The 121,896-nt window shown below is 37.3% G+C and overlaps 2 protein-coding genes across 2 annotated transcripts; both read right to left on the bottom strand.

The window, feature by feature from the left end:
* Window positions 1-59,021: 59,021 nt before the first annotated feature.
* On the bottom strand, window positions 59,022-75,377 carry MS4A13 (membrane spanning 4-domains A13). Its single transcript, XM_064576606.1, has 6 exons — window positions 75,324-75,377; window positions 72,796-72,936; window positions 69,604-69,660; window positions 68,364-68,483; window positions 63,684-63,779; window positions 59,022-59,084 (listed from the first exon to the last, which is right to left on the bottom strand). The coding sequence occupies exons 1-6, from the start codon at window positions 75,375-75,377 to the stop codon at window positions 59,022-59,024; spliced, it is 531 nt and encodes a 176-aa protein (XP_064432676.1).
* An 11,097-nt stretch (window positions 75,378-86,474) lies between these two features.
* On the bottom strand, window positions 86,475-97,712 carry LOC123857952 (membrane-spanning 4-domains subfamily A member 12-like). Its single transcript, XM_045895238.1, has 6 exons — window positions 97,446-97,712; window positions 93,605-93,742; window positions 92,957-93,013; window positions 90,662-90,778; window positions 86,765-86,875; window positions 86,475-86,576 (listed from the first exon to the last, which is right to left on the bottom strand). Exons 1-6 carry the CDS (start codon window positions 97,710-97,712, stop codon window positions 86,475-86,477), a joined length of 792 nt encoding a protein of 263 aa, XP_045751194.1.
* Between the last annotated feature and the right edge of the window lie 24,184 nt (window positions 97,713-121,896).

A 121,896-nucleotide genomic window follows, 5' to 3' on the forward strand; every position in this document is an offset into this window, starting at 1 on the left:
GTTTGAAGAAAAATATTTATCCAAGAAGCACAACAAATTCCAAGTAGAGTAAACTCAAGGGGACACATCAAAGTCAAAATGTTGAAAGCCATCATAGAAAGAAAATCTTGAAAAGAGCAAGAAGAAAAGCACGTTATGTTCAAGAAATTCTCAGTAAGATTAACATCTGATTTATCATTAAAAAAACAAACAAAAACATCTGACTTATCATAAACCATGGAGGTCAGCAGACAATGGAATGGTATCTTCAAAGTCCTGAAAAAAAAGGAATATCAAAATGAATTCTATATCCAGCAAAAGTAAAAGTAACTTTTAAAAATTCCCAGGCATATAAAAACTAAAAGAATTCATTGCTACTAGACCTTCCCTACAAGAAACACTAAAGGAAGTCCTTCATGCTGAAAGAAAAAACATTAGACATTAAGTCAACTCTACATGAGGAAATAAAAAGCATTTATAAAGGTTACTAGATGAGTAAATATAAAAGTCAACGTAAATTTATTTTTGTTTGTAACTCATTCTCCTATTTTATTTAAAAGACAATTGTATAAAGCAATAATTAAGAGGAGGGATAATACCCCAACTCATTCTATAGAGCCAGTATTGTCCTGATACTAAAACCAGACAAAGACATCACAAAAAAAAAAGAAAACTAAAGACCAATAAGCCTCATTAATATATACACAAATCCTCAACAAAACAAATCCAGCAACATATAGAAAGGATTATATACTATGACCAAGCAGGTTTTATGCTAGGAATGCAAGGTTGGTTTTACATCTGAAAATCAATCAGTATACTACACCTGTTAATTGAAAAAAGCACAAAAAGCAAATGATCAACTTAACAGATAAAAAAAAGCATTTGAAACAAACAAACAAACAAACATTCTTTCATGATAAAAATACTAAACAAGATAGGAATAGAAGAAAAACTCCCTCAACCTGATGAAAAGCATCTATGAAAAATCCACAACTAACATCATACTTAATGGAGAAAGACTAAATTATTTCTCCTTAAGAGCTGGAACAAGACAAGGATGGTTATTCTCCCCTCTTCTATTCAATGTCATACTGAAGGTTCTAGCCAGGGAAATTAAGCAATAGAAAGAAATAAAAAGCATCAGATTAACCAAGAAAGAAGTAAAACTACCTTTGATCACAGACAGCATTATAATGTATATAGAAAATTCTGAAAAATCCACAAAAATGATTAAAACTAATAAGTTCAGCAAGTTGGCAGGAAACACAATCAATACATAAAATCAATTGCATTTCTATACATACATCATGGATCAGAATATTTAATATTAATGTAAGATAGTAATCCTCACATTGAGTATGTAAAGTCAACATAATCCTTATCAAAATCTCAACTGATTTTCTTACAGAAATTGACAAGCCAATCCTAAATTAGGGGAATACAAGGGACCCAGAATAGCTCCAATGATTTTGAAAAAAAAGAAAAACATTGGAAGATTCATAGTCTTCTTGATCTCAGTGCTTACTACAAAGCTACAGTAATCAAGACAGTGTGATACTGACAGAAAGACAGACATAAAAATCCATAGTAGCAGAACTGAGATTCCAGAAATAAACCCTTACATTTATGGCTGATCAATTTTTGACAATGGTATTCAGAAAATTCAATGGGAAAGTATAGGCTTTTCAACAAATGGTGCTGGGAAAACTGGATATCCACGTGTAAAAGAATGAAGTTTGATACCTATCTCACAACATATATAAAGTTAACTCAAAATTGATCAAGGACCTAAATGGAAGTGCTAAAACCTAAAATGCCTAGAATAAAGCATAGGTGAAATTATCCATGACCTTGAATTGGGTAACGGTTTCTTAGATATGACACTAAATGCACAAGTGATAAAAGAAAAAACAGAAAAATTTGACTTCGTCAAAATTAAGAACTTTTATGTAGCAAAAGATGCCAGCAAGAGAGTGAAAAGATAGCCCACCTAATGGAAGAAAATATTTGCAAATCATACATCAGATAAGGGACTTGTATTGAGAATACATAAAGAACTCTTACAACTGAATAATAAAAAAGAAAATCTACTTAAAAATTTGTCAAAGGTACATGAAAAGGTGCTCAACATCACTAATCTCCAAGGAAATGCCTATCGAAACCACAATGACATATTAGCTCATACCTGTTAGAATGACTGTTATTGAAAAGATAAGAAATAAGTTTTGAGGGTGTGGAGGAAAGGGAAGCCTTGCACACTGTTAGTGGGAGGGTAAGTGGGTATAACTACTTTGGAAAATAGTATGAATTCTCCTCAAAAAATAAAAAACAAACAAACAAATGAACAAATGAAGAAAAAAGAGACAAACTAAAAACCAGACTCTTAAATACAGAGGACAAACTGGAGGTTGCCAAAGGGGAGGTGGGTGGGGGGATGGGTGAAATAAAGGGAATTAAGAATACATTTGTCTTGATGAGCACTGAGAAATGTATGGAATTGCTGAATCATTACATTGTACACCTGAAATTAATATAACACTATATATATATAATTAATTATACTTGAATTTAAAAATTGAAAATAAAACTACCATGTGGTCCAGTAATTTCACTGCTGGGTATTTATCTGAAGGATATGAAATCACTATCTTGAAAAAATATCTGCACCCCATGTTCATTGCAGCTATATTTACAAGATATGGAAATGATCTAAGTGTCCACTGGTAGATGAAGGGATAACAAAAATGTCTCTCTCTCACACACACACACAGGAATATTATTCACCCACAATAAAGAAGGAAATCCTGACATTTGTAACAACATGATGGACCTTGAGGACATTATGCTAAGTGAAATAAGTCAGAAAGAGAAAAGCAAATACTGTATGATACCACTTATATGCAGAATTTAAAACAAACGAACAAAGAGAAAAAAAAAAACCCTCATAGATACAAAGAACAGAATGGTGCTTGCCAAAGGTAGGGGCTGGAGCTTGGGCAAAATGGGTGAAGGTGGCCAAAAGGTACAAACTTCCAGTTATAAGATAAGTAAGTCCTGGGGATGTAATGTATAACACAGTGACCACAGTTAAAAATACTGTATTATGTATTTGAAAATTCCTAACAGAGTAGATCTTAAAAGTCCTCAACACACACATACACATACACACACACACACAAATTTATAACTATGTATGGAGATGGATGTTAACTAAACTTATTGTGGCAATCGTTTTACCCATATATACATATATCAAAACATTATGTTGTTCACCTAAAACTAACACAGTGTTATATTTCAATTATATCTCAATCTAAAAAAAATGGCAAATGATTGGAATTGACAGTCTCCTGCAAAAGATACACAAATGGCCAGTAAGCATGTAAAAAGATGTTCAACCTCATTAATCATTAGGTAAATGCAAATTGAAACCACAATGAGATACCACTTCACACCCACTAGGATGGCTACAATGAAAAATCCAGGTAGTAAGTGTTGGTGAGGATGTGAAGAAATTGGAATCTACAAACATTGCTGATGGAAATCTAAGCTCCTTTGGAAAAGTTAAGCAGTTTTTTAAAATGTTAAACACAGAGTTTCCGTATGACCTAGAAATTCCACTCCTAGGTGTATACCCAAGAATTGAAAACACAAATCTACACAAAAATTGTACACAATGTTTATACCCAATGTGTATACCAATATTATCCAAAATAGCCAAAAAATGGAAACAACCCAAATGTCCATCAGCTGATGAATGAATAAATAGCGGGTAGTACATCCGTAAAATGAAGTATTTGGCAATGAAACACAACAAACTGCTGATTCATTCTATAACATGGACAAGCCTTGAAAACATTATACTAAGTGAAACAAGTCCGTCACGAAAGATGTTCAGATGAAATAGCCCAAACAGACAAACCCATAGAGACAGAAAGTAGATTAGCGTTATCCTGGGGCTCGGGTGAGTGGGTCAGGAATTGTTAAAATGGCTGCTAATATGTTTGGGGTTACTCTTTTAAGGATAAAAATGGTACAAAGTTAGGTAGTGGTGCTATTGGCACAACTTTGTGAATATACTAAAAACTACGGAACTATATACTTTAAATAAGTGAATTTTAGGGCGCCTGGGTGGCTCAGTTGGTTGAGCGACTGCCTTCAGCTCAGGTCATGATCCTGGAGTCCCTGGATCGAGTCCCGCATCGGGCTCTCTGCTCGGCGGGGAGTCTGCTTCTCCCTCTGACCCTCCCCCCTCTCATGTGCTCTCTCTCAAATAAATAAATAAATAAAATCTTTAAAAAAATAAAAATAAATAAATAAGTGAATTTTATGATATGTGAATTATACCTCAGTGAAATTTTTTTCTTTAAAGCAGGATGCATGCTTGATTTTAGCTCTTTAGTTATGAAGTTTGGGATGAGCACCCTCCAAAAATGACCAGTAATTTTCTTCTTCTTTTTTGGAGGCAGGGGAGGGGGGCAGGAGTGGGGGGCAGGAGTGGCTGCTTAAATTTTTATAGGTTTAATTTGCTGACCAGAGTGTGATCCAAGTAGTTCTGCTGTCTTCCTTTCCCTAGAATATAAGCTCCATGAGGACGGGGTCTTGATTCTTTTGTTTACATCTGTGTTTCCGGAAGCAAGAAGCATGTCTGGTGCATAATAGGTAGTCAATAAGCAGTTTTTGATAAATGAATGAGTGAGTGACCCTGTAGTTTCTGATCACTTGGAGCTAATTCTCTCCGGTTTCCTAATTCTAATATCTTGTTCTGTGATCACAAACAACCATTTTCTAGTTTTCATGTATTATGGCTCTGTCTAGAGCTACTCTTTGTGTTAATCTAGACCAGACTGTGCAGCCGGGGGCCTTGTGCTAGGGCGCATGTCAATGAGGGCAAAAATTGAGGCTGAAATCCCACCTGGGCTCCGCTTGCAGAGCTGAGTCCCCTGGTGCTGAAGTTGATCAGCCAGAGGAAAGGGGCCTCAATTCCTCATTTTACTGTGCAGAGGGGGACTTATCTTCTAATTCAACCCAGAGGGCTTGCCATTGAGCAATTTGACCTCTTTCTCGAAGGGGTGCTTTTTTAATTCCTACGAAGGCATCTTATGTGCTGGTAAGCCATGGTTGAAACTATTTGCCCCCGGAGCCCTACATTCTTCCAAAATTATTGGCTTTTCCCTGGCATCACATCCTTCCTCATTCAGGCAGGATCCCACAGATCCAACTAATTACCATCTTACTAGAACTAACAAATGCAAGTTTCCCACATTGTAATTCTACAGTCTTTGTGTGGAATATTGTAGGAAAACACTCACAATCACATGGTCAGGCAGCACAGCAAATATGTGGTCTCAAATCTCACTGGCTTCATCTTTGCTTTTCATCAGTTCTTTGACTATGATTTGCTCATTTATGTATCTGACTCTTATAACTCTTAATCCAGACAAGTACTTTACTAACTACCACCCTTCTCTTAGATGACTGCCTCACCACTTTTTTCGAAGGGAAAATAAAGTCTATCATTTTCTTCTCTTATCTCTCCCCAATATATGTATTTACATGACAATTATTCCCTGTTTACTTGCTGAGAATTAGGTGTCCTTCCTCTGTTCTAAAGTGTATATCTATATGTCCTTGTTGCTATTAACCTCACTTCCTTTCATGGGCTGATGATCCTTATTCCATCAATTTCCTCTTTCTTCCCAATATATCCAAACCTTACTCCCTATTTTACATTTCCTCTTAACCTATGCATATACTCAAGTCTCTCTTATAGTTGTAATTTCTAGTTCATGAGGGTTGACTGAACAGAGGCTACTTCTTCCTCATATCAACTCCAATAAAAAAAAATCCCTTGCTACATTGGAAATTAGGAAGTGACATTATTGTTGAACCAGAATATGTGAATCCCTAAGGAACAAAAAGTATACAGACTATACTGAAGAAAGAATGTGTAACCTAAAGAACCTGCAACAGAGGACTGTTCTAAATGGTGGAAATTCTTGCATTTCATGAGCAAATGACTTATACATATAGCACACAGATATTCCACTCCTGAATTTATTTCCCGAAGAAATTATTCAAGGGGCAAAAAATTGTAGGCAACCTAGATGTCTATTTCTGGGAGAGTGCATGTGTAAAATGTTCTGGATGCATGCCGTAGAGTATTGGCAGCATTTAAAATCAATTGATTGTTTGTACTGGTAGCAACGTGGATGGATCTTAAAAACATACTGTTGAGAGAAAAAAAGTATGCATGTATGTGTGTGCATAATCTATATGAATTACAAATACATGCCTACAGAACAATGCCATGCACGGTCTGGAAATACTTAAAAATATGCATATTATATACAATGGAACAGTTGCTCATGGAGGGAGGGAAGTGGGAGTGGGGTATGGGATATGGGGTATGGTATTTTTAAAAAACAGAGGATTCCTTAGAGACATAAGAATTTCTAACAAGATAATGTACCTAAAATGTTTATAAAATTCAAAATGTGAGCAAACATAAAGTAAACTTGTGGACAAAAAGATGTAACATTTTGGGAATTGGACTTCTTAGAAAAACTAAAATCCAGGAGACATTCACTTGTGTAGTTTCAATAATATAAGGAGATTTTAAATTATAATATACTTTACTCTAGGTAGGCTATGCAAATTTTAGCAACATCTGGTAAGAAAGAATTAGAATTTGTGTTTCAAGCTAATCTGTTGAGAGACCTTCATAGGCAATGGGACAACTTTTTATAATTTAAGCTAATTTCCTTTTCACAATGAAATGATTTCCTTGAGTCAGCATTTAACATATCATCCTATAATATTAGATCTAAATCCCACTCCAGAAACATGTACCCATTTTTAGAATTTCTCTTGTATGGGACAATCTCTGACCAGATTCAACTTGAGATAAATTTATGCTCACCGCCCCACACAGAAGAAAAACCATACTTATCAATTTAAATTTTTATTAATGAAATGGAGGAAAGGAAATACTAAGGTGGACTTAATTAAAATGCATTTTCCAAGAAGCCTCTTGAACAAAATGAAGTTCTTCATTCATCACTAAACTTTTCTCCTTGACTGTGGTCATAATGGTTCTTTAATATGTAGGAAAAGGATCCCCTTCTGCCATATACCTGAGGTAAGTTGGATGTTAGTAAATTGAATCATTAATACACTCCAAAATAAAGAACTTCAGGACTTTGAGTAGAATTTGGAAAGAATGCTCATTGGAAAGTTCTTATCCTTGAGTTTTAAAAATTAAACCATGTGCTTTTGCTACTTTAAAAAAATTTCCTTCCTCCTTTCTTCCTCCCTCCTCTTTCCCTTTCTCCTTCTCTTCTTTTTCTTTCTCCCTTCCTTCCTTTCTGTTTTTTTAGGTTGATAGCCAAAAACAATGCTATATGGATAGACAGATCCTTAAATACAGATTGATCATGTAAGAACACATAGCTTTCTACTCAAACGAAATTGCATTATTTAGTGTACTGGTGAATGCCTATCAGTATAAATTCTATCTGAGGAGAAAATTATACATTGTTAAGTGTTCAATTTATACTTTTTCTCTTTCAATTTGTTCATAGGAGAATTATGAATTTGATGCGTGTGTGCCGGCAGGTGCATCTGTTTACCTTCCTTTTGGCTAGAACCATCATTTCTTTGTAAATCTACAAACTAATTCTTAGTTTGAATGGTTTTAGATAGAACTAAAGGCATTTCCATCTTACTTCTCCCCATTTTACAGCTCCCCATTTTACTACTTGGCCATCATTTTCTAGTCCCACAAATTTGACTTTTAACTTGGCTTTTTACCTGGGCCTTAATCTCCTTAGGCTCCCATCCTGTCCCTTAGCTCTTCCAGCTCTAGCTCTACAATTTCTCCATGGGCAACACCATTCATACCAATAGCTTGGTGACCCACCTGTAAATTTATAGCAATCCTAATGCTGAATCTTCATCCTAGACCACTCAAGTTCTAGGCTTATATTTCCAGCTTCTTACTAGAGGTTTCAACCTAGATGATCCCAAAGCACTTCAAATAAATATATTTCAAACTGAACTTATCATCTCACCCACAAAATCATTTCCTTGTTTTTTTCCATTTAAGAGAACAACCATCACCCAATTGCCTTGGCCAGGTTGCTGAGAAGCTCTCTCAAATGGAAAAAAAAATCTGACAATCCTTTTGATATGAGATATATATATATATATATCTTCCTTTTCTCCATCTCCCAAAATTAAAATTTAGGCAGGCAACACTTACAGCACAAGAGTTTGATATTATAGCACAACATTCATTTCTGTAATACTTTAGACTCAATCTACTTTCTTGACTGCCATTTCCCACCGACCCCCACAAAGACTGTGCTCCATACTCATTAATTTACTTACCATTCCATAAAATGCCTTGTTTAGTTTACCATCGTAATCTGCAGATTGCTTTGCTTAAATAATTTCTATTTTGAATTAATCTGATAAAACTATTAGGCATAGAGATGGGATTATCAGCAAAAATTTTTCCCTTTGGATTTTCCACTCTCTTGATACTCAGAGGTTACATCTCCATTTGTGCTGCAAAAGGCAATTCCTTTTGAGAATATCTAAGATGTCATTCCGTAGAAATTAGGGTATTGAAAGCCTGATATCTGGGTCACTGATCGTCTTTCAATAAATTTTCTGTAAAGTTTCCCTCCCCATTGCTAGTTTTTGGTATCTTAAGAAACACTTTGCTTGAGAAAGTTTTCCCATACTCTGGTGTTTTATAATTTCCATCCTCATATATTCCACATATGACACTTTCACTAGGAATAAAGCCTAATAGTCTTGGGTATAGCTTTCAAAGCTGGGATCTACCCATATCATTCTTCCTCACCTCATAGCTTAGATCAAAGATTTCCTTGAGCTTCTTCCATTTTTTTCACATTATTCAGGTCATTTGTATTTCCATATTCCTATCAGAGCAATGGTTGACTTGACCTCAGTCATTTGTACTTTAGTATGATTGTTTCAATGCCTATCCTTAGCAGATGCTTGTAGTGGAGGGTAATATTATCTGGGTATCAATGGCTTCATCCAAGTACATATGAAGTCTTAGAACCAGGTATATTTGAAACGGGATCTGTAAGGATCTCCTTCCCTCTTTTCTCGCGAATATTTTTTTCCCTACATCTGTTCCAAGACCCCCAGGTCCTAGGTATTCTGATTCTTACTTGTCATTTCCTAAATCTCCCTATGTATCTGGTCTAGAATTTGGACAAACCACTCTCTCCTCCACATTAACTTTGTGCTCCTTCTGAGTTGTTCTTATAATTGCACTGATCCTTATGCCTGGGCCTGGGCACTGGGGAGGAAAGCGCAGATGTATCTTTTACTAAAGTTCTCAGATTCAGGGATGTTGAGGACAGTTGGAGATAAAGTTTTTCTTTAGACCTGAAGTAGCTGATGTGGAGGAAGTAAGAGAATGGCTTTTACTAAAAATGGCGTTTTTACCAAAGTTTGCAACTTCTCAGTTACTTCAAAATCATGGTTTCTGAAAACACCAAAGGCTCTGCACTTTGCTACCCAACATGTTCTCTCAAACTTTGAAAATTGTGAGACTTTAGCATCCCAAATCCCTGCACCTGGTCACAACCTCCACAAAGTTTTTTTTGTTTGTTTGTTTCCAGTGGAAATATCTGTTAGACTAAACAGACTTGAGCCAGCAAATCACATACCTTCTATCCTGTTCTCTCATAAGGTGTGAACATAAAAATATTATGTAATACGACATACCCTTGTCTAGGGCGAATTATTTACCCTCAATTGTAGAGAAACCCATGTAGTACACAGAAGTGCAGAGTGTTTTCAGCAATCTATAACACAGCTTAGAGAGGACACTAACTTCTTATCAAAACCTTAGTTCAGTTCTTCAAACAGGGTTAATAACAGAAGCCAATATCTTCTATTTCACTGAGGGAGAAATGAGATACTCACCATGTCTTTATTATCTGTGATATTTTGCTTTGTATCCCCAATGGACCACTGTACACGTCAAAAACAACTCGAAGAAGGTGAATAGGAACAGATATTCTGAAAGAATTTTACCACTTCTCTGTTTCCAAAAATAAAATATACATTCCTTACAGATCTCTATATGTTAACACGTTAGAAATAATAAAGGAATTGTACAATTGCAGGAAGATGGAAAAATAAAAGAGAAAAACTACTCAAAATATCCCCATCCCCTAAAGCTATGGGTATTTATATATACTTTTCTTGATCATAATGATAACCGATAATTATTAAGGATGAGTATAAGCTGACAAATTTCTGCCAAATGGCTAATGAGAATCATCGATTGTGTTTTCCTGTGTGTTGTTGTGGATAAAGTCAGCGAATTTTCACTGAGGCCAATGAGCCTCTGGAGAAGATGGAACTGAGATACTTTTGAGGTCGAGTGCTACAGAACTTATTTAACAGAGAGATGTTCAGAATTAGGCCTCTTTTGGGAAAGGGCCCTATAGAGGAACTTACAGTGAAGGAAAAAAAGGTTTGGGTTTGTGATCCAGGCTCAATAGAAGAACTTATGCATCCTGTGAGGAGGTGGTTTCCTCCTGGAATTGTGCCTCTGACTATAAGCCCCAGTAGACCTATAGCCTTGTAGGATCATTGGATATTTGAAGGATAGAATACTGGAAGCCTGAAGCACCCAAAGCACTTTTGTGACAAGGCCACCATGGGCTACTGGGTCCAGTTTTCAATCCTGACACCATTTAATAGTAACTGAAGCCATGGCAGTGAAATTATGGGTATGCTAGTAGAGATGCTCTAGGATTCTAACAGCTAGAGGTCTGGAGTCCATATGGAATCTTTGATTCTCAGTATTCTTGAATAACTTGAGAGGGTCAACAGGAAAGGGACCTCGGGAGGAAGGTCTTGGATTTCTTGCTAGTATGAACATCGGTGGTTCAAGAGATGAATTGGAAAAATGAAAGAATCAAAATTATAATTGCACTCCAACACAGTAAAATGAGACATTTCTGTTATGCAAATGTAATCTTAAGCAATATCTGGAGGTTTATATTTATTTAAGATTTCACTTTAAGGTATCCTTCAGGGTATGTGTCCTAAAATATTAGCATTCCCTGCAGCAGTAAGATGGCTCTTTGATGTGTCATTTAACTGATTGCTGTTAGAGCTCAATTTTTTGTAGTGAAATAACTTGAAATTTAGACCATTTTTTATTAGAATGAATGTTCTGCATGTAAATAGCTCTGACCCTGAGCAAGGAGCTTAACATTTCTTAGCTTATTTCTTTAATTGAGTCAGAGACATAAATCATTCCTTGAGGAAGTTTACAATCCTACTTGCCATAAAATCACTTTCAAATCTATGTAGAAATAAGAAAAAATCAGCAAAATTCAAACCAACATATGCTTTAGAACAAGCTAATTAACCAAGAGTTTGGGATGTTGAAATAAGGAGAGTTTGCTGTATTAGGCTAAGAATTTAAAAACAGGCAACATCTAATGGGCTCAAGAAAGAAAAGTTGGTTTCTAGGTCTTGGTCAAAGGCCCAGATCTTTTGACCTCTGTCAAGCTCTGGGTAGATATGATAGAAGAGAAAGACAGGAATCCACAGAAAAGGCTTTAGAATTTATGGTTTTAATTTCTACCCAACTTGCTTAGCACTGATTCTCATCTCCTTGACCTCCTAGCTTCTTCTCTCCACATGAACAAATCTATATAGTTAAGTGCATAGATATCTACAGTTCCACATGGACAGAAACACAGAAATATATACAGATAATGAAACACAAACACGGACACACTTAAACAGACTCACGTAGACCTGCTAACAGGCAGACTGACAGACACAAAGCAAGCAGTTCAAAAATGTCCTATAGTCATGTGCATACAGAACTGAATATACATACATTCCAAATTACATACATCTATAGAGTCCAGATTTATTCGCTCTGAAGATTACATCTCTGATGAACATAAATTCCTGGGCATCACAAGTACATAAGGATATTATTTCCTTCTTTGAAAATCAAATCTTGCTATAATAAACTTGATCACCTAGGAAAACTGGCCTCAGAGATGCAGGTACCTAGAAAGAACTAAGCACCTATTATAAAAATATTTTGGATACCAGGTGGGACCAGAATTGAATATAATGCTAAATCACTCAAAATATATCTATTAATATTTATAATATATTCCGTTTGCTTACTTGAGGATTTGGGTGATTCTAGGTTTAGAAATGTAACCTGTAGTTTGAATCACATTTGTAGTACGTACATACACCAGAGTAAACTAATGATAAAGGTCACTGTCCTATCTTGCATAATACTTAAATACTTTGATCACTCACCAAAGAATTTAAATGTAATTCTAAATTTGTGATGAGATTTTCATAGAAACCTGGTACTTACCTCTGGCCAAATAGGAGCATGTGTACTCAGACTATATATCATAAACTCAAATGATAGTAAAAGCAGACCAATCACTGAAATGCAGGTACTTAGAATGTTCACTATTATGGTATAGGATAGCTAGAATAGATAAAAAGAGTCACCTGGTCATTGGAAGTTATCCATATACATCACTGTCAAGTATATTCAAGTAGAAGATTTATATAAATTCTGATCTTTTCTGAATAGTAAGGTCATTAAAAGGACTGTCAGAACTGCAGATTTGTCAGGATCCCAATAGAACTGAACAATTTTGGAAAAAATAAAACTTTTGATGTAGCATGCATATATTTATTCCTTCACTGACAATTATGGAATGTTAGTTCTGTACCATGCAAACTATCGTCTGTCTTATTAGATCAAGAGGGAGAAAAGAAGTGGTCTCTGCAGTCAAGGAAGACTACTGGGGGAGACAAGCAAGTGCATATTAAATGTGAATAGAATGTAAAAAAATGCTAACAACAACAAAACGTACAAACAAACCAACATGCTAACAATATAGGCAAATTCATAGTGCCAAACAGGGTCAGATTACCAGAGACCTAATATTCCAGGAGTTTGCCATGGTTCATTTAACAGTGCAAGAAGGGGAGTCATAGGGAATTTTGTTGGAGAGACAGGTGCTATCTAGATAGATAGTTAGGATTTTATCTTGAAGATAGGGGGAAATTACATTGCTGGAGGTGCCTGCTCTGTTTTTAGGCCACACCCCGTCAGGCTATGTACTCGGGACAGTACATATGTATAATGTTGCTGCATAATTATTCTTTGTCCATGTATGACGTCAGAGAGGTGATAAGCCCTATGATACTGCTTTCGGAGACATCCTTATACTTATTTCCTTGTTCTCATTTGCACCGGTAGAATTCTTTCTACCTTATATGAAGTAGATAATAAATAAGAAAACCTAAACTGGATTCTGAAACCTATTTCACTGGATAAATCATATGTTTGTCTATATGCTATTCATTATTGTAGAGCGATCTTAATTTATTCTTTTGGAATAAATCTCCCTTACAGAGAGAGAATCACATTAAAATAAAATGTTCATTAGCTCATTTTTACAACCTAAACACCCAACATTATTGGTTAGTAAATTGTAGTATATAAATGTAATTTCATCTTTAAAATGAAATATCTCATGAGTTTTTAATTATATGAACAAATGGTTATGACACATTAATCTTATATAGAAAAGGAGCCACCCTTGTTGAGGAAATGCATAGATGAGGCCACGTGGAGCAGGTGTTCTGTGCAGCATGGAGTTTTACTGGCAAAAATTGAAGAATTAAAAGGAGAAATAGAAAAATCCACAATCACAATAGATTTTGACATGTCTGTCTACGTAGTAAGACAAGTGGACAAAAACCGAGAGTAGAAAATGGAAACATTTGACCTCGTTGACCTTCGTATATGTATGTACATGTATATGTGTATGCATATATTTATATCCCAGTGTACAAGCTGGACATAAATACACACGTACACACACACACATGTGTGCAGTAATATTGTCTTGATTGTGGTAGCTATATAGTATTAGTTTTATACTTTCTTCCCTTTTTGGCTATTTCCATATAGATTTTGCAATCAACTTAATCAATACTGAGGAAAAATCCTTTTAAAGTTTTGATTGGGATTATATTGAGTCTATAAAATGATTTGAGGAAAAACTGACATCTTAAAAATGTTTGTCTTCCCATCCATGAACATACCCATTTATTTAGATACTGTTCAGTTTCTCTCTGCAATGTTTTGCAGCTCTCTATGTAGAGGTCTTAGAAATATTTCACTGATGCTTAGGGAAAATAATTTCTACGTGTTTTATTTTTGAGTGTGATTGTAAAGGTGTTTTTACAGATTTCATCTCCAATACATAGAAATACAATGGATTTTTTATATGAATTTGTATTCCTCAATGTTGATAAATTCTTAGTTGAATCTTTTTTTGTAGACTTCTTAGGATGTATAAGGGTGTCTATGATTAAAGCAGGTATTACTGTTAACTTTTTAAACCTTATGCCTTTTATTTCTTCTTGACTTATTGCACTGGACAAGAACGCCTGCACAAGAGCTCTCTCTCTCTCTGACAAATAAATAAATAAATAAAATCTTAAAAAAAAAAACCCTCCCTCACAATATTAAACAAATTTGGTGAAATGGTAATTTCTTGCAACACTTATGATCCAAAGGGAAACCATTTAGTCTTTCACCATTAAGTATAATATTAGCTATAGTTTTTTTTGTAGGTGCCCTTTAGCAGGTTGAGGATGTTCCCTTCTATTAATAGTTCAATAAGAGCTTTTCAAAAAGACATTTTTTTTAAAGATTTATTTATTTATTTGAGAAAGAGAGAGGGAGAGAGAGAGTGGGGGGAGGAGGGGCAGAGGAAGAGGGAGAGAGAATCCCAAGGAGGTTCCATGCCCAGCTTGGAGTCCAATGCGGGGCTCGATCCCACGACCCCAAGATCACCCTGTGAGCCAAAACCAAGAGTCAGATGCTTAACCTACTGTGTCACCCAGGTGCCCCTAGAAAAAAAAAACCCAAACATTTCAAATGATTTTCCTTCATCTCTTTAATTACCCTAATATGTTGAATCACATGTGTTGTTTTCTGAATGTTGAACTAAGCTTGCATTCCTGGAATAAATTCCACTCCATTATGCTTTTAAAAATATATCACTGAACATGATTTATGATATTTTAAGCATTTTGACACCAGCATTCATTATGGATAGTGATCTCCCATTTTTCTTTTCTTGCAAGTAAGGTTCTTGTAAATTTTTGGTGTCAGGATTATGTTGGACTCCAAAAAATCAGTTGGGAAATGGTCCTTCTTTGTTTTCTGAAATATTTTGTGTACCATGCGATATCATTTATTTATTAAATCCTTGATAAATGTATTACTTAACATGTGTGTCCAGAATTTTCTTCATGGAAAGATTTTTAATGACTAATAGAATTCCTTTAACAAATGCAGAGATAATTATGTTTTCTATTTCTTCTACTTTCTGTTTTGGTAAGTTGCATTTTTCACAATTTCTTAGTATAGAGTCATGTGTACCATTTCCTTGGTATTTCTTATTGTATCTAGTATCTGTAGTGATATTTCACCTTTCATTCCTGATACAGCAATTCGTGTTTTATTGTTTTCTTGATCAGTCTTATCAGAGGTTTATCAATTTTATTAGTATTTTCAAAAAATAAATTTTCAGCTTTGCTAGTTTCTTTATTGTTTATCTATTTTCTATTTTATTGACATCTCTTTATTCTTACTCTCTATTTACTTTGTATTAAATATGCACTTTCTTTCCTAGCTTTTTAAGTTGGAAATTTAGATAATTCGATTTTAAGCCCTCCATCTTTTCTAATATATACTTTTATTTATTTTTTTAAAGATTTGTCCGTTTATTTTAGAGAGAGAGAGAGGGGAGAGCGTGCGTGCACGTGCATGAGGGGGCGGGGGAGGGGCAAAGGGCGAGGGAGAAAGTCCTAAGCAGACTCTGCCCTGAGCGCAGAGCCCAACCTGGGGCTCAATCTCACTACCATGAGATCATGACCTGAGCCGAAGCCAAGAATTGGACGCTCAACCGGCAGTGCCACCTAGGTGCCCCTCTAGTATACAATTTTAATGCTGTAAATTTCCTTATAAATAAAACACTGCTTTATTTATCTCAAAAATATTGATATGTAGTGTTTCCATCATTCAGTTCAAAATATTTTCTAACTTCTGTGATTTCTTTTTATCCATGGGTTATTTATTTAATGTGTTGTGTAATTTCCAATTATTTGGATTATTTCTTGGACATATAATAATTGATTTTTAATTTAATTCTGTTTTCTCTTAAGTTATTTCTATTTCCATGCAGTTGGTTGCCTATAGTAAGAATAGTAAACCTAGTCTATAATATATCATTCAATCTTGTGAAATTTGTTGTTACTTTTTTTCTGGTTCAGTGTATGCTGTATCTTGTTGAATACTCTATGTACAGTTTATTTATTTTATTTTATTTTTTTAAAGATTTTATTTATTCACTTGAGACACAGAGATACAGAGAGAGAGAGAGCATGAGCAGTGGGAGAGGCAGAGGGAGAGGGAGAAGCAGACTCCCTGCTGAGCCAGGAGCCCGATGTGGGACTCGATCCCAGGACCCTGGGATCATGACCTGAGCTGAAGGCAGACGCTTAACCATCTGAGCCACCCAGGCGCCCCTCTATGTACAGTTTAAAAGAGCATGTATTCTACAGTCTTTTTGTGTAGTGTTTTACAAAGGTCAACGAGGTCAAATGTTTCCATTTTCTACTCCTCGTTTTTGCCCACTTGTTTTATCAATTACTTAGAGAGACATGTCAAAATCTATTATGACTGTGGATTTTCTATTTCTTCTTTTATTTCCTCAGTTTTTGCATCATTTATCTCAAACTTCTAATATTAGATACATATACATTTGTGGCAGTTATGTATTCCTGACGAATTAACACTTTATTACACTGAAATGACTCTATTTCTAGTCACATGTTCTGTCTTGACATTTATTGGTCTTTAAGTATTATAACCACATAAGCTTCCTTATGCTTATGCATGTGCATTCTTTCATGTATATATTTTTTCCTATTATTACTTGCAATCTTTATTTGTCTTTATATTAAAAACAAGCTTCTTAAAGACAGTGCATGCTTGGCATTATTTTTTATTCAGTCTGAGAATACTGGACTTTTAACTGGAGTGTTTGTCTATTTACATGTGATATGATTATTGTCCTAATTTTTTCTTCTTCCTTTTCTGCCTTCATTTAGGTTAAAATAGTTTTCAAACTTTTATTTCCTCTATGGGCTTTTTAACTGCATTTTTTGTATTATTGAATAGTCTAGGTTCTACGGCATGTATCCTTAATTTTTCACATTCTACTCAATATTGTCCTACTTCATATAGAATGTAACAAATTTATGGTACTTTAATTCTATTTGCCTTTGTGTTATTTTGTAAATATTTTACTCATACATGTTATAAAATTGAAAATATGTTAATTTTTAAATTGAGGTATATAATTAACATACACCATTATATTGCTTTCAGGTGTACAATATAATGACTCAATATTTGTATATATTACAAAATGATCACCATGATTAGTATAGTTAACATCCATCATCATACATAGTTACAAAAGTTTTTATTCTAGTGATGAGAACTTTTTCCTTTTTTAAAGATTTTTATTTATTTATTTATTTATTTATTTATTTATTTATTTATTTGAGAGCGACAGAGAGCACGAGCAGGGAGGAGAGGGAGAGGCAGGCTCCCTGCTGAGCAGGGAGCCCACTGTGGGGTTTGATCCCAGGACCTTGGGATCATGACCTGAGCTGAAGGCAGACACTTAACTGACTGAGCCACCCAGACACCCCATCTAGTGATGAGAACTTTTGAGATTTACTCTCTTAGCAACTTTCAAATATGCAATGCAGTATTATTAACAATATAACTGCCCTATTGTGCGTTACATCTCTATGACTCTTTTATAATTGGATGTATGCACCTTTTGAACTCTCTTTACTCATTTTGCCCACCCCCACCCTCCACTTCTGGCAACCAATCTGTTTCCTGGGTGTATAATATTTGTGTGTGTGTGTGTGTGTGTGTGTGTTTGGATTTTAGATTTTTAGAAATCTTGGATTTTTTATAGGTTTTATGTGTGTGTGTGAATATATTATATATATATATATATTTTTTCATTCCTTTTCATGCCATTATGTAAAAAATGCCACATCTTATCCATTCATCAGTCTATGGACACTTGGGCTGTTTTTATAATTTTGCTATTGTTGATAATGCTGCTATAAACATCAGGGTACATGGAATCATGGAACAGTACATCAAAAACTAACGATGTAATGTATGGTGATTAACATTAAAAAAAAACGGAGTAAATACCCAGTAATGCAATTGCTGGATCATAGGGTAGTTCCATTTTTAACTTTTTGAGGAAACTCCATACTGTTTTCCAGCGTGGTTGCACCAGTTTACATTCCCACCAAGAGTGCAAGGGGGTTCTCCTTTCTCTACACCCTCACCAGCATCTGTTGTTTTCAAAGGAAACATACAGAAGGCCAACAGGTACATGAAGAGAGGCTCAACTTCTCTAAACACCAGTATCTATCAAAACTATAATGAGCTATCACCTCACACCTATTAGAATGGTTAAAATCAAAATAGCAAGAAATAACATGTTGGTGAGAAAGTGGAGAAAAGGAAGCCCTCATATACTGTTTGTAGGAAGGAATTGGTAAAGTCACTTTGGAAAACAATATGAAGGATTTTCAAAAAATTAAAATGGAACTACCATGTGATCCAGCAATTCCATTTCCAGGTATTTATCTGAAGAAAACAAAAATACTAACTTGAAAAGATATATGCATCTCTATGTTCATTGCAGCATTATTTACAATAGCCAAGATATGAAAATAACCTACATGTCTATTGGCAGATGAATGGATAAACAAAATGTGATATATATATATATATATATATATATGTACACATATATATGTATATATATCACATATATATACTCAATAGAATATGATTCACTCATTAAAAAGTATGAATTTTTGCCATTTGCAACAACATGGGTGGAGCTAGAGAGTATTATGCTAGGTGAAATAAGTCCATCAGAGAAAGACAAATACCATATGATTTCGCTCATATGTGGAATTTAAGAAACAAATGAACAAAGGGGGGTAAAAAAAAAGAGAGGGAGGCAAACCAAAAAACAGACTCTCAACTATAGAGAACTGATGGTTACCAGAGGGGAGGTGGGTGAGAGATGGGTTAAACAGGTGATAGGAATTAAGGAGGGCACTCGTGCTGAGCACCTCGTGTTGTATGGAAGTGTTGAATCACTATATTGTACACTTGAAACTAATATTATACTGTATGTTAATTAACTGGGATTTAAAAAAAACTTAAAGAAAAGTCTATTTCAATCCTCTGCCCATTTTTAAACTGGTTTTTTTTTTTTTTTGCTACTGAGTTGTATTTGATCTTTATATATTTTGGATATTAACCCATTATCTGATATATGATTCGTAACTATTTTCTCCCATTCTGCAGGTTGGCTTTTCACTTTGTTGATGGTTTTCTTTGCTGTGCAGAAGCTTCTTAATTTGGTGTTGTCCCCTTTCTTTATTTTCACTTTTGCTGCCTTTGCCTTTGGTGTCAAATCCAAAAAAACTCACCGTCAAGACCAACATCAAGGAGCTTATGGCCTATGTTTTCTTCTAGAAATTTTATGTTTTCAGGTCTTACATTCAAGCCTTTAATCCATTTGAGTTAATTTTTTATATGGTGTAAGATAGTAATGTAGTTTCATGCCTTTGCATATGGCTGTCCATTTATTAAAGAGTCTGTCTTTTTCCCATTTTATATTCTTGGCTCCTTTGTCATAAAATTTTTTTATTATGTTATGTTAATCACCATACATTACATCATTAGTTTTTGATGTAGTGTTCCATGATTCATTGTTTGCGTATAACACCCAGTGCTCCATGCAGTATGTGCCCTCTTTAATACCCATCACCAGGCTAACCCATTCCCCACCCCCCTCCCCAAACTGAGAACCCTCAGTTTGTTTCTCAGAGTCCATCGTCTCTCATGGTTCGTCTCCCCCTCCGATTTCCCCCCCTTCATCTTTGTCATAAATTAGATGATGATATATGCATGGGTTTATTTCTGGGCAGTCTATTCTGTTCCATTGATTAATGTGTCTATTTTTTAATGCCATTATCATACTATTTTGATTACTATAGCTTTGTAACATAGTTTGAAACTAGAGACCATGATGCCTCCAGCTTTGTTCTTCTTTCTCAAGATTGCTTTTGGCTATTCAGCAGTAAAATTTCTGCTTTGGTAGTCAGTAAAGATATTAAGAAATAAAAAAACACAATATTTTATCTTTACTCATACGTGGTAGGCTAAATAATGGTTCCATCATAGATATCCTAATCCCCAGATACTGTGACTATGTAACTATGTGGCAAAAGGGAATCTGCAGATGTGATTAAGTTAAAGATCTTTGAGATGGGGAGATTATTCTGAAATATCTGGTTTGGCCTAATGTAATCACAAGGGTCCTTGTAAGAGGGAGGAGAGAGGATAATAAAGAAAAGACAATGTGTTCATGGAAGCAGAGGAGAAGAGATTAGAATGGTATGGCTCCAGACAAGGAATGCAGCAGCCTCTAGAAGCTAAAAAAGGCAAATACCCAGTATGACCACAATAGCCGAACTATGGAAAGAGCCAAGATGTCCATCAACAGATGAATGGATAAAGAAGATGTGGTATATATATACAATGGAATATTATGCAGCCATCAAAAAAACCTGAAATCTTGCCATTTGCAATGACGTGGATGAAACTAGAGCGTATTATGCTGAGTGAAATAAGTCAATCAGAGAAAGACATGTATCATATGATCTCACTGATATGAGGAATTATTAATCTCAGGAAACAAACTGAGGGTTGCTGGAGTGGTGGGGGGTGGGAGGGATGGGGTGACTGGGTGATGGACACTGGGGAGGGTATATGCTATGGTGAGCGCTGTGAATTGTGTAAGACTGATGAATCACAGACTGTACCTCTGAAACGAATAATACATTATATGTTAAAAAAAAAAAAGAAGATAGTAGGAAGGGAAAAATGAAGGGGGGGAATCGGAGGGGGAGACAAACCATGAGAGACTATGGACTCTGAAAAAAATTGAGGGTTCTAGAGGGGAGGGGCAGTGGGGGGATGGGTTAGCCCAGTGATGGGTATTAAGGAGGGTACGTATTGCATGGAACACTAGGTGTTATATGCAAACAATGAATCATGGAACACTACATCAAAAACTAATGATGTAATGTATGGTGATTAATATAACATAATAAAATTAAATTTTAAAAAAAAGAAGCATTAAAAAGAAAGAAGCTAAAAAAGGCAAGGAACAAAAAATCTTTTCAATAGATTCCAGAAGGAAAGTAGTTCTGCCAACATCTTGATTTTGAGAATTTTGATCTCCAAAACTGTAAGATAATACACTTATATTGTTTTAAGCCCATAAGCTTGTGATAATTTATAACAACAGCAACAGTGGACTAACAGACCACATATTTACCATTTCTGGTGTTCTTTTTTTGTCTTGTATGTCCAAGTGTCCAAATATGTTATCACTTTCCCTTCACCCTGAAGAACCTTAGCTTTCTTTGATAGTGTAGATCTGATAATAGAATTTTTTCTCAGCTTTTGTTTCTATGAAAAGGAATTTATTCCACCATTGATGCTGAAGGGTATTTTTAGTGGATATGGAATTCTAGTTGACAGTTTTTCCCAGGGCTTTGAAGATGCCATTATATTGTTTTCTTGTGTCTTTTTCAGAGAAGTCTTGTATATATTTTGGTATACTTGTTTCTAGGAGTCTTAACAATTTTAATATTAATGTAAATGGTATTTTAACATCAGTTTATCCATTGGCTTCTGCTAGCATATAGAAAGATAACTGATTTGGATTTTGTATATTGACGACACTGTAAAATTCCTATTTCTTAAATTTTATCATCTAAAAGTATTTTTTCTTCTTTCCAATCTTTAATATACTTCCTTTTTCTTTGACTTATAGCAATGGATAGAACACCTTAAATAAAATACTGAAGAAACATGATGATAGCTTATATGCTTCTCTTGCTAAAAGGTAACAAAATGTTAGAGGAAGTGTTAAAATTTTCACCATTAAGCATGATGTTATTTCTCCCTCTCTCTTTTGATAGATATCTTTTATTGATTTTATCATTTTTTTTGCATTCATTGAGTTGATCATTTAGTTTTTATGTTTTTAATGTGGTGGATCACATTGGTCTTCCGTCCTTCCTTCCTTCCTTCCCTCTTACCTTCCTCCCTTCCTTCCTTCCTTCTTTCCTTCCTCCCTTCTTTCCTCCCTCCCTCCCTTCCTTCCTTCTTTTGAGAAGGAGAGGGGGGAGAGAGGCAGAGGGAGAGAGAGAATCTTAAGCAGTCTCCACACCTAGCACAGAGCCCAACACAGGGCTCAATCTCACATGACGGGAGCCAAAACCAAGAGTTGGATGCTTAACTGAATGAGTCACCCAGGTGCCCCCACATTGATTTATTTTCAAATGTTAATCTAACTTTGCATTTCTGGAATTAGTCATGAGGTATCATTCTTTCTATTTGTTTTTCTCACAGTATTCTATATTTTATTTGCTAATATGTATATTGGGATTTTTACATCTATGGTCATGAGAGATTTTGGTCTGTAATCCTCTTTTCTTGTAAGATCCTGGTAGAGTTTTAGGATCAATGATATACTATCCTCACAATGGGTTGGGAGGTATTACCTTCTTTTTCTATTCTCTGGTAGAAATTTGCATAACATCTCCAAATATGATTGTAGATTTCTTTTTCTTTTTAATTTTGGCAATTTTTATTGTCTTATTTTGAAGTCACAGTAATAGGTGAATAGATATTTAGGATTATTATACATTATGTTGAACTAAACCTTTTATTGTTATGCAGTGTCTCTTTCTAATAAAAATCTCTGATAATTTTTGCTTTAAAGACTACTCTGTATAATAATTAATATAGCCTTCTTTTTGGTTGGTGTTCACAAGAAATATCTTTTTTTCCAACTTCTTCTTAGACCTGTCTTTAAAGTATGTTTTTAAAATAAATAACAGTGGTGGAAGATGGGGATCCAATTTTATTGTTCTGCATGTTGTGTATCTAGTTTTCCCAGCACCATTTGTTGGAAAGACTATCCTTTCCCAACTGGGTATTCTTGACTCCCTTGTCGAATATTGGCTGATCATAAATGCAGTGATTTAATTCCAGACTCTCAATTCTGTTCCATGGGTTTGTATGCCAGTACCATACAGTTTTGATTACTATAGTTTTGCAGTATAGTTTGATATCAGGAGATGTGATGCGTCCAGCTTTGTTATTTCTCAAGTGACTTAGAGACAATGCTACCTCCTTACTGACCCTCCTTCTTTTGGCAAATAAAACCGTTATCTCTAGAGTTGCTACAAACATCTGACTTACCAAGAACGTTGAACGCCTCTTCTCTACTATTACTGCAAGGACTCCTGAGAAGATAAACTGGAAACAAAAATCATGTTTATTAATACTCAGTCATTATGTTTATATAAAAAGAGTAAGAGAATTCTGGAATGCTTTAACATGAAGAATACCATCTTAATTCTTTAGTGGGACCATTGAGAAAATCATTCAGAAAATAAATCAAAGGTTCCATAGTACAGAGGTGGGGAAGTCATGAAGTCTCTGTTCAGTAATGTAACACATGCATTGGAAATGGAAGTAGGGGCACCTCAAGTTGACTTCATAGGGCAAAAGGAGTGTCAAATTTTATTTAGATTTTTGTCAGTAATAATTTATTGATCCCATAAGGTGAATTACAAGAAAATATATCCAGTTAATGAATTTACTAATAGACAATGTCCTATCTTGGTGATTTCACATTCAAGTACTTTTAATATAATGTTTAAAATATTTTAGTAATGGAAAATATAATTCAGAAAATATTTAAGTTTCGTTTTACATATTTAAACATAAGGTCACATAATGTCTTCCATGAGTAGATTGTTCTGAAGCCTTCCATCATTTCCTAAAACTTGTTAGAAACATGACAAGGTGTATCAGAAATTTATTTTTTTCATTGGTGCAACTTTATGCATGCATGGAAACTTCCTACAATTAAAAAAAAAAAAACTATTGAGTTAGTAGTAAAGGGAAGGAATGTTCTTTCCAGAGAAATGGGGCCATTAACATGTCAATACTAAGTAGCCTTTTGGGGTCTGGAGGATCCAAATTTGAATTCTTTGCACTTTACTTTCTATGTGACTTAGGAGGAATTACCTACCCTATCATTAGTTTTGCTTTTTTCATTGGTAAAATGGGGATTTGTATTTTCTACCTTTCTGTGTTACTGTGTTGTTGTAATAATTACATATAGAGGAATTCACCGAATGATTTATAGCTAGCTTTGTCCTACTAGCTTGCACCTAAGGCTCAGAACTATATTTTCCAGAATTCGTGGTCCCTGAAAGTATTGTAATACTCCAAACTGGAAGCATCCTAAATGTCCATCCATTAGATTACTTAAACATAGTAGATTAATATAATGGAATGTTAATCAGCAATAATAATGAATGAATGATTGCTGTATCAATAACAAGGTTGGGGCTCACAATCCTAAATTGAGCAAAGAAGCCAGATACAAAATAAAAATACTATATTATTCTACTTATATAAAGTTTAAAAACACTTAAGAGTAATATATCTGAAGTCAGGTTAATGGTTAGGGTAGGAGGGAGAAAGAAGGGACATGAGAGGGACTTCTGAGATGCTAGAATTTTGCTAATTTTTTTTGACCTGGGTGTTGATACACTGATTTATTAATTTGGGGATAATTGAGATGTACAATTATAATTTTAGATTTTTGTGTATGTATGTTTTATTTATATGTTAAAAAATTTAAAAACAGGATAACAAACAATAGCACCTAACTCACAAAATTCTCTCCAACAGCCTTAGATAATTCAGAAAATTAATATAGATGCTAATGTACTAAATCTAATTCACTGTCAGCAACTTTCTTTTGGAATATCTTACATTCAGTGGCAAAACTTAGAATTTTTTCTCTCATTAAAATTTTGATTCAATGTTTTAATAACTCCAGGCATGTATTGGTGATCTAATGTCTTTGTGATTGTAATGTTATTTAAGATATTAATACAATTGACTCATCTGTTCTTCACTTAGAACCTACATATTTGGTACTTTTAAAATTGAATTAAGGCCCTCATTTTTGTTATCTGAATTATGGTGGCCTCCTAGGTTTCTCAAATCTAATCTCTTACTACTCACAGAATGATGACTAAAACAATCTAACCATGGCACTATCTTCAGTCATAATACTACTGTTCAGGGCTGTCCAATAGAAATATGATGCAAGGAATATACATAATTTTAAGTTTTCCAATACACACTAAGAAAAGTAAAAAAGAAATAAACAAGTGTTGGCAAGGATGTGGAGAAAAGGGAACCTTTGTGCATTGTCAGTATGAATGTAAATTGGTACAGCCTCTGTGGAAAATAGTATGGAGGTTTCTAAAAAAATAAAAAATGGAAATACCATAGAATGCAGTAATTCCACTACTTGGTATTTACACATAGAAAACAAAAACACCAATTTGAAAAGATATATGCACCTTTATTTTTACTGCAGCATTATTTACAATAGCCAAGATATGAAAGCAACCCAAGTATTCACTGATACATGAATAAAGAAGATGTGCATGCACACACACACACACACACAAATGGAATATTACTCCGCCATAAAAAAGAATGAAATTTTGCCATTTGTGACAACATGGATGGATATAGAGGGTATTATGCTAAGTGAAATAAGTCATACTGAGAAAGACACATAGATATGATTATACTTATATGTGGAATCTAAAAAACAAAGGGAACAAACAAAAAACCAAACAGACTCTTAATACAGAGAACAAACTGGTGGTTGCCAGAGGGGAGTTGGGTGGGGGATGGGCAAAATAGATGAAGGAGATTAAAAGGCACAAACTTCCAGTTATAAAATAAATAAGCCACAAAGATGAAAAGTGCAGCATAGGGAATATAGCCAATAATACTGTAATGATGTTGCATGGTGACAGATGGTGACTACACTTATGGTGAGCACTAAGTAATGTATAGAACAAATCAATATGTTGTACACATGAAACTAATATAACATTTTATGTCAATTATACTTCACTAATAAAAAATGAAGAGAATTACAAAAGTGTAAAAAAATTGCAATAAAACGATTATGTTCCAAAGATTTAATTTTACACAAATATAACAAGAAATAAAAGTAAAATTACAAAAGTAAATATAAACATGTGAAATTTATTTTAATAATTTGTTTTATATAACCCTATAGATCCAAAATATTGTCATTTCAACATAGAATCAGTTCAAAATTATGCTATATTTTACATTCTTTTTATGCATATTAAGTTTTTGAATTCTGGTGTATATTTTACATTACAGCCCTTCTTAGGGTGGTTTAGCCCCATTTTGAATGCTCAGTAGCTACCTGTGACCAGTGTCTGCTATAGTTGACAGTGCAGCTCTAGTCCTGGGTCATCTTCTCTATTTCCACCCACTTCCTTGGTGATTTCAACCAGTTTTACAGGTTTCAAACATCTCCTTGCCAGGGACTCCCAAGCTCCTATCTGAAGCCTAACTCTTTCTTCTGAACTCTAGATTCCATATCTAACAAGCTACTCAAGATCTCCAGTTGAATATTAAATAGATTTCTCAAACTCAACAGGTTCAAAACAAACTCATTATCTTCCCTGAAAACCAGGTCTACCCACAGTCTTCCCTGTATCAGTTGATGACAGTTCATTCTTTCTATTAGCTTAAACCCAAACTTGAGCATTCCCCTTAACTTCTTTCTCTTATATTCCACACCAATCCATCAAGATATTCAATTAACTCTTAAAATTATGTTATTTTTAACCACCCTCACTACTACCAACCCTGTTTGAGTCTCATCTGGATTTCTTCAGGAGCTTTCTAAAATGTCTCCTTGGCCCTCTTCATTATCTTTTCAACATAGCAGCCAAAGGGATCCTTTTAAAACTTAAACCAGCTTATTTAACTCTGTTCATCAAACACTACAGTAAGTCCAATTTCACATACACTAAAAAGCCAAATCCTTACAGTGGCTCTTGGAGTCTATGTTATTTGGCCCCATTATTTTTCTGACCTCTTTTTTGCTACTCTTGTTCTTTCTCACTCGGCTTCGGCAATCCTGGCCATACTTTTTTAAGGAGCATTGCAGGCACATCAGTCATTGAAGACTTTGTTCTGGCTGTTTCCTGTCCTAGAATGTTCTCCACATTTGGCAAAACCTCACTTTTTCGAACATTTGCTCAAATATCACTGTGGTATTTTGAATTATTGGCCACAATTCTTTACTTCCAGGCAGTAACATATTTCCATAATCTTGCCATGGTCTCATGGTGGTTGGACTGTATTTCTCTGTCCCTCAACTTACAACTTGGCCATTTTATTTTCTTTGGCTAAGATGTTAGCAGATGTGAGCCAAGCCAGCTTGAAATGTTCTTGTGTGATTAGGCTTGTCCTCTTGTGTTCCTGCCTTTTACTGTGAGAATATGCCTTCAGGAGTCAGTAGTCTAAAGAGGATGAGTTACATATGGAATAGATCTGTATCTGACCTGTAGCTTGAGCCAAGCCTGATTGGTACCAGCCTAGATAACCTGAATTTCTGCCAGCTTACAGATGCATGATTAAGAAATAAATACACTTGGGGTGCCTGGGTGGCTCAGTCAGTTAAGCATCTAACTCTTGATTTCAGCTCAAGTCATGATCTCAGGGTCCTGAGACTGAGCCCCGTGTTGGGCTCCATGTTCAGTGTGGAGTCTGCTTCAGATTCTCCCACTCCCTCTCCCTCTGCCTCTCCCCCTTCTGTGCTCTCTCTCTGTCTAAAATAAATAAATAAATAAATAAATAAATAAATAAATAAATAAATAAATCTTTAAAAAAAAAACTTAAAAAGAAAGAAAAAATAGAGTTGACCCTTGAACAAGTTGGGTTTGAACTGTGCAGGTCCATTACACATGGATTTTTTTTGATAAGTATAGTACAGTACTGTAAATATATTTTCTCTTCCTTATTATTTTCTTTTCTCTAGCTTACTTTCTTGAAAGGATACAGTATATGATACATATACAAAGTACATGTTAATTGACTATATTACTGTTAAGCTATTAGTTAAGTTTTGGGGGAGTCAAAAGTTATACGAAAAAAGAAAAAGATTTTCTTTTTTTTTCCCCTGAGTATAGTTGACACACAATGTTACATTAGTTGCAGGTGTACAACATAATTTGTTGTGTACACAAAGGTGTACAACTTTATACAATATGCTATGTTTACAAGTCATAGCTACCATCTGTCACCATACATCTCTACTACAATAATACTGACTATATTCCTCATGCTGTGCCTTTTATTTCCATGGTTTATTCATTCCATAACTGGAAGCTTGTATCTCCCACTCTCCTTCACCCATCTTTCCCTCCCCCCAACCCTCTCTCCTCTGGCAACTATCAGTTTGTTCTCTGTATTTATAGGTCTGAGCCTGTTTTTTGTTTATTCATTTTTTTTTTTTTTAGATTCCACTTATGAATGAAATCATATGGTATTTGTCTTTCTTTGTCTGACTTATTTCACTTAGCATTATACCCTCCAGGTCCATCCATGCTGTTTTATATGGCATGATCTCATTCCTTTTTATGGTTGCATAATATTTGTGTGTGTGTGTGTGTGTATGTATGTGTGTGTACCACATCTTCCTTATCCATTCATTTATTCATGGACATTTATTGATGGTTGCTTCCATATCTTGGCTATTATAAATAATGCTTCAGTAAATATAGGGGTGATTATATCTTTTTGGATCAGTGTATTTGTTTTCTTTGGGTAAATATCCAATAGTGGAATTATTGGATCATATGGTATTTCTATTTTTAAATTTTTGAGGGACCTCCATGCTATTTTTCACAGTGGCTGTACCAATTTACATTCCCACCAACAATGCTCAAGGGTCCCTTTTTATCCACATCCTCGTTAACACTTGTTATTTCCTATCTTTTTTATTTTAGCCATTTTAACACCTGTAAGGTGATACCTCATTGTGGTTTTGATTTGTATTTCCCTGATGATTAGTGATGTTGAGCATCTTTTCATGTGTCTGTTGGCCATGTGTATGGCTTCTTTGGGCAAATGTTGTAATCAAATTGCTTATTTTTTTGGTGTTGAGTTGTGTAAGTTCTTTATATATTTTGGATATTAACCCCTATCAGATATATCATTTGCAAATATCTTCTCCCATTCAGTAGGTTGTCTTTTAGTTTTGTTGATGGTTTCCTTTGCTGTGAAAAACTTCTTATTTTGATATAGTCTGAATAATTTATTTTTGTTTTTGTTTCCCTTGCCTTGGGAAACATATCTAGAAAAATGTTGCTAGAGCTAATGTCAGAGAAATAACTGCCTATGCTCTCTTCTAGGATTTTTATGGTTTCAGGTTTCACATTTAGTTTTTTAATCCATTTTGAGTTTATTTTTAAAAAGTGGTATAGTTTCATTCTTCTACATGTAGCTGTCCAGTTTTTCCAGCATCATTTATTAAAGATACTGTCTTTTCCTCATTGTATATTTTACCTCCTTTGCCACAGATTAATTGGCCATATAATCATGGGTCTATTTCTGGGCTCTCTATTCTGTTCCATTGATCTATGTGTCTATTTTTGTCCTGGTATCATACTGTTTTGATTACTACAGCTTTGTGGTTTATTTTGAAATCTGGAACTGTGATACCTCCAGCTTTGTTTTTCTTTCTCAGGATTGCTTTGGCTATTCAGGGTCTTTTGTGGTTTCATACAAATGTTAGTATTACTTATTTCTAGTTTTGTAAAAACTGCTGTTGGTATTTTGGTAGGGATGGAATTGAATCTCTAGACTACACTGAATCTATAGACATTTTAACAATATTAATTCTTCCAGTCCATGAGCACAGTATATCTTTCCATTTGTTTGTGTTGTTTTCAATTTCTTTCATCAATGCTTTATAGTTTTCAGAGTACAGGTCTTTCACCGCTTTGGTTGAGTTTATTCCTAGGTTTTTGTTTTTGTTTTTTGGTGCAATAATAAATGGTGTTGTTTTCTTAATTTCTCTTTCTGCTACTTTGTTATTAGTATATAGAAATGCTACTGATTTCTGGGTATTAACTTTGTATCCTGTAAGTGTACTGAATTCATTTATTACTTCTAGTAGTTTTTGGTGGAGTCTTTAAAAATTTTCTACGTATAGGATCATGTCATCTGCAAATAGTGACAGTTTAACTTCTTATTTACCAATTTGGATGCTTTTTATTTCTTTTTCTTGTCTGATTGCTGTGGCTAGGATTTTCAGTACTATGTTGAATAATATATACAGATTTTCAATGCACAGGGGGTCAGTGTCCCTAACCTCCACATTATTCAAGGGTCAACTGTACTTTTGGTTGTATGCCACTAGGTTTTGCATGGTTTTTATATAACAATAGATTACTAATAGTAATTTTTTCAATGAGGACTACCTCTACCATCCAATTTAAAACAATAACCTATATCCTTTTGCTACTTTCTCAGAACCTTCATTCCCCCTTACTCTACTTTTTCTTTTTTACCTCTATAGCCTTATCATCTTCTAACACACTAGCCCTGCTAGAATAAAGGTCTCTAAAGTCTGGGATCTGTTTTGTTTGTTGATATATTTCAGGCACCAAGAACAGGACTTGACACATAGTGGGTACACAGTAAGTACTGGTTGACTGACCAACTTTCAAGTGTATTATTATTATTATTAAGATTTTCTTTTTTTTTATTATGTTATGTTAATCACCATACATCATTATATTTGATGTAGTGTTCCATGATTCATTGTTTGCGTATAACACCCAGTGCTCCATGCAGAACGTGCTCTCTTTAATACCCATCACCGGGCTCACCCATCCTCCCACCCCCCTCCCCTCTAGAACCCTCAGTTTGTTTCTCAGAATCCATAGTCTCTCATGGTTCGTCTCCCCCTCCGATTTCCCCCCCTTCATTCTTCCCCTCCTGCTATCTTCTTCTTCTTCTTTCTTTTTAATATATAATGTATTATTTGTTTCAGAGGTACAGGTCTGTGATTCAACAGTCTTACACAATTCACAGCGCTCACCATAGCACATACCCTCCCCAGTGTCTATCACCCAGCCACCCCATCCTTCCCACCCCACCCCCCACTCCAGCAACCCTCAGTTTGTTTCCTGAGATTAAGAATTTCTCATATCAGTGAGGTCATATGATACGTATTGACTTATTTCACTCAGCATAATACCCTCCAGTTCCAACCACGTCATTGCAAATGGAAAGATTTCATTCCTTTTGATGGCTTCATAATATTCCATTGTATATATATACCACTTCTTTATTCATTCATCTGTTGATGGACATCTTGGTTCTTTCCACAGTTTGGCTATCGTGGACATTGCTACTATAAACATTGGGGTGCACGTACCCCTTCGGATCACTACATTTGTATCTTTGGGGTAAATACCCAGTAGTGCAATCGCTGGATTGTATGGTAGCTCTATTTTCAACTTTTTGAGGAACCTCCATACTGTTTTCCAGAGTGGCTGCACCAGCTTGCATTCCCACCAACAGTGTAGGAGGGTTCCCCTTTCTCTGCATCCCTGCCAACATCTGTCATTTCCTGACTTGTTAATTTAACCATTCTGACTGGTGTGAAGTGATATCTCATCGAGGTTTTGATTTGGATTTCCCTGATGCCGAGCAATGTTGAGCACTTTTTCATGTGTCTGTTGGCCATCTGGATGACTTCTTTGGGAAAATGTCTGTTCATGTCTTCTGCCCATTTCTTGATTGGATCATTTGTTCCTTGGGTGTTGAGTTTAAGAAGTTCTTTATAGATTTTGGATACTAGCCCTTTATCTGATATGTCATTTGCAAATATCTTCTCCCATTCTGTTAGTTGTCTTTTGGTTTTGTTGACTGTTTCTTTTGCTGTGCAAAAGCTTTTTCTCTTGATGAAGTCCCAATAGTTCATTTTTGCCCTTGTTTCCCTTGCCTTTGGCAATGTTTCTAGGAAGAAGTTGCTGCGGCTGAGGTCGAAGAGGTTCCTGCCTGTGTTCTCCTTTAGGATTTTGATGGACTCCTGTCTCACATTTAGGTCTTTCAACCATTTGGAGTCTATTTTTGTGTGTGGTGTAAGGAAATGGTCATTTCATTTTTCTGCAGGTGGCTGTCCAATTTTCCCAACACCATTTGTTGAAAGAGACTGTCTTTTTTCCATTGGACATTCTTTCCTGCTTTGTCAAATATTAGTTGACCATAGAGTTGAGGGTCCATTTCTGGGCTCTTTATTCTGTTCCACTGATCTATGAATCATCAAGACAGTATGGTACTGGCATTATTAAGATTTTCACTCAGGATTTTGTGGGGGAAAAGTTGCATCATCCACCATACTCTCAGACACAATACAATTTTCTTTAGAGATTTCTTTTCAATTCCACCAAATTCTTCTTGGACCAACAGAACAAAAAGATTTCATTTTTCTTTCTCTACATAAATTCTATATGTCCCACATTTCCTTAGCAATTATGCTCTCTCATCTTACTTGCCCCATTGGCAAAATAAATGACCCATGGGTAGTGAAACAGTCATCAGCCATTTTCTATTTTCCCCAAATTCCCCTTGTGCATCTTACTATTGTTCCCCTTATCCAAGGAGCATGTAAAAAGTGTCCCTTTAACAAAGACATACTTTTATTATGAAAAAATATCACTGGTATGAATCTAGGTTTTTTTCTTTTTTTTTTTTTAAAGATTTTATTTATTTATTTGAGAGAGAGAGAATGAGAGACAGAGAACATGAGAGGGAGGAGGGTCAGAGGGAGAAGCAGACTCCCTGCCGACCAGGGAGCCCGATGCGGGACCTGATCCCGGGACTCCAGGATCATGACCTGAGCCGAAGGCAGTCACTTAACCAACTGAGCCACCCAGGCGCCCAAATCTAGGTTTTTTTCATACTGATATATTTCTTTTCAACTAGATATAAGAATTCATTCATTGAGAATAGGGATTGCAAATTTTTTGTGTTCTATCTCTGACACACTGCTTGGTTCAGAAACAGTTATTAAATATGATGAATAAATTAATGAATAACAACGAGGGAGTAGATTATTCACTTACACATGCAGATGACCAATATGGGTATCCTGTTATTGTTGAGAGAGGAAGATATGATTTTCCAAATGCAGAAGTTTGTGAGAGAAACAAGTATGTCCAGAGGAGTCCCACGCCGTGAATATTCAGACCAGTCATTATTTGTATGGCCTGGGAGAAAAGAATGCAACTAATTACTTACTACTATTCTGGTCCAACCTTTGAAAGAAACAAACATCATGAAAAAGTAAAGATGGAGAAGGAAGGTGACAGCCTAACATGATTTTAAGATTCTCAACATTTAATTCAAATGAGGAGGTGTTGTTATCATTTCAGTGCAGTTTTCAGATACAGTGACTATTTCCTTGCCTCATAAAACTTTACTAGGAGCTTGTTTATCTACTTGGTTCAAGAGGTCATATGGCATGAGCCCTGGATCCCTGGAAGAATTGATCTCCCTCAATATTCATCAGTCGCTATGTGGCCAGTAATCCATATCTGCAGATATAACTCTTATGTTCTATAGGTTACCAGGCTTGGTATTTCTGACCTTACCTGCCCTTCTCTCATCCTCCCAAAATTGGGATTTGGACTTTGATTCCTTTTGTTCTACCCACCTTCAAGTCATCTGTAACTATGGTTTATAGCTGGGTCCTCAGTCCTTTATAAACAAGAGTCACAGAAAGATAGTGAACCCTTGGGATTCCTGGTTTTTTATAACTCTTCCTAGAACCACTGCCAGGTGTGGAGTTTGAGGAAGATCTCTGCCCAACTGAAGCCGACCAGCTGTAATAGTTTCTGAGTCAAAGGAGGAGGAGAATTTGAAGCTTGTGACATGGAGCCACAGCTCACTGTAGGGATTTCAGTTGGTTTTCAGATACATGTTTCTCAGGCATGCTTCCTTCTGGCACGGCTGAGTAAACCACCCCTCCCTACATCCCTACCACCCAAACACAGGAGTCAAGCCTGACAAAAAACTGAAGGAGTTATACTGGAGTTCAGAAACTGTCATATCTTGCCTTGTTCATATTTCTATGATGCCTGGGGACACTGACATCTTTCTTCCTCACAGATTCTCTGAAACAGGATAACTTTAACTTGAAGTTTGTGATAAACTTCTGTTCTGGTATGTGATTATAAGGCGACCCAAGAAGTGGCTAGTTGGTAGGGATATTTCTCTCATTTAGAGAGTACTCTGCTTTCCAGGCAACACACAACTATGCATTTAATGGCACTTCTTACAGGTTGTGGCAGGGGGAAGGAAGCAAGGGGACATTGGGGTAGATAGGTGGTGTAGAGTTTCATAGAATACAGTGAATTTGTCTGAAGTCTGAGTTTGGTGAAGGATATAGGATCTTTAAAAACTTTTATTTTTAAATAATTATAAATTCACAGGAATTTGCAAAAATAGTACAGAGAGGTCCTGTGCACCCTGAACCTGGATTCTCCCAATGGTTACATGTTATGTAACTTATAGTACAATTATCAGAATGAGGAACTAGACCTTGGTATAATGCCTGCCTCAGGTAGAAACATGTTTCCTATCCCCCAAAATCACTATCAATAGGCTGGGATGACACGTCAAACTTTTAGTAGAAAATATAGAGGAGACAAGCTTCATGACATTGGATTTGGCAATGATTTTTGGAAAAAATGGATGAATTGAAGTACATCAAAATATAAAACTTCTGTGCATCAAAGAACACAATCAGCAGAGTAAAAAAGCAACCCACAAGATGGTAGAAAATTTGTGAAACATATTATCTGATAAGGAGTAAATATCCAGAAAATATAAAGAACTCCTCATGCAACAACAACAACAAAAACATACAATCCAATTAAGAAATGGGCAAAGGACTTGACATTTCTCTAAAGAAGATACACAAATGGCCAATAAGGACATGAAAATATGCTCAACCTCCTAACTAATCGTTAGGGAAATGTACAGTAAGGTACCAGTTTATACCCATTAGGATGGCTATCATCAAAAAAGAATACAAGCATTGAAGAGGATGTGAAGAAATTGGACCCTTTGCACACTGTTGGTGGGGATGTAAAATGCTACTAATGCTATGGAAAGTTTCTCAAAGGTTAAACATAGAACTATATGACCCAGCATTTCCATTCCTAGGGGGGTGTGTGTGTGTGTGTGTGTGTGTATACTAAAAGCAGGAACTCAAATAGATATTTGACACCTATTTTCATAGCAGCATTATTCACAATAGCCAAGTGTCTACTGATGGATAAATGGATAAACAAAGTGTAGTTATACATACAATGGAGTATAATTCAGCCTTGAAAAGGAAGGAAATTCTAACATAAACTACATCATGGATAAACCTGGGAGACATTATACTAAGTGAAATAAGCTAATCACAAAAGAACAAGTGCTACAAGATTCCACATATCTGAAGTACTAGAGCAGTCAAATTCATAGAGACGGAAAGTAGACTTGTTACTGCTAGGGGCTACAGAGAGGGAGAGGGAATGGGGGAGTTATTATTTAGCAGGTACAGAGTTTTAGTTTTGCATGATGAGAAGAGTTCTGTGGAGGGACAGTGATGATGGTTGCCCAACAGAGTGGATGTATTTAATGCCCCTAAACTATACACTTAAAAATGGGTTTGATGGCAAATGTTATGTGTATGTATTTTAGTAGAGTTTGAAAAACATATCATTTAAATCTTTTGCTTCAGCAAATCTTCTCTTGTACTGTGTTGGCAGGGACATGGGGGCATGGCTTTGTTACTGCTAGGTGGGAGTTTGATACCCTATTCAGCCTCCATTGACACTGTGGGAGCTCCTTAGGGCTTCCCACTAAGCCTCTGCTGATATCACCATGGCTTGTTGAGGAAGGGTCACCACATTATTGCTTCCCCATGTGGCCTCTACTGACACTGGGGAGGCTGGGATAGGGGGCTCATTCCTGCTGAGAGATGATGAAGGTCTTAGCCTCCTACTCAGTTGCCTCCTGACACCACCCTGAGGAAGGGGAGGGGCCTTGTTATAGCCAGGTGATGGGGTGATGGTGAAAATCTAGGTTCCTGCATGGCCTTTGTTTATGGAGGTAAGAGTGGGGCTATAGTTTTTCCTATGGTGTGTTTGGCTAGAGTAGGGCAGTTATTGTCTAAAAGTTTTCTGCTTTTCTAGGCTGTCCCTTTCTTGGATCGATGATAAGCTTTTTTTTCTTTTTTTTTTTTTTTTTGCCTGTGCTTATTAATGTTTCTGGTTATAGGCTTCGTGAGCACTCAGTTTTGGATAAAGCAAAAAAGCAAAAACCAAAAACCAACCAAACAAAAAAAATCACGAAAGACCCAGGAAACTCACCACCATATCATTCCTTGGATTCCAAGGTCCCTAGATTTTCTGCCTCCTCTGTACCTTTCAGAGTCGTCTTATATTTGTCCAAAGTTTTAACTGTAATTAGTGATAGAAATAGGGAGAAGTGCATCTACTTCATCTTGTCCAGAACTGGAAGTTGGAGTTTTATTGAATGAAATGAGACTCGAACACTTGGGTATTGGTAGATCTCATTAGAAGGGCAGTAATGTGGCCAGTAACAGACCTATTTATTCTCAGACACACTTTAACTATTTCTTCTCAATACCCAGACCAGATAAGTGGGAAAGGGGGTTAGGAATAAAAATCTTTAATATCGTAATATTGGGAATGAAGAGAGGAAATTTGGGGTTCATTGCTTTCTTATGTAAAGTTTTAGTTCAATTCTAGCAGAGGATTGGGTAGATCTTACGTAAGTGAAGGCAATAATAGACTTGAGATGTTGGGAATATCCTTGGACCAAGGTTTAATCCTGTTGGTTTGATTCCTAACCTGGCTCTATCACCCAGCAATATGGGTAGATAATGCAAAAGGATATAACCTGCTAACATTTGATGGGAGCTGCTTGGGAAAACAGTGGCATGTCTGGGGGATGATGTCAAGAACATAGTGCCGTTATGATCACTGTCCACAAAGCTTTATGTCTGCACCTTCTGAATATAGTTTCCACAATCTGACCATCTCATCTGGGACCATGTTATCATTAGCTGAGCGTGAAATAATTTATAGATGCCCAAAAGGGATTTTCTACCCATTTCCAGACTCAGAGTATATTTTCTGGGAGTATGATGAGGTTGTGATGGTTTGGGGTTATTTAAACATAGTTGATAGATTAATAATCTCTGCTTTATTTAACTTTAGCCTGACATACAGTTTATCTGATCAGGCTGCATGTGGAAAATGCAGGTATTACATAACTCTTAACTCTCCTCCATTTGGAAAGGTCATAATAGAGGTGGTTAAAGTCTTCTCATTAGTCTATAGTAATTTACTTGCTCAAGTAGCATTTAGTTCTTACCCCCAACAATCTTGTTTCCTCTCTTATCCACAGACGACGTCTTGGCATTTTTCACTAAAGATACAGAAGAGAAATGAAAGATAAATGTGTTTCTCTTCGTAGGAAAATATGAGGACAAATTAATATTAATTATTTTCTTGGGTATGACACTTAAAATCAAGAGGAAAATCTACTTCTAGAGCTGCTGATTTTTCAGTTTTGTAGTTCCCTGAGAGATGTTTTTCATCAAACCATCAAGATGGCTATCTTGAAAAAAAATCCAACAATTATTTCTCAAATAGTTTTATTCATTTGTCATCCTTAACTTGGACTGTAGCAAACTGTATGGGGTGGCTGCTCGGATCCATCAATCCCTCTAGAAATTACCCATATCACCGCATTCATGGGGTCTGGGAAATTGGACTTCTGTTTGCTGTGCTTTATTCTCTTACTCCATGCTATTTCTTTCCAAATTAAAATCTGGTGGGGGGGCACCTGACTGACAGAATCCATTCACATGCCTTTATCGGCTGCAAGGAAAGCTGAGAAATAAAGTGTCATATATTCTATTTTGGAAAGGTGGCTTCACAAGGTAGGGACCTACAAAAATATAGGAGAGATGTTCAATAGATAAGCCAATTAAAACTCATAGATATCTATCATTAAAATTGTGGATAACCTTTGAGATTTCTGTAGAGCTCCTATCAGTCTTCCCTAGAATGCATATTTAATATGCATGAGAATATTAGAGAATTTTTCCTGATTGGGCCAAAGGTGAACATCTAACTCAAATTGGGTCCATAATATACTCTTTCCCGGGTTGTTTGAGCTGGTCTCCTAATGAGATCTAAAACCTTGGGAGCTATGGTTTGTCATGCTCCACCGTAATGGACAAAATGGTAGAGAAGGTGAGTTTTGAGTGTGAGATGAACAGAAAGGACACTCAAAGACATGAAGACAGGGAGAAGGAGCAGAACTTCCTGAATTTCTGATGGCTTTCAATTTTCTCCTTCCAGTTTCTTTTGGAAATCTGACTGACTTCTTGCCCTTATACTGTGTAAACATATCTGTTCATATATTACAATAGTTATATCTTCATTTTGCTAAAACTAGTAAGAGATAGTTTCCGATTCTTGCAATGCAAGTCTTCTTCTTCTTCTTCTTCTTCTTCCTCTTCCTCTTCCTCTCTCCCTTCGCCTTCCCCTTCCTCCTCCTCCTCTTCCTCCTCTTCCCCTCCTCCTCTTCTTCTTCTTCTTCTTCTTCTTCTTCTTCTTCTTCTTCTTCTTCTTCTTCTTCTTTTCTTTCTTTCTTCTTCTTCTTCTTCATTTAATGGCCTTGTCTTTAAACTTTCCTCACATGGCTTTGAGAATCTGCTCTCCAGAATCTCCAATGTCTGACGGCTCTTCCTTTTTTTCTTCAACCTCTTATCTATAACCATACCTTAAGTCCAAGACCTGTCTTCAAATTTCTCACTTACAAACTTTTCCTTCCATTTACATAAACCGACAAATCTTACAGTTTGAGTTGCGCCCCCCCCCCCCCCCCCGCCCCAGATGGACTATTGATGCTTGAAAATCAGAAAATGTAGAATGGTATAGTGGAAAGAATCAAGCTGAAGTTCAAATTTTGTCCTTCACCAGTTACTACGTGGCCTTGCCCATATCATTCATTCTTTCAAAGGTTGTTTTCTCAGCAGCAAAAACAAAACAAAACAAAACCAAAACCCCCAAACCAAAACAAAACAAAAAGATCCCAAGCCAAAAAACCCTGTAGGCTTGCGTTGGGGAGCAAATAAGAGAAACTGGCACAACACTGAAACTCAAACAAGAACTATCACTGGGAACGCCTGCTTTCAGGGTGGTCCGCACCAACCACCACGGATCTCTGCGGTCACTTGATCACAGGGCCAGGGGCCGAGATTGCGCAGGTGGCGCCCTTATGCCCTACCTTTCCGCTCCTCCCGGAGTCCCGGCCGCAGCGCTTGCCCAGCGGGCGCCCCTTCCTCAGCGGCGCCCCTCATTCCCCCTCGCGCGGTTCCAACGCCGCGGTTGTGGTCAAGAGCGCGGCGCGGCGGCGCAGTGCGAGGAGCCCCGAGCCGCCACCCGCGAGGTGGGGGCCGCCAAGTTCTGCTGAGTGCGGGCTCCTAGAACACCGGCTGGGCATGAGATGGGGAGCGGAGAGGGCACAGACTAAGCCTTTCCCGCCGGTGTTAGCATGGCACCCTGACGACAGATCTGGGCTGCTCCTGATTTCCCTGGCGGCCTGGGCAGAGACATCTCCGTCAAATATCCTCCTCTCCACTTTTCTGCTAGGTTAGCGTCAGCAAAAGTCCTTTCTACCTTTAATTTCCGCACAGCGTAGAGGAAAGAGTACTGGTCAGCAAACCTGGGTTTTGGTCCTTAAGTCTCCTTTTTATTGGATACATGAATGCCTGGGCAAAATATTTCTCTTCCCTGTTCTTTAGATTGTTTCTCTGCACAATGAGATAATCTGTGTTCTGTGTACCTCCCACATTCACACTAATTTACTCTGAAAACCGAAATCCGGTTATACAAGCTTAAAATTTGCCATAATCAGTTCCTGAACTGATGTTAGAATGGTTGTTAGAATGTTAGATGTTAGATGTTAGATGTTAGATGTTAGAATCCTAACTTGAGTGCTATCTCCATGAGGCAGGTACCATGTAGAACCTTTTTCCTTTTTAAAGATTTTATTTATTTGACAGAGAGAGCAGAAAAGCACAAGCAAGGGGAACAGCAGAGGGAGAGGGAGAAGCAGACTCCCCACTGAGCAGAGAGCCTGATGTGGGACTCGATCCCAGGACCCTGGGATCATGACCTGAGCTGAAGGCGGACCCCTAACCTTCTGAGCCACCCCGGTACCCTAGAACATTTTTTCTTAAACAAACAAATCACTGAACACTCAGTGTTAAGGGCACTGTGTCTGACACATAGTAGAAATGAATAAATGAATCAAAGGTCATCCACTCAAATTCCCTTGGTTTATACTGAGTCCCAGCTTACGAGAATAAATGCTTTGCTCTGATGGCTAACTAAAGGGAACCTTAAGACAGGGAGTGGAATGAACATTTTTTGAGGCTTTAGGTATCAGATGTTTTACACATTGTATATTTTTTTGAGCAAATTATTTGTTAAGCATCACTGTGTGTCAGGTACTATTCCACATACTGGGGCTAAAGCAGTGAAGAGAATACATGTATGTCCCTGAACCTCACGGGGCTTACCTTGGAGGTGGGTATTGATGGAGGAGCAAATACCAGTGTTAAGAAGTCAGGGAAATGAATATGACTCAGCGTAGGAGACGAAAAGCATGGCCACCAAAGGACCTGAAGCGCTCTGGAATCTGAAGAAGAAAATGCAAAATTATGGTAAAAGCCTCCCGGATGGTCAGTTAAGATGAGCACTGAGCATTGGTCATTAGATTTTGCAGTATGAAGATCCCTGTTATCATTGGCAAGAGTAGTTTTAGGGGAAAGTGGAGGCCAAACTAACTGGAATGGATTCAAGAGAGAATAATAGGAGATAATTGGGGAATAGTCAATACAGACAGTTCTGAGTTTTGTTTTTAAGGGAAGGAAAGAATGGAGTTAGAGTAGAGGCAGAGAGGATCAGGAGATTTTTGTTTTGTTTTGTTTTACGTAGGAGAAAGAATTACACATTTATATGTTGGTAGGGGTAATTCAGAAGAGAGGGAAAAACTGAAGTCATCAGCTGAGCTGAGGGCACAGTGGGGTCTTTTGACTGTGTCCCCCGGAATCTGCCCTCTAGTGTGCACAGACCCCTGTACGTTCTCCACCACTTTCTGTACCTTCTTGGCCTGAAACCTAGTTTTCCTTTGAGGATAATACAATTTTTTAAACATTTGCTCACTCTCTAGAACCATGGATCCTTGGGTAGGGAGAATGAGGAATGCGTTTTCTATGAATTCTGCTGAAACTTTGAGACCCACACTGTTCAGAGCAAAAACCACTAGTCACATGCAGCAATTAGACATTTCAAATGGAGTCTGAGTTGACATGTGTTTTAAGTGTAAAACGCACACCAAATTTTGAAGACTTGATACGCTAAAAAGAATGTCAAAAGGATAAATATTTTTGACATACTGGGCTAATGAAATTTATTATTAAAATTAATCTCATTCGTTTCTGTTTATTTTCTTAGTGTGGCTACTAGAAAATTTGAAATTGCACATGTGGCTCATATTATAGTTCTACTGGACAGTGCTGTTCTAGACCTTTTTACTGTCTTATAAACCTCTTCCCTTTCAGCTCTTCTCATCTTCTTAATGTCTTTTCTTTACATTAACATAAAATCCTAACAACTTAACAAGGCCAAAGAAGTACTACGTGAGCTGGCTCTGTCTATCCTTCCAACTCCACCCTTAATCACCTTCTTTTTTGATTAATGAGTTCTAACCACACCATCCTCTCAAATCAGCCAATCCTTTCCCCTTCTCAGACTTCCTTCTATCTCCTCTGCTTGGAGCATTAGTCTTCTGACTTTAAAAATGGTTGGCTCAACTTTTTCCTGCTGGTTTCAACCGAAAAGTCACATTCTTAGAAAAGCATTTATTTCTTATCTAAAATAGTGCCCACTATACACCCCACCTCTCTTCCCATCATCCTGCTGATTTCTTAAAAAGCACTTCCTAAAATTCTTTCTCTTTTTTAAAACTTATGTATCATTTACCTTCTTTATTTTTCTTATTTTCTTTTTTTTTCTTCAGATTTTATTTATTTATTTGTCAGAGAGAGAGAGAGAGAGCATAAGCAGGGGGAGTGGCAGGCAGGGGGAGAAGCAGCTCTCCGCTGAGCAGGGAGCCCGATGTGGGGCTTGATCCCAGGACCCTGGGATCATGACCTGAGCCGAAGGCAGATACTTAACCAACTGAGCCACCCAGGCATCCCTCATTTATCTTCTTTAGTTCCATTAGAGTAGGGGTCTTGTTTGTCTTGTTTACACCCAGTGTCTAAAACAAGGGCAGACGCCTAAATCTATGCTAAGTGAACATAAGCAATAAAAATGGGTTATATGTATGATAACATAGGAATATTTAATTTTTTAGTCAAAATAGTACAAATGTGGCTTGGCAGTATTAGAAACTATGTTTAAGTGTTAATTGTAGGGATTAGAAATAAGTGATTAAGTTATCTTAATTTAATTAAGAGTTTTTATGGTTAAAACAACTGTGGGGTTTTTTGTTTGTTTGTTTACCACTGTCTGTCTCTTCTTTAGTTTCCAACGCTTGGTTCACTCCTAGTTCTCTTTGGACTCTTGTGGACTCCTTTCCCTGGCCTTGTATTTTGGTCTTAAATGATATTCTTCCCTAGGGTCCCTTCTATTTTCATTTTCTTCAGAAATCACAATTAGAAAGATATAGAGCTGAACTTAACAATTTAGTTTACAAACTTTAACGGGTTTTATTTATTTGACTAATTCTGTGATTTGGTTTTTTAACTCTGAGGGCCTTTTTGAGGACCTTTACAGGAATCTTGGAATCTCTAAGATATCATTTGGCCACTACTTTGTAAAGTTTTATGCCTGGTTTCTTGTGGACATTTAGATTGCTGGACCTGCGCTTCTCCATGGGACATGTCATTTGCACATACAGAGTGTACCACAACCATATATAAACAACTTCCAAAGCTGAACTTCCACCTTAGAATTCTCCACTGAGTTCCTAGCCTCATATTCCCAACTTCCTACAAAATATTTCTACATATATTCAAAGCAACTAGGATCTGATTTAAATTCATCATGTGCCTATAAAGATTTTCTTTTTCCTCTATGTCAATTAATAGCATCGCTATCCAGCTAAGTGTCCAAACCTGAGCACTGGAGTCACTTGCGAATCGAAATAATCTCCAAATTCTTTTGATTTTATCTTTCACATACAGTTTAAATTTTTCCTCCCTGTCTTTGTCTCCCACCATTCGAGGGGAAGTATGCATCATTCCTCCCCTGGAAAATTGTAGTAAACTTCTAACCTAGGTAACCCACTTTTAGTAAAACAGCTGCTTCAGGCCCATCCTCCACATTCCAGCTACAAGGAACTAACCAAAAGTCTAATCATGATTTTATTTATTATGTTTCCACAGTACTCCGTCACTTACAGACTAAAATGCCAATGCCTTAGTGTGTCATCCAAGTGATGTTATCTGTTCCCTGTCTACCTTCTGCCTTCATTTACCACCTTCTCTCCACAGGCACTGTGGTTCACCTTCATCAAGTTACCTGCCGTTCTGCAAATATGCCATGATTTTTCCCCTTGGTCAGAGCAGGTCAAGTTGCCTTTGCAATATTAAGTCATTCTGATTAAACCTATATTTCTGAATGAATGTGACAAAGTTGGGTAAGTAAAGAGATACCATTATCATTAGGCGTTAGAACATTTTTTGTGTGGGTAGAATTAATCTGTTTTACTTTTTTCCCATTCAATCTCAGAGTCTGGATCTTAATTTTTAATGGCTGAAAACATTTTTTTTCTTAAAATTTTGTGGGTTTAATGTCAGTCCAACAGTTTGAGTTCTTAAAAATTTGGTTAATTAATAACACTGAGGCATTATTGTCAAATTATCTCTTTATTGTTTCTTTCCCCTTACTGTTTTTTTACCATCGAATTGTCCCTTTGGGAAGCTTTTTCATATTTCAGTTACTATAATCTATATTGTTGAGTATTCCCTATTATCTGACATTTGTTATGAGTAAAACCCAAAAGTCTTAGGCCTAAATTTGAGAGATGAGTGTGTTTATTGATTTCCTATTCTGCCAGCCTAAAATCTGTACTGAAAAGTCCCTTATAATTCTATTTCTTCACATTATTTGAACTCTTTGTTTTTATTCCCTCTTCTATCAATTATTTGTACTTTAATATGAGTGAATTTTAAAGTTGAAATTGCTGTTAGTCTATTCCCATGAGAACCTGGATTAGAACAAAAGAATGATCTTGGTATCTCTGATTTTACACGGACATATATGCAGTATCTGAAGACAGGCTCTGTTACCATCTGGTTCTTAATACCCTCCTGCCTCCCAAAGTCCCAACCCTCAACACTTCCCCTACCTCAAATCTTATCCACTTCCAATACTCCCAGGTGCCAGAATCTGTTCCCATAAATTCCTGACTCTCCATACTCTTTTGGAGCAAGTATATAGACAAGAGTCCCCACTATTGGAACCTAATATTGCCTTTGAATTGTCCCTTAAGTCTGGGCCTGTGATGTGAGTTTTAAAAATAGTTGACATCCAGCAGACACATGAAAAAGTGCTCAACATCAGTCAGGCATCAGGGAAATCCAAATCAAAACCTCAATGAGATACCACCTCACATCAGTCAGAATGGCTAAAATTAACAAGTCAGGAAACAACAGATGTTGGCAAGGATGCGGAGAAAGGGGAACCCTCCTACAATGTTGGTGGGAATGCAAGCTGGGGCAGCCACTCTGGAAAATAGTATGGAGGTTCTTCAAAAAGCTGAAAATAGAGCTACCCTATGTCCCAGCAATTGCACTACTGGGTATTTACCCCAAAGATACAAATGTAGGGATCCAAAGGGGCATCTGCACCCCAATGTTTATAGCAGCAATGTCCACAATAGCTAAACTGTGGAACGAGCCTAGATGTCCATCAACAGATGAATGGATAAAGAAGCTGTGGTATATATATACAATGGAATATTATGCAGCCATCAGAAAAATGAAATCTTGCCATTTGCAATGATATGGATGGAACTAGAGGGTATTTTGCTAAGTGAAATAAGTCAATCAGAGAAAGACAATTGTCATATGATTTCACTGATACAGGGAATTTAAGAAACAAGACAGAGGATCATAGGGGAAGGGAGGGAAAAATGAAACAAGATGAAACCAGAGAGGGAGACAAAAAATAAGAGACTCTTAATCTTAGGAAACAAACTGAGGGTTGCTGGAGTGGAGGGGGTTGGGAGGGATGGGTGTCTGGGTGATGGACATTGGGGAGGGTATGTGCTATGGTGAGTGCTGTGAATTGTGTAATACTGATGAATCACAGACCTGTACCCCTGAAATAAATAATACATTATATGTTATTAAAAAAAATAGTTGACATCGAAGTGAAAGAGGTAGATGTGCCTTGGACAAGAGTTTTCTGAATGAGTGATAAATGAAACAAGTTGAAGATAAATTTTGTCTTCCAGATTTGGAGTGGTAAATGTGGAGAGAGTAGAACTATATATAGTTTTACTAAATAGCTTCTGCACCAACTTTTCTTGGGATAATATCTGATGTTCCAACTCTCTAGCTCTAAAACATCTGATTTTTGAAGACATTAGAATATCTTGAATTTTTATATAGGCAAATTATAAAATATAGGGACCACAGATTTCTTTCTAAAAAAATATTTATTTATTTGAGGGAGAGAGAGCAAGTGAGCAGGGGGAGGGGCAGAGGGAGAGGGAGAGAGAGAGAATCTTAAGCAGACTCCATGCTGAGCATGGAGCCTGATGTGGGGCTTGATCCCACAACCCTGAGAACATGACCTGAGCTGAAATCAAGAGTCAGACACTTAACAGATTGAGCCACCCAGGTGCCCAGGACCATAGATTTCAGCGTGCCTTTAATCCTGTGCCTGGTGATGGCATGCAATTGTCCTTGGTCCCAGGGGAATATATATCAAATAAAGCAGATCTGAGACAGATAATCATACCTACCTACCTCTACTGTTTCAGGAGAGGGAAGATAATAGAAAACAAACTTCTAATTTATTCAGTTTTGTATAGGGGGGTGGTTTTTTGTTTTTTTTTTTTACATTCAATTATAAGCCAAACAAGCAAACAAATAAAACAAAAAGTACTCATTTACCTCAGGATTTTTCAACTTTCTAGAAAACTCTGTAGAGTGAACATTTTCAGTTTTCCAATTATATCAATATATTAGCCCTTCATAGTGGGTTTATGTCCTGATTTACCAGAGAGAAATGAAATCCTGACTCTAGCAGTCATAGATGATTAAAACACTGCTTTTTATGTCCAGTAAAACTTTGTGCTCACTCCAAGATGTTGAATAGGAATAAAATACTCTTCCATAGCTTGAAAAGAAAAATGTATTATGTATATAAATCTGTAAAAATACTGGGGCGTCTGGATGGCTCAGTTGGTTAAGCATCTGACTCTTGATTTTGGCTCAGACCTCATGGGTCTTGAGATTGAGCCTCAAGTAAGGCTCCATGCTCAGCAGGGAGTCTGCTTGGAGATTCCCTCCCTCTGCTCCTTCCCCCACGTGCTCTCTGTCTCTCAATTAAATAAATAAATCTTTAAAAAATATATATATAAATACTTATTTTAAAGTATATAATAATGTAAAATTATAGAAAGTTTATAAAAGAGGAAAAACACCCATAATAGCATGATGATTTTATGAATTATTCATATCAGTATCTTTAGTCAGTTAAAATTTATTATTTTTCTTTTTTTAAGATTTTATTTATTTTAGAGATAGAGATAAAGATAGAGCGAGAGTGCAAGTAGGGGAAGAGCAGAGGGAAGAGGACAAGCAGACTGCCTGAGCACAGATCCTGACTCGGGGCTTGATCCCACAACCCTGAGATCATGACCCGAGCCGAAATCAGGAGTCGGATGATTAACCAACTGAGCCACTCAGGTGCCCCAGTTAAAATTTATTATTAATAGGTATATATTATGTGAGATTTAAACTTAAAAATATGCCACAGGGTGTTTGGTGTATCAGATCTGAAAATAATAATTTTCAGAAGAGTGAGCTGTTAATCATTTCTCTGTGTAAGTGGATACAAAGCATTATTTTGGAGTTTTAATCTTTTTGGATTCTTCTCTGACCCCATATGTGGTTCTACAGATTTCAGGAAATTGGCATCCAATATACATAACATAACAGAACGTCTTTGAGGGGGGCATGGAGAGGACTTGACAAAAGATGCCTTTCCTAGTATACTGGAATGTAGAGGTGGCTGTTGGGCAGATAAGGTGAGAGAATTTGCATAGAGGGCAAAGGGTATCTGAGGAGAAAGGAACTAAGATGGTAACACATTTCCTTCGAACCACAGTTATTAGAACCTCCCTGGTGGACTGACATAGTCCCAAATTAGGCGTGCTCTCAGGAAAGGGCATGACAGGGGAACTCACCAGGAAGGAAGGTATCTGGATGGTGCCTTTGGGCTTAACGGAAAGGTACAAGAGTTCTTGGAGGCCTCCCTGTACTATGTGGGACTAGTTTTTCAGATTCACCAATTGACTCCATGGGTTGACATTTGCCGTCTTCCATCAGAGGGACTGAAATTAAAAAAAATTAACATTAAAATATATTAAAAATTCATGAAGCTAAATGTGAAATAAATTTAAATAACTAATAAAATGATTTGTTAAGTTTGCACTTCTGAAGTTATCTAAGCTTAAAGCTACCTTTTAGGACACTATAAATTGAAATACCTTCTCCTAGTCTGTGGCTTGCCTTTCCATTTTTTAAATAGTGTATTTTGTTGAACAGATGTTCCTAATTTTAATATATACCATTTTATCAATTTTATCAATATTTTTCCCATGGTCAGTGCTTTCTGTGTCTATTTAAGAAATCTCTACTTGCCTCAAGATCATGAGGATATTCACCTATATTAAAATCTAAAAGTTTATTGTATTATCTTTTTAAAAAATTGTGGTAAAATATATATAATATGAAATTCATCAGTTAAACCCTTTGTAAGGGTACAATTCAGTGGTATTAAGTACATCCACAATGCTATATACACATCACCACTATCTATAAGCCTAAACTTTTTCATCATAAACTCTGTATCCATTAAAATATAACTTCCCCTCTTCTCTCCTTCTAGTACCTGGTAAGTTCTCTTCAGCTTTCTGCCTTTATGATTTTGACTATGCTAGGTACCTCATGTAATTGGAATCATACATTACTTATCCTTCTATGTCTGATTTATTAACTGTGTATAATGTTCTCAAGGTTCATTCATGATGTAGCATGGATCAGAATTTCATTCCTTTGTAAAACTAAATGCTATTTCATTGACTGTACAGATCACATGTTGTTTAACCATTCATCTGTTGATGAAGATTTACATTGTTCCCACGTTTCGCCTATTGTGAATAATGTTGCTGTGGACGTTGGTTTACAAGTATCTGTTCGAGCCCCTGTATTCAATGCCTTGGAATATACATCTAGAAGTGGAATTGCTGGAATGTATGGCAATGCTATGTTTAAGTCTTTGTTTAATTCCACTGCTTTCCAGAGACTACAACATTTTGTATTGCTACTGGCAAAGCACAAGAGTTCCAACTTTCTACATACTCATCAACATTTGTATTTTATTTATTTATTTTAAATAATAGGCATCCTAGGGTGTGTGAAGTGACATCTCATTGTGGTTTGGCTTTGCATTTTCCTAATGATTAATGATGTTAAGCATAGTTGCATGTGCTTATTGGCCATTTGTACCTCTTTGGAGAAATGTTTATTCAGGTCCTTTGCCCATTTTTGGATGTTTTGTTGTTGAGTTGGAGTTTTTATATGTTCTGGATATTAATCCCTTGTCCTATATATGACTAGCAAATATTTTCTCCCATTTGGTAGGTTGTTTTTTCACCTTTTTGATTGTGTCTTTTGATGCACAAAAGCTTTTAATTTTGATGAAGTTCAATTTATCTACTTTTTCTTTTGTTGCTCATGCTTTTGGTGTCATACCCATGAAATTGTTGAAAAATCCAATGTCATGAAAATTTTCCCGATGTTTTTTCCTAAGAATTTTATAGTTTTAGCTCTTAAGCTTAGGTCTTTGGTCTATCTTGAGTTAATTTTTGTGTATGTATATAAGGCAAGGGTCCAATTTCATTCTTTTGCATATGAATATCCAGCTTTCCCAGCACCATTTGTTGAAAAAAACTGTCCTGTCCCCACTGGATGGTCTTGGCACCTCTGTCAAAAATCAGGTGGCCAAATATGTGATGATTTATTTCTGGTCATCCTATTCTATTCCATCAATCAATGTCTATCTTTGTGCAAGTACCACACTGTTTTAATTCCTAAGCTGAAATGGCACAAAGCAAAGAAGTAATTACCATTCACTTACGTGGAACAAATTTTGAAAGTTCCCAGACCCCCAAAATAACCTCATAGGCTTTTCTGATACCTTAGGATACATCTTGCTAATGGATGCACAAGAGAAATTGAGATAAAGCACAGATGCTCAGAGACACAATTCAAAGTTATGGCAGCTTGATGCTGAGATGCTGAGTATAGCTCTCTAGGGAAGGAGCTTGGCAGAGCTATGTTTGCAGCTTAGGATGCACAATGCCTCTATAATGGCTCACTGCAAAACAAATGCTAAACATTATTTTCACTTTTTGTCCTTTTTTGTTAAAGCAAAAATCTTCTTTGGATTTCTTTCAGTTAGTGAAAACAGGCATTAATGCAAGTCTTTTTTCTTCTTTCTTTTTGTAGGTCTTTTGTAAAAGTGAAGTGACACAACACAGACTTTTGAAAAGCGTGGGGGGGATACATGTATAATTTTGTAATATAATTTAAAATCAGGAAGTGTGATGCTTCCACTTTGTTATTTTTTTCTCAAGATTGCTTTGGCTATTTGTGGTCTTTTGTGGTTCCATCCAAATTTTAGGATATTTTTTTCTATTTCTTAGAAAAAGAAATACCATTGGAATTTTGATGGCTTGCAATGAATCTGTAGATCCCTTTAGGTAGTATGGATATTTAAACACTGTTAATTCTTCCTTCCAGGAACATGGGGTATCTTTTCATTTATTTGCACCTTCTTCAATTTATTTCATCAATGTGCTAAAGTATTCAGTGTACAAATCTTTCACCACCTTGGTTAAATTTCTTCCTAAGTATTTTATTATTTTTGATGCTATTGTAAATGAGATTCTTTTATTTCTCTTTCAGTTAGCTTATTGTTAATGTGTAAAAATGCAATATTATGTTGATTTTGTATCCTTCAACTTTACTGAATTCATTTATTAGTTCTAAGTGATTTTGTGGAAACTTTAGGGTTTTCTACTTATAATACCATGTCATATGCAAACAGATGATTTTACTTCTTTTCTGATTTGGATGTCTTTTATTTCTTTTTCTTGCCTAATTGCTTAGGCTAGGACTTGCAGTACAATGTTGAATGGAAATGGCCAGAATGAGCACCCTTATATTGTTTTTGATCTAGAGGAAAAATTTCAGCTTTTCAACATTGAGTATGATGTTGACTGTGGGTTTGTCATATATAATCTTTATTATGTTGGGGCACATTCTTTCTATTCCTAATTTTTGAGAGGTTTTTTTTTTTTTATTCATGAGAGACAGAGAGAGAGAGAGAGAGGCAGAGGGAGAAGCAGGCTCCCAAGGAGCAGGGAGCCCGATGTGGGACTCGATCCCAGGACCCTGAGATCATGACCTGAGCTGAAGGCAGACGCTTAACCATCTGAGCCACCCAGATGCCCAAGAGTTTATTTTTTTATCATGAAGGATATTAAATTTGGTCAAATGTTTTTACCTCAACTATTGAAGTGATTATATATTTTTTATCCTTCATTATGTTAATGTGTTATATCACATTTATTTATTTGGTTATGTTGAACCATACTTGCATCCCAGGGATAATCCCACTTGATCATGATTTATGATCCTTTTAATGTACTGCTAAACTCAGTTTACTAATATTTTGTTGAGGATTTTTGCATTTATGTTCAATAAGCATATTGGCCTGTAATTCCTTTTTTTGAAATGCACGTGTCTGGCTTTGGTATCAGGGTAATGCCGGCCTTGTAAAATAAATTTGAAAGTGTTCCTTCCTCTTCAATTTTTTTTGAAGAGTTTGAGAAAAATTGGTATTAATTATTTAAATGTTTGGTAGAATTCAGGGAAGCCACCTGGTCCTGGGCTTTTGTTTTTTGGGAGTTTACTAATTCAATATTCTTGCTTGTTATTGGTCTGTTCAAATTTTCTATTACTTAGAAAATGCAGTCTTAGTAAGTTGTAGTTTCTAGGAATTTCTCCATTTCTTCTAAGTTATCTAATTTGTTAGTATATGATTGTTCATAGTAGTCTCTTATGATATTTGCTTGGTATCAGTTGTAATGTCTACTCTTTCTTTTGTGGTGTTATTAACTTTTTTCCTTAGTCTAGCTAAGGGTTTGTCAATTTTATCTTTTCAAAAATCCAACTCTTGTTCTATTGATCTTCTCTATTGTCTTTCTAGTCTCTATTTCATTTATTTCCTTATTATATCTTTCCTTCTACTAATTTTGGGCTTAGTTTCTTCTTCCTTTCCTAGTTCTTGAAGTATAAAGTTAGGTTGTTTATTTGAGATTGTTCTTGTTTTTTAATGTAGGCATTTATTGCTATAACTGTCCCTTTTAGAACTGCATTTACTGCATCAAATAAGTTTTGATATGTTGTGTTTCCATTTCTGTTGTCTCAAGATAGTTTTAATTTTTTAAAAATTAAATATTTTTTTGATTTATTATTTGACCCATTGGTTGTTCAGAAGTGTGTTATATAATATTCATATTTTTATGAATTTTTCAGCTTTTCTCATGTTGTTGATTTGTAGTTTCATATCACTGTCACTGGAAAAGATGGGAAAGACTTGATATAGTTTGACTCTTGTTAAATTTGTGAAGACTTGTTTTGTGACCTAATATATGGTCTATTTTGGAAAATGTTCCCTGTGCCCTAGAGAAGAATATGTATTCTGCTGCTGTTGAATGGAATGTTCCATATATGTCTGTTAGACCCATTTGTTCCAAAGTACAGTTCAAGTCAATTATTTCCTTACTGACTTTCTGTCTGGATGATCTGTTATCACTATTAATATTATTGCATTGCTGTCTATTCTTGCCTTCAGATCTGTTAATAATTGTTTAATATATTTAGGAGCTTCAAAGTCACATTTCAAAGGAGCGCACATATGGGGATATGAAGAATTTGTGACCATTTATACAATCTACCAGTTATCAATTCTCTGTACCCTCTCATTTCTCTTCGCCTATATGCTGGCTCAACTTTCTCCTAACCTTCTCGAGAGTATCAATAGTATAAATTAATTTATACTCTTGTCTCTACTTTTTCATATACTGTTACATCCTTTTTACCTCCTGAAATTTAGCCCAAGATATAAATACCAACAATTTCTTATTTGTCATTTCCATTATTTATTTGACACACTAGAATCCCTACCTTGGAACTCACCTCTCCTTTGGCTTTCGTGATACCATAATTCTCTAATTTTCTGTATTTTCTATGACCACTGCCTAGACTTTGTTGTATCTTCTTTCTTGTCATGAATCTTAAAATTAGGTTTCTCCATGGTTCTTCCCTCAGTACTCTACTATTCACTCAGTACTTTCATTCTGGCTGGTTTCATTCATTCTCATATTTTAAAAAAATAATGGGGTTGAATTAAATATACAAAAAGCTGTATATATCAAGTATACAGGTAGATGAATTATCCAAAGTGAAAATCCATGTAACCCACCCCATTTAAGTAAATATTACCATCTCTTGAGAAGCTCCCCTTCAGCCCTGTGATATCAAAACCCCTTTTTTTGTTTTTAACTTTTTATTTTGTAGTAAGTATAGATTCACAAAACTTCACAAAATTATAGATTCACAAATATGGTACAGAGAGGTCCCATGTAGCTTTCACTCAGTATCCCCAGTGGCTTTGTCTTACGTAGTTATAGTGCAATATCCAAACTGAAAATGTGATATTGGTATTATGTGTGTATAGAATTCTATGTCATTTTATTATATATGTAATTCATGTAATCTCCACCACAATCATGATACAGACCTATTCCATTACCACAAAGATCTCCCTGATGCTACCCTTTATAGTCACAACCATCCCCCATCTCCTTACCATCTTTAACCCCTGGCAGTCATTCACCTGTTTTCCATCTTTGTCATTTAAGAATGTTTATATAAATAGAATTCTACAGTATGTGACCTTTTTGAAATTGACTTTTTTTCCCCTCACTTAGAATAATGCTCTTGAGATCCATTCAAGCTGTTATATTTTTTAACACTTTATTAAGAGTTTTTGCATTTGTATTCAAGGGGGATATGATCTGTAGTTTTTTTCTTTTTTCCTTTTTTTTTTTTTTGTACTGCCTTTGTAATGTTTAGCCATCAGAGTGATACCAGCTTCCTAGAATGAGAGGTAAAGTCTCTTCCTCCACTTCTATTTTCGGGAAGAGATTATGTAGAATTGGTGTTAATTTTTCTTAAAATATTTGGTAAACTTCTTCAGTGAAACAATGTAGGCTTGGAAATTTCTTTTGTGGCTAGTTTTAAATTATCAATTCAATTTTTAAAGTAGTTGCAAGGCTAGTCAAATGGTCTATTTCATATTAGTGAGTGGTGATAACTTGTACTCTTCAAGGAATTGGTCCATTTCATGTAAGTTGTTGATTTTATGCAAGTTGTTGATTTTATGCATATAGCCTTGTTTGTAGGATTCCTTTATTGTCCTTTTGATGTCTGCAGGATCGATAGTGAAATCTTGTTTCATATATTGTTAATAATGTGTTTCCTCTCTTTGTCAGTCTTGCTAAAGTTTTGTCAATTTTGTCAATCTTTTCAACAATCAGGATTTTGTTTCATTTAATCTATTTTTCTGTTTTCAGTTTGATTTCTTATTTTTTGCTTCTTTCTGCTTGCTTTGGGTACATTTGCTCTTTTCAAGTTTCCTAAGGTTAGGACTTAACATTAATTTGAGGCTGTTTCTTTTACTAATGTAAACATTAAATGCTATAAATTTCACTGTTATAGCTGCATCACACAAAATTTGATCTGTGGCATTTTCATTATCATGTAGCTCAATACATTTTTTAAAAAAATTCCCTTAGAGACTTCTTGTTTGACCTATGGATTATTTAGAAGTGTGTTAATAACCATTCTTTCTTCTGAAAAGTTACCACTATATTGACTTCCAAAAGGTCTTTTACTTGCTTTGATCTTTAAGCAAATCGAATCCTGAACTATGTAATACTTTGTGTTTGATATTTTTGTTCAACATTAATCCATTCTATTATTGATGAGCATTTGGATTTGGAATTTTAGATTTTTTCAGTTGGGGTTTGGAATACTGATTCTATGGATATCTTGTTTTATGTTAAACATATGTACTAATTTTCAGGCTACAAACCTAGGAATGGAGTTTCTAGTGTTGGCTATTCTTAAACTGTTATCCCAAGTGGCTTTAGCAATTTATATATTTTATATGCTGGGCATGTAAGTTACAGGTTCTCTACATGATCCAAAAGAGTTGATATTATCATTCTTTTAATTTTTTTTTTTTTTTGCCATTCAGTAGGGTGGGTAGTGTTATGTTTTATTCAACCTATACTCTGATATTTTTGTCTGCTTTTTCCATCAGTTATTAAGAAAAGTTGCTAAAATTTTCCCAGTATAATGGATGGTCTGTCTATTCATCATTTTAGTGCTTTCCACCTTTTCTTTATGTATTTTAATGATATGTCATTATTTACTTACAAATCTAGAATTATATCTTCCTGGTGGATTGACGATGTTGATGAAATTTCCTCTTCATCTCAAGAATTTTTCTTGCTTTAATATTTACCCTAATACTAGTTTGTCTACCTCTGTTCTATTTCTTTTCTTTCCTTTCTTGCTTTCTTTTGGACTTCTCATATTATGTAAGTTATAAACTATTAGGCTGTTATACAGTCTTTAATTATTCTTTTAGTGATTACCTTAGAGATAACAGCATGCACCCTCCTTCTACTTATTAAGCGCTGTTATAAATCAGTTCTTTAAGGCAAGGATCCTAGAACACTTTAACTCCATTTATCACCTGTCTTGTGCTATTTCAGTCCCCTTTTAAATGTTTTAATATGCCTAGAAGTTATTGTTTACATGGGCACATTCATTTATCTTTACTCAGATATTTATCCTGTTTCATTTTTTTCCTTCTTCAAGTTTCTGTGTGGGATTCTTTTCCTTTTGTCTTCAGAACACTTACTGAACTTTTTAATTCAATACTAATGAATTTTGGCATTTACTGTTTTTGTTAACAAATCAGCTGCCATTCTTTTATCACTGTTGCTTGAAGGTAAAATGTCTTTTCTCCTTATCTACTTTTAAGACTGTTCTCTCTCTGGCTGGTTTTATGCAGTTTTACTATGATGTGTCCTTAGATGTATTTGCTTAGTTTAGGATTATAACCCTTCTTGAATCTATGATTTGTCATTTTTTAATCAACTTGGGAAAATTCCCAGGATATAATCTCTTTGAATATCATTTATTTGTTTTTATCTCTACTCTCCTGAAATCTCAAATATGGGGTGTTAGAACTTTTCATCAAAGCCATATGTATCTTATTCTTTTCACCTCCCACATTGCATTTTCTATCATTTTTCTCAATGCTTGAGTATGATTTTCCTTCTACTTTTTCTTTAAGCTCACTGATTTCCTCATCAGTTATGTCTCATAGCTAGCTGTTACATTCATATATTTAGCTCTTAATTTGTTATGTGATTTCTCATTTCCATTTGATTCATCTTTATAATTTTCATTTCTCTTCTAAAATCTTGTCATTTAAGATTTTATAATTCTGTTCTTTGGATCTACTGTGGGCCTGTGGCTTCTCTTGGATTCCAGTTAATTTTTTTTCCCTTTAAACTCTTGTTTTGATTAAATCCCAGACATTGTGTATGAAAAACTGTAGCGATAACTCGATGCCCAGGATAATGCTATCGTTCTCTTGAAATTTTTACTTTGGTAGAATATCAGATTTGGAGAAGCTCACTTTAGTACAATCTGTAACCAAGCTGATTCAGGCCCAAGCATCAGCCTATGAGAGGGAAGGCCCATTTTTGCTCACCTTTACCGTTAGGATGTAGCCCTTGTAGAGAACAAAACAGAAAATTCTGGGTGTTTATGAGTTTCTCACACTTCAGTGAGCCTGAGCTCCAATTAATTGTCTTTACAACCCAAAAGAATACTGGACGCTCTTCTCAGCTTCTTAATCTCTCATCTGCTGTTTGTGATTCAGAAAATGCATCTGGGAGAAAAGCTATGTCAAAAGCCTGGAATTATCTTGTCTTCAACCCTGGAATCTTGGCTCCTTAAATCTTAGCTTCCTTAAATCCTAGATCTCAGATACCCTCCAACAGATGGTGTTTTAAAATTTTGGCTTGCTTTTGTTGTGTTCTTTCTAAGAACCTAGTCCTTAATTGTTGAAAATGGAAACTTATTTCCATATTTTTAACCACCACCAAAATCAATCAATATATAGCTAACTTGTATTCAACCCCCAGGTAAGTATTTTCAACTGCCTAATAGATATCTCTACTTCAATGTCTCATAATTATCTCAAATTCAATTTATCCAAAACAGAACTTATCATTCAATCCTGCTGTGTCTTCTACATTTTGTATCACTGTAGGTATCACTCAATCCAGGAACTGGGGATTCTTTTTTTTCCTTTATAACTTATGTCTAATCAGTCATCATAGCTAAAATTTACCCTCTTTTTCATTGCTTGTCTGACTCATTGCAATAGTTATCCATTACTCTCTTACACTCCAGCTGTTCTTATCAAATTTATCCTTTCTAATGCATTCCCACCTAATTAATATTTTTTCCTCAAAATAAATCCAAGTCTGTCATTCCCTACTTAAAAACTTAAGGGCTTCCCACTATCTGCAAGATATGGTTCAGTACAATACAGTCATCAGTCCATCAATCTTTGATGATTTGAATTAGCACCTGGCTTCTTACCTCTCCAATTTTCACTTGACCTATTCCTTCCTGTCATTGTGTTTTAATGATATATATTTATTTTAGCTACTGAAATATACTATGATCTTTTTCACATTTTGATTTTTGCATGAGCTAATTTCATTTGAAATGTCTTCCCACCTTCCAGTCTGCTTTGTAAACTAGGATTAATCCCCTGGCTGAGAGGCTGTATCCATCATAAAGCTTTATTCCCTCTCCCTCTTATTTTCCAACAAAAGGATTGTTATCTCCTCTGTGCTACTTCAATTTTTTTCATACTTCTGTTAATATATGTATCACACTGTATCACACAACTGATGAAACCTCTTGAAATTTAAATTATATTGTAATATATAATAATTTTAAAAATTAGTTTATAATTTAAATTTTAAATGTGCTGCTGTTTGTTTATTTCCTACCTTGTCTTTCAAGAGGTTTCATCAGTTGTTACCTAATATTATAAAAAGATTTCATGGGTCTAAGAATTTCAGTGCTTAGCTTATGTCTATCAGTTCAACACATACTGAGTCTTCTGTGTGCCAATGACTATATTAAACTCAGGAGTATCAAAGATTAAGGGACCTCATCACAAAGAGTTTTTGTTTTAGGGAAAGAAACAAAGAGGTAACAAATCAAGACTAGGCAGTGTGATACATATATTAACAGAAGTATGAAAAAAACTAATGATGTATGGTGATTAATATAACATAATAAAATAAAATAAAGGGCAATGAGGACTTTCACATTGGCAGGATATGTATCTCATTTTATAATATAGGAAATAGTTAAAAATAAAAGCCTTTTGAGTCAGCCTAAAAAAAAATAAATAAAAAATAAAATAAAAGAGAGCTACATGAACTCAGTGGCATGATTAATACTGCTGAGCAAGGCTCTCTGAAGTTCTGTTCCCTATTAGAAGAGAGGGGGAATCTGAATTCAGAACAGATTTTTGGGAACTTCTCCTTACTACGGAAAAGCAGCTTGAACAGATGATCCAAGCAATGATAAGAAATAAGAAGCCAGGGAAATGAAAGGGAAGAAAGACAGTAGAGACTTTCAGGGCAGAAAGGAACTTTAATGAGGACAGGAGCAGTCAAAGAAAAACAATGAAGGGATTATGAGTTGGATGCAGGTAGAAGCTAGTTCAGGTAGAAGAACTCATACTGAAATGTACTCTTGTAGGGGCATAAATTATTTAAAGTTTTCCTGAGAATTACATAGTATCGTGCTCCAAGTCTTTATTGCCTGTACTCTAGAGACAATCACAAATCTTTCTTTATGGTCTCTTACAAAAGCTCTATTAGGGAGAGTTGACAGCTTCAGAGTTAGACAGAGTTGACAGGTTCAGAGTACCTAGAAAATAAATTTTTCCTGTAATAATATATTTAAATAGGGGAAAGCTTTCTACTTGGAGCCTACAAAAATATGTGCAGAGAAATTTTTGAATTCCAAGAAGAAAAATCCAACTTGTTTGTATTTTCTTTTGCACAAAATCTGTGGGCTTTGTAGCAGCCTTGTTATACAGATATCATGCCCACATCAGGTATGAGCACCAGGAAAAATCTCACATTTCTAAGGTTTTTAAAAAGTGCTCTCAGCTTCCTCTGTAACAGCTGTGAGAGTATCTTCATTATGATGATGACTCTGAAAAAAAAAATTAACCTCTTATAAGTCATATCATGCTTCCTAAGATCATACATGTAACAAATACTTAGTTTTAAAAAAAATAAAAAGTGCTGATGTTTATAGAATAAAATTTTAAAGTACCATGTGTCCTCTTGGTGTCCCAACTATACTTCAATCCACTTTCTTAATTCCTACTAGACATTCGTAACTTTTTTTTTTTTTAAAGTAGGCTCCACATCCAGTGTGGCACCCAACATGGGGCTTGAACTCACAACCCTGAGATCAAGACCCAACCCCAAATCAACAGTTGGATGTTTAACCAACCGAGCCACCCAGGTGCCCCAGACACTTGTGACTTTTTGGCATACTTCCAAACTTTAACAACAAAAAATTCTTCTTGACTATGAACAGATGCCAGCACCCCAAAGGTTACCTTGTCATGATATTTCCCATTACCCATTTCTTCCTTCCAAAAGTAACTTGTGATTTTGACCTTTAGGTAATTAATCTTTTCTTTTCTTTCCAGTTTTACTAGCTTGCATCTCTCTGTAAACATTATAATTCAGCTTTAGTTTTGCCTGGTTTCAAACTTCATCTGAATGGAATCATAAAGTAGGCATTCTTTGGGTCTGACTTTCTATATTTAACATTATATATGGGAGAGTCATCCATGTTGTTAAGTATAGGTACAGTTCATTTTAATTACTATGTAGAATTTTATTAGAGTAATATACTCAATATATTCACCCATTTGCAGTGTTTCCACTTTGGGACTATTATGAATATATTGGTATTTTCATGGAAGTGTATCTTAGTACATATGTACACATATTTCTGTTGGGTATATACTAAAAACTAAAATTACTGGGACGCCTTGGTGGCTCAGTTGGTTAAGCGTCTGCCTTCAGCTCGGGTCATGATCCCACGGTCCTGGGATCGAGTTCCGCATCAGGCTCCTTGCTCAGCAGGGAGCCTGCTTCTCCCTCTGCCTGCCACTCCTTCTGCTTGTACTTTCTCTCTAGCAAATATATAAAATCTTTAAAAAAATAAAAAATAAATAAAATTACTGATAGGGTATGTGCAACTTTCCATAATGATGCCCCAAAAGTTTTCAAAGCTGTAATAATTTATATTCCAAGTAGGAGGGAGAGGTTTCTTTTATCCATCGGCATTATCATCACTTAGAATTGTACTTTGAAACTTAATCATTCTGTTAGGAAATGAATATCTCAGTGTAGTTTTATTTTAATGTTATTATTGAAATGGTTGGATTTATGCCGAATACCTTGCTATTAGTTTCCTATAGGTCTTGTGTTTTTTTATGTTCCTCCTTTGCCTATTAATACTTTCTGTATATTATCTTAATTTCTTTGTTATCTTACTATATTTTTTGAGTGTTCTTAGTGTCATTAGTCTAGGAATTAGAATGTGCATCTTAATTTATCACAAACTGCTTCAGGTGCGTGCTACTTTAATTCCAGTAAAATATAGAAACTTCGTTCTCATGTAGCTCTATTACTTCCACCTTCCTTTATGCTATTATTGTCATATATATTACACCTACATGTTATATACTCAACAATACAGTGTTTTTAATTTTATAATCTTATCTCTTAAAATTTCAGAGGAAAAAGGAGACAATATATATCTATAGAACAGGGGCTGGCAAACTCTGGAATATGGACCCAATCCGTTTCACTACCTGTTTTGGAAAGTTTAACTGGAACAAAATCATATCCGTTCATTTATATATTGTCTATGGCTGCTTTCATGCTATAAGGTAAAGCTGAGTAGTTGTGACAGATGGAATTAAGGTTGATAATAACATGACTTTAAAATAAAATTATTTTGGACTATCTGGGTGGGCCCAGTGCAATTTATGCAACTGTCTTTTCAATCAGTTAAGAGAAGCACAAAAGGTATATTTATATTGTTTTTTTATAGTCATCTCCAATAATTACCTTTACTGATGGCTCTGTATTTCTTCATGTGTTTTTGAGTTCCATCTGATATCACCTCTTTTTAAAGAACTTCCTTTAGTGTTTCTTGTAAGGCAGTTCTCCCAGCCATGCATTCTCTGTCTGCTCACCTGTGTGTGTCTTTATTTGCCTTCTGTGTTTGAATGTTAGTTAAAGGATACAGAATTCATGCTTGACTGTTTTCCTCCAACACTCTGATGTGCCATCTCATTGCCTTCAGGCCTCTATTGTTTCTGATGAGAAGTCAGCTGTTAATCTCACTGTGGTTCTATTGTACAGGAAATCATTTTTCTCTTGCTGCTTTTAAGATTTTCTCTCTCTTTTTTAGTTCAGTTTGGTTCTCAGGTGTCTAGGAGTGAATCTCTTTGTGATTATTCTAATTGGAGATTATTGAGCTTCTTACATATGCAGAATAATATTTTTCATAAAATTTGGGAAAATTTTGGCCACTATTTCTTCAAGCATTTTTCCTGTTCCCTCATTTTCTGGGATTCTTATACATACGTTGGTGTACTGGATGGTGTCCCAAAGATCTCTGAGGCACTATTAATTTTTCTTCAGTTTCCTGTTGTTCTTCAGATCGGATGATCTATATCATTCTATCATGTTTGCTAATTTTGTCTTCTGTCAGCACAAATCTGCTATTCAGACCCTCTGGTGAGTTTTTCATTTTGGCAACTGTATTTCTACTAGAGAATTTCCATTTAGTTCTTTTTAATAATTAGCATCTCTTTTATTTATATTATTATTTATAAAAAAATTAATAGCTTTATTGAGGTATAACTGATATCCAAAGAACTGTACATATTTAATGGGTGCAATTAGACAAATTTAAATATATGTAAATACCATGATACCATCACCACAATCAAGGTAATAGACATTCATACTCTTATTTGATGAATCATTATCATCATTTTTAATGTTAATGTTAATTAACATGTTCATTTTTTAACATTTTTTCTTTAGTTCTTTAAAGTCTCTGTTTGTGAAGCCCAACATTTGTCATTCTCTTCCTCCAAAAAACTGTAGCTACTGACTGCTTTTTTTCAGGTGTATATGTCACCATTTCCTATTCTTTGCATGTCATATTTTTGTTGTTGTTGAAAAATGGGTATTTTAGACAATATAGTGTAGTGACTCTGGATTCTGATTCCCTTATCTTCCCCCCAGAATGGTTGTTATTACTGCCTTTTGTGACTTGCCTGTACTAATTTTGTGGAGTCTGTGTCCCTTGCAGTGTGTGGCCTTTGATATATCTACTTATGTTTTTCATTTTTTTAAATTCATGTTTTTATTTTTAAGACTGGTTTAATGGGGCTCTCCCCTGGTCAGCATAAGTAGTCAGCCAATGACTGGTCAGAGGCTTTGCTTAAACACCATGTTAAGGGCCACACTGTGTCCCCTTAAAGTTCATATGTTAAAGTCCTAACTCCCAGTGCCTCAGAATGTGACTGTATTTGGAGATAGAGTCCTTAAAACAGTAATGAAGTAATAATAACTCATTAGGGTGGGCTTTAACCCAATCCAAATACTTACTAGTTTTACATGTAAAGATCATTGTTTATAATTTATACATACCTAAATATATATCTATATTTACATAGATATAGATATATATTTATTTGTTAATTGTCTTTCTTCTCCACTGAAGAGGAAACTTCCTGATGTTAGGGATGTTGTCTTGTTAATCATTGCATCCTTAGTGCCTATTATAATGCCTAGTAAATAGTAGGCCCTCCATAAATATTTGTGAAAGAATGAATGAATGTAGATATCTAGTTTCTTTTTTTTTTTTTTCTTGAAAGAGAAAGAGAGAGCACAGCATGCAAGAGTGGGGTGGAGAGGGGCAGAGAAAGAGAGAGAGAGAATCTTAAGCAGGCTCCACACCCAGTGCAGAGCCCTACGCAGGCTTTGATCTCATGACCCTGAGATCATGACCTGATCAGAAATCAAGAGTTGGACGCTTAACCAACTGAGCTACCCAGGTACCCTGATATCTAGTTTTTTTTAAAGCTTGTATAAAATAATCATTCTCATAAACTTTTGTAGTACTGTGTATTATTACAACATTTAGGAATGTTATCAAACTTGTCATTACACTTCTAGGAATCAAATACCTACAGAAATACTAGTCGTACATGTAAAGATCATTGTTTATAATAAAAAAAAAAACTGGAAAAAAACTAAAGACGCAGCAAGAAAAAATGTCAAAATAAATACTAAGGAAAAGTATGATGCTACTAAAAGGTATTGCTTTGTTTTACAATGAAAAGATGTTTATGATAGTTGGGAAAAATCATGTGACAAACAATATGAATATGATCACACAATTAGTAAACAAGAAAACTGTATAGTGTGTGTGTTTGTGTCTTTTTGTTTAGATTTGGATGGGTGGGTATGATGAGGACTACAGTAAGAGGACAATAACTTTTTACTTTTTACTCTATAATTTTACTTTATAGTTTCATGTATTACTTTCATAACTTTATAAACAATAAAAATAAGGGAAAATTTTAAAGGAAATATGGTGACATATTCCATTTTCATGAGTTCTAACATACTGTATTATCTTCTTATAGATTGTATGTGCTAGAAATCAGCATCTCTTGATTTGCCAGAGTAGATAAACACTTACCAAACCAATACAGCCAAAGATTGAGTATGTTAATGCAATAGAAAATTCCAAGGGGTAAGACATCAGTAAAATCCGTGAAACTTCCCTTCCAAGTTTCTGAAACCAGAAAATAGGGAGAAATCTTGCATTATCTTTAATAAGTATAATATAAATATGTTCACAGAAGGAGCTCCTACTATGAGAGTCAAGGAAAATAGGAAAAATAAATAAGCTGCTTTCACCATTCGACTTCCCTAGTCATCTCTACTACTTTGCCTTCCACTCCACTTTTCCTACCCTTAATTCCCCCAGCTCATTATCTTCAGCTTTCACTGGTGGTCTTCATCACTCAGCATTCTTGTCTCACTTCTTACAACTCTTCATTCTCATTATTCTCTTCATGACAGAGTCTCTATCTGTTGGGGTTAATGTAGAGCATGAAATCATCCATAATACCTGGCTTGCTAAAATGTAACACAGAGGCCACTGGGGGTGAGGGAAGGTTTCGGAGAAGGGCGTAGGCCTTTGGAATGCTGAGGCCTGCGTGACCACTCTGCCATAGGGATGCCGTGGGGAGTTGCCTTCCCTGAAGCCTTCTTAGCCCAAACAGCTGCCCTGTGATCTAAGAGGTGTATGCACTGTCCCCTAGGCTATGTTTAGCAGAACTTGTAGAACACGCAGATTAGCATATCATATCATTCCCATAAACAGATCCTCCTAGTTGCAGTAAGACCCCTTGTCACACATCACATGCTTGAGAAACAGTGATCAAGATCTATGATTATCCTGAAGGACCAATAAAAGTGGGAGAATAGAAGGGCAAAGGGTCTTCATCTCTGAGCACTGACCCCCTTGCCTTCTCCTCTCTTTCACAGCGAAGTTTGGAGTCATTGTTCATCCGTTGGTACAGGGATTGCTGGCCATTCCCGGCATCTATCCAAGCTCTTCGGTCAATAAGATTTGACTCTATCTCCAGTGATAAGATAGCTACTAAGGGATTTTATCAAGCAATTCTCATGTATTAAAACAATTGTTACTAATTACAGACTTACTGAAATTTGTATGTGCAGTGATAAAAATCTCACATAGAAATTGCTGTAACATGATGTGGAAGGATGAGTAAATCCTCAAACAACATCTCACTTGGAAGTATGCAGTGATTATGATTTTGATGGGATAATAAAGCAGATCCCTTCTGTTGTGATCAGAAAGATATTTTCAACTACATATCAGGATGAATGATATTGGTCCTAATCCTGAAAATAAATGTAGTTTTTGTGCTGGCTATAGAAAGACAAGAATGATATTCAGACCTGGAAAGAATAACATTACATTCTCTCTCCTTCAATTCTTTCTCTTCCACCTTTTCCGTTTTTGGGTTTATTTAATATCTTTTATGCAAGAAACTATTAGGTGGTAGGGAGTAGACAGTAAGAATGAAATGACAAAAAATTCCTGCTTTCTCAAGGTTTATATTCAAGTAGAAAAGACAGAAAGATAATATAAGGTAACATATAATAAGGTTAAATATGTCAGAATGGATAAAAACTTGCTCAGGAATTTTAGGGGACAGGAGGTTTGCCCTAAGCCATTCATATCCAGGAAGGCTTCATAATGAGGTAAGACATTGTAAATAAGAGTAAGATTGAGAAAAATGGAGGGAAGCAACATTCTAAGCAGCTTTAAATTTTCATTTACTAGTTTTTTTGTAACTTATCTTGCTCCAGAAAAAAATGTAATAGCATAAATTAAAAGTGTGACAAAATAATTAAGAAATGGAGACATAAAATAGAAACAATAATAAAGTTAAAATACATATCACATGACCTGTGGTTTGATAATGTGAAGAAAAAAATGAATGCAAGAATGAACATGTAAGAAAATGATAAAGCGAGTTTAACTCAGGTATAGGGAGTATATGATAGTACCAGGAGGATAAAGAAAAGGCTATAGGGGGTGTGAAATATCAAGTTACCTTATCAGAATTCTGATAAGGTAATTGTGTTTCTGCCAATTTTGTTGGCAGAAACACAATTGTAGCATTTTAGCTGAGAAGTACTGGTGACCTCTTTGTTGCCAAGATTGTAAAAAGTCATTTTGTCCACATTCCTTAACTTGTATTTGTTAGTGTTATTCTCAAATTCTGCCCCTGAAAATAGCAAGGTATCTGTCAGAGAAGTTCAAAGAGGCAAACAACGGAGAGAGTGACTGAGTTCTCGACAGGCGATTTAAGCCTTTGAGTCCAGCACAAGCCCGTTTCTTGCTTAAGTCAATTTGGGTTGTATTTCCCATCACTTACAACTAAGAGAGTCCTAGTTAATAAAAATTAAAGTGAATAATAAGCAAGCAATAATTGGTAATTGGGAGATAGTGGAGAGAAGGGTGAAGGATTACATCAAGGTTTTCAGCTTTAGAGGCTGAAATAAGGGAGTCTTGCAGCACTGTACTTTTGAGGAGGCAAACTTTTCCCATTTTATATCTGTTGAATTTGAGATGGTGACAACAGAAGCATATCGAAGTGGAAACATCAAGCTGGCCATTAGAAGAACAGGCCCGGAGTCTGGGAGGCAAACAGTTTCACAGGTACGTGTTGGCACTTTCTCTACTGACACATAAAGAAACTCAGGAATAGGGAAGTTGAGAAACTTGTCCACAGGGTCACATTCAGTGAGTCCTGAAGACAGTGTTTGAACAAAGTCAGTCTGGTTCTGGATTTAGAATATCAACCATTTTGCTCTAAGATAAGTATGTTTCAGAGGCATGCACTTTTTGGGATAGCTGAACCTACCTGGGAACACTGATAACTTGATGAGTTTGTGGGTTTAGCCAAGCAGCTTGCTTATATTAGAAAAGCTGGCATTTGGAAAATCTTGTAAAATGTTGGCTGCCTTAGTAAATGTAGAACAGGATTCTATAATCCCTCTAAGAGAAGATTGTGGGTTAGAGCTGTAGGTCTAATATATAAGTTCATTCATGTAATTAATCACCACAAACAAAACTGAAACTTGTGCATTTGGGAGACTGTGAAATTGATCGTTAATACTGAGTTCAGATAAATACAGTCTACAGTGGTTTGTAATACTGTTTGCAAAAGGAGAGTCCTGGAAATTATGCCATTATTATCTTAAACTGATGATTATAAGCTTATGAATAAGAGTGGTCAGCTCAATATAATTTGGAACAATCCTCCACTTAATAACCTAATTCTTCTTCCTTATCTCTGCTGCCAAAATTAGAACTGAAGATTCCCAGAATGAATTTCCAGGGAAAATGGAGAATTTTCTTACAGTGTATAGGGAAAATCTGATGCATACTTATTTAGATCAATCCATCATTCATTACACACAATCCCTTTTGGGGTACTATTGCATCTTCTCTCATCCTTTCATTGTCCTCTAGGCTTTTGTTCTTCATGCTTGGATTCCTTCGACTGATGGCCCCTTTACAATATAGTGCAGGTATAGAGAGAGGAAAGTTGAGGAAGGGGGAGCAGGAAGATTATGCCTCATCTACAATGAGTCTTCTCATTAGAATTATTTTTGAATTAAAACTTTCAAGTTGCTATTTTTTGTTTTGTTGTTCAACAATAAAGAGGAGCTCTACTCTAATGTATTCTCATTTGAATGTCCTTTGCAGCACTAATATTCTGTAATTCTGAATTTAAAGCCAACACAATTGAAATAAATCAGTTGTGATATCAGTAAAGACAGTCACATTTACTGGAGAATGTTACTATCTTAAGAAGAAATACAGTTACTTCTCTGGTACAAAGTATGTGATTGGATATTTAATTAAATGGAAACAAGACAGGTTCACGCACATGTAGCATTTGAACACATAAAACAAAATTCATGTGAGACACAAAAATAAGCTGTGTATGGGGGTGCCTGGGTGGCTCAGTTGGTTGAGCATCCAACTCTTGCTTTTGGTTCAGGGTCATGATCTTAGGGTCTTGGGATGGAGTCCCACATTGGGCTCCATGATCAATGGGGAGTCTGCTTGAGGACATTCTCTCTCCCTCTCCCTCTGCCTCTCCCCCTACTTGCGCTCTCTCTCTCTTTCTAAAATAAATAAATAAATCTTTAAAAAAATAGGCTGTGTATGAAAAGCTCTGTGTTAAACCAGAAATTACCAGGTGTCTACAATTCCAAATATATGCATCAGTAACAGAATTCTTTTGTTGATTTTGGGAATGGTTTTAGGGTCTAGGATCATACATTTATTTCATTAAGAGAATCATCAGTGACCCCATGCCTAATGCATATACATTTATCACTGAAGTCTTCACATTATCTACTTGCTTTATTTCAATTGGGCATGTCAGGAATTCAAACATTCTATTAATATTTACCAAAAAATCATGTTAGAATTACTTCTGGGGGCGCCTGGGTGGCTCAGTTGGTTAAGCAACTGCCTTCGGCTCAGGTCATGATCCCGGAGTCCCGGGATCGAGTCCTACATCAGGCTTCCTGCTCAGCAGGGAGTCTGCTTCTCCCTCTGACCCTCCTCCCTCTCATGCTCTCTGTCTCTCATTCTCTCTCTCACAAATAAATTAAAAAAAAAAAAATTACTTCTGAATTGAAACTTTCAATCAAGAGCTTACTACTTAAAGCAAAGAATTTCTTGAAGACTAATAAAAGTCTTATTTTACCTCCAAAGGCTTTAAAACCTTGGAAGAGAATTGTTTGAATGGTCACTTACTGCTTGTCCATAATTCCTATATGACACGGAATTAAAAGAAGACAACTCAATTGTTGTTAGAATTGATGCAATAACTGCAACAATTATGCAGAAGATGTTCATGATCAAAGCAAATGTAATCTGAAAAGAAGATACATGGTAAGCTTGTTATATTCTGAATAAACAGTTTGTATTGCTGAAAAAAAAATCATTTCGTCAAAACTCTGATCTAGTTTCTGAAGCTTTAGAGGTGCTGGAATGTTTGCCATTAGAATAAAATATTTTCCTGGTTTACATGAAACCCAGTTAATCTGGAGGGACCAGTGAAATATCACATCAGTAAGCATCAATCTTCCATTTGGGCAAAAAAATGTATTTTACAATCTTCTGAGTCATATGGAAGAAAGATTGTTAAGATGGGATTTGAACAAAAGGAGATCCACTGTAAAATGGAAAAAGAAAAAAAAAGATGGAAAATGACTGCTTGTAGAAACAAGCCAAATAAGATTCAATGATTTTTAATCCAGGATTTTCATTCTCTAGGGAAATCCATCAATATCTTTGGATATGTTTTTATCTGTACAATTGTGAGATCAGACTCATTGATTTCTTAGCTCTAAGAGTCTAAGATTTTTTTCTTTCCAATATCTTATCTATACCATAGATGGATCTTCTGGACAGATCCTTTATCTTATAAGATATAATCCTGTTCCCAAACTAGGTAGTTAGGAAAATGAAGTTTTACAGTAATATTTTATCTATATATAAAGGCATTATTAGGTCCTATTAAATTTTTTCACTAGTAAAGTTCATACAATGTTAAAATAAGGTAGAATACCAAACAAAAAAACCCCTGTATTTAAATTTAGAACTTTTACATAATGATTCTAATTAATATAGAAAGTTTGTCTACATTAAGTTATGTGCTCCTAGGGGCGGCTGGGTGGCTCAGTTGGTTAAGCAACTGCCTTCGGCTCAGGTCATGATCCTGGAGTCCCAGGATCGAGTCCCGCATCGGGCTCCCTGTTCAGCAGGGAGTCTGCTTCTCCCTCTGACTCTCCCCCCTCTCATGCTCTCTCTAGCTCATTCTCTCTCTCAAATAAATAAATAAAATCTTTTAAAAAAAAAAGTTATGTGCTCCTAGATTTTCACTTAATTATTTTAAAAGTAGGGTAGATGCCTTCATTGCTTAGGTACTCACTAAAACCTACTTAGCTTTGTGACAAGTGATTTCTAGGATACCTGAAGCATCTCCACTTACCAGGCCTTGAGTTGGATGCCTTACTACTCTTATTATGGAGACTCCTGCAATGATAAACTGGATATAAAAACATATTTATAAATACTCATTGATAATGCTCATAAACTTAAGATGTATTTTTAACAACTCCCTCTTCCAGGTCAGTTATTTTTAGAATACCAAGAGTAACAAAATATAAAGAAGTTTCAGTAGAAGGGGTCAGGACAAGTTTCCATCATATAGTCATGAACTGAAAGCTAATAGCTGGGTCCCTAATCACAGAAACATAGGGGACAGTGGGCAGAATTCAGCTTGTGGTATATACCAAAGATGACTTAAAGAGTCCTGAATCAGGGGCCAAGTTTGCTTATATCTGTGCATGCTTTTTGAACTCATTTGATTATCATTTCAAATGCTATCCTTCCTAATAAAATGAAGCCATTGATTGCAATTTTTGTATACATATCCAAATGTGAAAAAAGTGGTTCATGAGTCTATTCCAAATTGTGTTTGTACAAAATATATCTCTTGAGACTGTGGCCATTATTAAAGTAATAACTGTAATTCATGTTTTTGCGTTTTTTTAAAAGAGTTTCCATTATTTCACACCAGGTTACTTTGTCTATTTCCCAGAAGTGTAAAGTTATGCCATATTGTTTGAAGGTGAGCTGCATACTTCCCTTGGAACATTCCTTTTGCCTTATCTGTTTTAGCGGATTTTCCAAAGATCTAAGTCAAATGATAATCTGTGGAAAAACAGCACTCATGCTATACCATTTATAGGAAGGCCAAACCTTAAAGCTTACTAACTCCTCCAGGATAACTTAAATTTACACACACAGCACTTCATTCTATAATAAAAGCTGAGATTTCTAAGGAGGTACACAGTGAAAGGAAGAACATAAAGTTGAATTATAAACTGGAGTGCGCTGTAGCTAGATTACCAAACCATGTGCTTCACAAAATGCCTTTCAAAGTTTATGGCAGTTTTGCATTGGATTAAATTTAACTGAAATTTTAGATAATTTATTCTAGGAGCTACACATGCTATTTTTATAACATGTACAATTAAACACTGAGGGACATGAATCATTATCTGGATTTTGTCTGCAAATTCACTATTGTTTTCTAAAGCAATGCTCTGACAATTGTGAGCCAATGTATAAAGGCAGAGGATCTCCTAGGGGCCACTGCTTTCTCTGTAGCCCTCTCAAGTGGTGGCCATTTTCTCTCCTAGCCCTTATACCTTTCCTCTCCTCCAGCTTTGAATCAAATGTCATCAGATTCTATCACCACTATCCAGCCTGGTTGAAGTCATCAACTGATGACTTGGTCACTCTAGTCTTGGTGATTTTAATTTCTGTCTCACTCTCTCTCTAACACCTCTTAAACCTTGGTGTGATTGTGATCCTTCTAATACCTGGGTCTTCTGTTTCTTTGAATTTCTCTTCTCTAATCCTCTGACCCCATCCTAGCTCAGTCACTCACTCCCATATTCATTCTCTTGTGCTTCTTTCTGCCAATAAGGATGACATCTTTCAAATCTCATTTCCAAGTATCCCACTATGACCACCAGCTTCTATCTTTCTACATCATGTCCTGTAGTATCACAACTTTAACAGTTCTTTGAACCCATCTGGATCTATAATCAAGCCCCTCACCTCTCTGTTATATTCTCTACTTTACCAGCTTAAATTTCATGGTTAACTATTACATTCACTTATATACACTTTCAACTCCTTTGCACTGTTCTTGTTTGATCACAGATGCATGGTTAAACCCAAATCCTGATTAAATGCAGTTCTGCTTCTCACTGAATGCCTGAACCCATGCAGCCAAACAGGACTTGAGAAAGACACACAACCATCTTGACCCATATCTCACTACACACATTCTGTTCCTAAAGCTTAAGTGAGCTCTTAATCTTAGTGAAAGTCTAACTACTTTTCCACAATGCACACACTCTCTTTTTCTAGGTGACTATTTCATAGCCTCTCTTCAAACAACCAATTCATTATTCCATTCTCCTTCTCAGCTCATGATCTGGCTTCTTAATTCACTGAGGTATTTGAAACCATTGGAAGAAAAGTTCTACAAGCTCCCAATATCCCATCTACCTACCTATCAAAATTTGTCCTTTCTCTGTTTCTCCACCTTTCCATCCTGTTACCCACCTTGGATAATTCTTTCTTATGAGGGCTATCCTATACTTTGTAGGATATTTAACCATATCCTTGGCTTCGGCCTACTGGATGCCTACCCTAGCTGTGAAAACCAAAAATGTCTCCAGGCATCACCAAATGTCCTCTGAGGGGCAAAACCACCTCTAATTGAGATCCACTGCTAGAGATGAACTGTCCATGAACCTAAGTATTTGTGTATTAAAATTCATCACCTCTTGCCTACCCCAGTACAGGATTCTAATAATTCCTCCTTCCCTCCATTTATTTCATATTGATTTTCCCTCTTCTGGCTCAGTCCCCTCAGTAAAAGACATGATACTTCCAACTTACTGAAACAAATAAGCAAACCTTGTCTTGATCCAAACTTCCTCCCACTACTACTTCATTTCTCAATGCCATATTACACCAGAGTCCTTAAAGGAGTTTTATTTGCTGTCTCTATAGTCTTCTCCTCCCATTATTTCTTAAACCAACTCCAGTCAGGTTTTGCTTCACCATTCCACTGAAACTACTTGTCAAGTTTATTGCTAACTCCAATGGTCAATTCTCAGCCTTATTTGGCAAAATAACAGAATTTAATATAGTTTATCTTTCCCTATTTGTTCACTCAGCTTTGAGGATGCCATACTTTTCAAATTTTCCTACTAACTTATGGCTGTCTAGAAACCACAGAAGAATGCAGGTAATGACAAATTTAGAAAATGTGTGAGTAGGCACATTGTGTGAAGAAGGTAAGGATCCTAAATATGAAAATTAACCATGCTAATGGATATTATGGTTAAGATTCTTTGTCTTTCACATATCTAAAGACAATCCAACCTATGGTTGTCATTGTGTATTCCCTCCTGTATCCACATTTCTTGTAACAGCACTGGTAAGTTAAAGGTACTAAAAAAACATGTGTTGAAAAAAAGAATTTGATTTTGAATAAATTACCAACATGGGATTTACTTAACTGTTCCCTATCTTCCACTAGTGGCATGAATAGTATTTATTGAATGATTAAATCATATAAATATATTCTACTCACAATAATTCCCCATAAAGCACATCCTGTTTTGTAAGTTATAGGTTCATATGTCCCAAAGACTCCTCTAATTTGTCCCATATACAAAATCAATAGGAAATACCACATGAAAACATGAAATATGCCAATCATAATCTGGAGAGCCTGTGAGAAGAAAATGATATTAGTACCCAAACCATGTAATTTATAACATTATTCCAGTAAGTGTTAACTATAAGAAATATTCAATACTTTTATGAAAGATAAAAGGTAAATAGCAATGCACTTACCATGTATTTTCTGGACTGGTTAGCCCCAAAGGAAAGCCCTAACCAGGAAGTACTGAGGTTTACCAAATAGGAGTCAACCATTCGTGGAGCATCAGACTGTTCAATAATAATTCTAGTCAATTCTCCCATAAAATAGTTGACAATCTGACTCTTAATACTGGCTATCTTCCCTACCTATCAAGTAATGGCATGAAAGGAGAATACTGAAGGTATTTGGGGGGAAATATGGTTACTAATCTATATGGATGCAGGAAACCATGTATCCAATATATTCTTGTATATTAGTAATTATTAAGGTTGAACTACTTTTTGCATCTTTTTGAAGGTTTACCTCTGCCTTCAAGGTATATTTGGTATGTATCTTTATCACAAGCATGCTGGTGTGAGGTACAGTTCAACACAGAGATACAAAGAATATCCAATGTAGACTTGCTTGTACAAGGTCTTCCTATTGGATAGGGGATGAGTTGGTGGAGGGGTGAATTATTACCCAACTTTAATTTGTAAGAAGATAATTATAATCCAAGTAAATATGTGCCAGTAAATTTATTTCTCAATTTATATGTGGACTAATATTTCATATACTGAATCACATTTTTAATTACTGTTTAAAAATTTCAGAGGATTGGGGCACCTGGCTGGCTCAGTTGGTAAAGCATGTGATGCTTGATCTCAGGGTCATGAGTTCAAGCCCCATGTCGGGTGTGGAGCCTACTTAATAAAAAAAAAAAAAAAAAAGTAAAAATTTCAGAGGATACACTATTTTTACTTAATATAAACTTTAATAGAAAGCTATTTAATGCTTTAACTTTAATAGTTCCAGCTCTTTGTAAAGTAGTCTAAAAACACATAAATGCAACCAGCTAATATTAAAGATACATTTTAGAGAATTCTCTTTTATTATAGAAAGACGACTTTTTCAGTAACAATCTTATGCATTTTTATAGATTTAGAATTTTAGATTTCCTCTGCATCGAATTTGGAAAAACGGCATTATCTTCAGAGATTCTTTGGATTTGATTGGGAGAAAATCCTCTACTAGATAGCAAAATCCTTGAGAGCCTGGACTTTAGTTATCTCACTGTTGTCACCAGCCTCTAAAAGTGGGGACCCAGTAAATATCTCTTGAATAAGCACATCAGAATGAAGGACATTAATCCCACATGACTTTTCTAACTCTTAAGTGAGCCTGAAAAATAGTGTCTCCCTTTATAATTGGCGGTTGTCCTATATAATACTATGAAATATCCAAGTAAACAAAGCTTGAAAAGAACTCTATAAGAAAGCAAGGTTGCTAGTGTGTGGAGAAGAACAAGATGGGTTTTCTTATTTAAAAATCGTTCTTAATCTCGAGCCAATGAATGGCATTTCAGGAGGTCATAGGCCTCTTCTCCACACACAAAAATATGAGTGCAAAGGATTACAATATATACATGAAGCTGGGGAGAAGATCCAGAGCTTTCTTCCTATGTCTGAAGGGGTCTGTGACTCCAAAGAGATTAAGAACCTCTGCTGAACAGTCAGGTGGGAGACAATCTACACAGCGGCCAAGTTCAAAGGAAAAGTTCACATCCGGTGGAAAAGTTCCTTTTCTTTCAGATGTGAAAGAGCATGATCTTCAAAATTCCTTGGTGTTTATTAAGAGATAGCTAAGCTCTCTGTTTATAATTGAAGAGACAAATTAATAATCATTAAATTACACAGACATCAATACAGTAATTGAAAGAGATCAGCAAGAGATCTCTCTCCCAGTTTAAAAAAAATACTTCTTTTTCTTTTATTCCTTTTTGGGATTTATCTACTACCCTATGTATGTTGGTTTAGTCAGTATGCTCCTATCTGAGCGCATATTTGTGTATGAAGAGACATGAGATCAGTTAAAATTTGTAGAAGGCAATCAGTATTTAAAAAAAACATTTTTTGGGTGAAGGGGAGTGGGAGATACAGGGAGATTCCAGTTATGGAATGAATAAGTCATAGAAATAAAAGCTACAGCAAAAGGAATACAGTCAATGATCTTGTTATAGCATTGTATGGTGATAGATGGTAGCTACGTTTGTGATGAGCACAGCATAATGTATAAAGATGTCGAATCACTATGTTGTATACCTGAAACTGAGGTAACATTGTGTGTCAACTATACTCAAAAAATTTTTTTAAACCCATTTTTGACTTAACCAAGTATGCCCCTCTCCAGATTCAAGAATAATCCTCAGTAAATTGAAATATTCCTGAATTTAGTCAAAGTGAAGTCTTACTTACCCCTAAAACAAGACTATCTGCTGTAGAGATTTTTGAACACATACACGGAGCCATACTACCAGCATTTCCTCTAGATGATTATGCTTCTAATCTTTGGTGATATTTTTATTAGCAAACTTCTACAAAACAATACAAAACAAGTATACACACTTTGCTCAAAAGAAAATACATAAGTTTGATTGTTTCCCTACTGTTTTACAACTACCTCCCCAAACTCTGAAGCAATTGCTTTCTTCTTTCTGTGCCTAATTTTGTAAAGGCATCAGCTTGCATCTACCTGTTCTGAATAATGGCCTCCATAAGTGAAAACCCTCTCTCTACGGCTAAAAGGTACAGGCATATTACAGTTATTTTCTCTGAGTAGTAAACAGTGGCTCTGGATGATAAAGTATGAACACTTAGGGAACAGTGTTAGAGAATTTTCAGTAAAGCTTTTAACAACTTCCTTGCAATTCATAATCAGTTCAATGCAATTCATAATGCCATGTTTGCATTTCAAAACCAAGTTCTTGTACTTAAATTCATCATGGGCTCGTGATTTTTTTTTTTCTGTCACATACTTGCTATCTAGTTCTTCTTTATGTGAAAGAACTTTTTCTGCCATCAGACAACTTACCAAAGTTGCTTCCACAATCCTAAAGTCTTCTCCTAGGGGTTCTTTTGTTGTTATCCGCCCCCTCCCCATTATTCCTGCATTTCTGGTGTTCAGAAAACCTGGCTAATAGCTATTAACTATATCCTTTGTGGATATGACATTACACTGTTCTACATCTTCTAACAGATCTTACTTAGGTCAGTAACATGAATCATGCCACTTAGCCAGGTGATCATCTAATGGATGATATTAAACCCTGAATCTCGGTCCTTTCGAAAGGAGGGTTTGAGTAAATGACTTCTCATTCCCTATACCCTTGAAATCTCATGATTTGATTATTTTAATGCATCTTTGGTTTCTAAAATTGATTTTTGGTTTCTAAAATTGATTATCTCTTAATTCTATAAAGTACAGAGACAGAAAAAAGCTAGGTAAGAATACAAGAGCTATTGACAGTAGAGAAAACAATATGTTAATAACTTAAGTATAAATAATAAGTTTCATATATTAAACAGCACCTTTGAGAAATGCCAAAGAAAGGGTACAGGCCTAAAGGCACCCAAGATTAAGATTAATCATTCTGTTATGCTTAAATAAAAGACATAGAATTACAGAATTCATATATAAAGTAATGAGGAAGTTATATCTAGATTGCTATTGTCACTTTTGAGAAAAAAGGAAAATAATAAAAAATAATTAGCCCTTTTTTATATGTATAAAAATTCTCACAGTTGATAGTGGAAACACCATGAGTGACTTGGGGAGAATATTTAGCATCACTATAGTGTCCATCAGGCCCCCACCAAAACCATCCCAGGTGAAGTACCAAGAAAAAATAGGTTGCACATGTGTTTAAAATTCTTTAGCTTAATTGATGGAAGAAAATAAGAAATTCTACAATATTGTTTCTGGAATAAATGATGGTCAGAATTTTTTAGAAAAACATTCTACAATACTCTATAACCCAGTTAAGTATCTCATTTTTGTAAAAAAAGAAAAAAAAAATAAATTAAAAATAAAAATTAATAATTTGTTTTTATTTTCTGGTGATCTCATCACTAATCCAAAGAGCAGCTGCAGAACAAGCCCTTAGCCCTTATTCCCAACCCTGTCCTCATCCCCTACACTTGCCTTAAAGACAGGAATTCTGGAACAGTCACAGAGAGCTTACTACGTCTAGAAGCCACTTCTCCATCTTTGGCAGAGATGCGACTCCTGTCTTCAGAATGAAGTTCAAACTCTGGCAGGGCCGGTAAAGCCCTTCATGAGCCCTGCCCACTTTCTCGGCCTCATCCAGCCCCTCCCTGGGTTTCTGCCCTAAAGGCTCCAGCAGCAACCTTCTTTGGGAAGCCTTCCCTGCCCCAGTCTGTCAGTACTCCTCTCCCTGCTCCCCTACATCACAGTGTTGTCTAACTCTGGATGATCAGGACTGGCTCCCAAGGCAGTGTGAGCTCCCGGAAGCCGAGGAATTCATTTCTCCATGTCCCGGGCCAGTCCTGGGCTGCGACCGAGGGGCTCCCACTTGATGAAGCGGACTGGGCTGGGCGCACAGGGGGTGGCTGAGGTCCAGGGTCTGCACAAGGATGGACCGGGCAGGAGAGGGAAGGTGGGGGGCACCGAATTCTATCTCCGCGCCCCCTTTTCAGCTTTCAACACTTAAGAAATACTGTAAGCAAAGCGACATCATTACCCTTCATTTTACTTGTTCAAGGTCCTAAGGATCGAGTTTCGCCCTCTTGGGTCCAGGCCCAGGCTAAGGGGGCGGAGTCCCGGCGTGGGCCGGTCTCCTTGCCCAGGAGCGCTCCTCCAGCACCCGGTCCAGGTCCTACCGCCAGTGCCCAGGCCCAGATCAAGAGGCAGATGTCAGCGGGCGGCGCCCTCAGGGCCAGGTTCCCAGACGCTGCCGGGCAAGCATCACTGAAGCAGCAAGGAGCCCAGGACCCAGCAGGCCCTCAGGCTCCTCGGGCCACGCGGGCCTCCAACGGCAGCAGCGACGGCGCTGTCCTCGTGCGCCTGCGCACCCCCTCCTGGTACGGGGCGGGGGCGGGGAAGGCCGTGTGCGCAGACTCACTAGGGCTTTGCGGACCACGTGGTCAGACTCGCGGGAACTACGGCTGGGTGTCTGGAGAAATGGCTTCTCCAAACATCTATTTCTGATAGTGGCCCTTCTGGTGCATTCGCTGCAGAGCGACTAGGATCACTGATGAAAAGTCAGCCCCTCACCTTCTCTGTCCTCAGAGGAAAATTGTCGCGCAAATGCATTTTAGGAGGTGTAAATATTGAAAAAGGCAGTTGAGTCAGTGACTACCCTCCACCTATTTTTTTTTTTTTAAAGCGTTAGAAGCCGAAGAAGGAAATTAATGAAGAGACTGTTTGGCAAGACACCAGAATGACTTTTTCATCCACCTGCTGAGGTGAGTTTACGTTTCAGTTTATACCTGGCATCAGTTTTCTATTTGATGGGGAGGGTCGTTAAAACAGTGTGTGTGAAAAGATGTGTAAAGAAGTAGAGGTAGCAGCTGGAAGATACAGAAGGGTCCGATGTGGTAGATGAGGAAGTCGGGGGGTGAACCTCAAGCAAAAACTGTGATCTTAGTTTAACTGGCAAGTACGGGTACCCCTGTTACGCAACTCTCAGGACGTACTGAGGCAGTAAAGTCCCTGGAGAGCAGACATTCCTGCAGCTACTGAATGTTAATGAAGTCTCGTTTGTTCCAGGAAAATTTTGATTGGCATTTTGGGAAAATTGAAATTCAAGCTTGTGCTGTAAGTATTTAGTAAGACATAAATAATAGTAAAACATTAGGGAATAGAGTCTGATTTTTCTTTTATAACGAAATTGCCTAAATGATACTAACACCTTTTTTTATCTTTTATTTTTTTGCCAAAGCCAAATTACAATTATATCTTAAAGCCACCGAGATTTTTTATGATCATTTATAGTTCGAAAATCAGTTATAAACTCAATAACTTTATTATTAGCCTCATGGCTAGCTTCCTTATACATTGTGACTGTGCAGCCCCCTCAATTCAAAGAAAAAAAATATGTCCAGGATGTTCTAATGCCTTTACATTTTGTTTTGGTCATTGTATCACTGAGGATATGAGTTTTAGTTGTAAGTGATAAAACAGTTTAGTTTCTGACATTAGGATTGTTCTTTTCTGCTTTACCTGTCTGTGAGCAGAGAGTAATCTGACAATACTAAGCATTCTGTGTGCTGTAGAAGAACTCACTTGAATGTGTTTTCAATGTCAAGATTATGGAATTAGTAGAAATGAGAGTCAGTTCTGATGAGATGACTCCCTATTGTAACTTGCTACCCTGACTGATTTTGAGAGAAGAGAGCTATCTTTTCCTTTCATCTAAGGTTTACCCAACAGTCTTTGGAAATTACCTTGGATTTGATGATTTTCTTGGATGGGGACCAAATATGTATTTGTATTTGTTCAGTGAATACAAATACATATTCATATATATTCAGTATGAACATAGACAAGAATAGATGATAAGTCAAACTGTGGGATAGGCAAAGTTCCTTGGCACTTCTTAATTCCTTTGATAATATTACAGATCAATCAACCAGTTTTGCTTTTCTCTATCCCTATAAACTGGGTTTAGAAATTTAGAATTAATTTCATTCTAATTTTTGTAACTTGGTTTTCAAAACTGCTTCCTTCAACAATGGAGAGGCAGTCAGTCATGGTATGACATCCAATATAACTTACTTTTTTTTTTTTTTACTTTTACTTTTTGTCATTTAAAATATTTTTCCATGCAGGTTATGTTGTTACTTTCCCTTGACTTGGTTCTAAGAACAACAAAGACATTATGAGGATAACAAAGACATTACTAGGAAATGTGCTGAGACCACTATGTTTGATATAATCAATGTTGTTAAGACCATCGTTGGGGGATCATTATAAGGATTCCATCGGCTATAAGCCCGCATAAAATATTTTGTCCAAATTGCTGTGAGGAATTGCATTTTACTTATGCACAGGACAAAACAGATACTTCCTCTGTGTAAACATGTTATTCTAGTAAGAAAAATGGAAATAAATCTGTATAACACTGGGGAAACTTAGCAATTGAGTTTATTGTAGGTGTGCAATATGTGTATATTTATATAAAATATAGTATATATGTATATGGATACACATACTTGAACACACACATGTATGTAGTAGATACTCATTTTCATATAGTTAGCGTTATTACATTACTTTAAGGAAATGCTAATTAATAGTTTAAAAATTATTTTGCCCCCCCTTTTTTTGCATTTACTGTGTCCAGGCAATATGTTATGTGCTTTACTTTAAAGATAAACCCAGATACATCAAAAATTTGAAGAGTTTGAGCAAACATTGACTCGAATTGGGCAACACCAAATTGAAAATGGTTGGGAACACCTCATCAGCAGGAGCTAGGGGAAAGGTTTTTATCTAGAAGATATGGAAGCAAAGCAAGGAAATTATTTGATCGGCTGTAGTTTAGACAGCTGCCTTATTTGAGAGAGCTTAGTTAGCTGTGGTTAGTTGTTCTTAAGTTTAATTTTCTCGGGTTGGAGTGCATTGATTCTGGCTTTGGTTTCGGTTTGCTTATGTAGGCTATTAACGCATTAGAGCCATTCTGGTCTAATGGCCTTCTTGTTTAGCTGCTTTAACACATTGGCTTATCCTACGTAAACTGCACCATTGTTACTATTTTAACTGGTGAAAATACTGAGGCTTGGGGAGGTTAGGGGTCTCGTTCATAGTTACACAGCTTATATATGTGCAAGTGGCGGTTCTAACTCCAGCAATCTGGCTCCAGAATCTGTACCCCTTTGCTTTCTCAGGCCTCCTTCAGGAAGAGCTGTGCTGTCTGACTGTCGCAGAATTGTGTAAAGAATACTGTTGGTGAAATCACAAGGTCTAGGGATGGTTCTCAGCTCCAGTTCTGGCTGTGTGTACTCCATTGTACTACTCTTTGACTTTGTTTTCCCCTCTGTCTTACGGTGTAAGTCCCTGACATAAAGCTTTTGATTGCCAGTGCATCCATTTCAAAGGCATCCCTCTCTAATAAATGAATTGTCAGCTGTATGACACAGCTACTAGCGAAACAACTAGAGAAAAAATAGGCCAATCCACCTCAGAAGATTCCCTTTTAGAAAGCTCTCTCTGGTTAACATAGATAACTAACTGCTTGAATGACCTCGCTTTTCCCTTCCTGTGCCCTAATTCCTGCTCTTATGTCTTAAATTCACTCATAAAGAGTGAACCCAAGAAACTGTGGGTACTCTACCTTCAACTCTAATAAAGGCAGAACCCCAGGTTTGTGCTTTCTCTCTGTCTCTATCGCTTGCTACATGGCCCTTGGGGCATACTGTGGACCTTCCAAGACTTGTGAGTAGTGAGTCCTGTCCTTCAAAGTTTCCTGATGGTTGTTGCTGAGGTGCAACCTGCAATCACAGTAAGAACCACAAGGGTCAGTCCCCCACTTGTTTCAGTAGGGGAACATCTGTGGGGGCTGCCATGAGTAGTAGGGCTCAGGCGAGGGCCTTAGGCATTCAGATCAATAGCACCACTATCAATAGGCTGAGACCAACAGAACTGGACATTGCAGCCAGCATTATATGACTATATGAAGTGATATTTGGCCAAAAAGTCTGTACCAGATTATAAGTGTTGCTAAGTTCTTAGGTGAATGGCAAGAACTGTGAAAACAAAGTCAAATTGTGAGTGAGGTTTAAACCGGATAGGCACCACGAGTGGAGAAAGAGATTGGTACAGCCCACTGAGTACCAGTGAGCCAGGCAGTAGAAGCAAGTAAAGGGATATTCATTTTTATTTTTTTATTATTTATTATTTTTTAAAAGATTTTATTTATTTGAGAGAGAAATATTTATGTTTCTTGAGTGAAGTCTTTGTACTCAACTCCAGCATTTATTACTTGTAAATAATAAGTATCTGCTTGTGGGGAGGGGCAGAGGGAGAGGGAGAAGCAGACACCCCGCTGAGCAGGGAGCCTGCTGTCAATGGTCATCACCAAGCAAGGGGTCTCCATTTTTAGAGCGAAGTCTTGCATTTTCTTCAGTCTTCCTCACAGAGCAGGAGCCTCGTCATAGTCCATGTGCAAATGAGAACCCCCCTTTCTCTATGGGGATCAAATCTGGTTTGACCCAGGCTGGGAACTGGACTTCATGTCCTGCACTTTCAGCTTGATCTTTAGATACTTGAACTCAAAGCTTCCTGCAAGATCTTTTCTCCTGATTCAAATCTCTCCTACAAATAGATGCCTGGGGACCCTTGGCACTTCCATCCCAGTCACCCAAATTTAGGATGGGTTTGGCCAGCATCTGCTCCATGGGATAAGGGGACAGTTGTGACTGATTGATTTTTAAAGGGATTTAACAAATGCAAAATAGACTCTGGAAAAACCTTTCAGAAATGTTGTGTAGGCCTGGCATGAATCAGTGATACGTATGTATCTATGATGTATTTGTAGATTCTGGAAAGATAACTCTGAATCCATGCATTTCATGAAATCTTGACCTAAGTCTTAGAATTTAGAATTGGTTGACGTCCTGGAGCTCTAGAAATCTAATAATAACCTGTGTTTTTCTGAGGAGGGAAGACACTAAATATAGGACGCACTTGGGTTTTCCTTGTATAGCTTCAGTTATATTTCTTGAGCGAAGTCTTGGTACTCAAACCCAGCATTTATTACTTTTATGTGAAAAAAGCATGTATATACTGGTATTAAGATAAAGCCTGCTCTATCCTGTTTTATATTACCCTAAATAAAAAGTATGTAAAACCTTAATTTTATGTAATAGCTTAGCACAGTGTTTGGTCACAAAGTAGTAATGTAATATATTTTTCTGGGCAAATGAATAAATAAATGAGTATGTTTTTAGATAATCCAGAATGAAAATCCATAAGTCCTTTAATAATTTAGTATTAGTATTTTAGGTAATTTAGTATTTTAGTAATTTAGTATTAGTAATAGGCATATGACTTCTGTGCTGGGATATAATCAGGTCTTGGGTCGCAGGTGCATTTTTAGAAAGCTTAGAAGATTTTAAACTTAAAATTAAACTTTGATTTTATTTTTTACAGGAAGTCTAACGCTTAGATGACATAAGTATCCAAGGAACGGCATCTTTGTTTTTCTCAAGCACGCGGAACAGTGCCCTGTACAGAGTAGGCACTCAGTTAATTTTGATTAGTAAATGAATACCTTCCCCAGTTGCATAAAAACATGATTGCATTGTTTAAAATGAATCCACTATATAAGAATTTTATGCTTACAGCATAGTTAAAATTGTAGAAGTAGGCAGTCTTGTTTTTTACACTTTATAGCCTCAACTTAAAATACAAATTTTAGATGGTTGAAACCCAAATCAAATCTATTAGCATCTTTTGACTCTCCAGCAAAAAGAGGAGTTAGGGGGGCAAATCCATTGACACTCTAGATATTGAGTTAAGGGACTCTCAGGTGGGATTAAAAGTAACAGGGTATAATACTTTTTGATGGCTGCATAATATTCCATTGTATATATGTGTGTGTATGTGTGTATATATATATATATATATATGTATATATACCACATCTTTTTTATCCATTCATCTATCGATGAACATCTTGGCTCTTTCCACAGTTTGGCTTTTGTGGACATTGCTGCTATAAACATCGTGGTGCACATACCCCTTCGGAGGTATTATGCTGAGTGAAATAAGTCAATCAGAGAAAGACATGTATCATATGACCTCACTGATATGAGGAATTCTTAATCTCAGGAAACAAACTGAGGGTTGCTGGAGTGGTGGGGGGTGGGAGGGATGGGGTGACTGGGTGATAGACATTGGGGAGGGTAAGTGCTATAGTGAGCGCTGTGAAGTGTGCAAGACTGTTGAATCATAGATCTGTACCTCTGAAGCAAATAATACATTATATGTTAAAAAAAAAAAGAAGAAGAAGATAGCAGGAGGGGAAGAATGAAGGGGAGGAAATCGGAGGGGGAGACGAACCATGAGAGACGATGGACTCTGAAAAACAAACTGAGGGTTCTACAGGGGAGGGGGTGGGGGGATGGGTTAGCCTGGTGATGGGTATTAAAGAGGGCACGTTCTGCATGGAGCACTGGGTGTTATGCACAAACAATGAATCATGGAACACTACATCAAAAACTAATGATGTAATATATGGGGATTAACATAACATAATAAAAAAAATACACCTAACATACCAAACATCAAAAAAATAAATAAATAAAAAGTAACAGGGTAACTTTCAGGAGGCAAGTCCTGAAAGTAGTGGTATTATATCACTAAAACCCTTCTCTCCCATCAGAGAGTTAGGTGGTTCCTTACACATGTACTACAGGTTTACTATAGAGAAACATGTTTGTTTGTTTGCTTGTTTTGGAGCTACTAATCTCTGATTCTATCCCAGAATGAGAAGAGTGGGAATAATGGTTAGGAGCACTGCCTGAACTTAGGAGCCAGACTGCCTGGGTTCGAATTCATGCTTCCGTCTATGCTAACTGCGTGTCTTAATGGCAAGTTTTTAATCTTTCTGCTATAGTTTTCTCATCTGGAAATGATGCTGATTACAGTACTTGTTTCACAGGGGTGTTGTGAGCATTAAGTGTATTAACTTATGTAAGTGTTTGGGGATGCACCTAGCACATAGAGTGGGCTAAATATTTGCTATTATCATTATTACTACTACTAAAGTAAAATGAAAATGGAATATGTTTGATGGAAATTTATTTCAAAAATCAACTTTGCTAGAAATGCTTCTCTTCCATAAAGCAAGTCTTACTTTTTAAGTCGTTTATATAGATTTACGGTATGCCAATCCTACAACCATTCTGGGGACACTGTTTAGTTCCTAGACCCTCAGACCATGGACTATATGTCTTTACTTTCACTTAGCTGCCAAGCTTCATGGTAAAGGACACAGCATTCCTGATCACCCAGATTGCTGAATAGTTGGGACCCACGCAGAGCAGGAAATTTGGAACTATGTAACATTCACCTGACATAATACATCTGCTTTCCCAGATACAGAAATTGCATTCTTCTCATCTGCCTCCTCCTTGATTTTGATTTCTCTACCTACTCTTTCCTTATATGTTTTGTCCCATTTGGCTTTTAAAAATAATTCTCAAGCTTCAAAAATAGGCATTGTTTTGCTGTTTCCAAACCGTTTTCACATAATGTTCTCTTATTTGATCTTTAACCGCTCTGCTGGAGAAAGGCAGATAGCAATTTTTGATCAATTGATCTGTCCTTTTTTCTTTTCTTCTCCCCTTAATCCAGTTTAGATTCATAGTCCATCGTTGCAGCAATACTTTTGGCGATATCCCACACTTTTTTGCCACTTTGCTATTTTATCATTCCCTCTTGCAAAACCCTAATCCTGGATGAAACCAAATAGGCACTTTATCTGGATTCACACTGAGCAGCCAAGTCTTGCTGAAGCAGACAGTTTGTTTGTGCTATAAATTTGTGACCCCTCCTTCAAATGTGCCCTCGGTACAGCCTGGCAGTCCTCTTCTGTTTCTCTTATTAGTTTATTCTCTATTTCCATGACTTTTCCAACACTACCCTTTCTGTTTAATATTCTGATTATACACATGGTCCCCACGTTGGGCATGACCTCACTTCTGCTTTGATGGGGACGACATGAGCCATCGTAATGGAGCCTCCTACGTACTCTGTACCATCCCTGCAAACCTACTGATATCTGCAACAATGACATCTTCCTTTCTTTCTGTTATGTGGATAAACCACCCTTCCTCATGACTTAGGCCATGCCTTCCATATACACTTTTGATTTCTTGATACACTGCAATCATCCCTTTTCTCTAGTATATTCAATAGCTTTCTGTCTTATCTGGATTGTTCCCATTGGCTTTTAAACATGCCCATGTTTTCCCCGTTTCAGAAACAAAACAGCCATAACCCAAATAGAACTCCCTCAGTGTACCATCCTTGGCCTGTTCTTGCCCTATTGCAAATGAGATTAATGTACATGAAAATACTCTGTAAATAGCAAAGCTTTGTAGCTATCCAGGAGGCAGGGTTTGATGAAATTAATGTACAAAATACTGTGAGCCATTTTCAGCCTTCTGGCCATCCGCCTCGCCAGCGTGGTAATGGTATGTAGGAAGAAACAGTGGCAAGGAAATACATGCAGTTATCATTAGTGATAAACTAAGAAAAATCTCAAACACAGTCTTGAAAGATGAGCAATCATCATGGACAGTAGAGGCCAGCTTCTTAAGAAGTTCCCGCAGAGCAGTTTAACCTCATGAGATTGCATGGTGCTCCTTTTTGTTTTTAGCCAAATTCTTTTTAAAGACTTTTTATTTATTTTAGGGTGAGGGGGGAGTGTGTGTGCACATGAGTAGGAGGGGCAGAGGAGAGGGAGAGAGAATCTGAAGCTGACTCCGCGCTGAGTGCGAAGTCTGACGCGAGGCTCCATTCCAGGATCACAACCCGAGCGGAAACCACAAGTCGGATGCTCCACCGATTGTGCCACCCAGGTGCCTCTCCTTTTTGTTTTAAGTGGCGTAAGTGAGGTAGCCATCGTTTCTGGGAGGAGCTGAGGAAAACCCTGGTGCCATGGGGCTGGCTGTATACACATTGGGAATAACCAGGACAGGCTGGAATGAATAAAACAAGCAGTATTATTACTACAGTCCTATTCGGTCCTGTGCCCCATCCTCCTCCCTGCCCCATGACTCAAGGACAAAGTGCACTCTTGTTAACCCACAGTGGGATTTAGCTGACACTTGTCTGTATTTCTCCAGCACATACACAGAATATTTTACAGAGAAGAGGCCCAGCTCACCCTGTTGGTTTTGGTGATTGCTTGTTTGGCAAAATAGGCTGTAGTACAATTTGTGCAGAACTCCAAGAGAGAGAAGATAATCAGCATGGCTGCAATTCCTTTCCCAGAAAGCTGAAATCAGGAAAAAACATACCAAAATGTTGACTAATCAAGAAGTCTTCGCACAAGCTTCAAAAAGTTATTGACTCATCAAATGTGCCATTGCTCTTACTCAACTTACTCCGTGATTGTTTCTCTATTATCATCAAATGCTTATTTCCTGGGAATGTGAATTAATTTTGAATTTAAAATGCCAGAAGATTTTCCTTTTCTCCAGCAGACTATTTAGAAACATCAGAAAGGAAGTATATATTTTTTTCTTTTAATGGCTTTCTTGTTTTTATAAAAATGTAACCTACTTACTAAAATAAATCAAGCTATATAGAAAACAGTTGATTATTCCTAATGTCACTGCCTAGAAATAAGCAAAATTGAAATTTGATGCCTATTATTCTAGATCTGTATGTAGAGGCCAAAAGGCAGATAGAGAAATGGATGCATGGAGAGACAGCAAGAGAGGAAGCAGAACGAGAGAGGGGATGAGAGAACAAGAGAAAGAAACATTGTTCTTGAAGAATGGAATGGTTTTGTACTTACTGTTTTGAAGTAAAAGTATTACTTGATTTTTAAAAGAGTAGAAATAAGTAAATTAAGTCTGCAAAAATTGAAAGTTTAGGGAATCCATGAAGAAGTTGAAGTAATTTTAAACCAACAAGTTTCTATTTTAGACAGTATGAAATGACTGCTATGAAAAATGAGCCAAGTGGCACTCTCATTTGATATTTCTCTCATGTTCCCTCTCTTCACCTCCCAGTTTTTGGTGGTTATGTCATTTTTTCACTTTTTTTGGGGGGTGGTGAACATTAAAAGCTTTATATTCACTTCTGTAACTGTAATTTCTCCAGTTGTTCAGTCTTACAGTCTTAGATGAATATTTAAATGGTTTAGTGCTCTTCACTCATCTCTTTAAGTGCTTTTCCCTGCCTTTCTGATCTTAATTTATCTCCTTTATGGTAGAATATTCCTTTTTTTTTTTTTTTTAAAGCACCAGTGTTGTTGTTTACTGAGAGTATCTTCTTTTTGCTTTTATACTTGTACAAGAATTTTATTGGATGTGTTATTCTTGAGTCACAATTTCTGTTCATCAGAATTTTATGACATTGCTTTATTGTCTTCCCTCATTGAACATTGCTGTGGTGGAGACTGAGCCACACTGATTTTTTTTCCAGCTCACAGGTAATTGGGTTTTTCTGCCTGAAACCTTAAAAAATCCTTTGTTGTACCTTCTATCTTATCTTTGTATCTATGTCATCTATCTCAATTATTTTACATCTCTTTCTCCCAGTATAGGTTATTCCCTTTCAATGTACAAATTCAGTTATTCTCTTATTTCAGGATCTTTTTTTCAGTATTACTGGATACTTTTTTTTTGTACCATTTGTTGGATTCTCTAACACAGGGACACCACTTATTATGTTGGATGAAACTTGCCTGTCTTCCATGTTTATCATCTCTCTAATTATTTAATATATTTGTCATTTTCTTCTGAGAGGACTGTGATTACAGTTTTTCTCTCTACCATTTTTATCTGAGTCCATTCTATTTCTTGCTAGATCTATCTAGTAAAGATATGATTTCTTCACTAGATCTATCATAGTGGTTTGGCGTACTCAGTTGGTTTCTATAGTGCTGCAGTGTTCTTTTTTTCCTTCTGTCATTTTATTTTCTTATTAATGATTTTCAATAGTATAAAATGCTCATGAGGAATCTTCTATAGATAATTGGGTAATGTTTCTTCCATATTTTTTTTTAATCTGTACCACTGACATGCTATGGTATAACATGGCCTGACCTGCTTCTTGGAAATCCCTTTTGCTGTCTCTTTGTTAAATTGAAAAACGTATACCTACGATTGAATTGAATACGAATTCCTGAAATCCAAGTGCTATGTCTGGGTCACATGGTAATCACAGACTAGAGTCACTGTTTCATAGAACAGGAATTTGAGCTAAAATTTGAGGATGTGGCTTTCCAGATTAGTAAGGAATCTAACCATGAGAATGAGGATACTCAGTGTATTCCTGATTTATGTGACTCATATCCCCATCAAACCAGGGCACATCTTGTGAGGAAGAGGGAAGGCACATGTGTTTGTGCCATTTTATCATCTGATACGTCTTTTATTCCAATCAGTTGAATTGTATTGTTTATTCAAAATAAATAATAGACATCTGAGTGTTCCTGCTGACCCACTAACCCATGGAAATCTTTAGTCTTTTTTCCTTTCATTTCTGCCTTTAATCACTCTAATGTATTTGGATAGTTTCCCTACCATTTTTATTTTTTCAATTTTCTTGTTCTTAAAGTGAACAACTGTATATAGGCTTTATGTTTGTTCAGATATGGTATAGGTGAGTTTTCCTTGATTATATTTCTACTTAACTACATCCACTTTGTCTTCCTTGTTTCCAGCTTCAATTTCAGGGCCAGATACTGTTTTATGTTCATTTTACGGAATGCTAACCATGCAGCTGTAGCAGTGAAAGAAATGGCTTAGTTGGCACTGAGCACAATTCTTGCTAGTGAATGTAGACTTTGCTTTCTCTTTCTTTTGAGAAATGTCTATACTCAGACCTGCTCCAAGGTCAGAGGTATATTCTGTTCCTGTGGATTTCTGTTCATTCCCCCACGTTATCAAGGTGCACTGGAATATGTTAATTCTGGTGACATTTCCTACTTTTCTTGAGGTCCTGAGGTGCTACACAAGGGCTTTTACCATTCAGGATTTGCTTTATACGTTCTTTTTATTTTTAAAGATTTTATTTATTAGAGAGACAGTGAGTGCACAAGCAGGGGGAGGGGAGAGGGGGAGGGATAAGCAGACTTCCTGCTGAGTGGTGAGCTGGATGTGGAGCTCGATCCTAGGATCCTGAGATCATGACCTGAGCTGAAGTCAGATGCTTAACTGACTGAGCCACCCAGGGGTACCTTTCTTAGAATTGACTGCTCTCCACCTAAGTCTTCTTAGCTCCAGATTGGAGAGCATTAGTGAGACTTGTCTGTATTTTTTGGTGTCCTGCTTTTCTTAGTTTTGTTTCTGGGGAATAAAAGACAGGATCAGGAGCTGTACTTTCCTCTACCACCTCGAGACACAGCAGAATCATTTGGTTTTTTACTTGGATGCCAATTTAAAAGGTAGTTTTTGAGTAATTTTTGTTTTTTGGTTTGCTATTATAGAGGATAAATTTTGTGTTCTTGCTTCTCTCTACCACTCTTACCAAAAAGTTCCCTCATACCAAAAAGTTCCCTCATATTCTTGCCTTCTTATAAGAACTTCCGTACACTTTCTCTGCTCTTGGGGTAATTGTCAGAGTCCATGCTTAGCCTAATATGATAATGAATGGATGATTCTATTTTGAGAACATTCAGAGGCATGTGTTTCATTTTGAAGTTGTTTCATTCTTTGAGTTTCTCTAATAAAAGTGAAATGTCCTTGTTGCGGCCAATTTCCCCTCATCCCATTCTTACTCTAAAATAAAACTACTCAATAATTTGACTATCTTATTTACATAGAAGTTAAAATCTTTGGAAAATTCTATCTTGGTATCTTTAAGTGTTTTCCCCATTGTTCACGTGATTAACAGTGAGACCAATAAAGGATGCCCTTTCTGCCCCAGTCCATCTGTAGAGGTAGCTCTCCTACTTTTTCTGCAGTCCTAGAGATCATATGACCAGGAGTAGGGCTGGAATAGAAAAAGGGATTTTCCACTAGGGCTACTGTACAGTCATAAGAGATAAAAAAATAGACCTGCTGTGTGGGAGTGGAGAGGAGCATGTGGTAGATCATGGGGTACTTACAACTGCCCAGTAGTCTTGGTTGGGTAGGCCATTGATGCTTACGTCTATCAGCAGCAGAATCACTCCAATGAAGGCAAAGAAAGCACTGACAATGTTCATTCCTAAGCTGCTTTTGATCTAATGGAGATGACAGGAAAAATAAATCATATATAGGAGAAAAAAAATTAAATGAAGTAAGAATCAGCCAAATGTAATGGTTCTTAATCTCTGAAATCTTGAAAAAATTTTTGAAGCTGAAATGACTTTTTTTTCTCTGACTTTCTGAGTTTTCATGAAAACTATTCTGCATGCAGCCTAAATGTAGTGTACTTCTGAAGTCTTTAGAAAAATGTAAATAACGCAAAGCAGAAGCTCATCTATTAGGCTTGCCTAAAAGCCTCACACACAATAACAATTATATTACCTTTTTAAAGTAATAAAACAACAAATAAACCATTAATGAGCATTTTTCTGTGACAGGAGCTGTATTAAATTATTTAAATACAGTATCTCATGAAACTCTTACAACTACCGTATGAGGTAATACTACGTAGCATCCAATTTTATAGGTGGAAAAGCATGTGTGCAAAAGCATCTTTGCTGGGGCGCCTGGGTGGCTCAGTCGTTAAGCGTCTGCCTTCAGCTCAGGTCATGATCCTGGAGTCCCAGGATCGAGTCCCGCATCAGGCTCCCTGCTCGGCGGGAAGCCTGCTTCTCCCTCTCCCACTCCCCCTGCTTGTGTTCCCTCTCTCACTGTGTCTCCGTCAAATAAATAAATAAAAACCTTTAAAAAAAAAAACAAAAGCATCTTTGCTAATAAATTTAGAAATTGACAAAAACCCTGAAGTCTTTCTAGGGACTAGCTAAAAAACCCCAGATTTAGAATGAGGAACTCATTAGGCTTTTGTGGGTAGAGGTGTGTGGGTAGAGTACAAAACTTTCCTGTTTCCACAAGAAGATTTTGACAGATTCTGTGCTGGGACAAACAACCTCAGTTAGAGGGAAGGATCCATAAATGGTGCAGAGTAAGGGTGTTCTACTTCGTTTTTTGATTACGACAGAAGTGGTTAATTGGGATTAGGCTGATTCGTTTAGTTCAGTTTGGTTTAGCCTGGTCTTTAGTTTCTAGTCTCGTGTTTAGTGCTAGTTCAGTGTCTGTTCTAGTCTCCAGTCTAGTCTCTGGTGTCTAGGAGAACATGAGCGGCAGGATTCTGTGTTCCCATTTTCCCATTCTTTCCTCTTGTACTGGATTAAATGTCATCTTGAAACCACCTGTGCTTTAGTTGTCACAATTTCTTGGCCAATCATTTTCCCCTGTTTCAAAAGTAGACCAGGAAATTGTAAAAGGTGGAGAGCTGTGACCAAGAGAATTGGAAGACCTGTCTCAGTGATTATTTTTATAAACTCTTTGTGTACCCAGTTGGTGCTTTTAGTGATGATTTAACACAGTGTAAAACAAAAGTCAAATCTGAGTAAAAATAGATATGTGCAAATAAAAAATAAAAATACAAGGCAAGGCAGAACTGAGAAACGGCCAATGAATAATAGAGCCTTTGATAGTGAAATGGCAGCTGGGTATTTCCTGGCTCCTGTCTTCTGCTTTGGACTTCCCCTAATGCAGTGTGACCCAGCTGAGCCAGGCAGCTTTTAGGATAAAGCTAAACAACTTTATCTGTACCACTTCTCACTTTTGTGATTGAAGAGTCAGAAGGTGGGGCTCTTCCATTTATGAGTGGCAAATCGTGTGGACCATGCTGGGGCACGCATGTCGTGAAGGCAGTCAATAGAAATATTTTTGGGGGGGCGCCTGGGTGGCTCAGTCGTGAAGCGTCTGCCTTCGGCTCAGGTCATGATCCTGGAGTCCCGGGATCGAGTCCCGCATCGGGCTCCCTGCTCAGCAGGGGGTCTGCTTCTCCCTCTGCCCCTCCCCCCACTCATTCTCTCAATCTCTCTCAAATAAATAAAATCTTAAAAAAAAAAAAAGATCAGGACACCTGGGTGGCTCAGTCGTTAAGCGTCTGCCTTCGGTTCAGGTCATGATCCCAGGGTCCTGGGATCGAGCCCCGCATCGGGCTCCTGGCTCAGCGGGAAGCCTGCTTCTCCCTCTCCCACTCCCCCGCTTGTGTTCCCTCTCTCGCCGTATCTCTCTCTGTCAAATAAATAAATAAAATCTTTAAAAAAAAAAAGAAAAAAAGAAATATTTTTGGGAAAAAGTGTTCCCCTTTGCATTTGCTGAATCCGCTTTCTCAATTTTCCTCTCCAAATCAACTAATGAATCTTCAAAAGACTTTAAAAAGTGGAAACATTCTGACTTACCAGACTAGGAGAAAGTTTCTTGGGCGCCAGTACAGAGAGAGTACCAGTAGTAATGAACTGTAGAAACAGACACATTTATTTATGAAAGATGGGTTCTTCAATTCTGGGAGCTTCTCTCTTTGCAGGAAAGATTGGTCGATTTATGTTCACCTAGTTTCCCTCTCAAAAATTCCTCTCATGCTTCTCCATTTTTCTGGAGTAACTTTTAGAGATTGTTTGTTTGACTTCTCCATTTGTTTCTTTAGTTTCTCACATGTAAGGAGCTCATTTTTTTGTGAGCTTACCTGTTCTGATGATCTCTGAGCTCACAGCTCAGTCTCTTGTCATTATCACTTGCATATTTTTAATCATGCTCCCCATCACCTCCTTTTGCCTCTCCACCCAGTGCATACATTTCCATCTAAAATGTAATTGGGAACTAAAATTTTGGCTTATTGGTTACTTGATCAGAGTAAACTTGAGGGTATGAGTTTAAACTGCAGGTTAAAATGGAGGACAGAAGTTCTCCCTTGTTTATAACCAACCAGAGCTGTTATTTATCAATTTTCCAGCTGATCTGATGCGGGGCTTATCAGAAAATGAGTTGTGCATAGGCTGGGGCCGTCCTTGATAAACTGAGAAGGAGAGGTGTTCTAGCAGTCTACTCACAGAGATGCCACCCCAGAATGGATATCCACTAATAAGAGCAAAGGAAGCAAATCCCAAAGCTTGTCCATAAACGACGCTCATGAAACCTAAAATAATTCCGAAGCCAATGTGCATCAATCCAATCATGATCTGGATTGCCTGAAAAAAGAAAACAGGCGTGTTAAAGTTGCTTCTTCATTTACAGGCACTAAGGAGACATTACTGACATTGCTGCTATTGCATATTTACCGTCTCCTCCGTCAAGAGGCACGAGTGTCCTTTAGGCATGCCTATGTACAGCAGAGGTGGGCCAGGAAGATTCTGGCATATGCTGGAGCCAGGCCCACAGCATAGGCCTTGTTTGAGGTATCTGGGCTGGCTTGTAAGGGTGGCCCAAGGAGAGTTCTTTAGAAGCTGCTCCTTGTTAAGCATGCATTGGTGTCTCCTGAGAGCCTCTAAAAGACTCTGAAAAAAATGCTTTAACTGTGACTTCGGTGCTGTTTCAGATGGACCTATTCTCTGCATGGCAGATCCCAGTTATGGGGAAAGTATCCATGAAGGAAGTACCAATGAATTTTGGGGGCATTAACTACATATTTGATAATATTCTAAACACTTCACTTTTATTGTTTCATGTAATCTTCCCAGCGACTGGATGGAGATGCAAAGGTGTCTGTTTTAGTCTTCTCAGGCTGCTATAAGAAAATACTGTGCTACCCTCCGGGTAGCTTATAAACAACAGAAATGTATTGCTCACAGTTCTGGAGACTGGGATGTTGCAAGTTCATGAAGGTTGCTTCTAGTGAGGGCCCTCTCCCTGGTTCCTAACGGTGCCTCCTCATTGTGTCCTCACGTAGTGGAAAAGGCTCAGGATCTCTGAGGAACCTCTTTCATAAGCCCATTCATGGAGGCTCCACCTTCATGAACTAATAAGTACCTCCTAAAGGCCCACGTCCTAATACTATCATTGTTAGGGTTAGGATTTCAACATAGGAGTTTTGGGAGGTCATTCAGACCATAGCAATGTCCAAACAATTACTGAGCGGCAGATCTGGAAAGTTAATACAGCAAATTGATTCCAGCACCCATGTCTTTTAGCTATTGAATATGGCCTCCCCTCAGGCTCAGCTCCAGCTCTTCTGTGAAGTTATCTTGATTATATTAGTCAATTTAAGCTTTTTTCTTCCTAAATTTCTGTTTTATCTGTAAATTATACATCTTATTACTTGGTTTTGTACTCATTTATATTGTTATTTTTTTTAATTGCAGGTATGCAAACATTTTCTTATTGGCCAGGCATATTCTCAAAGACAGAGGATACATCTTTGTACCTCTTAGAACACCTTCTTTCATCCTGAATAAACAGATTTGTGAGAAGTAAGTGCTTGTACTTTGGGCCAGAAGCTAACGGTAGATTTACCATTTGTTTCTTCCTAAACTTACATCTTATCTGTCCAAGAAGACTGCAGATACAAAGATTGCTGTGTTTATTTCTTCAATAACTTGCTATTAAATACAGTTAAGTTATTAAGCCAAAACAGAATTGGAAAAAATCACAGCTTCCTAAATAATGCTAAGAGATTAATATTTTCTATGAGTACTCAATGAATTTCTTTGAGAGTAATAAAAACTATGAATCTTCTCCTTGAAAATCTGGTCTTACACATCCATACATACACACACCACACTTTTGCACATGACTTCAGAGGTGTCATGGGCTAAAGCCAGTCATGGATCTCAGTTGAAGGACTCCTGCATTAGGCATTATAATTGGTTTTTACAAGCTCTTCCTTAGAGCGGCAGTTCAGTCATCTGGCCACAAACTTCTTATTCTCATCCTTGCCGTCATCTTGATGGCAGTTAGATATTGGATTAATACTGGCTTACTTTTCTTCCGGTATAACGATGGCTCTACCATTTACTGGCCAAGCTTGCCTACGGGCCAGACGGTAATTTAGCCATTTAACTCACTCTGGAGTTTTGGCCACAGAACCACTTTGAGTTCTGAGTCAACTGGGGCAGATGCTCCCTGTCCTACCCCATGAGGCCCCTGCATTGTTATGACCGGGAACTACTAATAGCGTAAGTGTACAATCTTGAGGGAGAAGAAGTAGCTTCTGCCAGCTGGGACTTTTAAAAACAAAACAGCATCCGTCACTTTAAAGTGCTTTTCTTGAGTACCTCTTTGTTCCCAGGCAGAATGCTCCAGGGTTTCCCCACTCCACTCAGAGTTCAAAACAGAGCCTCTGTCCTCCAGGCCTCACAGGGTCTGGCCCCCACCCCTCCTCTGCCCTCCTTGAGGTGACAACCTCCCTCCATCATACTGTTCTACTTTACTGGCCTCCTCCCTGTTCTTCAAACACAGCACACGTTTTCCTCTAGAGACCTTTCCAACTTCACCTGGAAGCTCTTGCCCAGATGACTGTGTGGCTTGCTCCTCCCCTCATGTCTTTGCTCAAATGTCATCTTCTAAGGAAAGCCTACTCTGATCAACTTGAAATGGCTACCCATACCCTTCACTGCCTGGTACTAATTATTAGCCGTTTTACACTTCTTTATTCTGTCCAAATCATGTATCACCTTCTAACACATCATGTACTTTAGTGCTTTTTTTTTTTTTTAAAGATTTTATTTATTTATTTGAGAAAGAGAAAGCACGAGAGGGGGGAGGGCCAGAGGGAGAAGCAGACTCCCCGCCGAGCAGGGAGCCCGATGCGGGACTCGATCCCGGGACTCCAGGATCATGACCTGAGCCGAAGGCAGTCGTTTAACCAACTGAGCCACCCAGGCGCCCACTAAGGTGCTTTTTTATGTGTGTAATCTGAGCTCTGTGATTCTAGTCTATGTGAGGGCAGAGGTGGTGCCTGTTTTGTTCTCTGTAGTCTTCCCAGCACCTGTGTGGGGTCGGCTTTGTGGGATGCCAGTTTGTCCCTTTGCTCAGTGGGAGCAGGGAATTTCCTTTCTCTGCCAGGAGGAGGATCTGAGGGGCCACCCCCACAGGCTCGATCTGCCTGCTAGAGGGGCAATGCTTATTTTTACTTTTCTAAAGTAGTGAAACTTGAACTCGGTAGTAAGATGGCTGGACGAGTTTCTGGTACATAGTGGGCACTCAGTATAACTTACTGAATGCTCTAGCAGAGAAGTGAGAACTGCACACAGGGAGAGACAGTACCGTGTCGTGGAATGGTAGTGGCATGAATGAGGAACCTGGAAAGCAAAAACTAACAATTCTGTCTCTGCAGGTGGGTCTTCATCTACAAGTAGGGCATGTCTTACAATGCTTACATAAACAAGATTATGAGTGTTTAAAGCGCCCTTTGTAGAATTAACATGGCAGTTAAGTCATAACATCTGCACAGGCCCTGGGTGAAAGGCACAGCAGATGGACTGGCCAGGAATTCTTCCACACCCAGTTTCCCCAGACTGCCCACTTATAGTTGTTTCTGTTTTTAAGGCAGCTGTTAGTGTTCATTTTAATGAGAATTGACCTATATACAAATACCAGGCTTGCACTACTGAGACGGGATTGAGGGTGCCCAAAGTGTCCTTTGCAGAAGTGAGATCAAGCTAGAAGTAGTGGTGTTCCCATAATGTCAGCGTTACTGAATCATCCTGCTAGGAAGAGTCCTTTGTCACCTGTTAGGGTCTTTCTTGAATCTAAAATAAAGTGAACTCAGGGTAAAGTCTATATGCAGATGAATTATTTCTGTCTTCAAGGGACACAGTTTCCAGAGTAACATTCAGAACTTTTTAATGATTGAATGTAGGTCATGAGATCATAAACTTCTCTCCACCTATAACTTATAAGTACAGTATAACCTTGCAAATGCAAAATTAAAATTCTCATAGTAAGTAGACTTACCCCTAATATCTTTGCTTCTTCTGTGAAGTTTATGGTTGCTGTTCCTGTAGCTGGGATTACCACCTGTGGGTTTCCCTGGTCTTGCTGACTGTTGGTGATGATTCTTGGAGACCCGAAGAGGGGAGGCTGACCACCCTGAGCTTGGTTTCCCAGGTGTATGAAACTCATGGTTTGTTGAGACCTGGGAGCCTTGACGTTGTTTGGTGGATAAGGACTGAGCATGGTTTCATACATTTGGGGCTGGGTTGTTGGCTGGGATGACATCATTATGTCCTAAGTACTACAAAAGATAACAAACTGATCACTTTACCCCACACACAAAAAAAAGACGTCAAATTTCTATGTAAATACTATAGAGCAAGTGAGCAAATAATGGGCAATGACAACCAATGTAAACATGATCCTCATTTGACTTTGGAATCTATACACCCTATAGTTCAAAGGAAGTGAAGGAGGGGAAGATAGGAGTAATTTTATTTTCCAATTCCTATTTGATTTTGTAAAGTATTTGTATGTATTAACCTTCCTTGAGTTCATGGCATCTGAAGGACAACAGAGGGAGGGAAGAGATGGTGGTAGGCAGAATAATGCACCTTCCCTTCCCCAGAAATGTCCACATTCTAATCTAGGAAGCCATGAGTGTGTTGGGTTACATGACAAAGGGGATTTAAAGTTGCAAATGGAATTAGGGTTGACAGTCAGCTGACCTTAAAACAGGGAGATTTCCTGGGTTATTTGGGTGGGCCTAGTGTAATCACAAGGGTCCTTAAAATTAGAAGAAGGAGGTAGAAGAGAGTTAGAGACATGTGGTGGTGGAAGCAGGGTCAAAGAGATGCTGTGCTGCTAGCTTTGAAGGTGGAGGAAGGGCCTGGGAGCCAAGGACTAGGGTGGCCTCTAGAAGCCAGAAAAAAGCCAGGAAAATAAACTTCTTCCTAGAGCCCCTGGAAAGGAATGCATCTCTGCCAACACTGTGATCTTAGCTCAGTGAAACCGGTGGCCTACAGAACTATCAGATAATGAATTTGTATTGTTTTAAGCTGCTAAATTTGTGGTAATTTGTTACAGCAGTAAATAGAAAACTAATTAATGGCGCCAAGAATACAGTTGGACAGCAAGAAAGGCAGTCCATGATTTAAAATTATTTGTCACTACTTTTCCAAATAGATAATTCATATATGGCCAATTAAATTGTCGTGTTCTTTAGGAAGAATACTCTTGAGATTCCCTATTCATTTTTGTCCTTTGGAAGCACAGAGTATCTCAGGTCCTTTGTGGCCAAGGGGAATTTTGTTGGAAATCAACTAGCACAACTAGATATGGACAGCAGTCACTATTTATCCTTGAAAAAAAATTATGACACCTAAAAATGTCCAGTGTCCGGGCACCTGGGTGGCTCAGTTGGTTAAGCGACTGCCTTCGGCTCAGGTCATGATCCTGGAGTCCCGGGATCGGGTCCCGCATCAGGCTCCCTGCTCAGCGGGGAGTCTGCTTCTCCCTCTGACCCTCCCCCCTCTCATGTGCTCTATGTCTCTCTCATTCTCTCTGTCTCAAATAAATAAATAAAATCTTTAAAAAAAAAAATGTCCAGTGTCCTTCAGTGTCCTTAGATTCCTTTTTTGAGACATCCTCCCCAAACCATTTTTTTGTACACCATAAATACTAAGAAAGAAGGAGTTCTGAATGCCTTCATCACCACAGGAAGTATGAGTAGTCCACTGGCGCATTGCAACACTGGAATTTTAACAGAGGCACTTATTCAGACTATGTCCTAGAATCCTGGCATTTCAGAGCCTTTCCAATCATTCTGTCCTTTACCCTTGGTTTATAGAAGAGAAATTGAAGTGACACAAGTTAAATGCTGTGATCAAGGTCACATAGAAAACGTGTGGCAGAGCCAGGACGAGAAAGCTGAGCTCTTGGCCTTGGAGTTCCCCACTCCAACCACACTGCTCTCTTGGGACGCTTACAGAGCTGGTATTGCAGGCCAGCCTTGGTGGATCGGCTCTGTACCTACAACTGCCCAGCAACAAAACTGCTGTCTTCTGATGCTCTGGAGAAGACTCTACAAACCAGACTCACTCCTTAATGATTCAGTGATTAAGTTAGTAAGGTTTCTCCTCCGTGAGCCTCAAGTGAGCTGTCTAGAGAGCTAACATTTCATTAAGCCCTCATTGTGGGCATAATAGGGGCTGTACAGTGCCATGGTTTGGAGCATGAACTCAGCGTTAGAATCCTGGCTCTGATACCAGCTCTGTGTCTTTGGCAAGTTTGTTAAACCCTCTTGGCCTTACCTTCTAGTCTGTAAAATGAGGATCCTAAGAGTACCTTCCTTATAGGGTTACTTTGAGTATGAAGGAGTTATTCCATGTAAAGTTCTTAGAATTGTACCTATTATAACTGCGTGTGTTGGGTAATTATTGCTTAGTGGGTGAAATATATTATCTCTCTTAGTCTTTAAAACCTCCAGCGAGGCAGGTACTAATATCCTCCCCATTTTACAATGAGAGAATTGCATCAGAACCTGTACTCAGCCCTTAACTCTAAGCTGCTTGGATGCTAGATACAACTGAAAAAGGTTGAAAACTCAGTGGAAAGGTGGGAAACACATTTTGGAAACCTCTGATTAAGAGATTACTTTTTTCAGAGTGGAAACAAATTTTAATTCACCAAAGTTTATTTTATTTTATTTATTTTTTTTATTAAAGATTTTTATTTATTTATTTGACAGAGAGAGAGATAGCGAGAGCAGGAACACAAGCAGGGGGAGTGGGAGAGGGAGAAGCAGGCTTACTGCCAAGCAGGGAGCCCGATGTGGGACTCGATCCCAGGACCCTGGGATCATGACCTGAGCTGAAGGCAGACGCTTAATGACTGAGCCACCCAGGCGCCCCACCAAAGTTTATTTTAAACAAACAAAATAAACAGTTCCATAGCTGTGATTCTTGGAGTGACTCCCTGTAGCTCTCTAATAACATTTGAGAATGAGGTTTTATAACCTGTGCATGTGGTTTCAGTGGCCATTTAGTGTTCAAACCCTACCAATCTGGTCTCCTTAATCCCTAGTCTGCTACTTTAATAACCCTGGGGCCTTGATCAACTTTCTTAACTAAATCCATGTTAGTCCCTCTGTCTCAGCTATAAAATGAGACTAAGGATGTCATTCAAAGTAGCTGGTGTGGAGGCAGAGTTAAGATGGTGGAGTAGTAGGGTTACCCTGAACTTTCCTCGTCCTTTGATCACAGCTAGATCAACATCCAACTATTTTGAACAACTAGGAAGATGATCTGAGGACTAAGGAAACAATCTACACAGTTGGAGGGAGAGAATGTGGTAGATGTGAGGTTCGGAGCTGTGAATTGGAGAGGAAAGCGTCATGGCCATGAAGGGGAGGGAACATTTTTTGTGGAGCAGAGTCAGGGAGAGGGAGAAAGTGGGAGAGAGCACAGTGGGTAGGGACTGCCCAATAAGCCGCAGTGAGGAGATCCCCTGAGTCACACTGGGAAAGATCGCCCCCCTTCCTGGACTACATTTGGAAGAGCGTATTTTCCCTCTCCAAGGACAAAAGGCCAGTGCGAGCCATTGAACAGTGCTCAACAGCAGGGTCAGAGGTGTGTGCAGGGGGCAGAAAACCTCTTAAATTTTCACCATAAGCCACAATAGGCTTAAACCTCTGTGTGCAGGCAGAGAGGCTGCTTTTCAGTGGCAGAACTGAGCAGAGAGCAGAGACTTGGGCAGATTACAGACGAGCGGGCTGGGGCTTCTCAGTGTCTGCCTCTGTGCCGCTGCTTTTCTGGGACAGGACAGCGCTGGGCATGCCGCAAGGCTCTCTTCCAGGGCCGGGGAGTGGGCCTGCACCTTGCCAGGCCTTTTATTAGCACCACGCTCTAACCAACTGAGCTAACCGGCCACCTTTGCCAGGCCTTTTAAAACTTGGAGTTTCGAATCCCAGCCACCAGCCAGAGATAAAATACAGGAGATTCGTGGTGCCAGGTGTGCTGATGGCCCAGGAACAGACAGGTTAAGGGCAAGGAACTGATGAAAGCCAGGGCCACAAGAGATGGGTCGCTTTTCTGAGAGGGCCTCCTGAACAGCGGTGGCCGGTAGTTCTGCGCCCTGGGACGAGACGGCTGGGTGACACCATATTCTTCCTCTTCCCCTACGCCCTGCCCCCACAGCACAGTCAGACTTCAGAGAAACACAGCGTCTCCAGTGGAGGCTGGAGTCCCCTACACTAAACCCTGCTCCCCTTCACCTGGCAGGGGCATCTTTACAAGGGCAAGTCAGCTTGTGAGCCAGCCCAGCAGGCCTCTCCCTCAGAAGACCAGTGCAGGCCGCCGCATGTACCAAATCTACTGATTAAAGAATGCTCCAAAACGTCAGAATCTGCTGGAAATAGGACCAGGCTTGCTGCTGCTGCTTTTTTTTTTTTTCCCTTAATTTTTTTACATTTTTACATTTTTTATTTTTTTATTTCTCATTTTTTATTTTTTATCTTTTATTTTATATATATATATTGTTTCCTTTTTTCTTTTCTCCCTCTCTTTTGTTTTGGTATCAGGCTTATAATTTTTTGTTCGTTTGTTTGTTTCCTTATTTCTTGGATCAGGCTTCTTATTTTTTTTTCTCTTCTTTCCTTACTCTTTCTTCTTTCTTTCTTATTCTTTGGAAATAGGCTTATGGTTGTTTGTTTGTTTGCATTTTTGTTTTTCTTTTCTCTTGGATCAGGCTTTTTTTTTTTTTTCCTTCTTCCCTTTTCTTTTTTCTTTTCCAGGCTTATCACACCAGTTCAAGGTCCAGACACTCCCTGCTGCAAGCAAGGAGGAACTCTGTAGGGGACAGACCAGTGGAAAGAGCAGCCAAAACGCAATAGCAGGGTGTACACGACATACACCATAAACACTTCCTCAAGTTTTTGTTGTTGTTGTTGTTTTTATTGTTTTTTTTTCTTTTTCTTCTTTCCTTTCTTTTCTAGACAGAATGACAAGGCAGAGAAATTCACCCCAAGAGAAAGAACAGATGGTAGTACTCACTTCCAGGGATTTAATCAATACAGATAAAAGTAAGATGTCTGGACTAGAATTTAAAATGATTATTAAGATACTAGCTGGGCTTGAAAAAGGCATAGAAGACAATAGAGAATCCCTTACGGTAGAGATAAAAGAACTAAAATCTAGTCAGGCCAAAATTAAAAATGCTATTACCCAAGAAGCAGTACGAAGTGAAAGCCATAAAAACGAGGATGAATGAAACAGAAGGGAGAATCAGTGATATAGAAGATAAAATGATGGAAAATAAGGAAGGTGAAAAGAGGAGAGAAAGAAAACTGTTAGATCACAGAAGGAGACTTAGAGAACTTAGCAATTCCATTAAGCAAAATAATATACGTATAATAGGGGTCCCAGAAGATAAGGAGGAGGAGAGGGGGGCAGAATGTTTGAACAAATTATAGCTGAGAACTTCCCTAATCTGCGGAAGGAAGCAGGCATTTAAGTCCAGGAGGCACAGAGAACCTCCCCCCCCCCCAAAATCAACAAAAAAATCTCGAATTATTATAGTGAAGCTTGCAAATTTCAAAGATAAAGAGAAAATCCTGAAAGTACCTTGGACAAGAGGTCCTTAACCTACAAGGGTAGACACATAAGGCTGGCAGCAGACCTGTCCACAGAGACCTGGCAGTCCAGAAAGGCCTGGCATGATATATTCAACATGCTAAATGAGAAAAATATGCAGCCAAGAATACTTAATCCAGCAAGGCCGTCATTCAGAATAGAAGGAGAGATAGAGTTTTCAGGACAAACAAAAACTAAACAGCCCTGCAAGAAATATTAAAGGGGATTCTTGAACAGAGAGAGAGAGCGCAAAGTAATAAAGACCAGAAAGGAACAGAGACAATCTACAGGAACAGTGACTTTACAGGTAATACAATGGCACTAAATTCATATCTTTCAATAATTACCCTGAATGTAAACGGACTCCAATCAAAAGACATAGGGTATCAGAATGGATAAAAAAACAAGATGCATTGATATGCTGCTTACAAGAGACTCATTTTAGATTCAAAGACACCTCCAGATTGAAAGTGAGGGTGTGGAGAACCACTTATCATGCTATGAACAGCAAAACAAAGCTGGAGTAGCCATCCTTGTACCAAACAAACTAGATTTTAAACCAGACTATAATAAGAGATGAAGAAGAACACTATGTCATAATAAAAGGGTCCAACAAGAAGATCTAACAATTGTAAACATTTATGCCTCTAACTTGGGAGCAGCCAAATTTTTAAAACAATAACAAAATTAAAGAAACACAGTTGATAGTAATACAGTACCAGCAGGGAACTTTAACACCCCACTCACAGCAGTGGACAGATCATCTAAGCACATCAACACGGAAACAAGGACTTTGAATGACACACTGGATCAGATGAACTTAACAGATATATTCAGAGCATTTCATTCTAAAACAGCAGAATACAAGAATACACATTCTTCTCGGGTGCACATGGAACATTCTCCTGAGTAGATCACATACTGGGTCACAAACAGGTCTCAACTGGTACAAAAAGATTGAGATCATACCATGCATAGTTTCAGACCACAATGCTATGAAACTTGAAGTCAATCACAAGAAAATATTTGGAAGGGCCACAAATGCATGGAAGTTAAAGAACATCTTACTAAAGAATGAATCGGTCAACCAGGAAATTAAAGAAGAATTAAAAAATACATGGAAGTAAATGAAAATGAAAACACGACAGTTCAGAACCTTTGGGATGCAGCAAAGGCAATCCAACGAGGGAAGTATGTAGCAATACAGGCCTTCTTCAAGAAGCAGGAGAAGTCTCAAACACACAACCTCATCTTACACCTAAAGGAGCTGGAAAAAGAACAGCAAGTAAAGCCTAAATCCAACAGAAGAAGAGAAATAAAGATTAGAGCAGAAATCAATGATACAGAAATAAAAAAAACAATAGATCAATGAAACTAGGAGATGGTTCTTTGAAAGAATTAATAAAATTGATAAATCCCTAGCCAGACTTATCAAAAAGAAAAGAGAAATGACCCAAATAAAATCATGAAAGAAAGAGGAGAGATCAAAACCCACACCGAAGAAATACAATTAAGAGAACTATTTTAAAGATTTTATTTTTTTATTTTATTTTTTTTTGACAGAGACACAGCGAGAGAGGGAACACAAGCAGGGGGAGTGGGAGAGGGAGAACAGGCTTCTCGCGGAGCAGGGAGCCCGACACGGGGCTCAATTCCAGGACCCTGGGATCATGACCTGAGCTGAAGGCAGACGCTTAACGACTGAGCCACCCAGGAGCCCCCGAACAATTAAGAGAATATTATGAGCAATTGTATGCCAACAAATTAGGCAATCTGAAAGAAATGGATAAATTCCTAGAAACTTATAAACTACCAAACCTGAAACATGAAGAAATAGAAAAGCTGAACAGACCCACAACCAGCAAAGAAATTGAAGCAGTAATCAAAAATCTCCCACCAAACAAGAGTCCAGGGCCAGAGGGCTTCCCAGGGGAATTCTATTAAACATTTAAAGAAGAAATAATACCTATTCTTCTGAAACTGTTCCAAAAAACAGAAATGGAAGGAAAACTTCCAAACTTGTTCTATGAGGCCAGCATTATCTTGATCCCACTAAAAAGAATTACAGACCAATATCCCTGATGAACATGGATGCAAAAATTCTCACCAAGATACTAGCTAATAGCATTCAATTGTACGTTAAAAGGATTATTCACCACGACCAAGTGGTATTTATTCCTGGGCTTCAGGGTGGCTCAACATCTGCAAATCAATCAGTGTGATACACCACATTAAAGAAGAAAGGACAAGAATCATATGATCCTCTCAACTGGTGCAGAAAAAGCTTTGACAAAATACAGCATTCCTTTGGATAAAAACTCTCTGCTGTGTAGGGATAGAGGGAACATACCTCAATATCATAAAAGCCATATACGAAAGACCCATAGCAAATATAATTTTCAACAGGGAAAAACTGAGAACTTTTCCCCTAAGGTCAGGAACATGACACAGATGTTCACTCTCACCACTGTTGTTCAACATAGTACTGGAAGTTGTAGCCTCAGCAACCAGACAACAAAAAGAAATAAAAGGCATCCAAATCAGCAACACAGTGATTTAAAGAGTCACGTGTACACCAATGTATATAGCAGTAATGTCCACAATAGCTAAAATATGGAAAGAGCCAAGATGTGCATTGAGAGATGAATGGATAAAGAAGTGGTGTATGTATATAATGGAATATTATATACATTAGCCATCAAAAAGAATGAAATCTTGGCCTTTTGCAATGATGTGGATGGAAATAGAAGGTATTATGCTAAGCAAAATAAGTCAGAGAGAGACAAATACAATATGATTTCACTCATATGTGGAATTTAAGGAACAAAACAGAGGATCTTAGGTGAAGGGTAATAAAAATAAGATAAAAACTGAGGGGAGACAAAGCATGAGAAACTCTTAACAATAGGAAACAAACTAAGGTTTGCTGGAGGGAAGGTGCATGGGGGATGGGGTAATTGGGTGATGGGCATTAAGGAGGGCACTTGAAGTAATGAGCACTGGGTGTTATATGCAACTGAAGAATCACTAAATTCTACCCCTGAAACTAATAAGTATATGTTAACTAAATTGAATTTAAATAAATTAGAAAAAAAACTCAGTGGCTGGTATGAAGATAGGATAATCCTAATTCTTTTTTTTTTTTTAGAATTTTTTTTTTTTTTTTTTAGATTTTATTTATTTATTTGAGGGAGAGAGCACGAGAGGGAAGACGGTCAGAGGGAGAAGCAGACTCCCTGCTCAGCAGGGAGCCTGATGTGGGACTCGATCCCGGGACTCCAGGATCATGACCTGAGCCGAAGGCAGTTGCTTAACCAACTGAGCCACCCAGGCGCCCTAATCCTAATTCTTATTAAGCTGTTAAATCTGCCCAGCCTATGGCAAGAGCTTGATAAAAGATAGCTATCTTTCTGTTATCAGAGCCCAAAGGCTAGCTTTCAGAAGTGGATGTACGCATATGAAAAGTTTATAATGGAGATTGGACTCAAAAGGTTAATTTCAACACCAGGGAGATGGGAGATGAGAGTTCAGGGTACAGAAATTAACCAGAACAAGATTTTTCTTGAATTTTTTTTAAAGTATTAAAGCAATTAAATAATTTCTGCATGTATATGATCTCATTACCTCCTTTCTTTCCTGTTATTTTCAGTTTTGTTTGTTTCATTGAGAAATTTAATACAAAAACTAAGGCTTCTCATTTATTTATCAACATTTTTTTTTTAAGATTTTATTTATTTATTTGACAGAGAGAGAGATAGCGAGAGCAGGAACACAAGCAGGGGGAGTGGGAGAGGGAGAAGCAGGCTTCCTGCCAAGCAGGGAGCCCGATGTGGGACTCTATCCCAGGACCCTGGGATCATGACCTGAGCCGAAGGCAGATGCTTAATGACTGAGACACCCAGGCACCCTATTTATCAACATTTTAAAATTTAATATCTGCTATTTACTTTCTGGACTAAGCCCTATCCTGTGAGTTCCATATAGAATCCAGATTATTAATAGTTTATAATGATTATGCTAGTCTCAGATGCATTTTTACAGATCAAGTTCTGGTTTTATAAAAAGAATTAAAGAGCTGAGCCAGCCTCCATCCTTTGACTTTATACCAAAATGACTTAATGTGTAAACAGCTCTACTGGTTACATAGTTTGGTACAAGGGGAAGGAAAAATGCTTGCAGGAATAACTAAGTAATTATGTAGTTGAAATGAGGATAATCCTGAAAATGATGGAAGAAAAGGGAAACCAGGGCGCCTGGGGGGCTCAGTCATTGGGCGTCTGCCTTCGGCTCAGGTCATGGTCCCAGGGTCCTGGGATCGAGCCCCACGTCGGGCTCCCTGCTCCATGGGAAGCCTGCTTCTTCCTCTCCCACTCCCCCCGCTTGTGTTCCCTCTCTCGCTGTCTCTCTCTGTCAAATAAATAAATAAAATCTTAAAAAAGAAAAGGGAAACCAATGAATAGACTGTTTTCATTGATTGCACCTATTGTGGAATTTTTTTCTTGACCACTGGTAAAATACTATCATTTGTCTTTTCATCTAAAAATTAGAGCAACTGTAATTATTTGTAAACCCAAGAAACACATCAAAAAATAGGTCTGATGAGATCAAAAGGACAGGACTGTCACAAATAAAAATTGTAATAATTTACTTTATTCTAGTTTTTTTCTTCCTCCCTTCCATATGAATTTCACTTTTAACATTATAGGGTGAAGATGACTGCTATCTTTTAGAAGAGGTAGCATACAGGAGAGCATAATACCAAATCATTTCTACTGTGTCACCCAAGAACATACATGAAAAAAATACCGACTTAGTGAAAATCTGATATTCCCCACTTATTTTTGTTTTTTTCCCTCATAACAAAGCACTTTAATTAAAATATATTACAAAAGCAGTGCTACAGTGTTTTTGCTGTGCTTTGTAGTCCTGTGGTAGCCACATTATCATCAGATTGCTCTCATTGGGTCATTGCTTCCCCTTGTTGATTAATATCCATGGAATGGCATACATTTGAACCTCCTGTGTGTCACCTCTCTTAGCATGAATTTTGATTTTGTTTTAAGGTTTTATTTATTTGACAGCGAGAGAGCACAAGCAGGGGGAGCGGCAGAGGGAGAGGGAGAAGCAGGCTCCCCGCTGAGTGGGGAACCTGATGTGGGGCTCTATCCCAGAACTCTGGGATCATGACCCGAGCTGAAGGTAGACGCTTAACCGACTGTCCACCCAGGTGCCCCTGAATTTTTAATTTTTTTTCTTGAAGTATCTTTTACCTGTGTTATAGCAACTGACATTCTTTTTTAAAAATTTCTGTCCTGTTTTTCATTTTCCCCTTGTTTCATTTCCTATTTCATCCCTCTCATGATTTCTTTTCCCTCATTTATCTATTTGGCCCAATTTAAGAGTCAGGATTGGCTTCATCCCTCCAACCTAGAGAATGTGATGCTGCAGAGAGCCCACACAGACAGACCAGCCCTGCTGTTTATGCCCATTGATTTGGGTGAAGAGATAGATAAATAAGTCAGTAGACTTACTCTGTTTCTTTGGCACCTGTCTGCTTTCTCTTTCTCCAAGTTCTGTGCTAGTTGGAAATGTTTATCTGGGTATAATAGGTACGTTTTACTTCTTTGTGTCAATCCAACCTGTCTCCTATCTTTATTTAATTCCAAAGTCCTTCTATTACGTATTATGCTTGCTGTGCTTTCACAGTTTCATCCTGTTTGCTCTGGGAAGCCTTTTCTGACACACCCAAACACTTAGGTGCTCATTTCCTCCAGCCCCTTTGTACTTTCTGATACTCATTAGTGCAACATCATACTGCATTTCAACGTCTTTTAAGTTAGATGAACAAAATTGGAAAATGTAGATAATAAAAAAGAAGAGAAAGAAAAAAGCATCCATACTCCCACCACCCACACACAATCAATGGTAGTATTTTCATTTAGAATTTTTAATCTTTTGTTTGTAAATATACATTTTACAGAGAGACATTTATGATTTTGTAAAATCACCAAATTAGGATCATTTTGTTTATAAGTTTTATAACCTGCTTTTGTAGCTTCATGTTTTATAAACAGTTTTTCATGTCACCAACACCTAAGTATTGTAATTCTTAATAGTGGCATGCTATTCCATTTTGGGGAAGTGTCTTATTACATTTCAATTATTTATCTTCAGGCCTGTCTCACAGATACAACTGAATGCCTTAAGGGCAGAGATCCTTGGGCAGGGGCCAATGTCCCATCCCTAGCCCTGTGTATTATACAGTGTCTCATCCATGATAAGATCCATTCAATATATGTTGAACGAATTAGTAAAGTGAATACAGATTTCTCTTTTCATGTTTTTTTTTTCTGTATATACTGTTGAAAATTTTCTTTCTCTGGTGGTTTTACATTTGTATGTATTTTTCTAAAATGGAAAAATAGGTACTGAAGACTTATTAATGCTGTGAGCTAGGAAAGTGACAGTTTCAGACAATAACATTGCTCAAAGGCTGAAGGTGAATAAAGGAACAAGAAATCAGCATTGTTTTAGAAAGAGTCATGGTAACTGGCTGGCAAGTATTTCATGATTACCATGATTCATGTTATCCAGACAGCAGAAGAAGAAAGGTGAAAATAAATGGTGTTTTTTAAACCTAGAGTGCCCTCCTTTCTCCTGTAGCCTTCCAGACCCACATCCATGCAATAAATCTTACTTCATAAGACTTCTGCATTGTTCTCTCTCCTTCCTGATCTCCTAAGTGTGTGGTTGGTGCTGTTGGTGATGTGATTCTTTCATGTATTATTTTGATTCTTATTTCTTCAAACAATCTCTAAATTCCAGGAGGGCAGGAGATATAGCATCATTTCATAATCTCTTTTGTGTGACTGGCTTAGAAACATACTTGTAAAACTGAGTTTAACATTAAAGAAAGGTGACATGTTATTAGTTAAACATTAATTTTTGAAATAAACTGCTTACCTCGTTTTTATAAGGGAAGAGAAAGCTTCTTTCTTAAGCCAATATGGAACTCATTCTTCAGAGTTCAGAGCTCTGAAATAAGGGCTACCAGGAAGTATAAGTATTCTAGAACATGTGGTTTCTACTTCGGTGATCTTATCCAGCAACTTCCTATGGTGGTATCCTGTGGGATTGCAGTTCTTTGACCTACAACTGAAAGGATTTCCAAAGAAAGTGTGGAAATTATATCAGTAGATAATGAAAACCCAACTAAAGAAGGGATATTTGATGGTAGTTGCTATTATTATGATAATGTAGCTAACAGTTTTTAAAAGCTTATACTTTGACATGCCTCATTCTAAGCATTTTTCATAGATTAACTTTATAAAACTAAATCATAAAGAGGTTAAGTAACTTGCCCAGGATCATACAACTAGTAAATGCTGAAAATCAAGGCCCCGCAAATACCACTTTTACATATGTTGTAATACCTGACTTTCATAGCAAAATTGGACTGCTCTCGTCTATAGTAATTTCTGTAGAAAACTGAGCATCAGCCCCTTAACCATGCAAATATTTTCCTTTCAACACATTGGGGTGGAATTCTTTCAATAGGTGCCCTACCTTAGAGGTACTACCCAGGGTAGCCAGGTCATAATCTAAATTTCTTTTGTCTACTATTTTCTTGATCACATCCCTTTGTTTCATAGAACAAAATTAAGATGCTGATGTGTGAATTGCTGAGTTATATTTTGTTAATATTCATTCTCAAATTAAAGGCTAACAAACCTTTCTTAAAGAATTACTTCTCTTTTACCAACAAGATAATATACTTGCTGTTTTTCTATAGATTTTCAGCATGATTTCAAGTATTCTCATGTCATTTATATCAATTATATTAATTTCTTGGTCAACTAAAAGTACACCCCTACTCCATTTCTCTAAAAAGTGGACAGTATTGCATTTAATTTTTCTTGTCAAATCACTATTGCTAGTTAATAGCCTATTTCACTGACTTTATGTTGTCACTGGATTATCATTTTAGAAGTACATTAATCTGTGCCTACTTGATTTCTCAAAAACCGGAAACAGCCAGAGGAGTGGTATGGCCCTAGTGAGAGAATGCCATGCATATTCACAAGTACAGTGTCTTTCTTATACAGCACCTGAGCAATGCAGGCTAGCTGCTAAGGGGGCTTCTTTGTACTGTGGAGTGGTTAGCTGCTTACTGTTTTCTCCTGTTTGTCTCTATATAAAGACACATTGTCCTGTATTAAGAGAAATTGCTGGTCAGTTTGTTAAATTGCATACATCCCAATCTTCTAAACTTTGCACATAGGTAACTGAGTGAACTTCTATGGCAAAAATATTATGGAACAAATGATTTGTTCTTTTAGTCTGAAATTTTTATGTGTGTATACTTACTAGAACTCAATTGTATACCCAGAGATCTGTTATAATTTAAGTACAATGAAAACACTTCTCTAGTTAGCTTTTCTAATAAATAAGTCATTATTTTAGAAAATTTCAAGTCTGGGGAAATTGTGAAGCTGGATTCCTAAGAAATAAATTAACAGTCCAAATTTTAGACAAGATCCAGAGAGGCATGGTCCAAGCTTGATTTTGTGCGGGTGTGACGATCCACCCTGGTTCCATGGGTGGGGTGGAGTAACAGGACCACTGACCAAGGACACAGACCTCCAGCTCAGAGTTTCACAAACTAGCTGAGAAGAAAGACTGTTTAAAAAATTTTCTTTTCAATCCATTGGGAACTAACAATTTTGGAAAATATGAAAACAAAATGATTTACTAGGAAAAAATAAAAACTATTCAACCCCAGTTCTTTTGTTAGACTCAGTAGGCAGAAAATTATAATAAATATAGTTTAAGCATACATAACAGGGAAAATAGAAAACAGTCACAATATTGAAAGCATTCATTCATAGCCATCAATATTATATTGCACATAACTTTTTGTCTTTTCAAAATTGTAGCTAAATGAAAAGTTACAAGGGAAATCATGGGTACTCATGATTTTCCAAGCATTACTCATGCTTGGAATGAACACTATGTAAACTTTTAGTGAAAAGTTTAAAGTTCCACATTTAAATTAGTTTGTTTCCTGCTTATTATTTGGTTAATCTAAATTGGATTGAGGGCAGTGCTACTTGCAGAGGATAATGTATTTTTAAATTGTTTCTATGTTTTGTTTTAATAATACTCAAGAGTAGAGAAATCAATCACACGGTGGTATGTTGACAGGAAAAGGAGAGATTTTAGAATATTTTCAGCAAATGCAGGATATTTAACATCTTATTCCTAATAAGGTAAGTGATGCCATATTTTCAAAACACATTTTCAACCTATCAGTAGTCAGTTCCAACAATTTATCCTGTAAAGTTATAGAGTAACTTTTTTCTTTTGATTAAAAAAATGGATTCTGGGGCACCTGGGTGGCTCGGTTGGTTAAGCAACTGTTTTTGGCTCAGGTCATGATCCTGGAGTCCCATGATTGAGTCCACATCGGGCTTCCTGCTCAGCAGGGAGTCTGCTTCTCCCTTTAACCCTCCCTCCTCATGTGCTCTCTCTCTCACTCTCTCTCTCTCTCAAATAAATAAAATCTTTAAAAAAAATGGATTCTGGAAAGGTTAACTTTTGACTTGTGGAGCTTTTTAAAGATTTCTTTATTTCAGTGAGAGAGAAACAGCACAGGAGGGGAGGGGCAGAGGAAGAGGGAGAGAGAAACTCAAACTGTGTGCTGAGCATGGAGCCTGACGCAGGCTCGATCTCATGACCCTGAGATCAGACCTGAGTCGAAACCAAGGGTCAGACGCTCAGGCCACTGTGCCACCCAGGCGCCCCTGGACGTTCTTTTGATGGGATATAAAATTCAGAAGGTGATTGGTCATGGCTTTTTGCAGATATGTTAATATCAAAATCATCCACCATTTCTTTGCTAGTTGTTGTTAAATTAGATTACCTCCCATCACTGTTTGTAATCATTCTGTTTTTCTAACTTTCTGGCGTTTGCTTTTGCCTTTTCATCTTTTCATTGTAAAACATCTTGCAGTTCTCTTGGCATCGAAATATTCAGATTATTCCCCAGCAGGGAGCTGGGTCTGACTGAGTCTTAGGTACTTAGGAGCCAACCAGGAGGCAGAGTGCATTCTTGAATGGATACATGGGGCTTCCAGGGTTGTGCCTTTTCACAAGGCTTAGAAACTGTGTTTGTGTGGTTTCTGAGCCTGAGCTGTGGCCTCAAGTGACAAGTGCAGTAAGGAAAGTAATTTGACATAATGGTGACAAGATTTCACCACCAGATGTCCTTCGTGGTTAATTTTTGTTTTTTCATTTCACTTTTAATTTTTTTTCTGGAATATCAGGAAATTAGTTAGCTTGGAACCTTGGGAGGCAAGAAAACATGGCCTTGTGCTTCTCCCCTGACATTGTGTGGTCCTAGAAATTGATGAACACCTGGGAATCTTAGAACAGTGCTTGCACCATATGTCTCTGGGTCAGGTATCTTGATCCTAAAGAAAGTATTTGTCTGCTAAAGGCCTTGAATTCTACTAGGTATGGATTAATTGGTTTAGTGATACTAGTCAACACTAGGAAGGTACAGAAGAACCGAACATGTTTTAAAATTCACTAGATGTTTACTGAGGGCCAGTTCAGTACCAGATACTGCCTTATGTTCTGATGAGTGAACAGGACAGAAAGTACTTTCACACTTTAGGGGCTGTGTCTTTTAGGGGCTCCTCTTTCTCCTGTTCTGCATGAAAGCTTCAACTGAGCTGGCATGCCCAAGTATCCTAAGATAGGATTCTCTCATCAGAGCCCTCTGGTTCAATGCATAGGTAAGGGTAAAGGTTACAGACATAGTCAGATACTTATATCCTGTTCATGTAAGGGTGGGGGATGTTTCTGAAATATTAGTACCTTCCATTTCACCAGTGGAAACCCATTTCTAACATGCCACTGACGTAGTTTTGGGATGTTGGTGAGAAAGAATTCCTGAGACCTCTTTGTGCAAAAAGGTGATTTTATTAAAGCACGGGGACAAAAAGCTGCTGCCCTGGCATTATGAGGAATGGCTGATTATATACTTGGGAGTTGGGGGAGGTAAGGAAAAAGGGAGGTGTCCAAAAGGACTTTCATATGCTAAAGAAGACCCTTCAGGTTACTGGAGGCCTGACTATTATCAAGCTAAGGTGGTTTTTCCCTCTAGCAAAGCATTACTGTTAAGATAGTTGGAAGTTTCCTGGAGGAATGTCACACATATCCTACCCAGGAGTTGGGGTAGGGGGTTGCAGGATGTCAGCTTGTGCTTTGTCCCCAGCTTGCCTTCTGCTCCCTCAACACCAGTACTATGTCAGAAGCCACCCATTTTCAAAAAAAATTATGACATTTATTGCTCTAATTAGCAAAGTGTCTAACGTCAATCACTACAACTAACTGCCTCTGGAGAATGGGTTTCATAGTTAGAATGCTAGTTAACCATCACCATTTCTAATTTAAATAGTGGCCACATTGGTTTCTAGCTTAATGCAGCTAAAAAGTAACCATTATTACACTGCACTGCTGTGTTTGAATTATGGATATTGTAGCCCTAGTCCTTACCCACAGATACTCAGATTGAATGGATCTGACATGGGGTTCAGAATTTTTAATCATCATTCCCAGTTGAAGGTAACCACCATATTTTGAGAATCACTGGATGATTATAGTAGAGGAAGCATAGGAAGCTAGAAAAAGCTATAGAAGCAGGTAAGCAAAGTAAATAGTTTTCATTCAATGAATACTATTTAGTAATAAAGAGTAATAAACTTTTGATGCATACAACAACTGATGGATCTCAGGGGTATTATGTTGAATGAAAAAAGCCAATCTCAGAAGGTTACATACTATATGATTCTATCTATAGTATATTCTTAAAATAACAAAATATATGTGATGGTGAACAGATGGTTGCCGGGGTTAGCGATGAGGGTATGCCTGTGAAGGGATAACATGGGGGAGTTGGTTTGTGATTATGAAGAGTTCTGTATTCTCAAGGGAGTGCTTTTGGGGTAGTAGAACCGTTCTGAATTTCGACTGTGGTGGTCATTACATGAATCTATACACATGATAAATAAACTATATACACATAAAAATATTGTCTGTAAAAACTGGTGAAATAAGTTCTAAGGTTTATTAGTTAATAGTATACAAATGTCAGTTCCCTGGTTTTAGTAATTATACTATGATTATGGAAGGGGTGAGCATGGGGGGAGGCTGGGAGATGGGTACCCAGGAGCTTTCGTACTATTTTAACAATCTGTTTGTGAATCTAAAATGATTTCAAGATAAAAAGTAGAAACAAACAACAAAATAAACCTACATGGATATGAAGTTATAAATGTAAAGGTTAAAGATAGTGTTTGAAAAGAGAAAAGGATTCTCCCTCTCCCTCTGCTCCTCCCTCTGCTCATCCTCACTCTCTCAAATAAATAAATAAAACCTTAAAAAAGAAAAAAAGGAAGGCCTAGCATAAGGTGGGATCTAATGCAGATACCCTGGGTTCAGATTCCTATTTTCCCTCTTGCTAGTTGTGCCTTGGGCAAGTTAGCCTCTTTGCGCTTTAGTCAGCTCATCACTGAAAAGGGGAAATAGTGTCTATGCCAAAGGCTTGTTGCGATGGGGAAATGAATATGTATGCAAAACACTCTGTATAGTGTTTGATACATAGGAAAGACTCAGAGACTTTCCTTATTTGCTTAGAGAAGTGGGGAAAGAACCATCAGGGTGGGGGTTAAAGTGGCTGTGGGAACAAGGGCAAGTGCAGGACCCCAGAAACGCAGGGACGGGGGAGGACAGCCTGGCCTGCACGTGGAATCCATAGGAATACATAGGTGGGACTCATCTGTTGGCTCAGAAGTTATAGACAATAGAATTAACTACAGTAGTGATTTGAACTACCTCTCCCCTCTCAGAAAGTTTGAGCCAAGAGAATAAAAGCTGAAGTACTTGGAACTGATGTTTGGGGGGTATTTGGAGGAAAGGAAAGTTGCATAGAAGATAAAGACATATTTATTTTTGTTCTAATCTGAGTGCCTTGAGAAGTTAATGCTGCTGATGGAAGTTATGTCAGAGGTGATTTCACTAGGTTCTTAAAGAATTAAGTCTAACGTAATTATTCAAAAAGGATTGACTGAGCAGGAACTGGGGACGCTGAGGGGAATGGAAAAGCTGATATCCTAATGAGAGAGTCAGTGAATGAAAATCAATAAAATATGAGGTTACTCTGCAATCCAATGAGTTCATAAGAGAAGAATTTACAGTGCTTGGTGGGGAAGGATTTCACCAACTCATCCTTGACCCTGCCTTTGAGCAGGATTTCCTCTGAGGTAAGCGCTCTGTGGGATCTCTGGGGCTGAGAAGCAGTCTTTGATTTAAAAGCATTGGCCTGAGAATGTCACTTTGGCCAATACTGGGATCTGTTAGTGGCCTCTAAATTCTCTCTCATTGACTCTCCCCCAAAAGAATCAGTTAAAACGGATGAGTGGCCATGTTTGGTGGTCACCTTTCATATTCTCCCCTGAGTTTTTGAGTGGGAGAAATGCAGCCCACCCTCTCCCCAGGTTAGGAAACAGGGGTACGGATGTGGGGGGAACACAAGACTGGCCAGCTCCTGGCTCCATCCCCAGATGAACGTCTTGTTCACTCTCTGCACCCCGCCCCCACATGAGTAATTGCTTTCTGGCGTAGGAGATGAAGGAGGTGCAGTGTGGGCCCGATCTCTTGATTATGGGGGGAGGGCCCTGAGCTTTCTCCTCCATGATCCTTCTCTGATTTTACAGGATACCCCCCCAAGCACACCTTAGCTTTTGCATTATTAATAAAAGATTCTTTTTGTGGGTGTAGTCTATCACAGAATGTTCATGTTCTTCAGACAAGCAAAGCAAAAGAGCTTCTGTAGAAAATGATTTCTGCCAATTATTGGAAGATAGAATATTTGAGAGATAAGAGCCATCATTTAAGTGTAAAGAACATAGTGAAACAAAGAAGACACCTCTTAGAAATTTTCTGTTCCAGACACCTGCCATCCAAGAGTGAATATCCAAATCTAAACTGCTTTTTTATTTTTAAAAATATATCTGCCAGAACTTCTATCAAGAGCCAGTTATATATCTAATTCCATTGACTCTGTCACATCATTGTTGGTAGGATGCACTGCTTTTTATAAAACACTAAGAAAGTAAAGTGGTGTCACTTAGCCTGTAACACTGTGAGATTTCAAAGATATTATAAGGTGAAAAAAATGAATTATAAATTGATAGAAGATGGTGCATCTTTAGAGGAAGACAGAGATTTTCCTTTTTAGCCTTAAGAGAGACAGTAGGAGAAAGGATGAGGAGTTTGTCGTTAGACTGATTTGTGAATCCCAGCGCCCCTTACTAGCCCTGTGACTTTGAGAAGTGACATTTCTTTAAACTCCATTTCTTCATGTGTAAAATGGAGTCACACCCATTGCAACTGGGTGGAGGTGAGGAATACATAATTTACTGGTTATAATGCTTCTACCCTAATGCCTGTTACTTGGTGTATATTTAACAAAAAACAGTTTCTCTTCCCCTTATTTAAACCAATATATTTCTTGTATTGATTTAAATCCATTTCCTCATTTCAGTCCTTTCATGTGCAGGCAAAGTTCTAAATTGAGATGCCTTATAGAGAGCAGTCTTTGTTCCAGCAGAGCATCGCTCTTTCTTGCCATTGCTGTCCCTTTGCTCTTTGTTCTCATTCCTGCCCTGCCAGTTGAAATGTAGACCTCAGTGATTCATCACCTGACTGATTCATTATGGACTTCAGTGATTCATTACCAGACGGAATCATTACCTAAACTGCTTTGCATCTAGACATAGCAAGATGAGCTCACTTGCTTCTGGATGTCTCATCTAGTCCTTGGTTTTACACCTCCTCTTGTTTAAGACACTTTTTGCTTCTATCATCATCTTTGATTGCCTGTAAAATCTCTTGCAGCACCTTGTTCTCTGCTGAATATCCAAAAAGAGCAATTCTCATTTCTTCTATGATGGACAGTAGCTTGGCTCAGCAGGGTTATCCCCCCTGTTAAGTATCTTCCTCTTTCTTAGATAATGCTATAGAATGCTGTTAAATATTGCCTTCCCATTTTTTCTCTGATAACGTTCTACTCCTATCTTCTTTAACGCATTGTATCTTTTCTGTCACCAACTCTACTCTCTTTATTAAATTATCTCTTCATTATCTCTTTTATTTCATTTATTCACAAATTAAAGCATCCACCTTCTTTAAAGGTGCCCTCTCCAAAAAAACAAAACAAAACAAAACAAACCCCAAGAAAAACAAAAGAAATAAGAAGGAAAGAAAAAGAGAGGTAGAGAGAGAGAAAAAATGAACATAGTTTTATTCCACACTATTTGGGTCTTGTGGTTCGTTATGTCTTGCGTTTCCACTATGTTTTAAATATTTGATATTATTAATTTACTAAAAGCATAAACAAAGGGAAAACATTTTAGCAGGCAAATAAAACAAAAAAGAAAAATCAATTAATATATTAGAATGCTGTTTCATTTCACTAGCAATAAGAAATTATCACAATGACATACAGTTCTCTGCTTGATGAATTAATGAGGAGGGTGTGAAAGAGAGAGAGTGGTAATTTATTAAAATTATTTCACATCTATCTTTTAGGGGGACAGTACATCTTATCTATAAACTATATAGAACAAATTGTCACACATGAAAAAATATTGAAATCCCTTTGATTCAATATTTCACTGACTTCTAATGCAAATTTCTTTAATAGATGGATAAAAGAAGAATAAAACTGAACATATTTTAGTAGTTAAATGAGAAAACAGATACCTAGATATATAGACAGCTAGGTACTGTGTACAGCTATTTGGGTCTTGTGGTTCGTTATGTGTTGCATTTCCACTATGTGTCATCTGTAATGCTTACCATCTGTAATGCTTACCAACAAGATAGTACAATAATTTTGGCATTTCTAGTGATGGACTATTATGTAACCATTAAAATAAGGATATGGAAAGATAAACATACATACATGGAACCCATTATAGGGGCGCCTGGGTGGCTCAGTCAGTTAAGCGTCTGCCTTCGGCTCAGGTCGTGATCCCAGGGTCCTGGGATCGAGCCCCGCATTGGGCTCCCTGCTCATCGGGGAGCCTGCTTCTCCCTCTGCCTCTGCCCTTCCCCCTGCTCATGCTCTCTCTCTCCCAAATAACTAAAATATTTTTTTTAAAAAAAGAAATCCGTTATAAATGTTATATAGAGAAAAGAGTATGTCTCTTGATTAATGTGAATCCAAGTAACCGGAACTGCTTTTCAGCCATGATTATTTAATAGATATTGTTTGAGGACCTTTTCTCCAGCACACACTCTTACGTGCTGGAGGTTCAGTGATAAACACTACAGTCAAGTCCCAGCTCTCAGGCACCTGTGTTCTTGGAAGGAGAAATGAACAAATAAACAAAGGAACATCAGATTGTGGCAAACGAGAGCCAGGCAGAGAATTACAGTGAAGTGGAAGTATCTAGAGAACAAGGTGAAAATTGGTCAGAAAAGACCATTAGATTTTATGTTGTCTTTTTTCCCCATCATTTCTTCAAAATTCTTGGAATAATGTCTTTATGATGCAAAAGTGTATTTTAGGAACTGCTTAAAGTGATAAGAAGTTACATAAATTTGGTCTTAATTATTTGGATTCCACAGAAGGAATTTAGACTAGTGGTCCTCAAACCAAAGCACCTTAGACTCACATGAGAGTTTTTAAAATTTCAACTTTAATTAAAAGAAAAAAAATGCATGTGTCTGCTTCATGTAATAAGTTTTAATAAAGTTTTCTACCGTCTTGTGACTTGGATTGTTCCTGCCATAAACCTAGATTCACTGCAGCTGTTTCCTGCAAACGTAAAAGCGTAACTTAACAAGTTTCATTTCCTACGAAGATGAAAGCACAGAGAGGTGGCTGGATCTCTCAGCAGCTCTTTTACTGCAGGAGCTGTTGAAAAATGGTGCCAGAGTTATTTACATGATGAGAGCGTCTAGGCGTTTTAGGGCCAGCGACTTCTCTCTTCCTTCATCTCACCTGGTTAGCCCCAAAGACCATTGCTCTTGTCACTGATGCTGCAGCCCATGGATTTGTTTCAACCGTGCTGCATGTTGGTTGTTCCTATCAAAGCTGAGAACACACTGGTTTGAAGATCAGGGACACCATGAAAGCCACCCATAATTGTAAGTTGTCAGAACATAAGTTAGAAGTGATACAACTGAACCCCAGCTGCTAAGCGAGTACAAGTGTCCACACGGGGCTACATCCTCTTCACCAGTCCCTGGTAAAAGCACGTTAATACATCTGCATGATGTGAACCTCACGAGCACAGGAATTTTTGTCCGTGTTGTTCACTGCTTACATTCTCATCACTTAGAACAGTACCAAGCACATGGTAGGTGCTCAATACATACTTGAATTTGTTAAATGAATGTAGCCTCATACTTGTCTGTGCTTGCAGGTTTTAGGCTGCCCAGCATTCTCGGTAATTCCCTCCCTGCTTCTCTCCCAAACCCCTGAATTATCTCTCTCCTTGCCTTAATGACTGAACATCCCAAAGCAGATGCTCTTACGGTTTAAATGTTTTCCTGCCACATTCACTTTTCAGTGAATCGCAGTGAGTCTTCTTTCCTGAATACCCTTCTGCGATTGTTTCTCCTAATGCTGCCAGTGACCTGATTCCTGAACCCAGTGGCCTCTGCTCAGTCCTCGTGCTTTAGGACTTCTCAGCAACACCGCTCTGCTGCCTCCTTGCCCTTTGAGACACATGTCCTTCCTCAGCTTCCAAAACAGGACACTCTCTTAAGTCCCTCTTCTACTTTCCTCGACATCCTCAATTTCATCTGTACTGATTTCACTTTCTCTGGCAGCAGCTAAGTGTGGGCATTCCTTACAAAGTGTCACCCTCCCCCAGGAACTCCCATTCATTAAATCTATCAGTTTTAGGTGAATCCTTCCTGCAATTCCATTTTTAGTCCTGTTCTCCCATCTGATTTTCCAACTTGGACTTGCAGGTGTTTGCATATCAGAATGAATCTTTAGTCTATAGTGTGAAATTCTAGAACCAGTCTAGTCTGAGCTCATGATCCAATTCCTGTGCCTACAGTTTCTCAGTTTCCCATCTCTCTCCATTAGCATCATCCCCATCTCATGCCCTTCCTACCCCTGTCATCCAAACTCAAAGCTGAGAGAGATCTTTGATTTCTTCCCTTTTATAGCTAATAAAGTCCTTCATATCCATTAAGTTCTGTCTATTCCAGAATATCTTTATGTACACTCCCCCCCTTTTTTTTTCTAGTTTCTAATTCAGGTCTACTTTGTTATTTATTCCTGTTGTCTCACTTTTGTAATTTCTTGCTTCCTGACTCAAACACCTCCAGTGATTCCCTAATGCTTAAGAATCCAGGTCCAGATGCGGTGGGCATTGGAGATTCTGCATACTGTGGTCCCAGCCTTTCTCTATTGCCTTGGGTCTAATTACCTACTAATTTAACCAAAACCCATCTAGGTGATTCTGTTATTGCCCCTGAACACAACTAGAATGTTTTCGTTTTCATCCTGTATAGGTATTGCCCCACCTACCTGGAATATTTTTTCCTTATTCTCTTACTATAGATTCTACCTATTCTCAATTCAACTCAAATCCCTCCTATTCCATGAGGTTTTCTTGTGATGCTCTAAGCCCTCATAGGGCTCACTCATTTCCTTAACACTTTTTTTATTAAAGATTTTATTTATTTATTTGACAGAGAGAGACACAGCGAGAGAGGGAACACAAGCAGGGGGAGTGGGAGAGGGAGAA

Source organism: Mirounga angustirostris, unplaced genomic scaffold, assembly GCF_029215605.1.
Source record: "Mirounga angustirostris isolate CCGP_5_RB_7025 unplaced genomic scaffold, mMirAng1.0.hap1 SCAF_13, whole genome shotgun sequence".
Classification (NCBI taxonomy): Eukaryota; Metazoa; Chordata; class Mammalia; order Carnivora; family Phocidae; genus Mirounga; species Mirounga angustirostris.

Excerpts from the sequence above, each read along its gene's own strand:
- MS4A13 (XM_064576606.1), bottom strand. The coding sequence starts at position 75,377 with ATGGCTCCGTGTATGTGTTCAAAAATCTCTACAGCAGATAGTCTTGTT. Across the intron at positions 72,937-75,323 it reads CAGATAGTCTTGTTTTAGGG|GCTCTCCAGATTATGATTGG; the intron begins GTAAGTAAGACT and ends TTCTTCTCACAG. Across the intron at positions 59,085-63,683 it reads TCTTTGGCTGTATTGGTTTG|AGTCATCATCATAATGAAGA; the intron begins GTAAGTGTTTAT and ends TTTTTTTTTCAG.
- LOC123857952 (XM_045895238.1), bottom strand. The coding sequence starts at position 97,712 with ATGATGTCATCCCAGCCAACAACCCAGCCCCAAATGTATGAAACCATG. Across the intron at positions 93,743-97,445 it reads AAGAAGCAAAGATATTAGGG|GCAATCCAGATCATGATTGG; the intron begins GTAAGTCTACTT and ends TTCTTTTTTCAG. Across the intron at positions 93,014-93,604 it reads CATTCTGGGGTGGCATCTCT|TTCATTACTACTGGTACTCT; the intron begins GTGAGTAGACTG and ends CTGTTTCTACAG.